The sequence below is a fragment of the Monodon monoceros genome, unplaced genomic scaffold (genome assembly GCF_005190385.1).
Source record: "Monodon monoceros isolate NGI ecotype Baffin Bay Population unplaced genomic scaffold, NGI_Narwhal_1 Super_Scaffold_22, whole genome shotgun sequence".
Classification (NCBI taxonomy): Eukaryota; Metazoa; Chordata; class Mammalia; order Artiodactyla; family Monodontidae; genus Monodon; species Monodon monoceros.
This window is the reverse complement of record NW_021703779.1, coordinates 90,128,005-90,272,183: the sequence shown is the minus strand read 5'-3', so window position 1 is coordinate 90,272,183 and position 144,179 is coordinate 90,128,005. Positions and strand designations below refer to the sequence as shown.

General features: G+C 36.9%; 3 protein-coding genes across 5 annotated transcripts in view; 2 read left to right on the top strand and 1 right to left on the bottom strand.

Annotated features, from left to right (window-relative positions):
• Positions 1–24,635: 24,635 nt before the first annotated feature.
• On the bottom strand, positions 24,636–61,888 carry PIH1D3 (PIH1 domain containing 3). The gene is made up of 6 exons (XM_029240030.1): positions 61,760–61,888; positions 57,446–57,509; positions 50,209–50,314; positions 47,204–47,300; positions 29,502–29,587; positions 24,636–24,765 (listed from the first exon to the last, which is right to left on the bottom strand). The coding sequence occupies exons 1-6, from the start codon at positions 61,877–61,879 to the stop codon at positions 24,636–24,638; spliced, it is 603 nt and encodes a 200-aa protein (XP_029095863.1). The 5' UTR covers positions 61,880–61,888.
• Positions 61,889–79,058: 17,170 nt separating this feature from the next.
• Positions 79,059–129,549, top strand: NUP62CL (nucleoporin 62 C-terminal like). Its single transcript, XM_029240213.1, has 10 exons — positions 79,059–79,182; positions 91,085–91,189; positions 93,081–93,179; positions 97,409–97,568; positions 104,406–104,556; positions 104,814–104,863; positions 105,008–105,142; positions 106,845–106,956; positions 110,724–110,820; positions 129,458–129,549. Exons 1-10 carry the CDS (start codon positions 79,059–79,061, stop codon positions 129,547–129,549), a joined length of 1,125 nt encoding a protein of 374 aa, XP_029096046.1.
• A 5,888-nt stretch (positions 129,550–135,437) lies between these two features.
• Positions 135,438–144,179, top strand: part of RBM41 (RNA binding motif protein 41) — a 68,320-nt gene continuing 59,578 nt past the window's right edge. Inside the window, exons 1-5 of one of the 3 annotated variants that reach the window (XM_029240950.1) lie at positions 135,452–135,470; positions 138,554–138,670; positions 139,233–139,425; positions 140,127–140,331; positions 142,218–142,289. In XM_029240950.1, the coding sequence (XP_029096783.1) occupies positions 135,463–135,470; positions 138,554–138,670; positions 139,233–139,425; positions 140,127–140,331; positions 142,218–142,289 (595 nt within the window). In that variant the 5' untranslated portion in view covers positions 135,452–135,462. Of the gene's footprint in view, positions 135,471–135,560; positions 135,779–138,553; positions 138,671–139,232; positions 139,426–140,126; positions 140,332–142,217; positions 142,290–144,179 lie in introns of those variants that run through there. The other 2 variants (XM_029240949.1, XM_029240951.1) reach the window with 2 other exon arrangements.

The following is a 144,179-nucleotide window of genomic DNA, read 5'->3' as shown; positions in this document are numbered from 1 at the left end:
ACTCTATGCCAATAAAATGGACAACCTGGAAGAAATGGACAAATTCTTAGAAAGGTGTAACCTTCCAAGACTGAACCAGGAAGAAACAGAAAACATGAACAGACCAATCACAAGTAATGAAATTGAAACTGTGATTAAAAATCTTCCAACAAACAAAAGTCCAGGACCAGATGGCTTCACAGGTGAATTCTATCAAACATCTAGAGAAGAGTTAACTCCCATCCTTCTCAAACTCTTCCAAAAAATTGCAAATGAAGGAACACTCCCAAACTCATTCTACGGGGCCACCATCACCCTGATACCAAAACCAGACAAAGATACTACAAGCAAAGAAAATTACAGACCAATATCACTGATGAACATAGATGCAAAAATCCTCAACAAAATACTAGCAAATAGAATCCAACAACACATTAAAAGGATCATACACCATGATAAAGTGGGATTTATCCCAGGGATGCAATGATTCTTCAATATACGCAAATCAATCAATGTGATACACCATATTAACAAATTGAAGAGTAAAAACGATATGATCATCTCAATAGATGCAGAAAAACCTTTTGACAGAATTCAACACCAATTTATGATAAAAACTCTCCAGAGAGTGGGCATAGAGGGAACCTACCTCAACATAATAAAGGTCATATATGAGAAACCCACAACAAACATCATTCTCAATGGTGAAAAATTGAGAGCATTTCCTCTAAAATCAGAAACAAGACAAGGATGTCCACGCTCACCACTATTATTCAACATAGCTTTGGAAGCCTTAGCCACAGAAATCAGAGAACAAAAAGAAATAAAAGGAATACAAATTGGAAAAGAGACGTAAAACTGTCACTGTTTGCAGATGACATGATATTATACATAGAGAATCCTAAAGATGCCACCAGAAAACTATTAGAGTTAATAAGTGAATTTGGTAAAGTTACAGGATACAAAATTAATGCACAGAAATCGCTTGCATCCCTATACACTAACAATGAAATATGAGAAAGAGAAATTAAGGAAACAATCCCATTCACCATTGCAACAAAAAGAATAAAATACCTAGGAATAAAACTACCTAGGGAGACAAAAGACCTTTATGCAGAAAACTATAAGACACTGATGAAAGAAATCAAAGATGACACAAACAGATAGAGAGATATACCATGTTCTTGGATTGGAAGTATCAATATTGTGAAAATGACTATACTACCCAAAGGAATCTACAGATTAAGTGCAATCCCTATCAAATTACCAGTGGCATTTTTTTTATGGAACTAGAACAAGAAATCTTAAAATTTGTATGGAGACACAAAAGACCCTGGATAGTCAAAGCAGTCTTGAGGGAAAAAAACGGAGCTAGAGGAATCACACTGCCTGACTTCAGACTATACTACAAAGCTACAGTGATCAAGACAATATGGTACTGGCACAAAAACAGAAATATAGATCAATGGAACAGGATAGAAAGCTCAGAGATAAACCCACACATCTATGGTCAACTAATCTATGACAAAAGAGGCAAGGATATACAATGGAGAAAAGACAGTCTCTTCAATAAGTTGTGCTGGGAAAACTGGACAGCTACAAGTAAAAGAATGAAATTAGAACACTCCCTAACACCATACACAAAAATAAACTCAAAATGGATTAAAGACCTAAATGTAAGACTGGACACTATAAAATTCTCAGAGGAAAACATAGGAAGAGCACACTTGGACATAAATCACAGCAATATCTTTTTTGACCCACCTCCTAGAGTGATGGAAATAAAAACGAAAATAAACAATTGGGACCTAATGAAACTTAAAAGCTTTTGCACAGCAAAGGAAACCGTAAACAGGACAAAAAGGCAACCCTCAGAATGGGAGAAAATATTTGCAAATGAAGCAACTGACAAAGGACTAATCTCCAAAATATATAAACAGCTCATGCAGCTCAATGTCAAAAAACAAACAACTCAATCAAAAAATGGGCAGAAAACCTAAATAGACATTTCACCAAAGAAGACATAGAGATGGCCAAGAGGCACATGAAAAGTTGCTCAACGTCACTAATCATTAGAGAAATGCAAATCAAAACTACAATGAGGTATCACCTCACATCAGTTAGAATGAACATCATCAGAAAATCTACAAACAATAAATGCTGGAGAGGGTGTGGAGAAAAGGGAACCCTGTCACTATTGGTGGGAATGTAAATTGATACAGTCACTATGGAGAACTGTATGGTGATCCCTTAAAAAATTGAAAATAGAATTACTATATGACCCAGCAATCCCACTACTGAACATATACCCAGAGAAAACCATAATTCAAAAAGACACATGCACCCCAATATACATTGCAGCCCTATTTACAACAGCTAGGTCATGGAAGCAACCTAAATTTCCATCAACAGAAGAATGGATAAAGAAGATGTGGTACATATATACAATGGAATATTAACCATAAAAAGGAATGAAATTCGGTCATTTGTAGAGACGTGGATGGACCTAGAGACTGTCATGCAGAGTGAAGTAAGTCAGAAAGAGAAAAACAAATAACGTATATTAGGACATATATATGGAATCTAGAAAAAATGGTACAGGTGAACTAGTTTGCAATGCAGAAATAGAGACACAGATGTAGAGAACAAATGTATGGGTACCAAGGGGGGAAAGCAAGGGGTGGGAGGTGGGGCGTTGGATGAACTGGGAGATTGGGATTGACATATATACACTAATATGTATAAAATAGTTAACTAATAAAAACCTGTTGTATAGCACAGGGAACTCCACTTCACTGTACTGAAAAAACTAACACAACATTCTAAAACAACTATACCCCAATAGTAAATAAATAAATAAATATTCTTAAATATATTGACACTTTTTTAAAAGTGTGTTTTGTCATTTATAATGTCCTACTTATTGTATAATATAAAATAGTAAGTTTCCAATATGGGCAAAGATTATGTTCAAAATCTTATTTCTTTTAAGTTTTTAAAATTATATTCTATTCTAAGCTATAATACAGTTTTGGTGGCAACATCTAGAACTTTCTTCCCACCTGAAATACCTTTTTGTCCTTAAATTTCAATTCAAAATTCAGTTGAAATTGATAATATTCCCCAGAAATTAGCACATATTCAGAAAAACTTCAGACAAGAACCAACTGTACAATATATCTGTAATGAGCTACTTAAATCATGCTATCATATGCAATTCTAGTTTTAGTCTGTACTTTTATATCATGAAAATTAAAGGATTTTGCCACATTTCTATACATCTTAGTCACAGAATAGCAAGACTTGAATTACTCTTTTTGTTGATTCTTTTTTTCTAACATCTTTATTGGAGTATAATTGCTTTACAATGGTGTGTTAGTTTCTGCTTTACAGCAAAGTGAATCAGCTGTACATATACATATATCCCCATATCTCCTCCCTCTTACATCTCCCTCCCACCTTCCCTATCCCACCCCTCTAGATGGTCAAAAAGCACCTAGTTGATCTCCCTGTGCTGTGTGGCTGCTTCCCACTAGCTATCTATTTTACATCTGGTAGTGTATATATGTCCATGCCACTCTCTCACTTCGTCCCAGCTTACACTTCCCCCTCCCCATGACCTCAAGTCCATTCTCTACGTATGTGTCTTTATTCCTGTCCTGTCCCTAGGTTCTTCAGAACCTTTTTTTTTTTTTAGATTCCATATATATATGTGTGTTAGCATACGGTATTTGTTTTTCTCTTTCTGACTTACTTCACTCTGTATGACAGACTCTAGGTCCATCCACCTCACTACAAATAACTCAATTTCGTTTCTTTTTATGGCTGAGTAATATTCCGTTGTATATGTGGGCCACATCTTCTTTATCCATTCATCTGTCGATGGACGCATAGGTTGCTTCCATGTCCTGGCTGTTGTAAATAGAATTACAATGAACACTGTGGTAACGTGACTCTTTTTGAATTATGGTTTGCTCAGGGTATATGCCCGGTAGTGGGATTGCTGGGTCATATGGTAGTTCCATTTTTAGCTTTTTAAGGAACCTCCATACTGCTCTCCATAGTGGCTGTATCAAATTACATTCCCACCAACAGTGCAAGAGGGTTCCCTTTTCTCCACACCCTCTCTAGCATTTATTGTTTGTAGATTTTTTTTACATCTTTATTGGAGTATAACTGATTTACAATCGTGTGTTAGTTTCTGCTTTATAACAAAGTGAATCAGTTATACATATACATATGTTCCCATATCTCTTCCCTTTTGTGTCTCCCTCCCTCCCACCCTCCCTATCCCACCCCTCCAGGCAGTCACAAAACACCGAGCTGATCTCCCTGTGCTATGTGGCTGCTTCCCACTAGCTATCTACCTTACGTTTGGTAGTGTATATATGTCCATGCCTATCTCTTGCTTTGTCACAGTTTACCCTTCCCCCTACCCATATCCTCAAGTCCATTCTCTAGAAGGTCTGTGTCTTTATTCCTCTCTTACCCCTAGGTTCTTCATGACATTCTTTTCCTTAAATTCCATATATATGTGTTAGCATACGGTATTTGTCTTTCTCTTTCTGACTTACTTCACTCTGTATGACAGACTCTAGGTCTATCCACCTCATTACAAATAGCTCAATTTCATTTCTTCTTATGGCTGAGTAATATTCCGTTGTATATATGGGCCACATCTTCTTTATCCATTCATCCAATGATGGACACTTAGGTTGTTTCCATCTCCAGGCTATTGTAAATAGAGCTGCAATGAACATTTTGGTACATGACTCTTTTTGAATTATGGTTTTCTCAGGGTATATGCCCAGTAGTGGGATTGCTGGGTCATATGGTAGTTCTATTTTTAGTTTTTTGAGGAACCTCCATACTGTTCTCCACAGTGGCTGTATCAAATTACATTCCCACCAACAGTGCAAGAACGTTCCCTTTTCTCCACACCCTCTCCAGCATTTATTGTTTCTAGATTTTTTGATGATGGCCATTCTGACTGGTGTGAGGTGATACCTCATTGTAGTTTAGATTTGCATTTCTCTAATGATTAGTGATGTTGAGCATCCTTTCATGTGTTTGTTGGCAATCTGTACATTTTCTTTGAAGAAATGTCTATTTAGGTCTTCTGCCCATTTTTGGATTGCGTTGTTTGTTTTTTGATATTGAGCTGCATGAGCTGCTTGTAAATTTTGGAGATTAATCCTTTCTCAGTTGCTTCATTTGCAAATATTTTCTCCCAATCTGAGGGTTGTCTTTTCATCTTGTTTATGGTTTCCTTTGCTGTGCAAAAGCTCTTAAATTTCATTAGGTCCCATTTGTTTATTTTTGTTTTTATTTCCATTTCTCTAGGAGGTGGATCAAAAAGGATCTTGCTGTGATTTATGTCATAGAGTGTTCTGCCTATGCTTTCCTCTAAGAGTTTTATAGTGTCCCATCTTACATTTAGGTCTCTAATCCATTTTGAGTTTATTTTTGTGTATGGTGTTAGAGAGTGTTCTAATTTCATTCTTTTACATGTAGCTGTCCAGTTTTCCCAGCACCACTTATGGAGGAGGCTGATTGACACTTGTTTTATAGCTTAACGTATCTTCTATCCTGAAGTATGTTCCATGTACACTTGAGAAGAATGCATCTTCTCTTGTTATTAGGGGGAACGTTGTTCCGATGTTTGTCATGTCTGCTTGGTTAATAGTGTTTTACAAGTTTTCTATATCCTTGCTGATCTTCTGTCTAGTTATTCTACCCATAATTGATAATGGTGTGTTAAAATCTCCAACTACTATTGTTGAATTGTCTATCTTCCCCTTCAATCTGTCTGTATATGTTTCAAGTTCTTTGGATTTCTGTTGTTAGGTACACATATATTTGTAATTGTTATATCTTCCTTTTGGATTAATCATTTTGTCCTTATGAAATGTCTTACTTTGTCTCTCTAAATAATGTTTGTCTTCATGTCTATCGTGTCTGTTATTAGTCAGCCACTCCAGCAATCTTTTGGTTACTGTTTGTGTGATATATCTTTCCCCCTACTTTTACGTTCAACATCTATTTATCTTTGATTCTCAAATGAGTCCCTTGGACTTTCCTGGCAGTCCAGTGGTTAAGACTCTGTGCTCCCAGTGCAGGGGGCAAGGGTTCAATCCATGGTTGGGGAAGGCCTTGCATGCCGCAAAGTGTGGCCAATAAATAAAATAAAATAAAATAAAATAAAATAAAATGAGTCTCTTAAAGACAGAATCCAGTTGGATTTTTTTAAATATACATTTTATTTTTGTTTATTTATTTTTGGCTGCATTGGGTCTTTGCTGCTGCACACGGGCTTTCTCTAGTTGCGTCAAGTGGGGGCTACTCTTCGTTGCGGTGCACAGGCTTCTCATTGCAGAGACTTCTCTTGTTGTGGAGCACGGGCTCTAGGCATGTGGGCTTCAGTAATTGTGGCTCATGGGCTCAGTAGTTGTGGCTCACAGGCTCTAGAGTGCAGGCTCAGTAGCTGTTGCACATGGGCTTAGTTGCTCCGCAGCATATGGGATCTTCCTGGACAAGGGCTCGAACTGGTGTCCCCTGCGTTTGCAGGTGGATTCTTAACCACTGTGCCACCAGGGAAGCCCACCAGTTGCATTTTGATTTTTATCCATTCTGCTAATCTCTACCTTTTTTTTTTTTTTTTGCAGTACGCAGGCCTCTCACTGCCGTGGCATCTCCTGTTGCAGAGCACAGGCTCTGGACGCACAGGCTCAGCAGCCATGGCTCACGGGCCCAGCTGCTCTGCGGCACATGGGATCTTCCTGGACCGGGTCACGAACCTGTGTCCCCTGCATCGGCAGGCGGACTCTCAACCACTGCACCACCAGGGAAGTCCTAATCTCTACCTTTTCATTGGAGAGTTTAATTCATTTATATTTAATATAATAACTGTTAAGATAGGATTTATGCCTACCATGTAGCTATTTTTTCTATGTGTCTCATGCCTTTTTTGCTTTGTTATTTCTCAATTACTGCATTCTTTTGTGTTAAATAGATATTTTCTAGTGTATTATTTTAATTCCTTATCTTTTTTCCCCACTATATATATATATTTTTAGTATATTTGTGGTGACTCTAGGGAGTATAATTAACCTCCTAATCTATATCAAAATAGTTTACATTATAACCAATGGAACTTCAATAATGTAAAAATCTGCTCCTACATTGCTTCATCCACCCCTCTTCTATCCATATTATTGTCACAAACTACATCTTTATATATTGTGTTCATCAACATAGATTTATAATTTTTGCTTTATGAAGTTGTCTTTTAAATCAGATATTAAAAAATTAGTTACATGTAAAGAGTACATTTGTACTGTCTTTTATATTTTCCTATGTACTTATTTGTGAGCATTCTTTATTTCTTCATGTTGATTCAAGTTAATATCTTGTGTCCTTTTATTTCAGCCTGAAAAACTCCATTTAGTATTCTTGGAGAACAGTTCTGCTAGAGATGAACTCTCTCAGTTTTTGTCTCTCTTAATTTTTCCTTTATTTTGAAGGTAGTTTTGCCAGATATAGAATACTTGGTTGACCTTTAAAGTTTTTTCTTCCAGCACTTTTAGTATGTCATCCCACTGCCTTCTTGCTTCCATGGTTTCTGCTGAGAAATCAGCTGCTAATCTTGTGTATGCTTACTCATTTCTCTCTTCCTGCTTTCAAAATTCTTTGCCTTTTGACAGTTTGATTATTATGTGTCTCAGTGTGGATATCTTAGTTTGTCCTACTTTGATTTCATTGAGTCTCTTTTATATGTAATGTGTTTCATCAAATTTGGGAGTTTTTCAGTCATATTTCTTCAAATATTCTTTCTGCCTCCTTTTATTTTTTTCCTTTCCTTCTGGGACTCACAGTATATGTATGTTGGTATACTTCATCATATTCCACAGATCTCTGAGTTTCTGTTCAGTTTTCTTCATTCTTTTTTCTTGCTGTTCCTCAGACTTGATAATTTCAATTGATCTGTCATCATATTCATTGACTCTTCTGTTCTAATATGCTGTTGAGCCCCTCTAGTGAAATTTTTATTTCACTTATTGTACTTTTCAACTCCAATATTTCTATTTGATTCAGTTTTATAATTGCTATCTCTTTATACTGTCTATATAAAGAGACACTATTCTCCTAATTTTCTTTAGTTTCTTTAGAAATTGTTTCTTTTACTTCTTTGAACATATTTAAAATAGCTGATTAAAAGTTTATATCTAGTATTGCCAATGTCTGGGCCCTCTCATGGACAGTTTCTATTGCTTGGTGTTTTTCCTATGTTATGGCCATAGGTTTTTTTTCATGTCTCATAATTTTTCATTAAATACTGGATATATATATATATATATATATATATATATATATATATATATATGTATGTTTTTGGCCACACCACGTGGCATGTGGGATCTTAGTTCCCTGACCAGGGATCAAACCCATGCTCCCTCAGTGGAAGCGTGGAGTCTTAACCACTGGACCACCAGGGAAGTCCCAATACTGGATATTTTAAATAATATAATTTGACAATCCTAGAAGTTATGTTGCTCCCTCCCCCTAGGGTTTGTGGTTATTGCTGGTTTTTGTAGTTGTTTTTTGTAGTTGTTTGCTTGTTCAGTGAATTTTCTGAACTAATTCAGTAAGCGCTATATTCTTTGTCATATGTGGCCAGTGACGTCTATGCTCAAGTAGCTTAGAGGACAACTAATGACTAGGTAGAGATTTTCTTAAATGCCTAGAGCTAAAAATCTCACAGTCTTTGCCAAGGGACTCTGCAAGCATGTTGGACACACTTTCAACTCTCAGCCAAACACATTACAACTCTGCATTAGCTTATGCTTCCTGCTTGCACAGAACCACAAATCAGCCAGGGGTGGGTGAAATTTTATGGCTTTCTCAGGTCTTTCCCATGTGTGTGCACAGCCCTATACATGTTTCTCGTCTTCTAGATTATAAGAAGAAATATGTACTAGCTTTTCAAAGTCCCTATGGACAACTCATTTTTCAGTTTTTCCTTTTAAGCTTTTCAGGTAATCTATGGTTTGCTCCAACTGTTATCCATTACCTTAGGCATCTATCACATTAAAACACTTGCTGAAGTCTTCACAAAGTTAATTTCTCAATACTCCAAAGCAACATATCATTTTGTTTACATTATTTCCTAGAAAACCAATGAAAAGTAAACTTTAGCTCAGTTCAAGTCAAACTATTTCAAAACAATACAATTTTCTAAGCACTTTAAATGTAACTGAGGATCAAGTTAGCAAGCTTTCCCAGAGTCTGGCTGCTAAATCATTTTAGGCTTTATAAAAAGAATATTTAGAACTAGCAGTAAGTGGGAGAATGCTAGCACAGTAAATGAAAGTGACAATGATGCCTTGCCATATCAAGATTCAAAGGTATTAACCAACTTCAAAGCTGTGAAATAGTAAAGGTACAGTATTTGTGATGGAAATAGTCTGAGACACAATTTAGTCCTAGGTTTGTCTGACTCTGGAGACTATTTTCTTTAATTACTAGGTTATATATTTCCTCTTCTCTCTGTATCATGTCAATTATCTGATAAAAATCTGGATTTACTGGATCAAGGCTAAACTCTTCTTCTGACTTTCAAGCTCCTCTCCAATTTTTCTTCCACCTGCCTAGCCAGATTTATTCTCTGCTAATTCCTAAAGCAATCATCCTATTTAGTCAGATCACAGTATGCATACTGTGATTCAAATCTGTCATATTCATTTCTCATTCTGGGTCTTCACTTACCAGGAGTGCCCAAATCTCAACCATCCTCCAGAAGCCAGATCAAGACCCATCTCATGTACAAAGCTTTTCCTGATGTAGTCCTCTGAAAACTTATAGAATTTATCATCGTAGCACATAATTTTTCCATCTGGTTTATTTTTCAATGATTTAAAAATTGAGGTATAATTTACATACCATAAAATTCACCCTTTTAGAATGTACAATTCAGTGGTTTTTAGTATAATTCACAAAGATATACAACCATATTTTTATTGCCTACTCTTCACCCCATTGGTGAGAGAGGGAGTCTGACCCTAAGATTATGGGGATGGCCAAGCACATGACACCTGACACTGGACAGATGAGATTGACAGCAGTTTACTAATCACATATACTCAATCCCCAGGGGAAGGCACATGTCACACAGGGCCACAGAGGAGTTGTACTTGGGAACAGAATGAATATGCAGGGGCTGTGGGAGGCAGACTTTGTAGTATCAGGAATGTGGAGTGATCCTTGGTTCCCACATGAGAATGTGATTGGTTTGTTTGAATAATTTCACAGAATGGCAGGGAACTGAAACCTTTTACTTAAAGATAAGCAAGAATTTTGCCTGGTCCCTGTGATAAGGAGGGTTATTTAGCCAGGGGACCTTATCCACAGGAGTAGACTGGGGAGGATGGCTTACAGTTAGGCTATTAGATCCACACCTTCCTCCTCACTTTAGATGTCAAGGAAGTACATAATATTGATCTACAAACCATCTCCACTTTCTAGAATATTTTTATCACTCCAAAAGAATCCCCATGCCCATTAGCCCATTCCTCCTTTTGTCAGATGTAGGCAACCATAAATCTACTTTCTATCTGTAGATTTGTCTATTCTGAACATTATATATATATATATATATATATATATATATATATATATATATATGGTTTATTTATTTATTTTGTTTCACCAGGTCTTAGTTGCAGAAGGCAGGCTCCTTAGTTGTCGCTCACCTGCCCCTTAGTTGCAGCACATGTGCTCTTTAGTTGCGACTGGTGGGCTCCTTAGTTGTGGCATGCAAACTCTTAGTTGTGGCATACATGTGGGATCTAGTTTCCTGACCAGGTATTGAACAAGGACCCCCTGCATTGGGAGCTCGGAGTCTTAACCACTGCCAGCAGGAAAGTCCCTGAACATTCTTTTTTTTTTTTTTTTTTTGTGGTACGCGGGCCTCTCGCTGCTGTGGCCTCTCCCGCTGTGGAGCACAGGCTCCGGATGCCCAGGCTCAGCGGCCATGGCTCATGGGCCCAGCCGCTCTGCGGCATATGGGATCTTCCCGGACCAGGGCACGAATCCGTGTCCCCTGCATCGGCAGGCGGACTCCCAACCACTGCGCCACCAGAAAAGTCCTGAACATTCTTGATTATAGTACTTTTGTGGTAAGTTTTGAAATAGGGACATGTGGGTTCTCCAACTTGTTTTTCTGCTTCAAGGCTTTTTGGGCTATTCTTGGTCTCTTGCATTTCCACATACATTTTAGAATCAGTCTGCCAATTTCTGCAAATAAGCTACCTGGGATTTTGATAGGGTTTGTGTTGAATCTGTAGATTAATTTGAAAGGATATTACCATCTTAACAATATTAAGTCTTCTAATCCATGACCATGGAATGTTTTTCCACTTATGTAGGTCTTCTTTAATTCCTTTCAACAGTATTTTGTAGTTTTCCATGTAAAAGTCCTACAGTTCTTTTAAAAAATTATTCCTAAGTATTTTATTTTCTTTTATTTTATTTTCTAGCCATGCCACATGGCATGTGGGATTTTAATTCCCCAACCAGGAACTGAACCCACATTCCCTACATTGGAAGCATGGAGTCTTAACCACTGGACCGCCAGGGAAGCCCCAGTATTTTATTATTTTCGATGCCAGTGTAAATGTAATTGTTTATTTAATTCATTTTCAGATTGTTTATTGCTAGTGTATAGAAATACAACAAATTTTTGTATGTTGATTTTATTTCCTACAGCTTTGGTAAACTCATTTATTAGCTTTAAGAGGTTTTTTGAGAGTTATTTGGGTTTTTCTATATACATAATTCTGTAGATTTTGTTCTGTATACAAGATCATGTTATCTGCAATAGTTTTATTTCTTCTTTTCCAATCTGGATGACTCTTACCTCTTTTACTTGTCTAATTGCCCTGGTTAGAACCTCCAGTCAACTGTTGAATAGAAGTGGTAAGACTGGACCTTCTTGTCTTGTTCCAGATCTTAAGAGGAAAACTTTCTGCCTTTCAACATTAAGTATGTTGGCTGTGGGTTTTTCATAGATGCCCTTTATTAGGGTGAGGAAATTTCCTTCTATTTATAATTTTTTGAATGTTTTTGTCATGAAAGGTATTTAATTTTGTCAAATGCTTTTCCTGTATCTGTTGCGATGATCATGTGGTTTTTGTCCTCTATTTTATTAATATGCTGTGTTACATTGATTTTCTTTTTTTTCTAACATCTTTATTGGACTAAAATTGCTTTACAATGTTGTATTAGTTTCTGCTGTATAACAAAGTGAATCAGCTATATGTATACATATGTCCCCATATCCCCTCCCTCTTGACCTCCCTCCCACCCTCCCTATCCCACCCTCTAGGTGGTCACAAAGCACCGAGCTGATCGCCCTGTGCTATGCAGCTGCTTCCCACTAGCTATCTATTTTACATTTGGTAATGTATATATGTCCATGCCACTCTCTCACTTCATCCCAGCTTACACTTCCCCCTCCCCATGTCCTCAAGTCCATTCTCTACGCCTACATCTTTATTCCTGTCCTGCCCCTAGGTTTTTCAGAAACTTTTTTTTTTTTTTTTTTGTGGTACGCGGACCTCTCACTGTTGTGGCCTCTCCCGTTGCAGAGCACAGGCACCGGACGCGCAGGCTCAGCGGCCATGGCTCACGGGCCCAGCCGCTCCGCGGCATGTGGGATCTTCCCGGACCGGGGCACAAACCCGTGTCCCCTGCATCGGCAGGCAGCCTCTCAACCACTGGGCCACCAGGGAAGTCCCAGAACCTTTGTTTTTTAGATTCCATATATATGTGTTAGCATATGGTATTTGTCTTTCTCTTTCAGACTTACTTCACTCTGTATGACAGACTCTAGGTCCATCCACCCCACTACAAATAACTCAATTTCATTTCTTTTTATGGGTGAGTAATATTCCATTGTATATGTGTGCCACATCTTCTTTATCCATTCATCTGTTGATGGACACTTAGGTTGCTTCCATGTCCTGGCTATTGTAAATACTGCTGCAATGAACATTGTGGTACATGACTCTTTATATCAATTGATTTTCATATGTTGAACCAACCTTCCATTCCTCAGATAAATCCCACTCAGTCATGGCGTATGATCCTTTTGATATGTTGCTAGATTTAGTTTGCTACTATTTTGTTGAGAACTTTTACATCTATATTCATAAAGAATATTGGTCTGTAGTTTTCTTTTCTTGTGATGTATTTGTCTTATTTAGGTATCAGAGTAATACTGGGCATGGAACTTTGAAGGAGCTCTGCATTAGTTAGGGTGCTCTAGAGAAACAGAACCAATAAGATATATATATGTGTATATAGATAGAGATGTAGATTTATTATAAGTAATTGGCTCACACGGTTATGGAGGCTGAGAAATCCCATGATCTGCCATCTGCAATCTGGAGATCCAGGAAAGCCAGTGGTATATTTCAGTCTGAGTCCTAAGGCTTGAGAACCAGGAGAACCAATGGTGTAAATTCCAGTCTGGGTCTGAAGGCCTGAGAACCACAGGTACACAGGGGACAAGAAAAGATTGATGTTCCAGCTCAAGCAATCAGGCAGGAAGAGCCGAATTCTTCCTTCCTTCACTTTTTTGTTTATTTAGGCCCTTAATGTATTGGATAATGCCACTCACGCTGGGGAGGGCAAACTGCTTTACTGAGTCCACAGGTTCAAAATGCTAATTTCATCCAGAAATACCCTCACAGACATACCCAGAAATAATGATTAGCCAAATACCTGGACACTTTGCGGTCCAGTCATGTTGAGACATAGAATTAACCATTACAATCTCCAACCTCATTTTGCTCCCTCCAGTGGTTTCCAGGCTGCTGGTTTTCACCATGATTGTGGGCCATTGATTTTCAGAGTTACTGTGGAATCAGGGAGAAGGTGGAGGTGGGAATACGGTAAATTAAAATGCCACAGATCTTGCTATTTTTACTCAGATTCAGCTATTTTCCTTAAACATTCCCTAGATTGTTGTGAGCTTTTTGTTAATTTCTAGAGTTCTCAGTTAATTCTTAAGAATTTTTGCTAGTTTTCTCATTGCTTTTATGGAGAAGAGGATTTTCGGTGGTCCTTACACTACCATTTTTGCTAACATCCTGCAATATAACATATATATATTGCCTTTGTATCACATGCTACTCATATTTTCCAAACTAAACTGTAGATTGTTTGACTGTATACTTCTATACACCACCTCTACAATGTCTAGCAAAGAAGTTCACTTACCAACGTTACTTGAATTGAGAGTGAGCTCATTGTTTCTTTATGTCTCTATGTTAAACAGGTTGTATTTGTGAAATAAAACCAGCTGTCATCTACAAACAGATTCCCTGCTTGGTGGAGTATATTCACCAAAACTTGAAACACTCCACAGGTGAAAATGGCAAAAAAAATAAAGTCCCAAGCTGCAAAGGCAGAAAGAGCAGTGATGATCTGAATATAATTTTGCAGCTGATTTTCTCCTTTACTGACTTTTTTAAACAAACTTTTTACTTTGAAATAGTTTTCGACTCACAAGAAGCATCAGAAATTGTGTAGAGAGTTTTCATAATTTACCTACCTTCCCCTAATGTAACTATCTTGTGTTACCATAATACAATTATCAAAGCTGAAAAACTAGCATTGGTACAATAATATTAACTGAACTATAGACTTTATTCATATTCCTCAACTGAGTTTTAAAAGTCTATAGTGCAGCGAGGAAAAAAATGGAGGATGCAGAGAAAGAAGGACTGCCTGAAGTTGTCTAAGGCCAAAGGCGTTGAGTAAAAGGGAGCAAGTTGAGCTGAAAATTCAGGATAGGCACTGTATAGTGCCTCCTCCTAATTGGCTTCTGGGGAGTGTGCCTTTTTGTTACTGGTCTCTTCGTGGAGGGTGCTTTTGGGGGGTCCTTTTTGTCAATGCGTGAGGCAGGGGAGCTTTTTCTTATTTGCATAAAGATTCCATGTTAACCTTGGCCTTGCCTTTCCCTGTACTCAGAGTAATCTATAAGTGAAATGTTGTAAACAAAAAAATTACCTTTGCCCTTACTACCTATCTGTTCAACTCCCCCCTCCTCCATACCACTTCTGAATGTGGGAATATTTAGACAATACATTTAGATAAAAACACTGCTTAGGAAGAAGGGTGATACTGTTCTTTACTGCATGGAGTATGAAACAAACAAAACAATAAACAGATAGGCAGGATGAGGAAAAAAGGTTGCTTTTCAGCACCTCTCTAGTTGGGTGTTCATAATGAAGCTTCTTAAATTTGTACTAGCATAAATTCAGTGTAAGACCTATTCATACATATGTGAATGTATTTTAAAGTCAAATAGAAACATTGCAAAATTATCTTGTCAGAAGAGTTGACTAAAAGTGCATTGTACTCAAATTCTGTTACTTTGTAATATATTACAAATCATCAACTGCTCTTCTCACAGCATAATTTATGGATGATTTCATGATAAAATTAAATGGGAGAAGCCAGAGTGTGACAGTGAATGTTTTAAATGTATTTTATAATGCTCAAATCTAGTATTAGGAGACTAAAAATTAATTGTTCTAAAATAAATTCCAGATGGATACAGTTTGAAAGTAGAAGATGAAGCCTTAAAACCACCAAAATAAAAATAAGTGAAGGGACTTCCCTGGTGGTGCAGTGGTTAAGAATCTGCCTGTCAATGCAGTGGACACGGGTTCAAGCCCTGGTCCGGGAAGATCCCACATGCCACAGAGCAACTAAGCCCATGCACCACAACTACTGAGCCTACGCTCTAGAGCCTGCAAGCTACAACTACTGAGCCTGCATGCCACAACTACTGAAGCCCACGTGCCTAGAGACCATGCTCCACAACACGAGAAGCCACCACAATGAGAAGCCCGCGCACCACAAGGAAGAGTAGCCCCCGCTGACGCAACTAGAAAAAGCCTGCGAGCAGCAATGAAGACCCAACGCAGCCAAAAATAAATTTTTAAAAAAGTGGATAATCTTTCTACAAATATACTACATAACAGTAAAAAATTCCTATTAAAATATTATAAACAAAATTAAAAGGTAAAGAACATTCTTGGGGAAATATTTGTAAAATATATTATAAATAACCAAATTTGACAAATCAATAAGGAAAAGTTAAATATTCTTATAGAAAAATGATCAAAAGAAAAAACAGTCCTCAAAACAAGAACATAAGAGGCTAATAAATGTATGAAAAATTGTTTAACTTCACTAGTATGTCCGTAGTGTAAATGCCCAACAATTAGCTTTTTTGATTGTAATATAAGCGCCTGACATTAAGCTTTTGATTTTTGAGGCATCCATTTCAAAGACATCTGTCTTCAATAAACACACTGCCAGTTGCACAAGTAGATACAGAGCCAGGCCACCCTGCCTGTGAAGTTCCCCTTTTAGAAAGCCCTGGGTGACCTAGATAACTGACCCATTACATTTCCCTTCCTGTGATTTAATTCCTGCTCTTACGTTTTAAATTCACCAATAAAGGGTGAATCAAGGGAAACCTTGGACACTTCACACTTGAACCCAATAAAGGCAGAACCCCAGGTCCACACAATATCTTTTTACCTGTGACCTCTCCATGTGGCCCTCGGACATACTGTGTACTGTCCAGAATGTGTAAGTAACATATCTCGTTTTCTCAAAGTTCCTGATGGTTGTTGCAGAAGTGGGTCTTGCAATCGTAATAAGAACCACAAGGGCCAGTTGGGGAACTGTCTATGGGGGCACCTCACAGGTAGCATAGGCCCAGGTAAGAGCCGCAGGCATTCCTAGTTGATAGCATCACTATCAATAGGTGGAAACCAACACAAAACAATGTCGAAGAAGGGTATTTGTCAAAATGACATGATGCTGTTTTTCCTTATTAAATTGGAAATGATGAAAAGGCATGATGACTTTCAGGACTTCTTCGAGTGTAGAGAAATGGGTACTCATATATTGTTGGGGGAAGTATACACTAGTATAAGCATTTTGATAGGCAAGTTAGCTAAACTTATAAAAATATTTTAAAATGTGTATATCTTAATAATTTCACTTCTAGGAATTTAACCTAAGGAAAAAAGTATGAGATGTAAACAAAGAGAATGTATAATAATGCTCATATCAGTATTATTGATATAGGAAAAATTAGAAATAGCCAATCCATTATTATTTGATATTTAGAATCAGTAAATTGTATTATATACATGTGATGAGATATTCTGAAACCATTAAAAATCATTGTAGTGGACACTATTATGTGCATACAGATCCTGCTCCAAGACAGAAGGCCTTATTCCTCCAGCAGCTAGCAGAGCTGCTGGCAGATTGTCCTCAGCTGTCAGCCTTTTCTGGGAACTCAGCCCAAGAGAGTGACCTATCCCAAGGTTAACACTCTCTTCCAAGGTGCAGTTTGCATTCAATGACCAGTCAATGCTGGAATATAAAGGTTCAGCCTCCTTGTTCCAACTGAGGACAATTCTGGGAGATTATTCCAGATTCAGAGCTCCCTATGTGGCCTGCTAAGGCCCTGTGACTGCTTTGCAACCCAACATCTCTCTTTGTCCAATATTGTTTCCTTTCCTTCCTTCAACAGGTGTTGATCTCAAGAGCACTCTCTAATATGCTTTTGCCAAGTTGGAGTCTGATTTCTGGGAAATTCAATCTACAACAGTTGTGTTGAAGAATATTAACATGGGAAGATATTAAAAATATTTTGCTAAATTAAGAAAGCTGACTGGCCATGGCCAATTAAACTAACTGAAAAACCCTTTTGATACAGACCTCTATGAGTGCAAGATAAAAATATACAAACATTTTTTAAATTGCATAACTGAGTTCACAAGAAATCAAGGAAAACTCTCAGACACCAGAAATGAAGAGGAAATGGAAAATCAGAGTTGTAATCTTGTGAGTGGGAGTTGTGGTTACCCTGGGAAGGGAGGTTTTGTTTTGTTAGTTTTTTGGTTTTTTTTTAATTTTAATAATAAATTTTATTCAACCCAATATGTCAAAATGTCATTTTAAAATGTAGTCTATATAAAACATTATTAATGAGATTAAAAATTTTTTGCACATTAAGTCTTTAAAATCAAGCAGGGAAGGGAGTTTCAACTTTTAAGAACCACAGGGACAGGAGATGAGGTCTGGGGCCCAAGGGTCTCATCATACAGGTCCCCTGGAAGGGCTGTACTCTGTATAAAAGTTTGGAGTAGAAAAAAATCTGCATCTTTGGCATAGGGAAACAAGGAAGTTTATCTGACTGACTAAATCAAAGATGGAAGAAAAAATTTCCTCTGAGAATTTAAAGCACAGGTCTGGAACTCATGTGAGCTTTGGGTTTTAATTTATCCTACCTGCATGACCAAGGAACCTGTACACTGAGGCTCTTGGAAGAAGCAAAGGTAAAACTGCTTTGAAGGGCTGCTCCCACAACACAGACTGCAAGAATTTTTCGCAGAATATTTTTAAAGCCCAATTAAAGAAGATATTTCAATTTTAAAAAACCTACAAGATTTAGAGAACAAACGTATGGACACCAAGGGGGGAAAGTGGGGTGGTGGTGGTGGTGTGATGAATTGGGAGATTGGTATTGACATGTATGCACTAATATGCATAAAATGGATAACTAGTGAGAATCTGCTGTATAAAAAAATAAATAAAATTCAAAAAAAAAGTGAAAAACCCCCACAAGATTAAATGATCTACCATGAGTGAGAGTCAGTGGACACAATCACCAGCAAGATTAGAATCCTGAGAATCATTGAGCTAGGGGATAATAGATTTGAGAAAATTATCCAATATTAAGGAAAAATAGAGATGAAAAATATGTCTGAGAGGCTGAAAAACATGGAGGATAGAATGAAAGGTCCAGGGACTTCCCTGGCAGTCCAGCGGTTGGGACATCACCTTCCAATGCAGGGGGTGTGGGTTCGATCCCGGGTTGGGGAGCTAAGATCCCACACACCTCGCGGCCAAAAAACCAAAACATAAAACAGAAGCAACATTGTAACAAATTCAATAAAGACTTTTAAAATGATCTACATCAAAAAAAAAAAAAAAAGAAAGGTCCAACCTAAATCTAAGAGGAGTTCTAGAAGGAAAATAACGAGAATGGGAGAAAGGAAATACTTGAGTACATAATGGCAGAGGATTTTCCAGGACCGATGAAAGATTTAAGAACAAGTGCCAAATAAAATAAATAAAATTAAATCTATATGCAGACACATTATAATCAAACTGCAGAACACCCGAAACAAAGAGAAGAATCTTTAAAACTACCAGAGAGAAAAGATAGACTACCTCCAAAGGAACAACAATGAGATAGACAGCAGACTTTTAAATTATGAAATATAGTCCAGAACACAGGTAAATAATATCTTCAAAGTTATGAAGGAAAATATCTGTCAACCTAGATTTCTAAGCCCAGCTAAATTATTATTCAAGAGTGAGGGCAATAAAAACATTTCTCAGAATGAACTGAGAGAATCAAGAACTCACAGACTGTCGCTGAAAGAAATACTAAAGTATGCACTTCAGAAAGGAAGCACTAATGTGGAAAAAGGAATGGTGAGCAAAGAACTGGTAGACTTGTGGGTAGATCTAAATAGCATCGGTCATGAGAAAACAATAATGAGGATGATGAATAATTTGGGAGTATGAAAACAAAGTTGGAGAGGTATAGTTTAGCTAAAACTTTCTATGTCTTTGAATCATGTTAAGGGGGGTAGAACTATTGAGAAACTTTAGACATTTGAAGTAAAGAAAAAAAGTATATATAACTTTCAAATCAGCAGGAGGAAAAGAGAATTTTGAAAACTGACTAATAGAAAAAAAAAGGCAAGAAAGGAGAAAAAAAAACTTAGAAAAAAGCAGAATAAGACAGAAATCCCATATAAGGTGATATAAATAAATCCAAGTGTATCATTCATCACAATAAATGTAACTGGATGAAAACATGTGAGAATCTTTGTTGCACTTAAAAATCCAAAATTTATCTAAATTCCGTTCATAAGTCATACCTAAAACATAAAAGCACAGAAAGTGATGGAAAAAGATATGCCAGGCAAATACTAATCAAAGTGGATGTAGCTATGTTAATGTAAAGTAAAACATACTTTAAAGCAAAAAAACATTATTAGGGATAAAGAGTGTCACAGAATATTGATAAAAGGAATAATCCACCAGGAAGACAGAACAATTTTAAGTCTGTCTGCAGCTAAATATATTGCCTTAAAATACATAAAGCAAAAATTGACAGAATTACAAGGAGATAATGAACAAATCTATCATCACTGGTAAATGTTATCGATAATACACCTCTTCATGTTGATACAGAAAGCAGGCCAAAAATTAACAAGAATGTAGAAGATCTGAACAACACAGTTTAAAAAAGAAAAATGAGCTGAAACACAACATTGTAAATAAACTATACTCCAATAAAATTAAAATATTAAAAAAACTTGAGTTGATATATATAGATAGAATTCTGTGCCCAATAATTACAGAATACTCATTCTTTAAAAATACACATGGATCATTCATTTATCACACATTTTTTATCACAATGCAATACAATTAGAATTCCCAGAAACAAAAAGATAATAAAAAAGAATATACTTGGAAATTAAAAGAAAGTAGGTTTTAAAGCCAGTTTGTGTGTTATCATCATATTTGGGGGAAAACTGGTATCTGTCTTAGGCATTGAAAGAAAAAGTTGGAAAGAGGCACTAAAAATGGTTAAGAGTGGTTATTTATGGTTTGTTGGGTTACAGGTGATTTTAAATTTTGCTTTATTTTTTTTCCTGTAGTTAAATCTGTTTTTTCTTTTCTTTTAACATCTTTATTGGAGTATAATTGCTTTACAATGGTGTGTTAGTTTCTGCTGTATAACAAAGTGAATCAGTTATACATATAGATATGTTCTCATATCTCTTCCCTCTTGCGTCTCCCTCCCTCCCACCCTCCCTATCCCACCCCTCTAGCTGGTCACAAAGCACCGAGGTGATCTCCCTGTGCTATGCAGCTGCTTCCCACTAGCTATTTATTTTACGTTTGGTAGTGTATATATGTCCATGCCACTCTCTCGCTTTGTCACAGCTTACCCTTCCCCCTCCCCATATCCTCAAGTCCATTCTCTAGTGTGTCTGGGTCTTTATTCCTGTCTTGCCCCTAGGTTCTTCATGACCATTTTTTTTCTTAGATTCCATATATATGTGTTAGCATACAATATTTGTTTTTCTCTTTCTGACTTACTTCACTCTATATGACAGACTCCAGGTCCATCCACCTCACTACAAATAACTCAATTTCGTTTCTTTTTATGGCTGAGTAATATTCCATTGTATATCTGTGCCACATCTACTTTATCCATTCATCTGTTGATGGACGCTTAGGCTGCTTCCATTTCCTGGCTATTGTAAATAGAGCTGCAATGAACATTTTGGTACATGACTATTTTTGAATTATGGTTTGCTCAGGGTATATGCCCAGTAGTGGGATTGCTAGGTCGTATGGTAGTTCTATTTTTAGTTTTTTAAGGAACCTCCATATTGTTCTCCATAGTGGCTGTATCAATTTACATTCCCACCAACAGTGCAAGAGGGTTCACTTTTCTCCACACCCTCTCCAGCATTTAATGTTTCTAGATTTTTTGATGATGGCCATTCTGACCAGTGTGAGATGATATCTCATTGTAGTTTTGATTTGCATTTCTCTAATGATTAATGATGTTGAGCATTCTTTCATGTGTTTGTTGGCAATCTATATATCTTCTTTGGAGAAATGTCTATTTAAGTCTTCTGCCCATTTTTGGATTGGGTTGTTTTTTTTTGATGTTGAGCTGCATGAGCTGCTTGTAAATTTTGGAGATTAGTCCTTTGTCAGCTGCTTCATTTGCAAATATTTTCTCCCATTCTGAGGGTTGTCTTTTCGTCTTGTTTATGGTTTCCTTTGCTGTGCAAAAGCTTTAAGTTTCATTAGGTCCCATTTGTTTCTTTTTGTTTTTATTTCCATTTCTCTAGGAGGTGGGTGCTTTATTTTTAAAGAGCTTTTCTGTATTGTTAAAGTTTCCTACTTGGATCATGTAAGCATGTACTTTTGTTCTAATTAGAAAAAAATCAAATGAATTTTACTTAGGATGAAGTGTAGAATAATAACTTGCCTAGGCTATTGCAATAGCCTCCTAAGTGGTCTCCTCATTTTCATTCTTGCCTCCAAATACATCCTCTTCTCCAAAGAACTTAGAATAAAATTCAAGTTCCTAACCTTAGCCTGTAAGGTTCTACATGACATTGCTCCAGTCTACATTTCCAACCTTACCTCCAGTCACACTTGCCAGATTCATTCTACTTCAACCACACAGGCTTTAATTTCCTTGAACTCTACGCTCCAGGTTCTTTCCATCCTGGGTCTTCACATTTGCTACTCCTTGCACTTAGAAGCCCTACCACCCTCCTTCCCTCAACACTCTCTTTGCATGGCTAAATCCTAGTTATTCTCCATGTTTCAGCTGAGTATGAAATCCTTAGGGGAGCCTTTTCTGACCTCCTTCCCCAGACTAGGTTTGGTTTCTCTGATATTCTGAAAGCACACATTGTTCTCCTTCATACTAATAATAAACTTGAAAATATGTGTTTATGTGTTTACTTGGTTATTGTTGGTCTCCCTTGCTAAACTACTTGCTCCATGAGCACAAGGACCACATCCGGTTTGCTCATTGCTATACGCCCAGCACATAACATAGTGCCAGGCATGTGGTAAATGCTCAGTGGATATTTGTTGAAAGAATGCATTAATGAGTGCATGAATGAATGACTGAATCTTCAGAAACGCAACTAGAGATTATAAAACCAAAAAGGGAGGTGAAGAAGTTCATGAAGGAGAAGGCTAATAATATGCCACAATCGTGGTTTTAACTTCCTTTTGTATTCTCTTTTTCTACATTTGCTTTAATGGACTATTCCCCTTTAAAGAGAGAAAAGTCCTGTGAATTAGCTTAAAAAAACAAAACAGCAACGATAACAAAGTTGTTACTTCTGAGGCCAAGGACAGTGAAGTAGGATGATTTGAAGATGGGTATAAATTACTGGATCACATTTCATTGTCCTGAAGCTCTGTTTCATTATATAATTGATACAGTACAACATAACCAAAGCCCAATTCAAGTTGCCCTGGATATGCTCTATCTTCTCTTCCAGGGACAACTTGTACACATGCAGTCAGCTTGAGTAATAATGGTCTTTGTAATTAGGGCCACTACATAGAAAGAAGAGATACGTTTTCCACTGACTCACTGTTGCTCTCTAGAGAAGAAAAATATTGGCTACTGCTTAGGCTTACTCCAGAGTTTAAAGTTTAGGGTATAGTCTTAAATTCTTAAAATACAGCCTTTTAAAAAGATGTTAAGAAAGCAAAGTAGGACACTCTTAATTCTGTGACACCATGGACTTAAATTCACAGACACTAACTTCTTTTCAGTTAATCCCACCCTCAGAAGAAAGTCATGGTGGTAATTTCAAAGTCAAATTCTCTACAAGAGCTTGGTGTTTTAACATAACCACTTTTTCCAAAATCTCAGTCTTTTCCTTCTATTTGATCTAGTCATGAGCTAGATGCTTCATAGTTATCTGCATAATTAAACCTAGACAATATCTGCTTGAGTATTTAGTCTCTTAATTGTTCACATCTTTCCACTGTTTATCTCTTTTCAAACTTTACTCCCAGGTAACTCCAGAGTTCTACAATGATGTGTGAGACCAAGTCAAGTTATTCATAAATAATTCTAAAGTAAACTTATGCAATACAGTACAGAAGAGGCAGTGTACAAATTCATAACGTAAGTATGTCCAATTACGATATACGAAATGAGAGAGAACAGGATTTGTAAATGCGCCACACTTTTCTTTATATTCCTTTTAAATGTCAAGAAATTCAATTAATATAAACACAGTACTCATAAAGGCATTGTTAATAACTATTAGTGCACAAAAGGAAAATATTTTTAACTTAAATAGATCCAAACACTGAGAACAGGACCGAGGAAGCCAAATAACACTGTGTGCTCAAGAGTATTTCTTATTCAAGTAAACATGTTGTTAGTATGGCACATCAAACTATTTATAATCCTCTGTTATTTGTATATTCCAGAACAATAGTGAGAGCCTAAACAGAGAACACTCGAAATCATTTGATTAAATCAACAAAAAGGAAACTAAATAAACTTTTCTGGTGACGGTAATGACCAATTGCTATGCACCTGATTGTATCATGGTATAATCAATTGGCTTAAGTTCTTCAAACTACTGAAATAAGTGGACCAACGATTTCATGGTCATATTTCAGTTATTTAGCTGACCATGTAGTAATCTAATTGGTTAGCCTGTAAATTCTATCCAGCTATCACTATAAAAATGGAATAGCTTATTAGTATGAGAAAACAGCATTTCCTACTAGATTAATAGAAATGACTGTAAATGATGAGAATAGCATTAGAATTGAATTTAGGCCCTGCCTGAAATATGTCAGAATAATAAAGAGAAGATAGAAAACATTAACCAATTTTTTCAAAGTTTTTTAAATTTTTTATCAGTGGTATTTTACCACTTTTCCTCCTTATTCATGTTGTTTCAGAAGAAATTAATAAAATCCAACTCTCGTTTCATAGTCATGGTGACCTCGAGAGTCTCAGTTTCAGCAATATAGAAAGCTTTGGCATTGTTGCATTCCACAGGATAGGGAAGGGTTAACAGCAGCTTCCTAAAAAACAAAACAAAATAAAAACCTAGAATCAGTGATATCAAGACAATGGGAAGCAATATATATCACCACAATGTTAGGAACCAAAAAACTATTTAGTATACCATTATTTTGGCCTTAAAAATCCAACCAGTGGTTTTGACCACCCCTCTTTTTTTCTAAATTGACCTCATTTTGCATTATATACACATAGTCTCAGGCTATGTTTATTGGCATAGAAATAGAACCATTGCAACTTTAAGTTGGCTGGATAGATCTATTGCCGGTCATACTTATGTGTAGATGGAATGTGGCTGCCTGATGGAAACCTGAAAATTGGAATGGTTCTAAATAATTCTGCTAACACAACTGAGTCTCTACTACTACATTAGGTGTAGTTATTGAAATTCAGGCCTGGAATGATTTCAATACCAGATCAATGAAAGTGCTTTTCTCTGCCTGCTTCTGTTCTTTCTACTATACATTGGCAAAAATTTCCTGTGAGAGATTGCTGAGTGTAGTTTGCAGTTTATGGCTCAGCTGCTGGATAATTGTATGCTTTAGATGCATGGTTGGGATGAGACATCCATAATTCTGTCATAGTGGTATGAATCTGAATTATGCATAGGGTCGGCACATGCTGGTATCTGAAGAAAATTAAATACATGAAACACTTGTTACCTCACATTCTCAGTAGACAAGGCTTGAGTATCTCTATAAAAAGTGGGCAGAAAAGCTCTGTTAGAAGGTATAAGGTCCAAATCAGTATAGGAAATGTGGTAATTTTTAGGGGTACTTATTGAATACTTGTACAAAGAACTAGTATTTGAAAACAAAGCCCTTGAAAATCAATTGCTTCTTTGCTCATTTGCAAAGACCTAAGTTCAGGAAACTGGGCTCATTAAAAGTATTTATCACACATCTCTGGAACCTATAGGAGGAATTTTCTGTTACTCTTGTTCCATTCCAGATATTTGGGGTAGGAGAAACAACTCTCTCCACTTGAAGTAATGAAATCGCGATGTTTCTTAATATACCCTGTAATATTTGGCATCTCAAAAAAAATGGGTGCAAAAACCATTGAGTCTTTTTTTTTTTTTTTTTTTGGCCATGCTGCACAGCTTGCAGGATCTTAGTTCTCTGACCAAGGATCGAACCTGGGCCCACGGCAGTAAAAGCACCAAGTCCTAACCACTGGACCACCAGGGAATTCCCGAGAGTCCATCTTTTTAAAGTTGTTTACAATATAGGTTGTACTAGAGTTAGATTTGCTTTATCCCTTATTCTACAAATGATAGTATATTCACTTTTAAAAGAAAGCAAAGCTCAGTGGTGGTAGCTTCATTGCACTAAAAGACACCTAAAATCAGTTGAAGAAGGAGTTCCAATGATAATGTGCACTCCTCTATCCAGAGAGAAATAAATTCAAAAGAGACAGTGGCCATTGGAATGGTACATCTATCCCTGCATTTTTGTCTAGTCCTTAGTAGTACAGCTTCCCATACTAAAATTTTGAGTAGAAACTGTGCAACTTATTTAGGCTCTTAGAAGAAGGAAAATACTGTGTGATATCTGAAGTGAGAGTTATATTTTAAACAATAAAAAATTCTACTAATACTTAATCATATACAATTCATTGAAGAACAGGACTGTATTTTATTTCGGTGTCCCCCCAGTGTCTAGCAGACATAAATGTTTGTTGACTGAATGAATAAACGAATGAAAAGCAAACAGGTCACCACAAAATGATATTTGAATAACTGGTATAAATTAGTACTATAATAAAATATGAATGAACATTTAAACCCAATCCCTCTGCCTCTACTTTGAAAATATATTTGCCTTTTAAGAAGCTACAGTTTAGTCACTGATCAAATGTTTATCCAGTGTTAATTTTCATTAGAAATTATTTAAATGCAAACAATAATATATGAAAGTAAAACCCCAAAATTATCTGTACAGTGAACTCTATAGACTCACATGTTTACATTTATATTAGAGAATTCAAGTTGATGTTTCTTTTTTTTTTTTTTTTTTTTTTCGGTACGCGGGCCTCTCACTGTTGTGGCCTCTCCCGCCGCGGAGCACAGGCTCTGGACGCGCAGGCTCAGCAGCCATGGCTCACGGGCCCAGCCGCTCCACTGCATGTGGGATCTTCCCGGACCGGGGCACAAACCCGTGTCCCCTGCATCGGCAGGCGGACTCTCAACCACTGCGCCACCAGGGAAGCCCCAAGTTGATGTTTCTTGCAAGAGATTTAAATAAAGGACAACCTTGTTCTGTACATATTCACATAATGCACTTTTTATTTTATGTAGTTAATAAATTATTTGATTTACATATCTGGGATAAAAAAAGGACATGGCCTTTTTAATGTTTCCTATTGGAGACATAACTATTTTCAAAGAAAGTGCAGAAATAGCTACTGAGCTGCAGTTCACTATTCCATTTAGAAAACATTTTTTTAGGTGTTTACGTCTTTGAATATCAGCCAACTCTCAATCTATTGGGTTGGTCAAAAATTTCGTTCGAGTTTTCTTGGAAGACATATGGAAAAACCCGAAATAACTTTTTGGCCAATGCAATAAATCAAAGGAGCACCGCAAAGGTGAGATAATCTAAAGCAACACACAACCAAAAATTAACTCATATTTGTCTTCAGAGTGTGTTTTTATTATCACATTCAAGGAATTCATTTATGATATTCTTAGAATTCATCTTAAAAACTAATGAAACCCCATATGAAGATAAAGTCAGGAGATTCTGAGACATTATACAATTTCCCATATCTTTCTTCCTTTCTATCTACTCCATGTTGGGAATCTACATACCAAAACAACGTTGTAAAAAATGAAGAATTCAGCAAACTGTTTTATTTCTTTTCGATCTACAATGCTAAAATTCTGTTTTATTTATAATTTTAATGCAGTTGACTATCAATAGACTGATATTACTAGTCAATTCAGTTAAAATAAATTCACTTGTTTTGCCTTATAGATACATTAGCAGAATGTCCGCTCTTATCTTTCTTGGAGCCGGTAAGCATAGTGTTACAGGTGTCAAAGTTAGAAACTAAAGAAAGTAAATGTGAATATCAATAAACTTAAAAAACAAGACACATTTCCAATAATACAATTTCAGGTAATAGCATGGCTCCAAAGCATGTTCAAGTGTTTAGGAAAAGTGATAAAAACTTTAATTCTATCTTCTGTCTTCTATCTTAATTAATGAATCTTTTTCTTAAGAGACAGTACCTTCATGCACTGAGCATTTAATGTATAAGTACTGTAAGATCCAAATGACCTAGTGCAGCCTACATGCTATGTGGAAAAATATCTCTGTGTGAGTCTTTCATTTAGTGAGCTCTGATAAATATCTGGAATGACAGCATAGCCAGAGCAGCTGCCTAAAGATGGATGGAGACAGTGAGAACTGCTAGGGGAACGGAAATTAACTCCGTAGTGTGTAGATATGTGTGTGCTTTTAACAAGTGCACAAATATCATGAAAAATTTGACTGTTCATTTAACCAACTTTCCTTGCAAAGTTTGTGTAGAAGAGTAAATGCGTGTATAACATGTAATGGGAAAAAAATTACAATACTCCTTGAAGTGAATGGTAGGAATAGGGAATGTAATTTTTATAATATGAGACATTTTTTGAGTGAATACATTTTTGAAATTATATTAAGTAATGAGAAAATATTTGATATGTATTCATCTGTAGATCATTTGGGGTTAAATGCATCTACTGTAGAAATCAAGGTTAAGCTATGCATGTTATGTTGGGTTGTTTACACACAGAAGTCTTTTGTACCAGAGATTTAATTTTGTTATTTTCTTGAAGCCCTACAATCAACAAAGGACAATTGTAGGTACTGATAATGGAAGGAAGAGAATGTGCTAGGAGCTGACTGCTCCCCGCACCCAGTTTGAAATGTCTATGAGTTACAAAGAATCACTGCACTCAACCAAAGTGTGCTCACTGCTATACATCCAGATGAAAAGTGAACAAAGCAGTGAGATATTTAGACATTTTATCTAGCACCTGCCAGGTTCTATAGATTCCCTCCTTATAGAGTTAGTTTTGAGAGACAGGGCTGATTTATCCAGGTTTCAAGATAAACATTTTTATCAGAATTTTACCGTATACATTGTGTTCGGGGAACATGATTTGAACTTGTATAATAACAAGACTATTTTGAAAATACCAAATGTTTAGTTGAATTATTCCATTATCATCTGCATTATTTTTAAATGTATTCATGCAACTTGAGGATCTAGTGATAAATTAGCTGTTAGAACTTTTGTTTTAAGCAATTGATAAGACTTTTTGTTGATTTTTAGATGAATATAATCAAATTTAACCTTAGAGCCCCACAGTATCCAATATACTTAAAGATTGCTTCTTTCATGCCATCACTGTACCAGAAAGCCACATGCAAGACTTACATCTTAAGAGATTTTCACCTCTAGCTATTTTTCCTGACAGATAAGCAAACTGTATCTGAATGTCAAGGACTATGTCTTGGTGGTATCAACCTAATCCAAATGTATGCATGTAAAGTAGGAAAAAATCTAGGTATTTACAAATATATGTTTATATTACCTAGATCAAACATCTGAATGACTGACTTTTTCACTTTTCTTCAGACTTTAGGAGTGATACAAAATAAGTACGTACACTTTTATAAAGGATATTGACTAAAGGTTCATTAATATTATAATATTCATTATTCTAGTTCTAAGTTTTACTCACTTATTAGGAGTACGGAGGTCAAGGGTCATTTCCTGAATGTTGATTTCAATTTCAGAAGTGTTCGTATTTGGCAGTTTAATTTTAATCTGAAAGAGAAAATGAAAAATACTGCTGTCTTGAGGAACAGTTAATTTGAAGAGTGCAGTAAAATACAGGGGAATGAGAAGTAATACTTATTTAATGCCAACTATGTGCCAGACTATGCTCTTTCCTCGTAACAATCTTGAGAAGCAGTGATTATTACCCCCATTTTACAGATGGAGAAACCAAGATAGAGAAAAGTTTAGTGAGTGACCCAAGGCAACTGTCTGTAATTTGACTAAGGTCTGTCTGCCTCCAAAACTATTATAGAAACACTTTGGTTACATGCCTGTACATTCACTGCTTGAAGGTGCATACTAGTGCACCTGCTAGAGTTGGGGACCTTCAACTACTTTTATATCACTGGGTACTTTGTATAAAAAGTGGTTAGTTCTCATGTTGGGTGTGGGTTGGTGATGCCATGTTATAGTCTCCTGGTATAAACTCCCATACACATTTCCTGGAGAAATGTAGGGGTCCAGAAAAGTTGTTAACAGAACAAAAGAGAAATAACAATATGACCTCTACACAAAAATGGGACTATTTATTGATTTAGTAAGATTTCACTTAAAACTGTCTCATCTCAATTATGAGCTAGAAGACTTGAAATCTTGGATATCTGGTGAGTTCAGAGCTGGAATAGCAAGCATAAAAGCAACAGGTTATAAAGGAAATACATATCAAATAAGTAGTGGGAAAAATTAGAATTCCTTATAAGAAGCTTAAAATAGGCAATAGTGTTTTTGTGATATAAAGTATGTGAATAAATACATGTCTGTGAGTTATATTTTACTTTATTGAACTGTATATAAACAAACATTTGTAAAAAGAGCTCTACACGTCCTACTATCTAAATATATCCTTTAGTTAATATTTTCATTAAACAAAGAATTACCTCCTAATTTATATTTTGAAAATTCATATCTTTTTAATTAGAGATGCTTTGAATGAGAGAAATAGAACATTTCTCAAAGAGGTAGTTATAGGGGCTCTACCTCAAGTTAAATGAGCAGTCTACTGGACAAGAAAGACCTATTCTTACTTCAATAACATTCAGATCTGATAGTCAGGTTGAGATGTTCTTTAGTTGCAGGATGACTCATTTCACCTGGACTAAGAAGTACAAATATTTGCTTCTTTAGTTTGAAATGTTTATCTCTTTCAAGGTAAAAAATTATTTCCCCAGGGTTGAAATGACATTTGAGTAAGGAAAAAAAAATTATGACAAGTGAAATTTAGATACAACTTTTGGGTAGAACTTCAAAGTGGTTCTTAAAATTGTTTGCAACTCTAGTTAAGGGTAATTCAGAAACAACTCATTAATTTTTCCTCTTGAGGAAATTAAAATTGTGTACTAAAATGGTTTCAGAGGAGGGACAGGAGAAGGAACAAATTACGTTCCTTAATGATACACATTAATATCTCATAAGGTAGAAGATTCAATGAAGAGTCAACAGAGAAACTCCTCCTGAAACATGAATCAGACTTCTTCAGAAATACTTTTATTGAATACCTGGAAAATAGACATTGTTATTATTGACTTCGAACTGACTGTACCCAAGACCTAACTTGTCCAGTATTAGTAAATACAGTATGTCACTGACCAAACAAAGGGATTGATGTTCCTCTCTTTACATAAGAGGCAAACTGAATTCATTTCAAAGAAAAATTATTTTAATAGGTAAACTAATGAAAATTGCTAAAAATGTCATTGGGAAACTTTCAACCTTTTGGGAGCTCAACCTTTGGAGTCAAACTTGGGCTTGAATTCTGGTTCTGTCACATATTATTGCTTATTAGTTATCTATTGTTGTATAATGAAAACCAATTATACTTCCTCCCTCCTTAATTTAATGGCTCAAAACAACAATAAACTTTTATTATCTTACACATTTTTCATAGGTTAGGAATTCAGGAGTGGCTTAACTAGGTAGTTCTGGCTTAGTTAGGGTCTATCATGAGGTTGTGGTTAAAATACTGGTTGAGCTGCAGACATCTGAAGGCTTTACTGGGGCTAGAGAATTTGCATCCAAGGTGGCTCACTCACATGGCTGTTGGCAAGAGGGCTCAGTGTTAGGGGAACCACTGACCAAAACCACCCACCCTGGCCAGGCCCGACAGTAACCACTTGCATGAGTTATCTTACAACAGGAGGTCCTGGTAAGGAATGCGGAACTAACAAGCTACTACCAACCAAAGAATTCGGGAAAGGTTAAAAGGAGACGTCAGTCCATATGTCCTACCAACCTCCCAGAATCCTCCTCGCTGGAATCCATCTTGGCTGAGCCATGCACACACCAGCAAGAAGGACCCTGAGTCAGAGTGACTGGCCAGAGACAACCCGGAAACTAACCCCACTACCATAAAACCTGAGGCTGAGAGCCATGTGGCAGAGCAGTTCTCCTGGGTTCCCTTACCCTGCTGCTCACCACCCAGGTGCCCCTCCTCAATAAAGTCTCTTGCTTTGTCAGCACGTGTGTCTCCTTGGACAATTCATTTCTGAGTGTTAGACGAGAGCCCACTCTCGGGCCCTGGAAGGGGTCCCCCTTCCTGCAACATCTGTTCTTCACCACATGGACTTCTCCATAGGACTTAGGGCCCGGAGTGTCCTTACGACACAACAGCTGTCTTCTCCCCAGAGTGAATGATCCAAAAGTGTGAGACAGAAACCATGCCTTTTTAAAAAATGTAGCCTCAGAAATTATACACTTTCATTTCTGTAATATCCTATTGGTTATACAGGTCAGCCCCATTCAATGTGAGAGGGGACTACACAAAGGGATGAATATCAGGAGGTGAGAATCATTGCGGACCATCTCAAAGCCTGGCTACCACCATACCCAACACTAACTTCAATTTACACTTCTGCCTTCCGGCCTTATGAATAAAAAGTAACAGGAAAAGAGTCTACTAATTTAAAGTTTGTGAGATCCCTTTTTCCCATGTTCAGCCTGTCTTCGGGCAAGTAGTTGAAACTACTCCTTTAGTCTCTATAGGAATTCACTTTGGGGCTTTCCTAGAAATGGGTAAATGTAGGTCAAATTACTTACAAATTATTTTTCATTGTCATTCATTTATTCTCTTCTATGTGTTGTAAAAGAGCTGGCTTAATATGCCAAAACCTTTGGGGTGGGGTCATTAATGTGAGATTGTCATTTTGAGTTTTAAATTTCCTCTTTATTGTCTTGTTCTTATGCAACATTTATATGACAAGGTGGCTCTTAAAATCTATAAGTGATTAATACAGGCTCCTCAGGTCCTCTGATGAGTGTCTTTGATCATATTTTAAGTTGTTTGAAAATTGAAATGAGAAGGCCAAACAGCAAGTGTTCGTTGGAGATCAACCATTTTAGGCTTCCTCCTGAACTGTCATTTCCTGAATGCCAGAACAAAAGAATAAGTGATACATACCTTATATACATAACTTGACCAGTCTATGCTACCTACTGAAATTTTAGTGAAGCTTAAGATATACAGAAAAATTTGGCCTGTCACTTTGGAAGATAGTCTTACTTTACAGGTTCTAGATATTGTAAAAATATTTTCATTTGACAGAAATACAGCAACTACCTCCAATATACTTGATTTTTAGCAAAGAAATTAAGACTATATGAGTTTCCATTTAAAACATAACATTAGGAAACTTTGATTAACAGAAAAAGTTTGGGTAGGACCCATTCTGAATTGCTTCAGTGATTTAATTTCCCATTGTTTTACTATGGAAACGCATGTGAGATATTTTTTCCATTGCAGCCATAATAAATATTTTATAAAAACTCTCAGGAACAATGATAATCTATAGGAAAGTGAAAAAATTTAAAGGTGATGGACCCCCTACTTTGAAATTGTATAAGTATTTACCTCTGGAGAATAAAAATATAGAGGTATGTGTTCTCCAAAACTAGGACACAAAACCAACAGATATCTTTTAATATTAATGGATACATTTTCTATGAAGTTACCATGGTGAAACATTCCAGTACTATATGGCCATGTCTGTTTCACAAGATCATGGAGCATGACTCCTCTCCTCTCACAGGAGTCAAGAGTAAGCTCAGCTCATTCTGGAGTAAGAACACTCATCTACAGGACCTTCATACTTCTACTGTTTCCCACACTCAACCCCAAACGCAGCCTCACCACCGTTATCTGTCTTGAGACTACCAGAACTAAATTCATTATACTTTTATCTCTATGTGTCAAAATACAGGAGCCTCAGATTTCCAAGTCCTTCCTTATCACCTAATAATTACCATCTGGTCTTCTATTTTGTTTCCATTTCCTACCCCTTACCAACTCATGTAACCCTCCCATATGGTCTTCTGGAACACACAGTACAACATCCCCTATTTCATAAGCCTCTTTTAATATTCTCCGCAATTTTTCTTAGTTTAACTGAAATCTGGATCTCCCTTGATGACAGATTCCCTTATAGTCTTCTCAATTTGTGCCTATATTTTTTTCCTCTCAATCCCCTTATATCACCGGGCCTGCCCCCTTCCTTCCAGCTTTTAAAAATAAACCTCATGTCTTTCACACTATACCACCAATTACCCTCCTTGTTGCAACCATCTACCAATTCCTGGGTCAGACCTCCCATCCCAATTTCTCTAAGAATAGTTCTTTGTTCTCTACTGATATTTCTACCATTAACTGCTGTCTTAAGTATTGGTGACTTAAATATCCACTTACATAACATTTCCACCATCCTAGCCTCACTTCCTGATGAGGTGAGATGCCTTCAGGTCTTTGAACAAATATTGCCTTCTGAGTGAGGTCTTCCCTGATCATGCTATTTAAAGTTGCAGCCACTACCTACACTAGTATTCCATATCACTGCCCCTTGCTCTTTTCCCCTTCACAGCATTAATCACCTTCCAATGTACAATAAAATTTATGCATTTATTTTGTTCATTTCTCTCTCCCACTAGTAAGTATGCTCTGTGAGTACAGAACCGTACCTGGCACATCATAGGTACTCAATAAATATTTGTTGAGTAAATGAATAAGTGAATTTATGCAAAGATGTTTCAATATTAAGAAATTGAATTTACCAATAGATCAAAAGTAAAAACATCATATGATTTCCACAAATCTTAAAAAGACATTTAATCAAATTCATCATCCGTTCCTGCTTAGAACTCTTAATAAAATCAGAATAGATGAATAGTTCCCTAACACACAAGCCAAAATTCAATATCGGGCTGGACGAGGAAACATTAGAAACATTCTAACTGAAGGGAGAAATAAGAAATAATACCATTATTTACCACCATTATTTAATGTAGTTCTGGATGCACTAACTCATGCAATTAAACAGGAAAGAGGTCTTCCCTGTTGGTGCAGTGGTTGAGAATCCGCCTGCTAATGCAGGGGACATGGGTTCGAGCCCTGGTCCGGGAAGATCCCACATGCCGCGGAGCAACTAAGCCCGTGCACCAGAACTACTGAGCCAGTGTGCCACAACTACTGAAGCCCACACGCCTAGAGCCCGTGCTCCACAACAGAAGCCACCGCAATGAGAAGCCCATGCACTGCAACGAAGAGTAGCCCCTGCTCGCTGCATCTAGAGAAAGCCCACATGCAGCAACGAAGACCCAACGCAGCCAAAAATAAATTAATTTTAAAAAAAGGCAAGAAATAGGAGGTAAAATTATCATTATCTGAGGGAAGAGCATTCCAACTGGAATGAACGCAAGAATCAGGAAATAACTTGACATACTGAAGGCCAGCGTGGCTAGAACGTAATGAAAAAGGAAGAAAATGTGGTATTAGATGAAAGTGAAAAAGTAGGTAGAGGTCAGATCACATAGAGCCTCATAGATTAAGATAAAGATTTTGGATTTTGGTCAAAGTACAATAGGAAGCCATTGGGGGTTCTGGGCAAAGAAGTGATGTGACCTGATATATCACTTTTTTAAAAGGATTTCTCTGGACACTGTGTAAAGTTTTCAAGGGATCAAGAGTGGAAGGAGGGAGATGAATCAAGAGAGAATCATAATGGTCCAGGTGAGAGATGATGGTGGTTTGAAAGATGATGGTAGTTGTGGTGATAATGACAATTAGGTGGATTTAGAATATATTTTAAAAGTAGAGCCAATAAGACTTGCTGATGAATTGCATATGAGGTATAAAGGAAAGAGGAATAAGGAATGATTTAAGTTTTTAGCTTGTGCAATTGGGTGAATGTTGTTGCCATCTCCTGAAATGAGGAAGATCAGTAAGAAAGAGATTTGGGGAAGACAACAGTTCTATTTTGGACATGTTAGGTTTGAGTTGCCTATTAAACAAGTGGGCAATGTCAAGTAAGTGGTGGATTATATGAATCTGAAGCTCACGGGAGAGGTCAAGGCTAGAGAGATAAATAGTATTTAAAGCCATGGGACTAGATGGAAAGAGAATAGAGAAAAAAAAAGACATAGGTGTTTTTCACAGACCTAGAGAACTTCAGGCAGGAGAAGAAGAGCCAGTGATCTGGGACCAAAGAAGATGAGGAATGTCCAGTGATTTGGGAGGAAAACCAGGAGAGAGTGAGGTCATTAAAGAGAAAAAAGTGTTTCAAGAAGGAAGGAGTAATCAACAGGGTGGAATACTGCTGAGTGGTCACTCTCATGTCTTCAATCTCTCTTTTTCTAATTTTGTCCAGAACAACTCTTCATTTTTCAGGACTGTCCCTCTTATTGCAGTATTTAGAGCATCCTTGGCCCCTGAGTACTAAATGTCAATAACACTCTGTAGCCAAAAATGCCTCCACCCATTTCTGTAAGTCCCCTAAGGGCCCATACCATGACTACTTCTTTACGGTTTGTTCATTAAGTCTAGTGACATGTAGTAGGCAGTCAATAAACATTACATGAGTAAATGAATGGATTCTTTTTTTTTTACATCTTTATTGGAGTATAATTGCTTTACAATGGTGTCTTAGTTTCTGCTTTATAACAAACTGAATCAGTTATACACATACATATGTTCCCATATCTCTTCCCACTTGCTTCTCCTTCCCTCCCACCCTCCCTATCCCATCCCTCTAGGTGGTCACAAAGCACCGAGCTGATCTCCCTGTGCTACGCACCTGCTTCTCACTAGCTATCTATTTTACGTCTGGTAGTGTATATATGTACACGCCACTCTCTTGCTTTGTCACAGCTTACCCTTCCCCCTCCCCGCATCGCCAAGTCCATTCTCTAGTAGGTCTGTGTCCTTATTCCTGTCTTACCCCTAGGTTCTTCATGACATTTGTTTTTCTTAAATTCCATATATATGTGTTAACATATGGTATTTGTCTTTCTCTTTCGGACTTACTTCACTCTGTATGACAGACTCTAGGTCCATCCACCTCATTACAAATAGCTCAATTTCATTTATTTTTATGGCCGAGTAATATTCCATTGTATATATGTGCCACATCTTCTTTATCCATTCTTCCAGTGATGGACACTTAGGTTGCTTCCATGTCCTGGCTATTGTAAATAGAGCTGCAATGAACATTTTGGTACATGGCTCTTTTTGGATTATGGTTTGCTCAGGGTATATGCCCAGTAGTGGGATTGTTGGGTCATATGGTAGTTCTATTTGTAGTTTTTTAAGGAACCTCCATACTGTTCTCCATAGTGGCTGTACCAATTCACATTCCCACCAGCAGTGCAAGAGTGTTCCCTTTTTTCCACACCCTCTCCAGCATTTATTGTTTGTAGATTTTTTGATGCTGGCCATTCTGACTGGTGTGAGATGATATCTCATTGTAGTTTAGATTTGCGTTTCTCTAATGATTAGTGATGTTGAGCATTCTTTCATGTGTTTGTTGGAAATCTGTACATTTTCTTTGGAGAAATGTCTATTTAGGTCTTCTGCCCATTTTTGGATTAGGTTGTTTGTTTTTTTGTTATTGAGCTGCATGAGCTGCTTATAGATTTTGGAGATTAATCCTTTGTCAGTTGCTTCATTTGCAAATATTTTCTCCCATTCTGAGGGTTGTCTTTTCGTCTTGTTTACGGTTTCCTTTGCTGTGCAAAAGCTTTGAAGTTTCATTAGGTCCCATTTGTTTCTTTTTGTTTTTATTTCCATTTCTCTAGGAGGTGGGTCAAAAAGGATCTTGCTGTGATTTATGTCATAGAGTGTTCTGCCTATGTTTTCCTCTAAGAGTTTGATAGTTTCTGGCCTTACATCTAGGTCTTTAATCCATTTTGAGCTATTTTTGTGTATGGTGTTAGGGAGTGATCTAATCTCATACTTTTACATGTACCGGTCTAGTTTTCCCAGCACCACTTACTGAAGAGGCTGTCCTTTCTCCACTGTACTTTCCTGCCTCCTTTATCAAAAATAAGGTGACCATATGTGCATGTGTTTACCTCTGGGCTTTCTATCCTGTTCCATTGATCTATCTTTCTGTTTTTGTGCCAGTACCATACTGTCTTGATTACTGTAGCTTTCTAGTATAGTCTGAAGTCTGGGAGCCTGATTCCTCCAGCTCCGTTTTTCGTTCTCAAGATTGCTTTGGCTATTCAGGGTCTTTTGTGTTTCCATACAAATTGTGAAATGTTTTGTTCTAGTTCTGTGAAAAATGCCATTGGTAGTTTGATAGGGATTGCATTGAATGTGTAGATTGCTTTGGGTAGGAGAGTCATTTTCAGAATGTTGATTCTTCCAATCCAAGAACATGGTATATCTCTCCATCTATTTGTATCATCTTTAATTTCTTTCATCAGTGTCTTACAATTTTCTGCATACAGGTGTTTTGTCCCCTTAGGTAGGTTTATCCCTAGATATTTTATTCTTTTTGTTGCAATGGTAAATGGGAGTGTTTTCTTGATTTCACTTTCAGATTTTTCATCATTAGTGTATAGGAATGCCAGAGATTTCTGTGCATTAATTTTGTATCCTGCTATTTTACCAAATTCATTCATTAGCTCTAGTAGTTTTCTGGTAGCATCTTTAGGATTCTCTATGTATAGTATCATGTCATCTGCAAACAGTGACAACTTTACTTCTTTTCCGATTTGGATTCCTTTTATTTCCTTTTCTTCTCTGATGGCTTCACAGGTGAATTTTATCATACATTCAGAGAAGAGCTAACACCTATCCTTCTCAAACTCTTCCAAAATACAGCAGAGGGAGGAACACTCCCAAACTCATTCTACGAGGCCACCATCACCCTGATAACAAAACCAGACAAGGATGTGACAAAGAAAGAAAACTACAGGCCAATATCACTGATGAACATAGATGCAAAAACCCTCAACAAAATCCTAGCAAAGAGAATCCAACAGCACATTAAAAGGATCATACACCATGATCAAGTGGGGTTTATTCCAGGAATGCAAGGATTCTTCAATATATGCAAATCAATCAACGTGATACACCGTATTAACAAATTGAAGGAGAAAAACCATATGATCATCTCAATAGATGCAGAGAAAGCTTTCGACAAAATTCAACACCCATTTATGATAAAAACCCTGCAGAAAGTAGGCATAGAGGGAACTTTCCTCAACATAATAAAGGCCATATATGACAAACCCACAGCCAACATCGTCCTCAATGGTGAAAAACTGAAAGCATTTCCGCTAAGATCAGGAACAAGACAAGGTTGCCCACTCTCACCACTCTTATTCAACATAGTTTTGGAAGTTTTAGCCACAGTAATGAATGGATTCTTGTCATCAACTGAAAAGCATTCTTAAGTCTCTCCTATCCTAAAAAAAAAATCTCTAAACCGGGCCTCCTCTTCAACAAACCATCTCCTCTCTCTCCTCCCTTTCACTGCTAAACTTTCTCAAAGAACAATCTATATTTGCTGCCTTCTCTTCCTCAATTCCTATCCACTTCTCAGCTTTCTGCAACCCAGTGTTGGCCCCTACCATGCCTCTGAAGCTGCTCTCTTCCAAAAATCACCAAAGTCTTCTAAACTGATGAATCTAAAAATTTCTTCTGCATCCTAATCCTGCTTTACTTTTCTACAGTGGGAGATACTGTTATAGCTTTCTCCATCTCTGCATATCCTTCTGAGTTCCTCTTCCTTTATCCATCCCTCAAATATTTGTGTTTTCTATGGTCAACCTGTGAATCTGCTTGCATAGGTTCAGAAGTTTCTGCCAGTTCTGGTTCAAGGATTCTGGACCATATAATTAAAATATTTGATTAAACCTCCTCAAAATGACATAATCAGAATGTAAAATTACTGATTTTGTTACCAAGTAATATGTATAAGATACCTTTCACCCTTATTTAATACTTGACCTTAAGCCCATCTCAAACACCCTGTCCCTCTCTCTTACCTCTCTGTCTTTCTCAATCTCTATCTGTGCATCTATCTATCTCTATCTCTCTCATTTTCGGGGACTTTTATTTTCAACTCTACTAATTTTGGTATTATTTAAAATTTTAAATATATATAAATTCCATCATCAGAAATATATTAAGTCTATACAATTAGATTAGCTTTTAAGGGAGGTATTCATCCCCCTACCATCGTTATGGAAAAATATTATGATATTAACTATAAATGTATCTATATTACTGAAAGAACTGTAAGAAATTTAATTGAAGGTTTACTGTGCTGCCTGGAGCTGATAATAAGGAATTGTATTACAGCTGAAATATCCTTCTCCCTGACACACAGTCTGATAAATAACCAGTCAGGTAAGGTTAGCATAATCAGAAAGCCTACCATAAAAAGGTGTCCATCCTCCAGAATTTTAAATGGGAAAGAGAATCCACTCCATTTTCAAGCAGCCAAATCTATTTATTCATAAGAAGTAAATGAAAATGACTGTTTTAACCTTAACAGAGAAATCGGGATTTGAGAAGCATGCCATTAAAGAAAGAAGTGAATTCTTAGAGGACATGCAGACACTTTGCTCAGAATGATTGATAGCTCTTTCTGAGATGAATATGTGTGATAAAACATGTGACTCTTGGTTGTGTCTGCCAGATGGTGACTGACTCCTATGCCATCCCTGACTCTCACCCCGTTCCCAGTGAGGTTTAAAGATGGAGTAAGGCTCATATCCCAGTGAGGAGGTGACAATGAAAAATAAAAAGAGGCTTAATGGCTTGTTTTTAGTCACATTAACATGTCCCCTTATCAATATAGATCCATTATAGTAGGAGCACCAAAATATTATGTATCCATGGCAGCTCAAAAAGAGTATCAAGCCATCTGCAGATTTGTCCCCGCTCCTAGAACAAATGATGGGCCATTTGGCAGAATATCAACAAACCTAGCCCCATTCATTTTTGGATTTTAGAGATAGTGTGCTGTTAAACACCCATGGGTGAAAATGGAAATCCACTGACCTACTTCCCCACTGCACCCATCCCCATTTCTGCCACAAATAGTCCTATGGGGAAGCCAGGCTACCTGCTTACATATCTTTGATACCTAAAATTCCTTTTCCACTCTCCCCAACTGGCACCCAAGAGGTCAGGTACCTCAGTAATCCCTGTTTCTCAGGGGTAGGCAGGTTCCCATTCTTCCCACCTTGTTTCTAGGACAGCTTTTTGGCTTCTCCGTCATCATTGTTTGCATTTCTAAAGCCATGTCACAATTCCAACCTCATTTCATTGAGCCGATGTCTCTTAGTTTTCAATACCTAGCCTGGAACTTGAGTTAGAATTTACAATGTCTCTGTTAGAACTTTGTCTCTGATTGCTGACCCCGTCCCAAGGGCCATTTATTCTGTCCCTGGTTAGTCCCATTTCTGCAAGTTTCCTAGTATCCCCCTCAACTCCTCCCCCTCTCCAAACATACACGTTACTTAAAAACAGTTCTACTTCATTCCAAGCCTGATGAAAGCCAGCACTCTGTGGTATTATATTCTAACCCCTGCAGAGAGCAAACACCAACTCTGAAAATCAACATCTCTAGTCTCTGTCTTTGAATTCCATAGAGACTTGTATTTCTAACAGCCTGCTGGACACATCCAACAAGATTTTCTACAGGCACTTCAAACTCAATATTACCCGAACTTAATATTTTTCTTATAGAACTTTGTCTTCTTTCTCTTTTGCATTCCATACCTGATCCCTACAACACAAACAAAACCACCTTTGTTTACTCTCATTCCAAAAGTAATAGTAGTTGTAAAAAATATAGAAAATTCAGATGAGCAAATATGAATAAAAAACATCTCTAAGACTACCATCCAGATATAAACCACTTTACCTCCCCATGTCTCGATTAATGCCATCACCATTCACCTAGTCACTCAAGCTAGAAATCTGACTCCTGTTTCTCCCTTACATATCACATTCAACCACTTTCTAAATCCTGTCGATACTACCGTGGATCCTTGAACAACACTGGGTTTGAACTGTGTGGGTCCACTTATATGTGTTTTTTTTTTCAATAAATACATACTACACATCTACAGTTGGTTGAATCCATGGATGCAGAACCACAGATGTGGAGGGCCAACCATAAAGTTAGAAGCAGATTTCTGACTGTGTGGAGGGTAGGCGCCCCTAACCCCTGCATTGTTTAAGGGTCAACTGTACCTCTAAAATGTTTACTGAAACCATTCTTTCCTCTCTATCTCCACTGCCATAGTCCAGGCTCTTACTCCTCTTACCTGAATTAGTGCAACTGTCTATCAACTGGTTTTCCTATCACCAGTCTCCCAAACTCACACTCATCTCTTACCATAATCTCCACCAACAACTAGAGTTGCTCTGAAATACACATCTACTTGTTTAAGTCACTTACTTTAAAACGTCTAGGAGCTCTAATGCCCACAAAATAAGTCCAAATTTCATGGTATCTTAGTCTGCTTGGGCTGCCATAACAAAATACTATAGACTGGAAAGTCTGAGAATGCCAGACATGCCAGCATGGTTGGCTTCTGGTGAGAGCTCTCTTTCTGGCTGCTTTTTCACTGTGCTCACATGGCAGGGATAGAAAGCAAGCAGGGTAAGTGCTCTGGTATCTCTTTGTATAAGGGCAGTAATATCATCATGAGGGCCCCACACATGTGACCTCATCTAAACCTAATTACCTCCCAAAGGCTCCATCTCTGAATACCATCACACTGGGAGTTAGGGCTTCAACATATGAATTGCGGGGGGGGAGGCACGATTCAGTCCACAGCATATGGTATGATATTCAAAGACTTTTACAACTACCTCTAAGCTGGGTATTCTGTTTTATCTTTTATTACTCCACACCAGTGCATTCTGGGGCTCCAAGAACATCACATATAGTTCTCAAAACACATCATATACTTTCACAGCACTATGCCTTTGCTCATTCTGTTTACTCTGCTTAGACAGCTGTTCCACCCTGGCAAACTATTATGTTCCTCAAATGTCATCACATCCCACCTGTTTTGTGAAGTCTGCTTGGATTTCCTCTTTTTTGTACCCATATCACTTCTATCAAATTCAAACTGCCTGGATTCAAATCGTAGTTCTGCCAGAGTTTAAATGTGTGACCTTAAGCAAGTTATTTAACTTCCTTGTGCTTCAGTAACCTCATTTGTAAAATGGGGATAACAGCACTTATTTCATAGAGTTTTGGCGTGGGGAATAATGAGTTACTATGTGCAAAGTTCTTAGAGAAATGCCTGGCACATAGTAAGCATTATATAAATTGTTTTCTGTTACTATATCATGTTAAGTGAAGACAATCAGGATAGAAACTTTTATTTATGGGCTGTAAATGTAGGGAAATGGCTCCACTATGGCATTCTGGCAACTGTGCACTATTCACATAGGCCACGTAAGCAAGGCTCAACTTCAGTCTGCCCTAGGTCTTGGCAGAACATCCTGTGATTCTCTTAGAGCATGAGAAGATAGGCAGTCTTGTGAGGAGTTGCCTCAAGGCTGTTTCTTATCTGTCTTTCGACCTTGGAGGCTCCCTATCTTGCAGGAGGATGCCATGATGTTTCAATGAGGCATAGGATTTTCCACCTCCCTTCCCCTGGGTATAGAGGCAGGCTGTTAAACAGCTTAGCTGCAGTCTATAGTTGGCTCTTCAGCAAGAGTGCCTCACTACTTGTGTCACCTGTCATCTGGCTCCTGTAGTTCAATGTTGTCCTGTGGGGCAAAGGGACATGGGGAGCTGATACCATGCTGATCTTGCTTATGCCGTCTGTATAAGTAATAAACTATATCCTTTTGGACTTGTTTCCTTATCGGATGGATCTATGAAAATATGTGCTGCTGCTTATGGACTATTTGACCTCTTAACAGTTAAGCACCTGCAGAGAAGGAGAACCTTATATCTATTTTGTTCAACACTGTATGTCAAGTGTCTGGCCTGTAGTAAATGCTCAATAATATTTGTTGAATTTTAAAAATTACAGAAAACAATGATAAATATGTATTCAAGGATATGTATCAAATCCATTATAGTAGAAGTCTTGTGGGGAGGGATGGAGAGTATAGAAGATAAAAGAGAAAATATAATTTAAGATAAAATAAAATAAGACAGAGGCATTCTACTCATGAAGTTTAAGGAAAAACATGCATGTCACCTAGGAGGAAACGCCCTCTAGACTCTCTTATATCAGTGTAAGAGGCATTGTAAGCATGACCTTATTTTCCCAACTGTAATATAAGGAGGAAAGTCTAAATCAACACTTTCAAACTGTGTTACAAAGAGCCTCAGTTTTTCTCCTAGGAGCTGCCTCATAGATGATAGCACCCTTTTAACCAAGGCAGTAGTACGTGTTTTATATGTTAGGCTTTCTCACAGAATTTTGTTTGAAGAAAAGAGTTGGCAGCTAAAAACAAAATAAAACAAACCTGCAAACCACTGGCCTAGTTCTAGCTCTAAAATTAATGTACAGCATGATGACAATAGTTAATAATACTGTATTGAATATTGGGAAATTGCTAAGCGTAGATTTCAGGTGCTATCACCACACACACCCACACACACAAATGGTATGTGAAGAGATGATATGTTAATCAGCTTGACTGTAGTAATCATTTCACTATGTATATGTATATCAAATCAATATATTGTATACTTTAAATATATACAGTTTTTATTTAGAAAATAAAATGCCCAAATATAGATTAAGGCACGGGAAGTTTGGTAACTACAAACTCAGGAGTAGAGCAGCAGGCATAATTTGGATAATGGAACTCTCTGGGTTGGGGTTAGAAGGAAAAGATGGAAGGTTTGCTGAAGACATACATATTCTTAACTCAGAATTTTGTTTAGGATCAACACTTTGATTTAGGACTCATAAATCTTGCTTTCTTATTTGGAGTCTGGGGAGGGTAAAGGAAAGGTGGTTCTTGTAAATTTTTAAACCCCAAATCAGTTCTTGTATTTAAACAGATTGTTTGTGTTCCTATTACCTTCCTCAGCTTAAGCAGAGGGCTTCTTCTTAAAGTCTCTGGGTCAGATTGTTACATAGAGACCAGGTCCAGGACCCAAATAACATATTTAGCCAATTCTAAGGTGGAATTTTCCTCACATTTTTATGTTTCTGTTATTGGGATGAATCACACAATGTGCATATTTAATATAGTAGTATACCTATTTTTCCTATGTTACTAAACAAATGGCACATCTACAATTTGACGATGTCTTAGAGTTGAAAAAATGCCATATTATTAACAGGAATAATAAGCCTAAAAATTGTGCAAGAAATGTCTGAGATGAGGTCATTAACCTCTGCAGTCGGAGTCTTCCCAGCAGGGTTAAGCAATGACAGTGGGTGTCATCATTAATATGCCTATAGGATAAAATTCAAGCTGCAAATCTGTTTTCTTTTTTCTTTTTTGAGAGACAGCTTACCAGTACACCACTGTCCACAATTATTCTTTACTCTTGTTACACTCAATGCTTACCCAAATAGGTCATGCTATTTCATGCCTGGATACCTTTCCATGTGCTCTTACCTCTGTTTGGAATGCCCTTCTTGGAATGCTGTCCACTGGAGAAATCCTATCCACCTGGTGTTGATCCCTTTCTGCCCTTTCTGCTTCATGTCACCACGTACCTGGTATATGCCTCTAAATATGTACTTGCCATAGTGAACTGCAATGACTTTTTAGGTGTCCATCTCATTACCTGTAAATTCCCTGAGGGTAATTGACTGTTTCTTATTTGTCTTTGTATCCCTAGTACTTAGGACAGTGTCTGGTATGTAGTAGTATTTAAAGATTGAATGTATGAAGAAAAAGAAAGAGAAAAAGAATGCTATACATGTGGTGAAGTGCCATGGCACCAACAAATGTTTCATCTGTTTCTGGCATTCAAAGGTGTCCACGTCTTATCCAAACCGTCTGAACTCCTGGCAAACTTAAAATTGTCAACAGTGAATTTAATTGTTAATAATAAAATGGGTTCATTTATGTTAGTTTAGTCTCCCCAGTCAATTTTAAGCTCATTAGAGGGAGGGATCAAGTCTTTTTCTGTACATACATGTTGAGTTTTAGATAAATTGTGTACTCCTACTCTGAGGTGTGATTTAGTTTCCAAGATTCTTCATTCAGCATACCTTTATTATTAATGCTGGGAGCAAGCTGCATGAGGGAAATGGAAAGGCTCACAACAGTTTTATTTATTTAGGGCCTAGAATTTCTTTAGAGTTTAGAGTAATCCGCAATACCAAACATCAAAAACATAATCTTACAGTCATTTAAGAGAGAGAAATTTGAATATTACTGGTAAAACCCTGGGAGCTAATTACTTCAAGATCACTTGAAACCTTAACTCATTAAGTTTGAAAAATCTCCTGAGGTCCTTAAAGACGCTATTCCTATTATGTTATGTGATCCAATTGAATGTCTTAGATTTTGCTAATAAGAGAAAGCCTGAAGTTTATGCAAAAGAGAGAATGCATTTATCTTTTGCTTCAGGAAAAATATTAAGCATCTCCTATGGGTACTTCAGTACTCTGTGTTGTAGAGTATTATAAGAGAGGGAGGGGAAAATACAGATGCACAGCCCCTGATCTCAAAAAATAAATTCCCAGCACCAAACACCAGAATTACTAGTGTATATTGCCAAAGTGAGTTGCATTCCACACTCTTGGTTAGGCCCAGTAAGGAAGTCTTATTGATATTGTTGGTATCGCTACTGTTATTATACAGAAACAGTGGCTTGGCAAAGGATGCTCTTCAACATGCTGTAGTGTCATTCAGATAAGGGAGCCAAGTAACATTTTGGATGTCTTTTGAGAGTGTTAAGTCAGTAGTTCAGATCCAAAATTTAAGAAAAAAATCCCCTTTTATGTCCCCCAATGTAAGTTGAGTCATTAAAAGAAATACAGATATAAGAGATAAGACCGATTCAGGGAAGGAAATATTACTTTTTGATTGACTGTCACTCATCAGAAATTAATAACCAATCAGATGACATGTATGGGACAGAACTAGGATGAAAGAAAATTCAGTCCAGATTGGGCAGTTTTATTAGGACTAGAAGTAGTGCGTTATGTCATATGATTCTGTTTATTTGTAAATCTTATCCACATGTGTAAACTTAGTTTATTTTGTACATGTTTGCCAATTTTAAACTGTCTATCCTATTATTCCCTTAGTACCTCAAACATAGCAACCACTATTTTTAAAGGGTTTACAGCCTTGCCTATGGCATTATGTATACAACAGTCAATTTAACTATAATGGTCAAATGGAAAATGGGGAAGAGGGGAGAGGCTTACCACTAGATCCTTACAACACGCAGTTGAAGGGTCCTTTCTGGTCAATCCCAGGAACATATCTTCAGTTCCCACCTGCTGTTTGAACACAATTTCATATCTGAAAAAAAAGCCAGTGATATAGAGACTCAAATGAAAGAGCAATTTCCTGTCACAGAGCAGAAAACTAGAAACTTATGAGGACATGCTATTACAAAAAATAAAAGGACAAAATAAATAAAGTGCTTGCAGTTTTTCAGGCATGTAGCAGAATATAAGGGAAGAAAAGTCTAGAAATTCAGTCAAAAATACCTAACACTGTCAGGATTTATGTTGTGTATACTGGTTTCTAAAAATAAAGCTTGACTATTTCAGAGCTATACAAATAAAATAGATTGAGGGAACTTCTAATAAGATTCTAATAAGAGTAAAAGCAGAAGAAAAAAGGAAGGTCCTTTCCTGGAAAACAATGGCTCAGAAGAATAGTGAGCCCATAATCCAGGGTTTGATGGATAGATGGAAACATTCCTCTGTTAAATTTAAGCCTCAGAGTAGAGTTAGAAAATCCAGGTTTAGTACTCTTTCTGTCATTAACTGTGTGATCTTGGTTAAGTCACAAACTCATGTGCTCAGCTTCCGGATTTGTACAATTTATGGGAGGGGGTGGGTTTGAACTAAATGATCTCTATTGTGTTTTCTACCTCAAAAATTCTACAGTAGAAACACTGGTAGTGTAGTCAGCACCGGTACAACTATAGTGTTTAGAATCTAGTCCTACAGAATTCTTAGTTCAGTGAAAGGTTTTCCTGGTATTTCACCTCACACATGACAATTCATAAATCTTTCCTTGCCCCCAAATTTGGGACCCCAGGGATAGAGTGGTTTATAGAAACCCCCAGCCATAATGAACTATATGTTTTTAATTTTAATTATTTATTTATTTTGGTCGCACTGCACAGCATGTGGGATCTTAGTTCCCTGATCGAACCCACACCCCCTGCACTGGAAGCACAGAATCTTAACCACTGGACCGCCAGGGAAGTCCCTACCCTATCTTTTTAGATGGAATGAAGTAAGTAAACATTTACAAATATTTGAAGGAAGATTTGGTATTTGACTAGATATAATGAGTGAGAGGAAAGCATCAAAGATGATGCTGAGGTTACTCGCTTGGGTGACTGGGTGAACAGTGAAGCCACTAACTGTGATTGGGAATGTAGGTGGAGGGGAAATGGTGAGTTTGGTTTAGGGTGTGTGGAGTGTGAGGTGCCTTGGGACATCCAGGCAAATGTATATAGTAGGCGGTTGGAAAATTGTATCTGGAGACATTGAACTTCTGACCACTTGCAAATAGGAATGCCCAAGGATGAAAGAGGGACTTCTCTGAGTTGGAATAGGGCTAACAGTAAATAGCTATTTGAGATAGGACACTTTTTTCTTAATAGACTGTAACAGCTACCAGGTATTCACAAAGGTGAAGCCAAGTTAAAACAAAACAGAAAGATATTGATCTATATGCCCAGGACTCCCACATGGATTTGCTCTAGCTATGCTTTCCTCTCATTCATTATATCTAATCAAATACCAAATCTTCCTTCAAATATCTCTCAAATAAAGACCCTCATATTTCTCTCCAAGGCCAGTGACTTAGCTCAGGCCCTTATTATTTTTTATTTGGTAACTTGTGATTCTTCTTTTGTGATCTGCCTGTTCACCTTCTTTACCCATTTTCTTCTTTACCAATTGGGACAGTTCGAAATGTATTTGCATAACATAGAAAATAGAGATTAAAAAATCTTATAAAGCAATTTTCTTCATATCCTGACTGGAGTTCTTGTTCATTTAAAGCTTTGAGGGATATTCTTTCTACAGAACATCAAACATCAGGATGAAAAATTAAAATTTTCTCAGATTTGGAGCTTGCCACATATGGATGTTTGACATTCATTAAACTATGTGACAAATGAATGTCTTACCTTTCATAGGGATGTGTGGGCACTGTATAGACAACCTGGGATTCACTCCCTTCATACTTAAGATGCAGACAGAAATGTTTTAAAATCCCCTTTTTTTATGAGGTTTACTTTTTTTTACATTGTTTATTTGAAAGCTGGATACTTTTTTTCTACTTAATTATCTGCAGTCTCCCACTGCTTCTATTTTCAGAACTGACATAGAAGATAGAAGCATCGTTTTTTTTTTTTTTAAGCATTGGACACAGTTTTACAGTCAGAATTAGAAAAGTTCTCAGGTCATTTGCCATAGAAGTTTTCAAGACATTATAAAGCACACTATAATTTAATAAATATTGCCTTTGTTTTTCAAGCTATTCTAAATATTCAAACAAGATTTTATTTTAAAATACATATTTAAAGCTTAGTGTATTTAATCATTAATTTCAATTATGTATGTAAACACACTTTAATCCTTAACAGTATGAGTGATTTCACTTATTAGTATGAAAGGCTTTTTATGATAATTCTAAAATTCATATTTATAATTTCTACTAAAAGGCTAGAAAGCAAGCCTTTAATCCTGCTTGCACAATATACTAAACATAATCCTAAAATAACTAGCAAATTAGTCCAGGTAACAGCTGATAATTGGTGGCAGAACATAGCCTTTTACTAAAATTGTGGAACACTGAGTAATTAAAAGCAAGTCTTTGACACAAAAACATGGCATAATAATTTAGTTTGTATGAATGCTTGTAATTTAATGGGCTGGTTTTACCCACTGTTACTTCCACATTATACAACTAAATGATATTAAATATAAATTGATAATGGAAATGACTACTTTTCACTTTTTGTTAGATAATAACTGAAAGAAAGGTATTATGTCTTAATATTTGTTTCTGCTCTAGAAGGAAAAAACTCAACAATTACATGTGCCTTCTGTGTGTCACCATAGTTTTACCTTTTATGTGGTAGAAGTTACATTATGAATCTTGTCAAAAACAGACTGGTATCAGATGACACATCTAACTTAAACCCCAGAAAACATGTTCCTGGCTTCATTTGACTTACTCTGGTGTTTCTCTAATATCCCACACATCGTGGTGCTCTGCCCCTTCTGGAACCTCCTCCGGATTCCAGATGTGCTCACTATTTTCATCACTTGTTTGAGGGATGACTGTGAAGAAAGTGAAGATAAAGTTGAAGTTTTTGCCTGTTTTACCCCTTGAAATTTCTCCTGTTCTTCTTCACACTAAGTTTGGGATCACTGAAGTGAAATATTTTCTATTTGTAATCGCTAGCTTGGTTTTTGGTCAGAGAAGCTAAATTCGTAACAATTGACTTAAATTTTTAATCAACACACAGCCAATACATTGAAGAGTTGTAATAATAATTGTAGAAAATTTGGAAAAGACATATAAGCAAAAAGAAGAAAATAAAATAATCTACAGTCTAACCACCCAGAGATGATCAATGATAGCATTCTGGTGTACATCTTTCCAGTCTCTCTCTCTCTCTCTGTATATGTGTGTATATCTATATCTATATCTACAGAAATATATATACATATATGTGTATATACACATATAAAACATATAATATATAAATATTTAGTACATAAAACATATTGTGTATAAAATATATATTATATACAACATATATGCAAAGAAATATTACACATTTTTTCAGAAACAAATAGGATCATACGTAAAATATTTTTACATAAAAGAACAAATCAAACATGCAATCAATCTGATTTGGATAGAAATACTTTATCTTGCCTTGTGTTTTACTACTTAAAAGTCCCTTGATACCTTTTCCGTGCAAGCCTGACATAGTTCTTTAAAAATATTATCAGTGAAAGAAACTGAAAACAGTAGAGACAATGATCATTTTTAATCCATTATTTTCCTCATATAGACATGGGCTCTAAAGAAAATCTCTCTCATTTGTCCTTTATGTCAACTGAGCACATGCCTGGGGTTTCTACATGTCATATTTAAATGTTTGAAAGTAAATGGGGGCTCACACCAATGAGTACTTGCCAGAGCAGTTGCTGCCAGTGTCTTCGTCCCCACAGTGAGCCACAGCCACCCCCTGACTCCTCAGGAGTCCCTCCAATAGTAGCAGTAAAGTTTAACCATTCAGAGGACCTTCAAGATGGCGGAGGAGTAAGACGTGGAGATCAACTTCCTCCCCACAAATACGTCAGAAATATATCTACATGTGGAACAACTCCTACAGAACACCTACTGAATGCTGGCAGAAGACATCAGACTTCCCAAAGACAAAAAAATCCCCATGTAACTGGCTGTGTGGCTGAAAGGGTCTTGGTGCTCCGGCTGGGTGTCAGGCCTGAGCCTCTGAGGTGGGAGAGCCGAGTTCTGGACCACCAGAGACCGCCTGGCTCCACGTAATATCAAACGGCGAGAGCTCTCCCAGAGATCTCCAACTCAACGCTAAGACACAGCTCCACTCAACGACCAGCAAGCTCCAGTGCTGGACACCCCATGCCAAACAACTAGCAAGACAGGAACACAACCCTGCCCATTAGCAGAGAGGCTGCCTAAAATCATAATAAGTTCACAGACACCCCAAAACACACCACCAGACGTGGCCCTGCCCACCAGAAAGACAAGATCCACCCTCATCCACCAGAACACAGGCCCCAGTCCCCTCCCCCAGGAAGCCTAAACAACCCATTGAATCAACCTTAGACACTGGGGGCAGACACCGAAAACAATGGGAACTACAAACCTGCAGACTGTGAAAAGGAGACCCCAAACACGGTAAGTTAAGCAAGATGAGAAGACGAGAAATATGCAGCAGAGGAAAGAGCAAAATAAAAACCCACCAGACCAAAAAATGAAGAGGAAATAGGCAGTCTACCTGAAAAAGAATTCAGAGTAATGATAGTAAACATGATCCAAAATCTTGGAAATAGAATGGAGAAAATACAAGAAGCATTTAACAAGGACCTAGAAGAACTAAGGAGCAAACAATGATGAACAACACAGTAAATGAAATTAAAAATTCTCTAGAAGGAATCAATAGCAGAATAACTGAGGCAGAAGAATGGATAAGTGACCTGGAAGATCAAATAGTGGAAATAACTACCACAGAGCAGAATAAAAAGAAGGACACTACATAATGATCAAGGGATCAATCCAAGAAGAAGATATAACAATTGTGAATACTTATGCACCCAACATAGGAGCACATCAATACATAAGGCAAATACTAACAGCCATAAAAGGGGAAATCGACAGTAACACAATAATAGTAGGGAACTTTAACACCCCACTGTCACCAATGGACAGATCAACCAAAATGAAAATAAATAAGGAAACACAAACATTAAAAGACATATTAGACCAGATAGACTTAATTGATATTTATAGGACATTCCATCCAAAAACAACAGAATACACTTTCTTCTCAAGTGCTCATAGAACATTCTCCAGGATAGACCATATCTTGGGTCACAAATCAAGCCTTGGTATATTTAAGAAAACTGAAATCGTATCAAGTATCTTTTCCGACCACAATGCTATGAGACTAGATATCCATTACAGGAAAAATCTGTAAAAAATACAAACACATGAAGGCTAAACAATACACTACTAAATAACTAAGAGATCACTGAAGAAATCAAAAAGGAAATCAAAGAATACCTAGAAACAAACAACAATGAAAACACGACGGCCCAAAACCTATGGGATGCAGCAAAAGCAGTTCTAAGAGGGAAGTTTATAGCAATACAATCCTAACTTAAGAAATAAGAAATATCTCAAATAAACAACCTAACCTTACACCTAAAGCAATTAGAGAAAGAAGAACAAAAAACCCCAAAGTTAGCAGAAGGAAAGAAATCATAAAGATCAGATGAGAAATAAATGAAAAAGAAATGAAGGAAACAATAGCAAAGATCAATAAAACTAGAAGCTGGTTCTTTGAGAAGATAACCAAAATTGATAAACCACTATCCAGACTCATCAAGAAAAAAAGGGAGAAGACTCAAATCAACAGAATTAGAAATGAAAAAGGGGAAGTAACAACTGACCTGGCAGAAATTCAAAGGATCATGAGTGATTAATACAAGCAGCTCTATGCCAATAAAATGGACAACCTGGAAGAAATGGACAAATTCTTAGAAATGCACAACCTTCCGAGACTGAACCAGGAAGAAATAGAAAATATAAACAGACCAATCACAAGCACTGGAATTGAAACTGTGATTAAAAATCTTCCAACAAACAAAAGCCCAGGACCAGATTGCTTCATGGGTGAATTCTATCAAACATTTAGAGAGAGCTAACACCTATCCTTCTCAAACTCTTCCAAAAATATAGCAGAGGGAGGAACAGTCCCAAACTCATTCTATGAGGTCACCATCACCCTGATACCAAAACCAGACAAATATGTCACAAAGAAAGAAAACTACAGGCCAATATCACTGATGAACATAGATGCAAAATCCTCAACAAAATACTAGCAAACAGAAGCCAACAGCACATTAAAAGGATCATACACCATGATCAAGTGGGGTTTATCCCAGGAATGCAAGGATTCTTCAATATATGCAAATCAATCAATGTGATACACCATATTAACAAATTGAATGATAAAAACCATATGATAATCTCAATAGATGCAGAAAAAGCTTTTGACAAAATTCAACACCCATTCGTGATAAAACCTCTCCAGAAAGTAGGCATGGAGGAACTTACCTCAACATAATAAAGGCCATATATGACAAACCCACAGCCAACATCATTCTCAATGGTGAAAAACTGAAACCATTTCCACTAAGATCAGGAATAAGACAAGATTGCCCACTCTCACCACTCTTATTCAACAGAGTTTTGGAAGTTTTAGCCACAGCAATCAGAGAAGAAAAAGAAATAAAAGGAATCCAAATCGGAAAAGAAGAAGTAAAGCTGTCACTGCTTGCAGATGACATGATACTACACATAGAGAATCCTAAAGCTGCTACCAGAAAACTACTAGAGCTAATCAATGAATTTGGTGAAGTAGCAGGATACAAAATTAATGCACAGAAATCTCCTGCATTCCTATACACTAATGATGAAAAATCTGAAAGAGAAATTAAGGAAACACTCCCATTTACCATTGTAACAAGAAGAATAAAATACCTAGGAATAAACCTACTTAAGGACACAAAACTCCTGTATGCAGAAAACTATAAGACACTGATGAAAGAAATTAGAGATGATAGAAACAGATGGAGAGATATACCATGTTCTTGGATTGGAAGAATCAATATTGTGAAAATGACTATACTACCCAAAGCAATCTACAGATTCAGTGCAATCCCTGTCAAACTACCAAAGGCCTTTTTCACAGTACTAGAACAAAAAATTTCACAATTTGTATGGAAACACAAAAGACTGCGAATAGCCAAAGCAATCTTGAAAAAGAAAAATGAAGTTGGAGGAATCAGGTTCCCTGACTTTAGACTATACTACTAAGCTACAGTAATCAAGACAGTATGGTACTGGCACAAAAACAAAGCACAAAATCAGTATGGTACTGGCACAAAGAAATATAGAACAATGGAACAACATAGAAAGCCCAGAGATAAACCCATGCACATATGGGCACTTTATCTTGATAAAGGAGGCAAGAATATACAACGAAGCAAAGACAGCCTTTCAATAAGTGGTGCTGGGAAAACTGGACAGCCACATGTAAAAGAATGAAATTAGAACACTCTCTAACACCATACACAAAAATAAACTCAAAATGGATTAAAGACCTAAATGTAAGGCCAGACACTATAAAACTTAGAGGAAAACATAGGCAGAACACTCTATGACATAAATCACAGCAAGATCCTTTTTGACCCACCTCCTAGAGAAATGGAAATAAAAACAAAAAGAAACAAATGGGACCTAATGAAACTTCAAAGCTTTTGCACAGCAAAGGAAACCATAAACAAGACGAAAAGACAACCCTCAGAATGGGAGAAAATATTTGCAAATGAAGCAACTGACAAAGGATTAATCTCCAAAATTTACAAGCAGCTCAGGCAGCTCAACATCAAAAAAAAACAAACAGCCCAATCCAAAAATGGGCAGAAGACCTAAATAGACATTTCTCCAAAGAAGATATACAGATTTCCAATGAACACATGAAAGGATGCTCAACATCACTAATCATTAGAGAAATGCAAATCTAAACTACAGTGGGGTATCACCTCACATCAGTCAGAATGGCCATCATCAAAAAATCTACAAACAATAAATGCTGGAGAGGGTGTGGAGAAAAGGGAACCCTCTTGCACTCTTTGTGGGAATGTAAATTGATACAGCCACTATGGAGAAGGGTACGGAGGTTCCTTATAAAACTAAAAATAGAACTGCCATATGGCCCAGCAATCCCAATACTGGGCATATACCCTGGGAAAACCAGAATTCAAAAAGAATCATGTGCCACAATGTTCGTTGCAGCTCTGTTTACAATAGCCAGGACATGGAAGCAACCTAAATGTCCATTGACAGTTGAATGGATAAAGAAGATGTGGCCCATATATACAATGGAATATTACTCAGCCATAAAAAGAAATGAAATTAGGGTTATTTGTAGTGAGGTGGATGGACCTAGAGTCTGTCCTACAGAGTGAAGTAAGTCAGAAAGAGAAAAACAAATACCGTATACTCACACATATATATGGAATCTAAAAAAAAAAAAAAGGGTTCTGAAGAACCTAGGGGCAGGACAGGAATAAAGACGCAAACATAGAGAATGGACTTGAGGACACAGGGAGAGGGAAGGGTAAGCTGGGACGAAGTGAGAGAGTGGCATGGACATATATACACTACCAAATGTAAAATAGATAGCTAATGGGAAGCAGCCGCATAGCACAGGGAGATCAGCTCGGTGCTTTGTGACCACCTAGAGGGGTGGGATAGGGAGGGTGGGAGGGAGAGAGACGCAAGAGGGAGGAGATATGGGGATATATGTATAGGTATAGCTGATTCACTTTGTTATACAGCAGAAACTGACACAACATTGTAAAGCAATTATACTCTAATAAAGATGTTAAAAAAAAAAGAGAAAATAAATAGGCATGCTAAATCCCAGCTTGCGTTTGTTCCAACTGTTGCGGCAGCAAATGGAGACCCACATTAGGTGCAGAACATTATTTTGATTACTGTTAAGCATTCCCAGAAATGCACCTGATTGTCAGGTTTTCAATTCTGCCAGTTCATTTGAAATGATCTGCTTCCATCTAGCATGGGCTTTGTAAAGCATAATTACAGATTTATATATAATGTTTTACATATGACTCATTGTTCTTAGAATTTAGAGATTATTAGACCTACATTATCAGAAATACAGGCAGCACAGAAATACATCCAAATTTGAACTAGTCTTCTGTGAAGTGAATATCTCTTGAATAAGGCAAATAGACTCTTGAGTATGTAGAATAACTGAAATTTTAAAATTGTCCACTCAGACCTCATTTTAGTCATTATTAAACATTTTTCCAGACAAAATCTTTTACAATTACCTAAATTGATGAGAGTACTTCATTTCCTCTCCCTGTCCACCCTTTGGTAACTGTGATCACGACCAACAGAATTACAGATTTCTACATTTTTAAAGATGTGCAAAATGTTCAACTCTGTGAAAATGTATAGGCCAAAATGCTGGGAAAACACCCCAAAAATATTTATTCTAGTTTACTGGACCCGTGACTTTATAAGTTACCCCATGGGCTTTAATTTATAAGCTTTTCAACTTAAGATAAAATTGTGTAGTTATTTGTTTCATTGTGTTCTCCAAAGGACTATTAGCTCAACGGGGGCAGGGAACCTTTCTATTTTGATCTCCATTGTAGTCTCAGAGATGATCATACTACCTGGTACATAATTAGCTCTCAACAAATATTTATTGAATGAATTAATGAATTCTGTGAAATTGCCAGAATATAGCAGCACAGAACGTGAAGAAGTTAAATGTCATGGTACCTAGACCCTAAATACTAAAAAAGTTATCTAACCACATGTGACTTTCCTGGTTTTCCATCTCAGGAAATATGCCAAAAAATGTGAATAATTCAAGGCAAATTAATTTCCATTACTAGAAAAACAACTTACCTGCAACACTAGAGTAAAAACAATATCTTTATATGTAAATAGTTGTTCATCGTTCCCACAATTATTTGAGTTCAGCTTTGATAAGTGCTAGTGTTAGTTAGTATTCCTCTCCCTATCATTTTGCTCCCAAAGAAAAGATTATACTGATTATATTGATCTATATGCTTTATTAAATAACTTACCTTTAAGCGCTTCTGTTTTTGGTGGTCCAATATCCCCAGGACCCATTTCAGATGAACTATTTGACTGGAGGAGAGGAAAAAAAGTCCAACATTCTGTAATTACTACTTGTATAACTTGCATGACCAGTGATACTTTAAATTTGATAAGCTTTCTGTCTACAGTTTCATTAAGCTTCCCAGTTTCATTATCCATTGCTATTATATAACCAAGAGACAGATGTCAAGTATTATTTTGAATGTGTTTTCCTCGTCCTTTCAAAAAGTATTTGGTTTAATAGACCCCAAGGCAGAATTGATCTTTGATCAGACTAAATCCCCAGTTCCAGCCCAGTGAATCATGTATTCTTGGGGCTAGGGGAATGAGCCACATTCAACTCTTTGAAGGTTAGAACCAAGTGTTAGAATAAGAGCATCGACCCCTTTGGGTCTTGGCAGTTGTCTGGTCATAGTTAGATGGGGGACAGAAGTATGGGAAAGTTTTATAGAAATAAAAACAAACCACTAAATAGAGTCTAAGTATTTAGACATCAAACAACTCATTCAAAAGTCTTGATAATAGGGCTTCCCTGGTGGCCCAGTGGTTGAGAGTCTGCCTGCCGATGCAGGGGACACGGGTTCGTGTCCCGGTCTGGTAAGATCCCACATGCCGCGTAGCGGCTAGGCCCGTGAGCCATGGCCACTGAGCCTACACGTCCGGAGCCTGTACTCCACAATGGGAGAGGCCACAACAGTGAGAGGCCCACGTACCGCAAAAAGTCTTGATAATAGCTTTTACTTCTTTCCACTGTGGATATGAAATACTTCTTCGTCCCATCACCTCATGACACTGAACTAGTGGATTTAAACAGCAACGCCAGATTAATAGTGTCAAATACATGCTGAACCACTTCAGTCTTCATGCAAGTTCAGGTTTATTTTGCCATCTTTTGTACGAGCAGACATACCCACTGTATGGGACAGGGACAGCAGACATACTGCCCCTGTCTCACCAGTAGAAGAACAGTTTTCTTTTTTCAGCTAAGCATAACACACATTACACCATCAGTAAAGCGGCTACCACCTTATTGGTCCCTGTCAGGAGTTCTTTGCTACTTCAAGAAAATCCCAATTTTTTTTTTTTACTAATTGTTCTTGCTGATGTCAGACTCTGCAGCTCCAATTCACTCCATTGCTGGCAGTCAAAACTTCTTATTGCGTGGTCCTGGCAAACTAGCACCTCCAAGTCTCCTTTTCCAGGCCCCTGCCCTTATCTCCCAAGACTTCAGACAGGTACACAAGTTATAATGTCCTGTTTGGGCAAGAGGAATAGGGTCTGTCCTTGAAAGCTGGTGGAAAATCTCATCTGTGTCTTTTTTATGCTAAATTATTCCAACAGCTATAAATTATAAATTAATCTGTAACATCTCAAAGGTTTCCGAGACGGTAACTATTGCTTTCCAAAAGGTGCTTCAAAAGTGCTATGTCTGCTGTTAAGGTGTTACAGGCATTTTTATGTGAAAATCCCAAGACAATATTCTGTACATTTTTTCTTTTAAATCACTAAAGTCATGTAAACTCACAGTGCTTTTCTTAAGTTATTAATCACCAGAATATTAATACTACTAATAGTCAATCAGGATAAAGCATTTTTTGGAACCTGAGGGCCTCTTGTTTTGCTGAGTGCTTCCTTCCTCAGCAAATTAAAATCCATAGAAATAAAAACTTGAACATTCCTGACAAAAATTGGTATGCTCTCCATGGACAGTGATGATTGGATCAGTATATCAGAACAGAGGAGGAGTTTCAGTTTATTAACTTAATGAAAATAAATGATTAAAAATAAAATTTTCAAGTGAAAAGATGGATCAGGATAATAAAAACATTAAAAACCATCTGGCAATTGTTTCTATAAGAATATCATTTCAGCCTCTACCATGAATCTACATCCAATTATCCGAGCAATTTATCATTGCAATTCATGCCACTTTGCAATATGTAAGAGAGTTAGAACATCCTTGTTACGTTGTCTGTGCAGAGTGGTAAACCTTATTTCCCAAGGTCTTAAGATCCCCTCGTGAGACAACAGACATACTCCCTTCCCAATCTCCTATATTCTTAACAATTCTTGGTGGGGATAGTGTAAATAAACCAATGTGTATGCAACAGTTCTAAATGCTGTTTTCAGTGAGTGTATTTTCAAAAACACATCGCTCTTGTAATCGTTCTACAGTTCCCAAGATTAATACATGTTAAAAAATGAAAAGCCGTTTCTCTCCTGGAAAATTTAATAGTTCATTAGAAACATTAATTTTTCTCACACTGTTCTGATACCCCAATTCTATATCCTCTAATGATATCTGTACTGTGGTGGCTGAATGACAAATTATCTCGAAATTGCTTATAACCCAGATATACAGAATCATACATTATTATAGTAATTTTCCTCTATATATTGTACAATTTGGTAAAATGATTCTAGTCTCTCTATTCTCATAAGCACTCATCTTTCCCCTGGAAACACCTCTAGATGCAAATAAACATCTCCATACATAAATGCCAAAGGAAAGAGGCTTTGTAACCAGGGGAAATTCTTATCTCCGAATCTGTTCTAGTTACAAGTTCCACTTTCCTTTATTCCACATCGCTGTTTCTCTATATGACATACTTTTATCTATATGACATAACTTTACCTTTTCTATACTTTTTCTATATGACATAACTTTACCTTTCCCAGGATTTATCATTCTATTTCAGCTAAGGTAGCAAAAACGAGTTTGCCTTCCCAAACTTATTGATATATTGCACTTAACTTTTTCTTCTGTGTCCTATTTGTTGTATATATTCAATGCTGTTACTAATGGCCTGCTTTTTCTTTCCTTCTTTGGCCTCTACTAAGAATTTTCCCTGACTGAAACTTCTTGGTTCCTAATCCTGGCTCCAAGATGACTCAGTTCCCCTCCTCTACAAATTTTATTTCCATTGCATGTCTTACTTGATTCTGCCCTGTTCCACATAACTTCTTCCTGGAGGGTGGAAGCTCAATCCAGTGTCAATCTGGTTGACACTGGATTGGCTGCCTATTTAGATTATACTACTTGTTTTTCCACACTATGGCAAAAAAGAATTTGGGGAGGAGAAAATTGATATGTATGTTCATGGGAGATGGTTTATTCATGGTAAACTGGTCATGATAACAAAGAACATTAAAATAGTTTAAAGCAAATTGATATATTCTGCTACAGTACGAGACTTTTTAAAATAAATTTATTTATTTTATTTATTTATTTTTGGCTGCCTTGGGTTTTCATTGCTGTGCGAGGGCTTTCTCTAGCTGCAGGGAGTGGGGGCTACTCTTCGTTGCGGTGAGCGGGCTTCTCACTGCGGTGGCTTCTCTTGTTGCAGAGCACAGGCTCTAGAGCGCAGGCTCAGTAGTTGTGGCATGCGGGCTTAGTTGCTCTGCGGCATATGGGATCGTCCCGGACCAGGGCTCAAACCCCGGTTCCCTGCATTGACAGGCAGATTCCTAACCACTGCGCCACCAGGGAAGCACCTATAGTATGAAACTTCTGCCGCAAGTTTTGTTTGCCTTCACATAGGCAGTCTGATAGCCAAGGTTTGCTAATATCTAAGGAGGAGGAGAATGGAGAGCAGGGGGTTACATGGAAGTATTTTGAGTATTCTGAGCATACTGGCAGTGACTGTGGAATGGCCAAAGGTCAATTCATGCAACTCTCCTACCCAAAATGAAGCTCATCTTGCTGCTGCAAGCCTCCCTGAGGTTCCCTGTCCTGACCCCAAATGCTATTCAACTAATTAGATTCCACAGCTCTATCTGAGCCGGAAGTCAATTTTAATAGGCTGAAGCTAGTTTGTCCCCTTATTTGGCTCAAAATATTTTCTGTTCTGCTTTCATGTGTAGACAAATTTTTTTAAATTAAGGGTTTTGGGGGCCTAATTAATATTGTCTAATTAAAATTATTTGTTTTATAGAAATATTGTCTAGGCTTAAAAATCCTAGCTATCACTCTTTGTAATGGTTGTCAAGCATTCTTTGGCCATAAATATAAATGACAAACATTTTGAAATGTGGCTATTGCTACCATAGTTACAGAACTATTTTCCTATTCAGTGTTCAGGTAGTTTAGAAAAAATATAATTATGTTTGCTAGAAATGTACTAGAGGTTATACTCTCATGCATAATCAGTCCTGCAACCTCCTGTGAATGTATTAGATGACAGAGCCCTGCTCCCACAGCAAGGTTGGAACAAGTTGTTCAAATACAGTTTCACAACTTAGTGTGATCAGAACTAATTCATCTGTAAGTATACAACCACCTGTCCGGACTCAAAGTCATCCTCTTCCGGATAAAGCAGCTTAGAGAGAGCCTGAAGAGCTGAAGCTGAGGAAATGGTTTCCATTTCCATATATTCGGATTCCATATTTTCAGATTCCATATTCTGAGGAAGAAGATAATAGAAAGAGGTATTTTAGTCTTCTATTTTATTTAAGACATGAAGATTTTTCTAAATTGTCACATCTCCCTCCTTTCCCTGGGTCACTCCATTATCTCTTATTCCTCCTTGAAAATCCTTGTAAACTCCTTCAAATATATGTATTTTGCTGACTCACAGACCTGGGGCAGCAAGTAAACGCAAGTATACAGCTTGCTTTATTAAAACTTCGTGCTCAATCTAACAAGCATTTCTTGAGCACCTACATAGTGGTTCTCAGATTTTAGTGTGTTTAAAGGTCACTTGGGGAGTTAGTTAAAAATGCACATCCTTAAACTCTACTCCAAGAGAAAGGGTTTGTCAGTGTCATGTAGAATGTACATTATTATTTGGAAACATACTTTTGTAGACTACCTTTTTATCTGTCTAATATATGCTGTCTAGCTTGTATATTCCTATTTAGTGAACTGAAAAGGATGTTTGTTGGGGGGAATATCTCAAGGAACTTTACTCAGTTCACACTTTTGCCTCAGGCAGGCCGGTATCTTCTGCTTTATTTAAAATTTTAATCAACCCTTGATGATGCCTTGCATTATATTGCTGTTTGAGACCTCTAGTGGGTTGGTTCATTAACTTTAGTGAAAGTTCACACAAAATAAATTGCTTTTTTCTGATTATAATAGTGATACTATATATGTCTATTGTGGAAATTTTAGGAAATAATACATTAAAAGTAGAAATAAGAGAATCACAACTACTTGTAATGCTACCAACCAGACATCAGTCTTTTAAATAATCTCTACCGTTATATTTGGAGTAGGAATTCAGGATCTTTAAAAATCTTGGGAGTGTCACACTTTAATGAATAACCTGAATAAAGACTGTAGAATTAGGCCTATTGTTAGTGATTTGGGCATAAATATAATAGGAATCTTTTCTACACTTCTGCTGATATTTTTTGAATATTATTTTAGAAAATTAATTCACAGGAAGCTTTTCTTTAGTGCTTTTATTAAATGATCCACTAAAATTTTTGTGTTGTGCCTAGAACAGTAATACAAAGGAATTCTCAAAAGTGTGCTGGTACAATCACCTCTCAAAATCAATCTGCATGTAAATGGTGTTTTACAAACCTTTTGTTTTACTATTATATTTTACCATTATCTTGACTTTCCTTTTTAAAAGGAAAACTGATCTGAATGCTTATCGGAGATGTCAAGGGTATGAAACAAATGTTAAATTGCCCTATAGATCTATCACAGAGGCAAGTATATCATAGTGGTTAAGAGTAAGGGCTCTGGAGTGATGTTGCTTAGATTTGTATCTATCGTTTACTTCCTAGCTCTGTGACTCTGGGCTACATCATTTAAACTAATAATGATGTCGAATAACTTAATGATAAAACTCATTACATTGAAAACTCATTAAATTGGAAAAGGTGAAATAAGAGCCGATTAAAACAGTCTTCTCTCACAGTATGGTCTGGTAGTCTGCTATGGAAATGAATAATTGACACATTAAATTAAACAAAGAGGCTTCTGTTTATATTTTTAAAGTCCTAGATGATTATGTGTTCATTAAATATTTACTTAACATTAAAAGCAAAAAGTTTATTGAAACATTTTTTACCTTTGACAGTGAAAGGGAAAAATGGATCCAGATATCAGATGCAATGATATAAATGGTATTTTGAATTGAAATTGTACAATGAGACTTTTAAAAAACAAATATAGCCAAAATTGTTTTACTATTCCAGCATTACCTACCTTACAATATTGTTGTGATGGCCGTATTATGCAGCATAGGTAAAAGAGTTTGCTGAAATATGAAAAGCTTTATAAAAATATCATTATTATTTGGCACATAGTGACAGCACCCACAGGTACACGATGATGAGGCTTGCTAGAGCTTAATGGTGGGCTGGTGAGAAGGGAAGAAACTGGAACCAGTAGAACTAACCCAGAAGAAGGGTATTCAGAAGTGCCAAATATAGCATCTGAGTTAGCAATCAGAGCTGCTATTCACGCGTGCTCATGGGCTTGGCAGTGACATGGCAGCGAGAGTTTCAGGACGTGAGCAGTGTTTCGGCAGAAAGGTTGAATAGCCATGGTTACAGGCAGGCCTATTTAGGTAAAGTAGGATCCTGGTCCATAGGTGGGGGTATAGGAGGTAGGGGTTCTTGAGTATTATGGGGGAGTCGGCAGCTAGAGGAAGGTTCAGAATAAGGCTGGGCTCAACATCACAGCTATAAAAGAGAAAAGGAAACAGGCACTCCATCAGAGGCTTTCTAATGTCCCAGTGGAGGTTACGAAGGAAGGCTGTGGTTCAGTAAGTACACTGGATACTGTATTTAGGAAAAGCAGATTAATTCTAAATCCCCATCAGTTGGGAAGTAGCTCTCGCCTGGTTCTCATTTGGTAAGAGGCAGGGCAGTGTGGGCGGTGGGAAGCTACACCTAGAGGCTGAGCGTCTTCAGTAACCGGAGCTGGCAGGTAGTCAGCAGTTGGTGAATACTGAATGAAGCATGACTAAATTCATACGAATGTTGATTTCAAAATAGTCACCTTGGAAGGTTATACATTGATGTAAATTATGCTATCAATGCTCAAAATATTTTGGAACTGCCTTCATATGTATCACCAAGAAAACAGGTATCACTGTGGTATCACTCAGTGTGATTACACATCAGATTTGTCTCCAAGTGATTTCTAGATACATCTAGATATCACATCTACTTTCAAAATATGAAGATTTAATACTTTGAGGATGTTCAAAAGAATGTGCTGCAAGCCTCAAGGCGATTCTAAAAGAGTAGCTTCAGTAATTTGAGCAATAACAACAGCATTAGAATAAGTGGATAGCCTCCCAAAGTGACTGCTTTGAAGGGAATACCACTCCTTGGGATGTAAGACAAATCATTCACAATAATTTATAGTATGCTCTTTATATCTGAAGTATATTAGGAATCAGACTTTTTAAATTCCAAATTATGCTGGCATACAATGGCATAGGTTCATACTTAGCTAAATTGGAGTAGAAATATCATAATAAAATTGGCACTCCAGCAAAAATAATTTTTGCCATATCAACCATAATAATCATCTATAAACACAAAATAATAAATCACGACAAGTTTGTTGATATTGTATTTTGACAAACAAAAGAATCAGCAATACTTTGTAAGTAACTAATCAAAGAACTCAAAGTATCAAAAGAGAAAAACAACGATCTGAATTTTTAGAAAACTATATTCTAAATTCAATGGAAATGAAGATTCTACTAGCTTTTTTAGAAGTCTAACAAATTAAGAATAATTTGTTAAGCTATTAAAAACATATTAAAGTTCATTTGACAAATACATAACATCGGAAAAATTAAAGCAAGATGCCTTTTTATGAGCTATGCAGTGTTATTTATTTGTAGGACTATCTTTTATTTGTAAATTTGATATAAAGTTCATCTTGAGCCTGACAGTCAAGGTCCTTCAGGATTTAACCCCAACCTAATTTTCTGCCCTTCCCTCCTATTATTCTCCTACCTGTAATCTGCATTCTGTTAAAAACCGAACTGCTAATTAAACATACCCTATAATCTCCTGCCTTTGTACTTTGGAATGTATTCTTCCTTTTGCTTAGACTACCCAGATAGTATAGTGTAGTGATTAAAAAAAAAAAATTCTGGAGCCACACTGCCTGTTTGAATCTGTCATTGCCACTTAAATAGGCCAAGAATAAATTTAAGGCAAATTTAAGCAGGAACTTCATTTTAAAAATATATTGCTAAATCTTTTATTTGAGATTTGGTTATTTAGAAAGTAAATTTTCTAGACCCTTCTTTTTTCTCTCACTCTCTTTTGCTAGGCCAATTCCAGTGGCAGAGTTTTCTAGACAGTGCTTTTAATTTTTTCCACATCAACTTGAATCCTTAGGGCCTTCATAGGTGATTGGGGTATCTCTTTCGGTACTAGCCACAATGAGCTAAAGAGACAGATGCTTCAGAACCAGCTCTTTACTAAAACATTGGAGCCATTTAGGGACTAAACAAGCTCAACCAGGATGACTCCAGACTCACGGCACCATAACAATAATATCAATAACCCGAGATTAAGTCAGACTCTAGTTAAGAGGGCTGGGGTCTCAGCAGGAATGGCTCTTCGACCTGAACTAATTGGAGAGAAGTCTAGGTTAAATTAGTGAAAATTCTGAATTACACACTATTCAAAAAGAAATGCCATTTTATTAATTCAAATTTATATAGCAAATAAAATCAGGGTAATAAAGAATCACCAAATAGTATCATTTGGGAACTTGGTTAATAGGTAAACACATATCCCTATGTAGAGTACTGACTGCTTATAGCTGAATGATTTCAAAGTATTAAAAATTCATTTACTCTCTTAAATAAAATTGGCATTTCTTCTGCAACTTTATTTATATAGTACCTTATTTAACAATTCCTGTATTAAAATTCTTCTGAAAACACAAAAGTAAACATCATCTATGCCTATGTCTGAGTTAAATTATAATATACTGGTTGGTTTTTTCTTACATTTTTTGACAACTATACACGTCAATGATTCCCTGACTATTAAAACTAATTCATTTTGACTTGTTTTTACAATACCAAGAATAATTTCCTTTTTTAGGTCTCTAACTTTCACTGCTATCGAATGTACCAAGTCATAAGTAACTATGGGGACTTAACAAGAGTTTTTGTTACAAATTTAAAATATATTTAATGGAAGATGATTTTTGAAAGTACCTGGAATATTTCATAAACCTAAATGTCAAGAAATGAGCCTCTTGATTTAATATTTCCTCTACCCATTATTCTTTGTTTTAGCCAAACTTAATACACTTGCCAACAATTTTTTTGTTTCTGTCTCATTCCCATACTCCACCTCTATCTAAAAAGGAGTTGAGACAGCTCATTTTCCTTCAGGGCTTTGAAATTTTCTCCCCAAGTCAACAGGCCTGTTTTCTTCATTTCTTCAGGAAATAGTCTCTGTTCTGAATGCCTGTCACAACAAGAAGCTCTTAGGAGAAGAGGCCCCTACCTCTCTGCTCAAACTCTGTACTCTCCCCTCACTCAGATTTTATTTTTTTGTCACAGTCCCTTACCTTTTGACGGGTACAGTCCAACGACATATAACACTTACTCTCCCAATCAGCCCTTGGTGAGTAGCAGGTTTGGTAGGGACAAGTAGGCTTTTGCACACCACGCTCCAGCCCCCCAAGTGCGGTCTGACTGCTTCTCACTCCTCAACGAATCTGACCAACTGCGGTTGCAACTCTCAGGCCACAGCGTTCACATTCCGACACACAGGGCATTGTCCACGAAATACAGGCCATTTTTTTCAGCCTGAACAGCGTTATACCCCCTAAAAAATATATCCCAACCAAGGCAACCTGGTCCAAGACAAATCATGCCTGTACATGTAAAACAGAAGATAACAGTGGCTACTTCAACTTAGAGCACCCTGATCTACCTACAAGGAAATAATAGTTTTCACTCTCAAATTAGCGTTACAACAGTAAGTGTATGTAAGTGTCTAGAGAAAAACGTCGGGAAGGTTCGCATGTTCATTTTGGCCTTCTGACATTCCATCCGCATCCATCCCTTGTCTGGTAAAACTGCCCCATCTCACTCACATTCTGATAGACTGAGTTTTGTTAAAGCTGAATCCTGCTTCTAGAGCGTCTAGGGCAGGGGGATTTAGAGAACGGGTCTGTTCTATCGGCAACTTGTGGCTTTTTTAGGGTATCTCTCAGAGCCGTAAGTATCTAGAGTTCTCCCTAATTTCTCTGATAGCTAAGGCATCTGAGGACCCCTTCTTTCCCCCTCCTAAGGTTCGGGTTTCCTCACCTGGGTCAGTTTTTGGGTGGCTCTTTAGGATCCAGAAATACACTGCGGAGAGCTCTGCGTCCCTCTGTTGCCTGGGTAACAACGTCGTTTAAGATCGCCGCCAACCCCCACCTCCAGGTTCCCGCTTGACTTTCCTGGCCAACCATAGAAGAGTGTCCTTTGAAACCTCACGAGAAGTAACCAATCCGGGCGCGTGCCAGCTGTGGTCAATGGCCGCCCTTTCCAGTTAACTAGGTCGACCCCTTTTAAGCCTGGGTCTCAGCATCGCTCCAGCGGAGAAGCGCCCACTGCGCAGGCTGGCTCTTCTCGGCCGCAGAAGTTCCGAGTCCGCCTCTCTCGCTGCTCCGCAGTTTTAACTGCCTTCGCCTTTACTTCGCAGCCACCAGAGTTACCGCCACCACCGGTTTTCGTTTGTTCAGGAAATCAGCGGGCTCCCTCACTGTTACTTTCTTCCTGCACGTGTATTCTAGATCGGACCACTAGTTGTCCAGCAGATCCCGAACAGCGTGGGCAGAAAGGTAGGCTCGGTGGCCGGGGGGTTTGAGGAGGTTTTGTGGCGGCTCCACACACGCTCCCCACGCCCCCTTTCCGCGCTGTGACAGAGACACGTGTTGTGGTTCCGTCCCGGCTCAGCGTTTGTGTGTGTGTTTGTGTCTATGTGTGTGTAGGGTGGGATCGCGCTTTTTTTCCTCTGCTGTGGGCAAGCCTTCTGGATCCGGAGCCCCAGGGGGAGCACCCCTACGGCTGCCAAGCAGCTCCAGCGAGGCACCGGCCGGAGCTACGCGTCGCTCCCACTCACGGGAACGTCGCCGGACCCGGTGCCCCGCTTTTCCCGCTTTGGAGTGCAGAAACGCTGGCGCGGCGCCAGTTTGCTCTGCTTGGCAATCGGAGTGTTTGCACTTGGCCTAGAGGTACAGTTGTGACCCTAGTTTCTCAGGAATTCCGTGGCTTGGTTTTAAATAAAAGGGAAACAGAATAGATGGCTTGATAAATGTTTGGAGTATTCAAAACTGATTAGCTATACATATAACCCCTTCCATGCCCTCAAGAGGAATCCTAACAAGAAGGCCAGGAATCTGGACCTGAGCTGTGAATTTTTGCCCCCTTGGATGTACGGATTTGCCCCTGTAGGTTTCTCTGTGCTGGAGTAGCAGTCATCAACCACAATATGAGTTAGGTTGAATGTATTTTTTTAACTAATAAATATGGACATTTTCAAAAGGATATACTCTAAAAAATATATGAATCATAGCATATTCAAGCAGATTCAAGTGCCATAATAACACTCACGGTGATTAGCTTTCTTTTTGAATGTCTTTTCCAAAGATTATATGAGTATGTATTCATTTGTAATTTCCATTTTTTATAAAGGAAGCAATTAAGTTGATTGGGAGAATAAAAGCTATAATTGGTCTGTATTAGCACATTCCCCCTTTTCAAAGCACACAGGTTGTCTTATTTTCTGTCATTCTAAAGCATTAACTAGACCCTCTTTTTAAAATTATAAAGTATTTCAGACAGAAAATTACAGAGACTATTATACACCATCGTCCATGTACCCACGAAAGATTTAACAATTGTTAACCTTTTGCCATATTTTCATTAGATATTGTTTTTTTTTAAAGAACTAAAACATTACACTAAAACTAAACATAAAACTAAAACACTACTCTTTGTACCCCTTCCCAATCCCAGAGGTATTTGTTCTTCTGAAGTTGTTAAATATTTTTCCTGTGTTTTTAAGTGCACTCAAACATAGGTGGCCATAAATGATTTGTAATATATTGTTTTGTATGTCCTTTGACATTTTCATAAATGGTATACTGTACTTACTCTTCTGCAACTTTTTGGGGGTCAACGTTGTTTTTGAGATTTGTCTATACTGATAAATGTAGATAAAGTTAGTTATTTTAGGGGGGATAAACTGGGAGATTGGGATTGACATATACACACTACTATATATAAAGATAACTAATAAGAACCTACTGTATAGACAGGGAGCTCTATTCAGTGCTCTGTAATGACTTGTATGGGAATGGAGTCTGGAAGAGAGTGAATATATGTATATGTATGTCTGATTCACTTTGCTGTACAGCAGAGATTATTAACACAACATGGTAAATCAACTATACCCCAATTAAAAAATTAATTTAAAAAATTTAAAAAATGAAATAACACATATATAACTCACATAAATACTAAAATGTGAAGTGACTTTTATTTTTTACACAATTATTTCAGTAACACAGAAATATTCAAAAATGCTATCTTGCCATTTAATATGTACAGTTTTCATAGGTTTCTCCTGGTAGACTTATTGCACAATCCAGGAATAAAGCTTAAAACAGAAAGTCATTTAGGAGTAATAAAACCTAAATTAAGAAAAGAAAAAAAAAATTGCTTTTATTGCTGTAAAGTAGCCCTCATATAACTATGCCCCTTAAAAAATCTCCATTCCACTATTGTTGTTGGACATTTAGGTTGTTTCAAGTATACAAATATTCATATAAATCATACCACTAAAAGAGGTACCTAAATTAGGCAAATTCATAGTCACAGAAAGTGAAATAGAGGTTACCAAAAAGTAAAATAGAGGGGCTGGGGGAGTGGGCAATGGGAAGTTATTGTTCAATGGGTGCAGAATTTCTGTTTGTGGTGATGAAAAAGTTTCGTAAATATTGAATAGAGAGTGGTGATGGTTAAACAATGTTGTGAATGTACTTAATGCCACTGAATTGTACACTTAAAAATGGTTAAAATGGTAAATTTTACATTATATTTTACCACACAAAAAAATTACAAACGTAAGAATTATGCTTATTTTTCAAAGGCATACCTTGAAAAATATACTTGATGACTAGTTTTTTTGTGGAGTAAAGCCCTGAGAAAAGTGAGATTTATTTTAAAAAATAAACTTGAATTAAGTTATATTAGCCAGATCTATTTTTCCTTGTAAAATGATATTTTTTTGAAATCTTTAAATGACTACTATTGCTTCATGCTTGTATAAGATTTTTATGAATACTAGTATGCTTCAGAAGTTTCCAGTTTTTCATTTGTTGTTGTTTTTTTTTTGCTCTTTTTCTCCAAGGTTTTGAGGGAGGATTCTTCTAAAAGTGAGTAGGCCTTGAGGCTGTACTTTGCATTTGAATGCCATTCCTCTTTCATTTCTTAGACTAGTTCTCTCCAGTGATGTACTCTCTTCTTTCTCCTCTCCCCTCTCCTAATCCTGTTCTTTCACCGCTGCCCTTTTGGGTCCCTCTGCCTCCTTTCCATTTAGCCAAGCCTTCTCTTTGGGTTTCTCTGCCCTCCACTCCCGTCCTCTATTGAGTCCCCTCCCCTGCCTTGTATCCTTCTCAGCTCCTCCAAGGTTTCCCCTCTCTTGAGTCCTTCTGCCCACCCTCCCCTGTGGTCTCATCCCTGGTCTTTTCTTTTCCACTGTTGTAACTGCTAAAGGCATTCACTAAAATAAGACTTGTTTCATGGAAATGTACAGTCTTCTCTGCAGTGTCAGACTTGTAATATTCGGAAAGTTGGTCTTAATTTTGGGATTTGAAAAAACCTTTCTAGCCTTTAAAATAAGATTCTGACATTATGGCCTTGACAAGTTATAGTATGAGTACGAAGGGGGAGAAAAACACTTAACGTGAAAGATAATCAGTGAGTTATATTGCTTAAGATGTTTAATATGAACTGAAAACTAATGCACAATTTTCCATAGCTCTATATTTTATTTTGGCATAAAATAAAATGATTACCATTAGAGGTTGATCCCTTCCTATTTCCTTGAAAATGGCTGTGCTAATTTCATCTCTCCCTATCGATTTCTCTCTGGGGACTCAAACATTTAGGATAAAACATTGGTAACTCAGTTTCTACTTCCAGAGTTGGCATCAATAACTGTCAGTGCAAATAAGGACCTTATTGTACTTTGAGGCTTCAATTTTTCTACTTTCTTCTTTAGTTCCATTTCTGTAATGCTTTCTTGGTGGAAAAGGGGTTTCTTCAGTGATTTGGTACTTTTCCTTTGCTTCTCTGCCTCTCTCCTTAGTTCGATAATTAATATGTTAAGGAGCCATATGTATCATCAGAAGTTACTATTTATTGGAATGGTTTTATACCAGGACTAATCACATTGCATGAATTTTCAGGCCAGGTTGTTTAGTCATGATGTTCTTGAGAAGGTGAACTGAATTCGTGGAATGGTGAATGGAATTCACCATTCACGTGGAATTCATGAATGGTTATCTAGTAACTAGGCATTTTAGGGAGAACGTTGTCTCCAAAGTGGATTTGCTTCCAAGAAGGCAGAAAAGCTTTTTAATCCATTACATGGCTGAACTTCTATGCTAGTCACTTCTTGACAGTTATTTCTCAAAGTAATGTGGGGGAATAATGGCATGAGTGATTTCCCCCAAAATCATTTATACTTTGTGAGACAGAAGCCCCTAAACATTTATGCTGAAATGACCTATAATAGGTACCCAGGCTTGAACTTATTTTGTTTCTGCTCTTTGAGATGCAGACTTATCTTCCTAATATGTGTTGCTTAAGCTAATGTTACAGTGAAAGTATTGTGTTCAGTTCCTTCACTTACTATTTGTTTGACCTTGGGAAAGTAATTTAGTATCTTAGAGCCTCAGTTTCTTCAACTATAGAATGGAGATCAAAATACCTTTACGGTTTGTTGTAGGTAATTAAAAGATGAGGAATGTCAGATTCGATAAGTGCTTTTATCATTTCCCTTTTATTCAAGAGATTCAAGAACTTAAGTGGTAAAATGGCGTGTCCTGAAATGACCTACCATCATTTATTGATCCTCAGTCAGGTTTCCTACTAACCAGAACACTCCTAGGACCTATAAAGGGTAGTACAAAAAGAAGATAATTTGCATGCTGATAAATGAGATAGTTGTGTAGTAATTTTTTTGAATTGTAATTTGAAATGCAATTTATGTACACTCTCTGGGCCAGCTTAGAGAGTGCCCCATAAATACCCCTGATTGACTGATCCTTCACTGACAGTGAGGACAACCCCAGCATTATATTTTAGAAAGCTTTCATATAGCACTTTACATTAAATTAAATTAGACAAGATAATATATGTGGAGGGCCCTTTGTAAACTTATTTTTAAGAAAACATTTTGGTTACTCAGTGAAACTGCCAGAATTTTAGAGGTGAGGAAACAGATTCTAATGCATTTAAGTGATTAGCACAGCCCGATAGGTGGCAGCACTGATTGAATTGTCTCATTTAGATTGGACTACCAGGCAGGGATCATCTGCCCAGTTCCAGGAGCCTTTTCAGTGAGCTCCGATGATTTCTTTAGGCCTAGTGAATTTTCTGCACAAGTCCTTCACCATCTAGTACTTCTTTCTTTGAACATGTGTGCTTGCATTAAGACATCCAGGATGGAACTGTAAGCTGGGCTCAACATAAAAAGCTGTAGTTTTGTCAACTTTAAGCTCCTAGTCAGGCAGTGTGGATAAGGAGAGAGCACTCTGAAGAGGAATAGAAAGAAGTTGGCTAGAGGAACTCAACAATGACAGAGACAGATATTCCTACTCATAGCCACATAGAGGGAGTACAGACTTGTTTTCCATTTTTATTAAAGTAGTGATATGCAGAGAGAAGCTAAAGTGTGCTAAGGTCTTATTTCTTAAAAAGGATATGGAATACTGATTAACTTCAGGCTTTCTTAGAAGAACATAAATTTAAATGTGTTAAAGAATTCAAGAGACACTCATACAAATAAATATAATTAGCATATGTAACTTCCAAGTATGGGAAAAATGATGGAATACAGAAAATTCCATCAGTCCAATTACACAGAAAAAGATAAAAGATAATACAACATGGCAAATAAAAAAGACAAAATAAGATGGGAGAAATATGAATCCAGTTGTGTCAGTAGTCATAATAAATGTAAATAAATTAAACTCACTCATTAAGAGATCCTTAGACTCTATTTTAAAATTTTCAGCTTTGCTAGTCATAAAAACCATGCTAAAAATGACTCAGAAAGGTTGAAAACAAAGGGAAGGAAAAAGATACACTAGGCATATAGCAACCAAAAGAAAAATGGTGAAGCAACATTAATGTCAGACGAAATGTGATCTAAGGCAATTTAGTAATAAACAGATATTTCACACTGATGAAAGAACGGAGATCTGCCAAGAGAGTATCAACCATGAATCTATGCCCCTAACAGCATAGTCCTGAAATATATAAAGCAAAAAAGCAATGGAATTATAAGCAGAAATTGATAATCTCTAATAATGAGAGACCTTTTTTTTTTTTTGGAAACGAGGTTTATTTATTTATTTTTTTGGTGCGTTGGGTCTTCATTGCTGCACGTAGGCTTTCTTCTAGTTGCAGCAAGCGGGGGCTACTCTTCGTTGCAGTGCGTGGGCTTCTCCTTGCAGTGGCTTCTCTTGTTGCGGAGCATGGGCTCTAGGTGTGCGGGCTTCAGTAGTTGTGTCATGTGGGCTCAGTAGTTGTGGCTCATGGGCTCTAGAGCGCAGGCTCAGTAGCTGTGGTGCACGGGCTTAGTTGCTCCGCGGCATCTGGGATCTTCCCGGACCAGGGCTTGAACCTGTGTCTCCCACGTTGGCAGGAGGATTCTTAACCACTGTGCCACCAGGGAGCCCATGAGAGACATTTAAAACACCCTTGTTAGAAACTGGTTAAGCAGAATAGATTAAAAAGATTTTTTAAAGTACAAGGATGTGACAGATATACGATCTAAATGAGACGGAAGGGAATTTTTAATTCCAAATTCTTAATGACAGATTCATTTTTAGTCCCAAGGTGATTTTCATTTGTTTTATTTCTCAATTTTCTAAGGAAGAAAATATTTAAATGTTCATGCTACATTTAGCAGAGAAATTCTAATAACAGGGTAATTCTTAAATTACTTTCAAAAGAATGGAAAGTCCACAAATGCAAGGGCACAAGAAAAAGTTCCACCTTTTGATGGCTACCAGAAGTTTTTCCTTTGGCCTGCAATATGACATTGATGACACTACCTAATTCTGAAAGTATCAATGTCTATGACAGTATAAGAACCATGGTTTGGCAACAGTATTTTTTCTGTCAACATCTGTGATATTATCATATACTTATATATCATAAATATGGAATATATAATTATATAACATAATAATATAATATTATTATAATATAATTTATAATGCTTATAACCTCAGGAGTGTGGTACCCTTGGGAATACAAGACTAAATACAGCAAGGGCTCTTATTCTGCCCAGAATGCCTTTCTTTCTGTGCCTTCCAGGACTGAGTTATTATACCACTGAAATCACCCTTTGGAGCTCACATTTTAAAAGTTCTAAGATGTGTATGACTTAAAAATAAGCATGTCATATTAACACATTTAGATAAATATTGTCCTTCAGAGTTAGTCTTGGGGAGGTGTTCACTTATAACCATGACACAAACACTACTCAGGATACTGTATTTTACCAATTTTAAGAGGTATAGTTTTCCATATTTTAACATCTCTGCAATTGAAATGAGTCTTAACAGTTGATGGTATCTTACAATCCTTTTTGGCTAGGTGGCAGTTGTGATGTCATAGTTGTTTCCATATGCACATTTAATATCAAAATGTCTAGGATCAAAACCTGCCTAATGGGTGTCTTGGGTGAAAATCCCAGAGATAATAGGGGGTCACCTGTAACTCCTAGAAACCAATGGTTGTGGGGAGCGAACGCACAAGATGGTTAATCAGGTTTAGTTATTGATTATGCTGAAGTGGGAGACAAAAGGAGGCTTGTCTACATATTTGCAAAGCTGGCTTGAAAGCATAGCAAAAATAGCTTTTAGTTCTCTTATGAGTTCTTTTAAGAATTGCTGCAGCAACAGTGCTCCTGGTGGCACAGAAGACTTTAAGAAATTTGAGTGGAAAATTGGACTCTGAGTATTTTTTCTTAATATATGCATGTTTGATTAAAATCTGTGTCTACATTGAAAGGAGCTCTTTCAAAAAGTAAAAAAAAATTAAGTGATGATAAGGAACTGTAACAGATTGGTGTTGGTTTTTTTGTTTTTGTTTTTTTTTCCTTTTTACTGGTGTATAAAGTAATGGGGCTCATAACTTTGATGAAATATTTTTGATACTGATTTCTTAGAATTGCCTTTCAGAGCTATTGTGTAAAACCTGATTGTTAGTCTCATCCTGTTTTAGAAATCTTGACTGGGATAGAATGATAAGTACACAGTGATTTTCCCTTAACACTTTAAGGGATATTATTCCATCTTCTTCTAACATTTACTGTTGCTAATGAAGAGCCTGCTGTCAACCTGGTTGTTACTCCTTATTAGGTAAATGATTTTTTCTCTCTGATAACTTTCAGATTTTTTTCTCTATTCTTAATATTTTAGGGTTTCAATATAAAGGGTGTGTGTGTGTGTGTGTGTGTGTGTGTGTATGGTGGTGGGAGGAGTTGCCTGATTGCACTTGATGGCTTTAAGTATGAGGACTCATTTTTCTTCAGTTCTAGCAAACTCATTTATTAACTCTGAATAATGTCTCTGCCATTCTATTTTTTTCCTTCTGACATTCCTTCTGGATATACACTGAAACTTCTCTTTTACTTTCTCCTTATCTCTTACTTTCTCTCTTCTTTCCCATCACTTTATCTGCCCTGTGCTCTGGCAGATTCTTTTCTTCTGTTCTCTCTTCCTGTTCAATGATTTTTTTCCCTCTTCAACTGTGTCTAGTCTACTATTTAAATCTATCCCTTGAGCCTTTTTATTTCTAATACTGTATCCGTTTCTTGGATTTCTCCGTGGTTCTTTTTCACATTCACTTGTTTGTTTTTATGGATGCTATTTCTTTCTTGAGCTCTTTGAACATATAAAACATTTTAATGTGCCATTCATATTGCTCTATCACCTCTAATTCCTTAGATGAGAATTTCCTCAATTTTCAGGTCTATAGACTACTTACTTAGATGTTTTGTAGTTCTTGTCTTTGAGTTAATTTTCTCGGGGTGTTTTGGATCATGGATGACCTAGGAAGTGGAGATATCTCTGATAAGTGATGTCATGGACAACCTGCCTGGGCCCTGAAAGTTTCATCAGCTCCTAATTAGTGCTTTTATGTTACCATCTTAGTTTGAAGTTTCCACACCACAAAGGTAAATTGAATTTGAGCCGTCTGTGTATATCTTCTGTACCAGCTTGGGGTTCCTGCATGTCTCCATTACCTTTTTCATTCTCCTATAGAGATTTCCCAGATATAAGCTCCACTAGGTTTCTGCTGATTGAGGAGCCTATGACCTTACCCTGTGGCCTCAAATTTACCCACAATCTAGCATATTTCCAGCTTTTAGGGCACACATCTCATTCAAGTCACCCCCTTGGGCTAAGCAGCTTCAGCTTCTGCTCATAGATATGAATTCCCTGTTTGGCACCTGAAAAATTGTCTTCTTTCTTTCGTTTTTTTTTTTTTTTTTTTGGCCATGCTGCGGGGCATGTGGGATCTTAATTCCCCGACTAGGGATGGAACCCGTGCCCCCTGCACTGGAAGTGGAGAGTCTTAACCACCGGACTTCCAGGGAAGACCCTGTCTTTTTTCTTAAAAAACTCTGTATTTTTTAAAAAGTGTTTTTAGTAAATGCTTTTGAACTGGTATTTCTTGGAGTTTGGAGTATAAGAGAGTGATTCCAGTGTGTCTCCCAACTACCGTCTTGGAAGTCTCATTGAGATCTCAAAATTTTCTTCTTCCATTCCTCTCTTACCCCCATTTAGGGTTTGGAGTCAGGAGCTGGTTTATTTTTGGAGGAACTGGTGCCCCTACTGGTTGGTTCACTTCTGGCTCTGCAGAGACAACCACTTAGCTACAGAGTTTACTTTCTCTACACCTAGTATAGGAGGTTTAACTTAGGGACTCCATTCCAACCAGTTAGAAGTTCATCTTCTACCGGCCTGTTCTCACTCTGTAACACAACTCCAGCTAGGCAGAATACAGGATTCAGCTTTGGAGCACCAGTTGCATCAACTCCTATCCCAGTAGGAGCTGGATTTCCTTAGGGTAAGAAGAGTACCATTTGATTCTTTTAGTGGCTACAAAGGTAATCATCTTTCAAAGACAAACTTTCAATTCGGAGTATGGAAAGGGTAAAGGGATGGTGTGGCATTTCGAAGTCAATTATTAGGAATTATGCTACTCATTCCCAAGATAGTCCTATAAATTGAAGTCATTTCTGATTTGAGACACAAGGCACGTCGAATTCTGATCTGTGGTATCCCTTCGTTTTATGTGAGCCGTAGGAAGAGTACTCACTGGGTTTTGAACATATACCATCTTGAAATTAGACTGCTTGCTTATTAAATGTCTCTCTCTAGAGAGATCTTTGTCTATTGATCATTTTAATGACCTTGGATATACATTCTTCCCTCCTGCATCTCAGAATTTTTAAAGGGAGCATTTTAAAAAATGCCTTTCTATGTAAATTCAGTTGGATCCAGCCCTTTCTTTCAGTAACACCTGATAGCCTGATGAAAGCTATTCCCTCTGGAATTCTCCCCTATACTGTTAGTTATCTAATAACCTGTAATTGAGTGTTAAATAACCTTTCTTAGGACGGGTAATTTAAATACTGAAGCACTTTTTTCGTGGGTCATGAAATACATTTAAAATTTTCTAGAAACTCTATTAAAGGTATGCCTCACGTGACTTTGTGATTCAGTGTCTAAAACTAAAAATTATGTTTTTAATAAAGTCTGCCAGACCGGTAGAAGAAGTGTAAGTTCTGTTGTCTGTACTGAAAATAAAAATTCCGCAGCTACTCCTTCCCCATCAAAACCTTTAAAACTTTTGTTCTCCTTAAAGTAGACCAAATTAGGAAACCTTTATCTATGGATGAGCGAATAGGGAGCTCTGTACATGTATTCCTGTAATAATATCTGGTTATCTTTCCTCCTGTATTGAGATGAAATAACCTATGGAATAAAATGTTATAAAACTTAATTTGACAGGAGCTCTGTTATCTAGCTGCCATTTAATGTGGCGGCGAACTATTATATTGATTTTTTTCCTTTCTCTATTTAGAATAAATGCAATAAAATTAAACTTGGGCAACAGGGCTTTCACACAACCTACAGTGATTCTAGGGGCTTCTGAGCTGGGTGCCAGCACCCGTACTAATGCTGTAACAAGCAGTGCCCTATCACACCAGGGGACAGCATCCACTCCTTTTGCTTTTGGCTCTGTCACTCAGTCTGCAACAGGGTTCTCGTTCATTGGTGGAAGTGCACCTCAGACTGGGTGCACCAATTTCAATATTGTCTTGATGGGGAATGCCTCTGAACCAACAGCGTTTGCAGGATTACCCCTCACTCCTGCTACTCGGACGTCTAGTGGAACGATTGCTACACAATCAGTTACTCCTTTCAACCGTGGTGGACAGTCCACTGGTAAGGTTTGAACTCTGCTCTCTAATGGAGAAGCACAGTATTCAAGATTGATTTTGAGATTCTTATTTGATTGATTCATCCGAATATGACTGACTTCTCTTGTTGGAGGTTAGTGTTATTGATGAATGCGATAGAAATTTAATCTAAACTGCTCCTTCTGGTTTTGCATTTTTAGGTTTAGAACCAAGGAATGTTTGTTTGGGGGAAAAGTTACAACCTTCTGAGAATGAATAGTCTAGACAAATTGGCCACTAGTAATAATAGCGTTACACTGAAATGTTTTGTTCAACTGTTTAATGCTTGTGTTTACCAAGTATTTTTTTTCACAATCTGTTGATATGTTCTGTTTTCCTTTTTTAAAATAAAACTTCTGAAATGAAATTTATCAGGAGGTACGATAAAACAGGAAAGAATATTTTTGGAGTAGTATAAAATTTTAGAGAATATTAATGATGTAATAATAAGTGAGTTATATGGCATAGTTGGGGAATGGTAAAATATTTTGGCTGGTAGAGACATTTTACATGCATGGGTTATCAGTTTCTAAATAAGTCGGATTCAGTAAAATGCATTTAACCTATACTGAACATTAATGAGAAGACATTTAGGATCTTTCTAAACCAAAATGCAGTTAATAAAAAGTACTGGTTTATAAGCCACATAAGCTTGGTTTTACTGTAGATGCCTCAGATATTTTAGAGCTTGAGAAATACACTGAGTGAGATATTGTATACATTTTACTTTATGGTATATTTTATTGAATTACATATTCATAGTAATGGTTTCAGAGCTTTTGGAAACAACCAAAAAGGTAAAATATGTAAAAAATTATAGATAATAAACAACTTATTTATAATTTGTATTTAGTAGTGATAATGTAACCAATTTTGATTGGTTGGTATGGCATTGTAGGACACAAAGAGATGAAGTGGAGCATTAAAATCATTATGATGCTAGAATATTTGGTCACTACCTTGGGGGGCATTATTTTAATTGTGTACAAATGAATTTTTGATATTACAAATAATACATATCTGTTATCAATAAAAAAACAACCAGGAAATAAGTGTTTGAACTTTGGCTCTGTTGTTTACTAGTTCTCTGACCTTGGACAAGTTACTCTAACCTCTCAATGCTTGGTTTGCTCATCAATAAGTGCTCAGCGTTTTACCTTGTAGGGTTGTTGTGAGGATTAGGTAGGTAAGTGAATATAAATAAGTAAAGTGCTTAGAACCTTGTCTGACATGTATATAATAGGTATTCAATAAACGTTGGCTATCTTTGTCGTTTTTATGAAAGTATACATTTCCCCGCGGTGTTAAATATGTTGGATATTATCCCTTTTGTTTGTTTGTTTGTTTTTTAAGCTTTGGTAGTTTCACACTGAAAATAGTATCATAGCATCATGTTCATTTACATTTTCCTTTATTAGTAGTAAGGCTGACTTCTCTTCAAATGATTGATTAATCGTATTTGTGTTTTTTTCGTGTGTTTGTGTGTCTGTGAGAGAGAGGGAAATTGAATGAATTCCCTTTTTGTATCTTTTGCTTATTTTTCTGTCTTTTTTTTCTTTTATTTGGGGGGGGGCGCACCATGTGGCTTGCGGGATCTTAATTCCCCCAACTGAGGATTGAACCCAGGCCCTCGAACCCGCGCCTTTGGCAGTGGGAGTGTGGAGCCCTAACCATTGGACCACCGGGGAATTTCCTACTCAGTTTTCTAATATGGTGCTTATCTTTTTCTCATTTATATGCAGTTGCAATAGCCTAACCCTTTGATATTTGTATAAGAAGTATTTTTGTACCTATGATTTCTGTTGGTGACAAAGTCACAGGTACTACTAACCTACGTGGTTTGTTGCCTACCTTTATAACTAAGGAAAGTGCTCAGGTTCTGCTAGATGTTAGTGAAAATAAAGATGTAATTCCCCTCCCCCCCAAAAAGAAGTATTTTCCCAGTTTGTTTCGGTTTTACTTTACTTAGTTTTATAGATATTAAAAGGTTTTAAATTTTTAAATTAAGCTTTTTATTTTGACATAATTGTAGATTCTCATGCAGTTGTAAGAAAAAATAAAGAGATCCCACATACCCTTTGGCCATTTTCTCCTTGTGGTAACATCTTACGAAACTATAGTACAATATTGCAACCAGGATGTTGATATTGGTAATCAAGATATAGAATAGTTCTCTCACAACTAGGATTCCTCATTTTGCCCTTTCATAGCAACACCTACTTCTCTTCTGCTCCCACACTCTATTTAACCCTGGCAACTATTAATCTGCTCTCCATTACTGTAATTTTGACATTTCAAAAACGTTATATGGATGGAATCATACAGTATGTAATCTTTTGGGAATGGCTTTTTTCACTCAGTATACTTCCCTTTAGATCATCCAGACTGTTGTGTGTGTCAGTTGTTTGTTTTATTGCTGCATAGTATTCCATGGTATGGATGTCAATTTGTGTAACTATTTGTCATTCAAATAATTTTTCCTCCGTAGGTCAGATGACATTTTTCTCTTGCTGTTTTCAATATTTCTTCTTTGTCTTTAGTTTTCAGAAATTTAATTATTAAGTGTCTTGGTGTAGATTCCTATCATTCTGTCATCAAGTTCATTGATTCTTGTCTCTATCCCCTCTGTTCTGCTGCTGAGTCCTTTTGCTTGGCTTCAGCTTTGCATTTTGGTTATTGGTTATCTGGTTATCTCAAATTTCCACTTGGCTCTTCTTTATATCTTCTATTTCTTTGTAGAGATTTTCATTTCTTTTCTTTTTCTTTTTTTGCTAAGGGTATTTTTTCTTGTGTTTCAAGTGTGTTCATAATTTCTTTTTGATGCACTTTTATCATGGATGCTTTGAAATATTTGTCAAATAATTCTAACATTTCTATCATCTTGGTATTGTCTTTTTAAATTCCATTTGAGATCTTTCTGGTTCTTGGTAGGAAGAGTGATTTTTAATTGAAACCTGGACATTTTCTTATTATGTTATGAGACTCTGAATCAGATTCAAGACTTTTGCTTTAGCTGGCTTTATTTGGCATTGCTCTGGCATGAGACAGAAGGGTTTCGCTGTGTTACTGTAAGGTGGGAGTAGAACTTCATTTTCCCCAGTCCGTCTCCATTGCTACCCAAGGCAAGGGTCTCCTAGTTACTGCTGGGCAGGAGTGGGAGTTCCTGCTCCTGATGTGGTTTCCACTGACACTGTGAGGACATGGTTCATTAACTGCTGGCAGAGGTAACATCCTGGCTCCCTACTTGACCTTCTCTGATACCCTCCTGGCTGGGGTACTGGGACACCTCGTTATAGCCTCACAATGGTGGAAGTTTAAGTTCCTCACTTGCTGTTCTCTGGAATAGGTAGGGAGCGGGACCACACATTTTTCTGTGATGTTTGGTTATTGTCTAAAAGTTTTCTGTCTTGTTGGTCTGCCCCATTCTTGTCTTTTGTCTAGAGAGCAGGTTTTTGTTGGGTTTGGTTTTGTTTTTCTATACCCATTGTCATTTCTGGCTGGCCAACCTATTCAACTCCGAGTCTGGGAAATACGAGGCAGAAAGAAAACCTATGGAATTCATTACCATAATGTTCCTTGGGTCTCAAAATCCCTAGTTGATTTGCCTTCTCGCCACCTTTCAGGGTTTTCTTGTTCATTTTATATATAATGTCCAGGGGTTCAAACCATACGTAGTGGAAGGAATAGGGAAAGTACATTTTCCTGGAAATGGAAATCCTTAAGATATAAATTTTTATGTTGTCAAATCTCTCATTCTTCGGAGTTTCTCTCTCTGGACTTATTTGTATAGACCTTTTTCACCTTAGGATTCTTAATTCTTTTTGTTCTTTTATGGTTTATATTTTTAGGAATTTCCTGCCTTCCTATTGATTACTTGAACATTTATAGAATTCCATTATATTTTTAGGAATCTTTTTTCTAAATGATTAGTGAATTAAACCATAGTATTTCATTAAATGGCCATTTTTTCCCTATTGATTTGAGATGCTGCCTTCCTCATACACCAAATTATTATATATGCTTGGTTCTGCTTCTGGACTTCCTATTTTGTTCTATTGATCTGTCCTTTCTTCCTCTAGTATCACCATTTCGTTATTGTAGCAAGCCCCACTATCTTGTAGTGTATGGCCACCTTCCCCCATTCTGTTAAAAAAATGCCTATCTTCTATGGCTAACAATTCATTAAGCTAGTTGACATTTTCCTCTGTTCTTAAACATGAAGGAATTAAGGCTGATTTTGTTAGCCTTATAGCACTAGATGGAGAAAATTATGGTATTGAACCCTTCCTCTTGTCCAGTGGTTCTCAACTGGAGGCGATTTTTGCCCCTTCTCCCAGGGGATATTTGGCAGTATCTGGAGACATTTTTGGTTGTCCAGACTGGGTGAGTGTTACTGGCATCTAGTGGGTAGAGCCCAGGGATGCTGCTAAATACTTTGCAGTGCACATAAAGGAAAATTTTGTTGTCCTCAACACACAACCTTTTGACACCAAATATATGGGGGTTCTTCCCACACCAACCAATTCTCCAACTCTCCAGACACCAAATGGGTGTCGTACAATTCAGCTATGATGCTCACCACCTGGAGGTAGCACAGACCCCACAGGGTAAGGGCTTAGTTCCTCAAGACTGTCCCCACTTCGGATATCAATTGCAAGTCCCAGGTTGTCACCTGTACTTCTGACCAACTGGCTACAAACTGGGGGTGCCTGTGACCCCTCCCTCCTCGGGTTGGATGATTTGCTAGAACAGCTCACAGAACTCTGGGAAACACTTGACCTAAAATTTCTGGTTCACTATAAATGATACAATTTAGGAACAGCCAAATAGAAGAGATGCGTAAGGCAAAGTATGGGGGAGCAGCCCAGATCTTCCATGTCCTCTCCAGGCACGTCACCCTCCTAGCACCTCCGTGTGTTCACCAACCCAGAAGCTCTCCAAAACCCTTCATTTAGGGTTTTGATGGAGCTTCCATTATGTAAGCATGATTGATGAAATCTTCGGCCTCTGGTGATTGAACTCAATCTCCATCTCCTCTCCTCTCCTGAGACGTCAGAGGGTTAGGCTAAAAGCCCCAGCCCTCTAATCACTTGGTTGGTTCCTCTGGTAACCAGCCTCTCAGCCTTAGGGGCTTTCTAAAGTTCACCTCTTTGACATAAATCAGGTGTGGTTGAAAGGGACTTGCAGAGGCTCCTTTCACCTTTATTGCTCTTGGAGCTATTTCTGAAACTGGGGACAAAACCCAAATATTATAACAGAAGATGCTTCTATCTCTCTCCTCACTTAGGAAATTACAAGGGTTTTAGGGTCTTTGTCCAAGAAAGGGTACAAAGACCAAATATGCATGTCTTAAATCCCAGCATGGGACAGTCCTCCATTGTCCATTATTATCGGCCCAAGCTGTCAGTAGTGCCATGTTGAAAAACCCTGTTCTAGCCCTATGATTAGGAAAATGAGACTTTGTCTTTTAAACCCTTCCTTATTTAAGAGTAAGGCTCCTTTAGCTTAAAAGCACATCATATTAAATGGCATTTGTTTCCTTAGTTACCTCTGGGTATGTGATTTAAGGTCAGGCCCCTGAAATTATGCCAGTATCTGAGACAGATGATCAAGACTTTAAAATATGGGCATAACTCGAGTGTAAATTTAATTAGCGCTAGTGAAGAGATTTCAGTAATACAGTCAGTTACAAAATAAATAATGCAAAAAACAGTCACTTTCCCATGTTTAAACAATAGTAATTGGGAAATATAATGGAGGAAGTTCCCATTAACAATTTCAACCAAAGGTATGAAATGCCTAAGAATGAACTTTAAAAATGTGCATGACCTATATGAAGATAACCATACAGTTTTACTGAGGAATATAAAAGAAGACATCAATAAATGAAGAATACACACACTCGATAGTACAGGAATGTCATTTAGTTCTAAATTAACCAACACGTTGAACATAATTCTTATAAAACCACAATGGGAATCTTTGAGGGAAGGAAAGGAAGGAGGGACTTGACAAGGTTCTAGAGTTTAAATGAAGGGGATAAATGCATGAGACTAGTCATGTCTTGTTTTTTAAGAAAAGTAATGATAGTGTACTTGTAGAAAAATATATGAAAATATATTGTAAATTTATTCTCTGACTATAAGTTTGAAATATTTAGTATAAAAAATAAATGAATTCTAGTGCTTCAATAATTGGAACTCTCTTGTGGAACAGGGATAGAAGGAAAAATCAGTGAAAAATTTTAAAGTACAGAAACAAACCTGGGTTTATGAAGATGACATTTCCAATCTGGGGAGAGAGGATGGAGTAGTGAACAAATGAATTGCAATAGCTGGCTAGCCAGGTGATTTGGGGGAAGGGGATTATGTTTTGCTTAAAAAGATTAACTGAAAGAAATACTAGGTGAATTAAAGGTAGAAAATGAAACCATAAATATTTAAAAAGCATAGGTGAATATGAAAATGTGTAAATAATATTTCTTGGGTTAGGGAGAGGACCATTTATTTAAGTATAATTTTAAAATATATAATATAGTCTGTCAAATGATTTAAAATTAAGACTATAAAAATAGTATAAATAAGTATACTGCCCCCATCTACCCTGTATTACTCCCTTACCCCTTCCCCACCCCCTCTAGTCAGCTAACCACTGTAATTGTATGTATCCTTCCAGAGTTTCTTCATGGATTTGCTAGCAAATAAAAATATATATTCTTAGCCCTCTGCCTTTTTAAAAAATAATATAAATGAGAGTATACTCTGCACATTATTCGGTACCTTGCTTTTTAAACGTAAAACTTAATACACTTATTTTAAACATTTTGTAGCTCTTTTCACATCAATCAGTATATGGAGAGCTTCCTCAGTATTTTTTATAGCATCATAGAATTCCATGGTCTGGATGTGCTATAATTTATCTAACCCTTTGCTGGTGGACGTTTGGGTTGTTTCCTCTTTTGCTAATATAAACAGTGGTGCAATGGATCTTATTTTACATGTCATTTTGCAGGTGTATAAGTATATCTTTGTGGATAAATTTCTAAAAGAAGTATTACTGGTTCAAAAGATAGATGCATTTGTAATTTTTAAAACATTGGCCACTTATTTTGCATAGGGGTTATACCAGTTTACACTCCCATTAGAAATCTCGGAGGCTGCCCATTTCTTCACAGTGTCCTTAAACAGAGTGTGTTACCAGTTTTTTTATTTCTTCCCATCTGTTAGGTGAAATTGTTCTCAAGGTAGTTATAATGTGTGATTTTCTCCTAAAAGTGAAGTTGAACACCTTTTATACGTTTGAGGGAATTTTGAAACATGATATGGAGACATAAACCAGAAAGGAGAAAACAATGGAAAGATTTGACTACATAAAAAATAAAAACAAAATCAAAAAAGCAAATTACAAACTGGGATTAGGAAATATTTGCAACATTTGACTAAATAGCCTCAATATATATATATAATACTTTTATTAAAAATCAATAATAAGAAGACAATACTCCAATGAGAAAATGGGCAGATGACATGAACAGGCAATTTTGAATGAAGAAATTAAAGCAGCCATTAAACCCATGATAAAAATTTAGCCTCACTGGTAGGTATTGAATTAGAAATATTAAAACACCTTTGCTATAATTGGTTATTTCTTTAAAAGTATACATGTGGTGCTTCTCTTAAATGAAACATAGGGATATTCCATGATACATATTTTAAATAGTTGGAGGTATGTGGTAATGTTCCCGGTTCCTTCCTAGCATCTCCCCCCGTCCCCAAACCCCCGGTGGCCCTAGATGTTTTGGATAGCAGAGTCTTACATCATATATTGTCATGAATTGTTCAACAGTTGGATACAGGTATCAATAGATTCAAATGCAGTTACTTATTAAGCACTTTTTCCTTTTGAAAAGGAAGAAGAATATCTGTAATTATGTATTGGAAAAGGTTGGCTCGATTCAGCATAAATATTTATTGAGTACTTACTATCATGTGCCGTGTGCAATGATCTATAGTGAGGATGAAAAGATAAACTTTGTTTTCAATGAACCAATTAAGCTTATTTGTGTCTTTATGTACTTAATTTCTCTAGCTTTATTTCTTTTATAGATTTTATTTTAAATTTTCAAGAAGAGTCCAGGTACTCTGTTTTTTGAAACTTTATTCCAGACTTCTATTTATTATTTTTTCTCACAGATTTATTATTGTATAATTCACATACCACATAATTTACCCATTTAAAGTGCACAATTAATTGGTTTTTAGGATAGTCACAGAGTTGTGCAGCCATTACTGAAGTCAATTTTAGAACATTTTCATCACCCACCGAAGAAACGTCATACCCATTAACAGTCGCTGCCCGTTCTCTTCTTACCCCAGTTCTGGCAACCATGAATCTGCTTTCTGTCTCTATAGATTGCTCTGTTCTGGACATTTCATATAAATAGAATCATACAATATGCAGTATTTTGTGATTAGCTTCTTTTACTTAGCATGTTTTCAAGGCTCATCCATGTTTTAGCATGAATCAGCGCTTCTTTTTTATGGCCAGATAAAATTCCATTGTATTAATATACCACATTTTATTCATCCATTCATCAGTTGATATTCATTTGGGTTGTTTCCTTTCATCTTTTTCTGTTATGAATAATGCTGCTGTGAACATTCATGTACATATTTTAGTGTGGATATATGTTATCATTTCTTTTGTTTGTATACCTAGGAGTGGAATTACTGGGTCATATGGTAACTTTATGTTGAACACTTTGAGGAAGTGCCATACAGTTTTCCAAAGAGATTACACTATTTTACATTCCCATTAGCTTTGCCTGAGGTTTACAATTTCTCCATATCCTTGCTAACACTTGATATTATGTTTTTTTGGTTATTGCCATCCTAGTCGATATGAAGTAGTATCTCGTCGTGGTTTTGATTTGCAATTCCCTAATGACATTGAGTATGATTTCAAGTGTTAGATGGCCGTTTGTATCAACAACTTTGCGTCTTTATGACCATTCTTTTTTTTTTTTTTTTTTTTGGCTGCACTGCGAAGCACGTGGGATCTTTGTTTCTCAACCAGGGATCAAACCTGTGCCCCCTGCAGTGGAAGCACAGTCTTACCCACTGGACCGCCAGGGAAATCCTCTGACTATTCTTTTGTAGTCACCATCTCCTTCTGACCACAGCCTGGAAAGGATCTCTACTTTTAAGGATTCATGTCCTTAGGTTTTGCTTACCTGGATAATCCAGGATAATCTCCCTCCTCCAAGTTACTTAACCTTCACTTCATTTGTAAAGTCTCTTGTCAAGTAAGGTAATATGTTCACAGACTCTGGGTATTAGGATGTGGCCATCTTTGGGGACCATTTTTCTGTCTACCATACCATCTTAACAATATAAAATGATCTGATCCATGAACATGAGAGCTTTCTGTTTATTTAGGATGCCTTTAATTTCTTTCAATAATGTTTTTTATTTTTCTGGATACAAGCCTTACACTTGTTTTGTTAGATTTGTTCTTAACTATTTTATTCATTTTGAACAATCGTAAATGGAATTATATTCTTAATTTCATTTTTGGATTGTTCATTCATAATATATAGAATTGAAATTTATATTGATCTTGTATCCTGCAACTTTGCAGAACTTGTTCATTGTTCTAATAGATTTTTTTTATTGGAGTATAGTTGCTTTACAATATTGTGTTAGTTTATACTGTACAGCAAAGTGAATCAGCTGTACTTATACATACATCCCCTCTTTTTTGGATTTCCTTCCCATTCAGGTCACCATAGAGCATTGAGTAGAGTCCCCTGTGCTATACAGTAGGTTCTCATTAGTTATCTATCTTATACATAGTATCAATAGTGTATATATGTCAATCCCAATCTCCCAATTCATCCCACCCCCCACTTTCCCCCTTGGTATCCATACATTTGTTCTCTCTACGTCGGTGTCTCTATTTCTGCTCTGTAAATAAGGTCGTCTATACCAATTTTTTCAGATTCCACATATATGCGTTAATATATGATATTTGTTTTTCTCCAGATTTTTTTATGGGTTCCTTAGAATTTTCTGTATTTATGATCATGTCATCTGTTTATAGAGATAATTTTACTTCTTACTTTGCAATCTGGTATCCTTTATTCGTCTTCTTGCCTAATTGTCCTGGCTAAAGCTTCCAGTGTGTTGTTGAATTGAAGTGGTAAGAGCAGACATCCATGTTTTGTTTTTGATGGCAGTGGAAAAGTATTCAGTTTTTCACTGTTAAGCATGACGTTAGCTGTAGGTTTTTCATAAATGCCCTTTATCATGTTGAGGAAGTTCCCTTCTCTTTCTAGTTTGTTGAGTGTTTTCATCGTGAAAAAGTGTTGGATTTTCTCAGATGCTTTTTCTGCTTCTATTGAGATGATCATGTATTTTTTAAATAACAGCATAATTGAGGTATAATTCATATATCTTAAAAGTCACGCTTTTAAACTGTACAATTCAGTGTTTCTTTTAAACATATTCACTTAGTGTGCAACTATCACCATTATGTAATTCAAGAACATTCTCATCACTGCAAAAAGAAACCCTGTAACCATTAGCAGTCACCTCCCATTACCTTCTCTTTCCAGCTCCTGGTAACCACTAATATACTTTCTGTCTATGGATTTACCTCTTCTGGACATTTCATATAAATGGGATCATACAATATGTGGCCTTCTGTGTCTGGCTTCTTTCATTTAGCAAAATGTTTTCAAGATTCATTCATGTATCAGTACTTAATTTTTCTGATCCTCAGGAGGGCTCTTTTCAGCCTTCTCTTTCCCTGGTTATCTCTGCTAAACTGGCTGGCCTGCAGCCTAAATGTTGCTCTCATGAAGCTTACTTCCTCTTAATTGCTTACCACCAAAATCTCTATTTTTTTTCGGGAGAGTCCTTTGGCTTGTACTTCCTCATACTCTGTTTCAAATAAAGTCAGTTCTTCTGGGCATAGCTTTCTGTTCTTATGGGCTACCTTTATCCCTGGGCAAAATCTTTGAACCAGTGCTTTGGGTGCTGGGCAGTGACCGTTGCTTCTGATCTTCTTGCTTCTCTCTTCCGGCATGCAACCTCAGCCCTACAGGTAAGCTGGGGCAGGGCAGTCAGGGTGATTGATGGGGCTCCAGCATTGCAAGCCTACTGTGCCTGGTGTAGACCCTCTGCCCTATGAGTGGGGGCTGACTGGAGGAAAGGAGCCCCTCAGCTCTTGGCTGTACTCACCAGGAATTTCAATCCTTTAACTGTGTGTCAGGGGTGATGAGGAATGCTGACTGCTTCCCCTCCTAATGAGATACTGTATTCCTTGGTTGGGAGCTGAGGGAAGAGGGAGTCCAGTCTTCTTGGCGACTCCTGCCTGGAGTGTAGCTTCTCTCAAGGGGAGCAAGGGGATGGAGGGAAGAGCATGGGTTATGATTCATATGCTGTAGACTCTCACCTGTATTACTGAATTTTAGCAGATTTTCTTGAATAAATGTTTCTTTATTTGCTGTACCTTCAGGACAATTTCCAGAGATTTCAATTTTTTTAAAAAAATATTTTTTACCAGTTATGGTTGCTTCACTGGGGAATGGTCCCTAGGACTTCTTATGTCACAAATTTGGAAGTGGACCCCCCTGTTAGGTTGCTTACTTTTTTAGTAGAGTTTCTTTCTTATGATGGTGCTAGAAGGCTGGCTATACTAAGCAGTACTGATGAACTATTTTTTAAATCGAGATTTTACTATGTCAGATTTATTAAGTATCAGGGTACTTGATTTTCCTTGCTTTGTTGTTATTTCTCCATATAAGTGAAGTGTGTTATAATGGTGTTTTACTTATTAAAAATTATTTTTATTGACATATTTTTCTGCTTGTTACTTTAATTTAGGGCTGGTTCCAGCATCTACTGTTGCTACCGCTACTAGTTCAAGCACCATGCTGTTTACCTCATTTTCAAATGTTTCTACCTCCACTGCTGCTACTGGGCTCTCATGTAAGTTACTGGTTGCAAAGAAAATACTATTATTTCGCATCAGGCCACTTAACTCAATTTGCCAGTATAAGCTATGGATCTCTGACGTCTCATAAATTATCATTATGCTTGATCCCGTTTGTAACTGTTGATATCAATAGTAGCTTTGCTAAAAACCTGATTGTCATGGCTTTCACTATGAATTTTATATTAACATGATTATTACAGCTTAAAGTGATGATTTTAAGCGTATAATTCATTAACAGTGTAATGTTTTGAAGCAAATGGGAAGAGTGGAAGTTTCACCAAGTATGTCTGAAGGGAAGAAGTCTTATTGTCCATGTGAATAAGATAAAATGGGAAATAAATGTTGAAGCCTTGCTGTATTTTATTCTTCTATATAGACCAGGTTTGCAGTCCTTATATTTTACTTATCACAAGTGTTACATGACAAAAGGACCAGCTGTAGTTTTGAGCTTTAATGACACTGTGTGATGTCTCCGGTTCTCTCCCCTTAAAGATGAACATCTGGATGCTTTGAGCTGAGAAGTGGGGCGTTAATTATCTTGTAACCCCAACTTCTTTGATACACCTCTTGCATTAGTAGAGTAATAACAAATGGTGAGAATATTGACTTCTGTATGTATCTTAGGCAATTCTTTCTTACAGGTCCATATAAGCTGCTTGTGCTTTTGCGGCATCTTCACAGTGCCATGATGTTCATCATTAGAGTTTGTTATTGTAATCCTAGCAGTAATATGGCCCTCCCAAAGCCCTGTTATAGCAAGCCTGTCACCATTTCTGGGAATAAAACTTGCCAGGAATTGCTGATGCCTAGTTGAGCCTGAAAAATGGCGGCCGCCATCCCCATTGCCTTGTGCAGTTGGCGTAGGTGGAACATTAGTTGAAATTGCAGGTTGCCACTTGAATTGTATTTTCTTCCAAGTAGATACAGTTCCAATCCTGAGACATGACTGAGATTCTGGAAACCTTTTGATATATGTAAGCAATATCCTTCTCAAGTATAATAGATTTTGTGAATATGACCATGTCTGAGGTTGGGAGTTAAAATTATTGAATGAATTCCATTTCCAATCAAAGACTTGACTTCTGACCTTTTTTAAAAAATTAATTAATTAATTAATTTATTTATTTTGGGCTGCACTTGGTCTTTGTTGCTGCGTGCAGGCTTTCTCTAGTTACGGCAAGCGGGGGCTACTCTTTGTTGCGGTGTGTGGGCTTCTCATTGCGGTGGTTTCTCTTGTTGGGGAGCATGGGCTCTAGGTGCGTGGGCTTCAGTAGTTGCAGCGTGTGGGCTCGGTAGTTGTGGCTCGCGGGCTCTAGAGCTCAGGCTCCGTAGTTGTGGCGCACGGGCCTAGTTGCTCCACGGCATGTGGGATCTTCCCGAACCAGGGCTTGAACCTGTGTCCCCTGCATTGGCAGGCGGATTCTTAACCACTGTGCCACCGGGTAAGTCCGACTTCTGACTTTTGACAGGTTTCTTTTTTCTTTCCTGTCTTTGATGTCCTTGCCTACAAAATGAAAAGAAACCTTGACCACAGTGTTTTTAAAATCAACTTTATGAGATATAATCTACATGTCATAAAATTAATGTAAGTGTATAGTTCAGTGATTTTTAATCAATTTACTGAATTGTGTAACTCTCACCATAGTGCAGTTTTAGAACATTTCTATCATCCCAGTAAGATCTCTCAGCCCGAGACAACTACTAATCTGTTTTCTGTCTCTATCTATGCCTTTTCTGGACTTTTCATATAAATGGATTGACTGTAGTTTTCTGAGGCTTAGCCAAAGTTACTAAAGGACTCAGATGAAAAATACCCTATATAAATTCTTCATTCACTGTTTTTGATTAAAAGAGTAATAGGTAATATTATGTTGTTCTCTGCAGTTGGTGCCTCTACAACTTTGGCTGGAATGCTTGGTGGTACAGCATTGGGATTTGGATTAAATTTCCCTGGAGCAGGTGGAGCAGCTGCTGTTGCATCTAGTAAGATTTTTAGAACTACTGGGATGTGTTTGAATGCTCACTGGAAATGTACTGCATAACAAAAGCAGCAAGTAGGTTGTATTCCTTAGCTTCTAGGACTAAGAAGGTTTTGATCATCTCACCAGCATATCCAAAAGGTACATCAGTATTGACAATTGCCAAAGGGTAGAATGAGACAGTTGATGTCAATGAGATTACTTCTTTGAGATGACCATAATCAAAGCTGCTATCAAACTCTTGTCAACTCTGAAACTTAAAAATTCTTATTATTGATCATACTATTTAAAGTGACCCAGTACATTGGGATTCATAGAGTTTTATTCTCTAAAAGTTAATTTAAGGTTTGACCTGTATTAAAGTTGATCCTCTCCTTAAGCTGATTATAGGAGTTTCTGTGGACCTATCCTAAATTTGTTCCTGCCAGTTAGGCACTAGTTAGGTTGTAAATTAAAGAAAACTTGGTTATCCATTGCCTTTTAGCTGTTGTGAGCTGGGTGGTTAGAGGTCAGTTACTACTTAAAACTACCATTTAAGTCAGACTCCACTTTAGGGAAGTCTTGTTTGTTCTGACTTTTAAAAGTTTACTTAGGGCTGAAATGAATCTTTATTCAAACCTGTCATAAACTAAAAGTCAGTCCCTGTTAAGTTGAAAATAATTATTCCTAAACAGAGATGTAAACCATCTTTTGCATGACCAACACATAACTGAATTTCTACTGTGTACTCGGCTAACTGGCCAACCTATGAGCATTATGAAGGGCATGGCTTGAGAATTTTATAAGTAACCATATTTGCAAGAAATATAACACATAGTTTCCCTTATAAAATGCTGAACAAAAAATTGATTCTTTCAGTCGTGGGCGGAGTCACTGAAATATGAATTTGCCGGCTTTTTGGTGACTCTGCCATAACTCACCCCCTACCTATCTGAGTCTTAAGAGTCCTTCCTGCAAACTGGTACCTTTGCTACTAGCCCATTCCATCCACCACTGCCTTATGTACTTACCCACCTCCCCATCAGATATGTCTCAACTCAATACCCCCAACCCACTGTTGATTTTTTCCCCTACTCACCTTTCCTCCCCCCCAAGTATATTTACTTGCTCAGATTCTTCATCTCAAAAATTAGCCCTGTAGGACAGCTTTCGGGTATCTGTATTTGTAAATTTATAGCCATTTGAGATTATTCTCTGCCCTAGGTATAACCAGCAAGTTTTAAGAGAAGCTTGCTTGTTATAAATCTCATCTTTTGCATTAGTCTATGAAAGTAATGATGTCCATTCCTAGCATGGAGTAAGATACATAGTTGTTGATCAGAGACAAGATAGGAAAATTGGATAGTAGGATCTTTTAAAGGATGGTCTCACTATTTTATGTAATGATTTTTAAGATCATCAGAATGAGATTTATTTAAATGTAAATCCAAATTTGGTATGCAATTATTTTCTATTATTTGTAGAACAGTGCTTCCCTTTTAGTACACAGATAACATAGAGTTGACTGTATTTAGTTTAGAACAAAGTTGTAACTTGTAAAATCAGACTGTGATAGAACCTTCGTTCTCAAAACCATTGCTTCTTTTGGTATTAATTGAAATATTATTATTATTTGAATATTGCCTACTATGCCAGAGCTAATTTATACCTTTTAAAAATACCATGAAAATAAGGAACAAAGATAAATACTATATAAACAGTTTAAAATAATCATACCATTTTTTTATGACTCAAGATTCCTTTGTGTTTAGACTGACAGGTATTAATTTCCTGAAGGTATCGCACAGCATCTTTGGAGAGCTGTTCATTTGTCTGTTAACCTCTTTCTTTAGTGGTAGTGATGGTAGTTGCTTTTTTAAAAATTATAAAAACCATACACACATGCATATATACATATATCACACCCTCTAGAGAAAACAAGTTTGGTGCTTGTCTTAACAGGCTTTTTTCCAAATGCTTACAAACATACATTAAATTTATTTGTTTTACAAAAATGGGATACACACAGACATAATCATAGAATTTGCTGTTTTCTCTTAAGTATACATTATCTTTGGACATCTGTCCATGTCAGGAAATTCTGACTTAAAAAAAAAAAATCTTCTTTGGGCGAAGATAAGCTCCCTTACAACAAGGACTTGTTTTTTTCTTAATTGTTTTTCTGGGTTTTTTTGCCTTGAATATAGTAGTTACACAATGTTAGAATGAATTAATCAATAAAGGGGGGGTCTTGATAATGTCATTAATTTTCAGCATTTCTGGGGAGGGAATTCTTTTCAAATAAGACTTTTTATTCTCAGATGAAGAGCGTGGTGACCACATGGCTGTAAAGAATGGAACGTGGGATCCAATCTTTAACCTCTCCAGTGTCCTGAGTGATAGTAACCCCGGGGATCCTTTGTGACTGGGCATGGTCTTCTCTTGTGGTGCTCATTCCACTTTCACAAAAGCTAACCAAAAGAATGGGGGAATTATTGTAAGGATCCTTGTGGCCAAAAGGGAAATGAAATCTTATGGAAATCTAATACAGGTATTATCGTGGCAATGAACTTCAAGGAATGTGGAATTTAGAAGTTGTTCTAAAGTCAGCTTTAGGGACCTCCTGGATCTAATATTGCATAAACATAATTCAGCTATTTTCCTTTTGCCTGTTTTTTTCTTTTTTTAACTTCCTTTTGGTTTCTTTACCTCTTTTTCTGCTTTATATTCTTAATTTTGACTTGCTCATGACTCTTTAATTCTACTTTATGTTTTTCCTCTGTCAGTCCTTTCAGCTCCCTTTGCCTGTTGTCTGATTCTTTCTACATACTTGGAAATATTTCCAAATTTCTGCTTAGAGTCTGATTCTTTCCATATTTCTGGAAATATTTCCGTATTTTTACCTACTGTCTGATTCTTTCCACAGTTCTAAATTTTCGAAAATGAGATTCTGACCTACCTTATCCCTGTTTGGCTAGAGCTTTTTGTGTCAGACCCTCTTATAGGCTGCCAGTAGCATATGGGATGGCTTCCTATACTTCAGATGCCCACCCTTGTCAACTGTGAACTAGGATCAAAGGACAGAGTTACTGAAATAAAGAATGGGTGTCTGAGCCTGATCCCTCAGCAGGAACAGAGTAGGCCAGTTTCCCTAAGAATAGGCAGTGCATGTTGGCAGTCACCATGATATATGTATTTATCTAGGGTGGCAGTTAACCTGAAAGTATTGCTAATTGGGAAAACAAGGCTAACGTAAAACAAACAAATAATTGTATACATGTTATAATATATTTTTATAACAAATTTCTTGTTACAGAAGCAGCATTTATTAATTATAAGAACATTTGAAAATACAGAGAACCAAAAAGAAGAAAACACTTCCAGTCTCCACCAGCTACAATTTTCTGTGCATTGTTTGTTAAGTGCTCACTGTGTAAGGAAGAACCAAAAGTGCTATAGAAGTTCAGAAAACCAAGAGATAACCATGAGTAGAAGAGAAGTGGACAGTAAACATGGTGAAGGAAGAATCTGAGCTCGGCCATGATGTGTACTGAGAATTTCATGTACAGAAGACAGGGCATTTTAGTAAGGGTGTAATAGAAAAGACACATAGAAGAGAGGTCTGGGCTGTAGACAAAACTTTGAGAGGCTTTTAACTATAATACTGGCTAAGATGTATGCCTACTATGGGCTGTGGTGTAGAGAAACAGGCAGTCTCCCCTATTGATAGGAATGTAAATTGGCAAAGTCTTTTTGGTAGGGGAATTGGAAAGTTATATTACAATTTAGAGCATGCTGACCCTTTGATCTAGCAATTTCATTTCTAGAAATTAATTACACAGATATGTTCACATAAGTATGCAAAGCTATAGATGTACAGAGATTTTGTGTAAGATTGCAATTATTCTTTCCTTGCAAGTTTAGCAGAACTCACCGGTGAGGTCATCTGGGTCTGGAGTTTTCTTCGTGGGAAGAGTTTTGAGGATTGATTCAATTTCTTTAATGGTTATGGGTCTGGTTAGGTTATAAAATGTATTTTTCTATACATTTATCCAGGATTTTAAGTTGTTAGCAAGAAGCTTAATCCAAATACCTGGCCTGCCATATATTATAGCAACATTGAGTTAAAATCATACAACTTGGAGTTCAAATTCACATTAAAAAAATACTTCTATAGTTTTTCATCCTGAATAATCAAGGACTGAATTTAAAAATTTCTTACTTATTACTAACATTATACACTTTATTTTCCAGCTACAACGTCAACCATCACCACTACCACGGTTACCACCACCAGCACCAGCACCAGCACCACCAGTAGCTTTACCATGAATCTGAAACCACTGACATCAACTGGCATGAATAACACTGTTCCATTCAGCATGATTCCTAAACCTTTTACTATGACCATTAGGTAAGCCTATTTGAAAATTCGTGTGAGTCTCATTTTCTTTGTCATATAGAAGGCATAGTTTGCTTGTACATCTTTAGAATAGTGTTTGAATGTTAGGTAAATGACTCAGAGTCGAGGAGCAGTTAGGGAAAGGATTTCTGTTGCTTAGGAAGTTGAACAACGAAAAGGATACCATTGTCTTCTGAATACCATTATAATACAATTATTACTATTGCTAATAATAGATAACATTTATTGTGCAATTACTATATGTTTAGAAATATGACAGTGCTTTACAGCATCATACCATTTAATCCTCACAATAACCTTATGAGGTAGGTACTATTTTTGTTCTCATTTTATAGATGAGTAGACTGGAGCACATGAAGATTTTATAATTCACCTCTGGTCACACACTTGGTAATGGTTGAGCCAGGATTAAATTCAGGTAGTCAAGCTCTAGAGCCTGTATTCTTACAATTTATGCCATGTTCATCTCTAAGTATTTGGGGTTTTTTTTCTTTACAACTTTATTGGAGTATAATTGCTTTGCAGTGTTGTGTTAGTTTCTGCTGTACAACAAAGTGAATCAGCTATACATACACATATATCCCCATATCCCCTCCCTCTTGAGCCTCCCTCCGACCCTCCCTATCCCACCACTCTAGGTGGTCACAAAGCACCGAGGTGATCTCCCTGTGCTATGCAGCTGCTTCCCACTAGCTATTTATTTTACATTTGGTAGTGTATATACGTCCATGCCACTCTCTCACTTCGTCCCAGCTTACCCTTCCCCCACTGTGTCCTCAAGTCCGTTCTGTACATGTGCATCTAATTAAACTTTTTATTTTGAGTTAACTGTAGATTCACATTTACTTCTAAGAAATAATACAAAAAATTCTGTGTGTACTTAACCTAGTTTTCCCCAATAATAATATCTTGCGATACTATAGTACAATATCACATTCAGGATACTGACATTGATATAGTCAAGATATAGAACAGTTCCATCACAACAAGGATCCCTCCTGTTGCCCTTTTATATCCACACTCGCTACCCTCTTCTCCTTTCCCTGAACCTGGGCAACAATTGCTCTGTTCTCCATTTCTATAACCTTGACATTTAAAGAAATGTCATACAAATGGAATCATACAGCGTGTGACCTTTGGGGACTGTTTTTCCCACTAAGCATAATTCCTTGAGATAAAGTTGTCATGTGCATCAATAGTTTGTTCTTTTTTATTTCTGAGTAGTATTCCATGGTATTATAGATGTGCCATCATTTGTTTAACCATTCACCCATTGATGGACATCTAGGTTGTTTCCAGTTGGGGACTATTATGAATAAAGCTGCTATGAACATTTATGTACAGGTTTTTGGTGAACCTAAGTCTCATTTCTCTGGGGTAAATGCCCAGGTGTACAGTTGCTGGGTGATATGGTAGTTGCAAGTTTATTTTTTTAGGAAACCGCTGTAAATCTTTTCCAGAGTGGCTGTACCATTTTACCTGCCCAGCAGCAATGTATGAGAGATCCACCTTGTCCACATTGTTGCCGGGATTTGGTGTTGTCACTATTTTTTACTTTAGCCCTTCTAATAGATATGAAGTGGTATCTCACTGTGGTTTTAATTTGCATTCCCCTGATGACTAATGATGTTGAACATCTTTTCATGTGTTTATCTGCCATCTGCATGTTTTCATTTGTGAAGTGTCTTTTCATATCTTTTGTCCATTTTCTACTTGAATTTGTTTTTTGACTGAGTTTTGAGAGTTTTATGTATTCTATATACCTGTCCTTTGTCAGATATGTGGTTTACAAACATTTTTTCTAACTCTGTAATTTGTCTTTTCATCTTTTAAAGAGTATTTCACCAAACAAAACTTAATTGATGAGGTCTGATTTATCAATTTTTCCTTTAATGAATTGTGCTTTTAGTGTCAAGTTTAAGAACTCTTTGCCTAACCCTAGGTCCCAAAGATTTTCTCCTAATTTTTTTCTAAAAGTTTTATAGTTTTACATTTTATATTTAAGGTTGTGATCTCTTCTGAGTTAATTTTTGTATAAGGTGTGTGTTTTAGATTGAGATTCTTTTTTTTGGGTGGGGGGTCTATGGATGTCCAGTTTTTTCAGCATCATTTGTTGAAAGGCTATTTTCTTCCATCGAATGGCTCTTTCACCTTTGTCAAAAATCAATTGGACGTATTTGTGTCAAATGCTTTTTCTGCCTCAATTGATAGGATCTTTTAAGATTTTTGTTCTTTAGCTTCATGATATGGTGAAATATAGTCAATGATTTTCAAATGTTGAACCATCCTTGCATATGTGGAATAGATCCCACTTGGTCATGATGTATAATTTTTTAATACATTTTTGGATTCAGTTTACTAGTATTTTGTTTGTGGGCTTTCATATCCAAGTTCATGAGAGATATTGGTCCGTAGTTTTGTTTTCTTTCTTTTTTAAATTCTGTCCTTGGTTTTGATATCTGAATGTTACTAGCCTTATAAGATGATCTGGGAAGTATTCCCTTCTCTTCTATTTTATAGAAGAAATTTTGTAAAATTTGTGTTAATTCACTAAAAGTTTGGCAGAATTCTCCAGTGAAACCCCTTTTTAAGGAGATTTTAAATTATAAATCAATTTCTTTAGTGGTTCTAGGACTATTCAGGTTATGTTTCATCTTCCATGAGTTTTAGTAGTATGTGGTTTTCAAGGAATTGGTCTGTTTCTTCTAAATTGTGGAATTTATGAGTATAAAGTTGTACATATTTCCTTTTTGTCCTATAGGCATACTCCCCTGTTTCATTTCTGATATTGGTGATTTGTAGCTTTCTTTTATCAATTTTATTCATCTTTTCCCAAAGGAGTAGCTTTTATTTCACTGATTATTCTCTATTATTTTCATTTTCAATTTCATTGACGTCTACTCTTTATGAATTTTTGCCTTCTGATTGCGTTGGTTTTATTTTGCTCTTTTTTCTTGAGGTATGAACTTAGATTATTGATTTGAGACATTTCCCCTTTTGTAATGTAAAGCATTTAGTGCTATAAATATCCTTCTTAGCACTGTGTTAGCTTTGTACTACATCTTCTATAATGTTGTATTTTCATTTTCATCCAGTTCTATGTACTTAAAAAATTTCTCTTGTGAATTCCTCTTTGACTCATAGATTATTTAGAAGTGTGTTAATATCCAAGTGTTTGGATATTTTCTTGTTTTTTATTTTTATATTGATTTCTAATTTGAGTCCATTATGATTGGAGAGCATGCTCTGTATGATTTCAGTTCTGATATATTTGTTCAGATTTGTTTTACGAGCGAGGATATGGTCTTTCTTGGTCAGTGTTCCATGAGCACCTAAAAATTGTTTTCTGCTCTTGGGTAGAGTGTTCTATATATGTCAATTAGATTCTGTTGCTTCACTGTATTTTCAGATCTGTATCCTTGCTGCTCTAGTGCTTCTTTTCAGTTGTGGAAAGTGGCTTTTTGAATTTCCCAACTGTAATTGTGGATTTGACTATTTTTCTCTTTAGCCCTATCAATCAGTTTTGCTTCATGTATTTTGGGGTCCTGCTGTTTGGTTGGTACATATTCAGGATCATTAGCTTTCCTGGTGCTTTAATTCCTTTATTACTATGTAATGTTCCTCTTTGATTCTGGTAGTTTTCTTTGCTCTCAAATCAACTTTATCTGATATTAATATAGCCATTTATTTTTAACAATTAATCTTGCATGTATATCTTTTTCCAACCTTTTACTTTCAACATGTGTTCTTGTATTTGAAGTGAGTTTCTCATAGACAGCATATTAATGGATCCTAATTTTTATCCATTCTGCCAATCTCTCTCTGTTAGTTGGTATATTTAGCACATCTACATTTAAGGTAATTATTGATGTGTTAGGGCTTAAGTCTGCCATTTTATTATTTTGTTGTTGTTGTTTTTTGTTACCTCTGTTTTTTGTTTTCTGTTTCTCTTTTTTTAAACTTCCTGTGGGTTATTCAGACATTTTTTAGGTTTCCAGCTTGTTCTGTTTATAGTGCTTCTGAGTATATTGCTTTGTATAGTTTTCTTACTGCGTGCTCTAGGTGTTGCAATATACATATGTAACTTACAACCATCTAGCCATAATGACGTTTTACCACTTTGGGTAAAGTGTAGAAACCTTACTTCCGTTTAGTTCCCTTTATGCTTCTTACCTTTTAAGTATAGTCGTCTCAGGTATTTCCTCTATGTACTTTGAACACCACATTCCATGGTGTTATACTTTTTTGCTTCAACCATCAAATATGATTTACAAAACTCACGAGGGGTAGAATAGCCTATTATATTTACCCTTTTCCATCCATTTAGCTGCTCTTCTTTCCCTTATGAAATTCCATGCCTTCTTCTGTTTTCAGTTCCTTTCTATTTCGCCAATATTCAAGGGTAGTTTCGACAGCAACAAATTCTCTTTAGTTTGCTTTGCATAAAAATATCTTTATATTCCCTTCATTTCTCAAGGACATTTTCACCAGATATAGCAGTTGTGGTCAACAGTTTTTTTCTTCAGTACTTGGAAAATGTTGTGACACTTGCTTCTAGCCTCTATGGTTTAAGATGAGAAATCTCCTGTCATTCAAATTAGGGTTGCATTTTAAGTGATGTGTTGTTTCTCTCTGGCTGCTTTCAAGATTTTTTTCTTTATTTTTAGTTTTCAGAAATTTAAGTATTATATGTCTTAGTATAGATTTCTTTGAATTATTCTCTTTGGGATTTGCTCAGCTTCTTGAGTCTTTAGGTTTATATCTTTTGACAACTTTGGGAATTTTTCAACCTTTATTTTTCAGAATACTTTTTTAATCTCATTCTGTCTTTTTTTGTCTTTGTATAATTCTCTGATGATAAGTATGTTACCTCTTATTACCATCCTCCAGTTCCTTGAGATTTTTTTTCATTTTTTGTCTCTATTCTCTCTCTGCTGTTCTGTAAGTTCTATTAATTTACCCTGAAGTTCACTGATTCTATTCTCTGTCATCTCTACTCTAGTATCAAACCCTTCAAGTGAGCATTTATTTCAGTTATTTTTCTTTTCTTTAATTTCCATCTGATTGTTTTTCATAACTTCTATTTCTTTGCTGAGGTTTTCTTTTTTTTCATTTGTTTCCCCAGACTTCATAATTGCTTGTTGGAACATTATTTTGATGGTTGCTTTAAAATTCTTTTCAGATAATTCCAACATCAGATACCTCTCAATGTTGGGATCTCTAGGTTGTTTTCTTCTCTTTTGAGTTGTCGTTTTCCTGGTTCTTGATATGATGGGTAATTTTCGACTGTATCCTGTACATTTTATCTATTATGTTAGGAGATCTTGGTCCTATTTAAATCTTTGTTAATTAGGGAATCCTTTTGTTAAGGTGTAGTGCAAGAGTTGGGTACGTTTGTATGTTCAGCTTCCCACTGGACCCTGCCCACACCACCTCAGCCAAAGTGGTGCAGTGACTCACACTGCCTCAGTGCAGATGAAAGGTGTGGAAGTTCAGTTCCCCCTCCGCCCTGCTGACTCATTCCCCATGAAAGTGGGGGCATTGCATCGTACTACTTCATTGCCTCTAGTGGGGTTATAAGCTCAACTCCCATCTGGGCCCCAGGGCTCCCAGAACAAGAGGAAGCGGGGGACTAACTCATATTGCTTAGTTGCTGCAGAATTTCAGCTTCCTATTGGGCCCCACTGACACAGGCGGAGGGGGGAAGCAAGATGTCAACTACTCTGCCTCATATCACTTCATTCAGCCTCATTGATGGTAGGTTGGTATGGAAGCTTAGCTCACTACTGGGTCCCACTGACATAGGCTCTGGGAGACGGGGGACAAGAGTGCTGACTGAGGCTCTGGGAGAAGGGGCACAGAGTGCTGGCCCTGCTTTGCCCTGCCTCAGTCAGTCTTAATTTTTCCAGTGGATATAGAGGTTAAGCTCTCCACTTAGCCTTGCTGACATAGGGGTGGTGGGAGGTGGAGTCCTTATTAGCCCGAGTTGCATTACCTTGTTCAGTCTCAATGATGCCAGGTGGGTATACAGGTTCAGGTCTCCATTGGCCGCCACTGACACTGAAGACAAGGGGTGAAGCCTCATGGTAACTAACACTGTCTCACTCTGCCTTATTAAGTCTTGTTGCTGCTGGGTGGGGATTTAGGTTCAGCTTATCACTGGACCTCACCAACAATGCCCTGGTGGGGTAATTGGAACACTGCCTGCCTCTGCTGGGCTGGGAATTGATGATCACCTCTCCACCCAGCCCTCCCGACACTGCCCCAGCAGGGAATCAGAGCACTGCCTGGTTCCGCCAGTCCCTTGAGGGAAAATAAGGTATCTGTTCAGCCTATTTGATACCACCTAGTAGGGGAATCAGAGTTCCCCTTAGTTCTGCCCAGTGGAGGGTGGAAGATCAGCTGCCTACTGTGCCATGGATACTGCTTAGGTGGGGAGTGGATCACTTTGACTAAGAGCTGAGGGGAGAGGGAATCCCATCTCTTTGGCCGCATAAATGCAGAATGGAGCTTACATCATGCTGAGTTGAGGGAGAAGGAAGGGAGCAGTTTGTGGCACAGACTTTAGCTGTTCTTACTGAAATTTAGTAGATACCTTAATAAATCGTTATTTGCTGTATTCCATTAAGATAATTTCCAGAGAGTTTGAATGGTTGTTCTTAAAATAATCTTTACCAGTTATGGTGGTTTTGTTGGGGAGCAGGTCTGAGAAACTCCTCATGTGCTGTTTTCTTCTTTAAGTCCTCATATGTTGTACTAAAGTATAAAAGAATCTGATCATACTTTTGAAAGTATGATCATATGATCATACTGTATCCTTTTTTTTAGTGAAATCATAACTCCTGTGATGACATATGGTCAGCTGAGTGGTCTGGTAAACAAATGGAGCCTTGAGTTAGAGGATCAAGAGAAACACTTTCTTCACCAGGTCACCCAGGTCAATGCTTGGGACTATACATTGATTGAGAATAGTGAGACGGTAAGAAGATATTCTCATTAATCTACCTGCATTGTACAAGTACTTTCAGATGAACACAGGAGAATAGACCTGTGTTTAGTGGTTAAGTTTTCCTTCCAATATTGGTGATAAACTTAAAAATATTTTCTGTAGGTAATAAGTGCCCTGAATTACGAGCTCTTTCATACTTGAAGTGTATATGAGAAAAAAAATACTACTTTAAAATTACAACGTAAATTCAAATATTTACACTATTGTATTCTTATTTTCCTTTATAGATTATTGCTTTACATGGAGAAGTGCAAAAGGTGAAACAGGATCAGAAAAGGTAGAATCTTAGATTCCCTAGGTTGAAAGATTAAAGATCTATTTCTTTGTCCAGTTGTTTTTCCTTGTTATAGTTTATTGACATTTATTTTGTCACTCCACATTCCTTTCGTCAGCCCTTCTATTGACTTGTTATTTTTTTCAGGCTGGAGCAAGAATTGTATTTTATCCTGTCACAGCAGAAAGAACTAGAAGATCTCTTGACCCCTTTAGAGGAGTCTGTAAAGGACGAGAGTGGGTCTGTTTGTCTGCAGCATACAGATGAGGAGCGTGAGAGGATGTAAGCAAATGAATAAAGATTGAGGAATGGGGCAGGACTTAGCTACCAAAAAAGGGAAAAAATGGTATTGAAAGGCAGGGAATAAAATAATTGGTAGAAAAGTGCAAGTTCTGGTAGTTGCCATTTATCACCTTATTTGACTATTATCTTTTCAGCCTGCTTGAAAATGAAGTAATCATTCTGGCAATTTTGTTTTATAGCATTTTGTACAATGTTATTAATCTCAAGTTTATACATGACCACTTATATAAAGTTTTTATATTTGTCAAATTTGTTCTTAAATCAGAAATACCAATTTTATATATGTGGTGTCATGATATTGTGGAATATTTATGATCTCCTATTTATACCGACTCTTTTAAACCTAATGTTCCTTCAGTTGCTTCAGTGATAAATCCATTTCCTATTTTAAAGGCAATTAGTTAATCGGGGGCAAACTGCATGGCTTTTAAATGTTGAATGATTTTGTCAGTGTCTTGGGCTGGATATATTTTATTTGTGTGTGATTCAGTCTTCACCTTTGGTCAATATATTGCCAATGTTCCCACAGTAACTTTATCTCTTTGGACCTGAGATTTGTTAATCAGGCCAAATTATAAAATGCTGTTAGGAGAACTTGTATGAATGGCTACATAAACTAGATTGAGGTTAAATCTGACTCATTTTATCAATGTCTTATTAGTGAGTCAAGACTGAGCTTATTTTTTAAAACCTTGCAAGTTAGCTTTTTTGTAGGTGCATTAAACGTGGCAAGTACAGCTAATCTGTATGGACCCTAGTTCTGTTTCTGCTTTTGTATTTCAGCCTTTGTGAATATTTCTTTCCTTTGCATTGACTATTCTATGCATTCTATCATTTTTCGGGGGAAACATAGATTTACATTTTCATCCATGAGATCCTAACTGTAGGTTGAAGAAATAATTGAAACATTAGGTTCTTTCCAATTGCTTTTACGTAGTCAGATTTACATCGTGTTGGAATCTTTACTAGAATCTTCAACAATCTAGGCAACCAATTACCTATAAGTACTTTGGGACAGAAAAGCAGTAGATGGTTATCAATAAATCTAATTGAATTATTTAATATTTATAGACGTTAAGATTGAAAAATCCTCTGGTCACTCTGGTCACTTTAATTCTTATAAACATATTCATTGACTAGGTTAAGAGTGTGTGTGTGTGTGTGTGTGTGTGTGTGTGTGTGTGTGTGTGCATGCACAAATAGTTGGCATGGAAATCTTGAGAATTTAGCCAACTAATCAATTTGTTGTGAACTTAGCAGATTTATCTGCCTTTGATTATTGTGAATCTCATTTCTTAAAATATCTTTTGTTGGATGATGGAGGATATTTGTATAAGGTTTTACTTTGAAAATTTATGTATACAAAATTGTTGAAGACATCTCAGCATTTACTAAATATTGCCAAACACCAAATAACTTCTCACATATCTAAGTGACCTATGGGTTTATTCTGATACCTAAAAAGAGGGTAAATAGGTGACTGTAAAAATGACAAGATGGATAAAAGCCTTCACCTATGGAGTCTTTTTAGAATATGGTCATGAATGCTACATCCATTAAAATGAGAAGGTAGGGGAACTGGGGCAAATCCAGTTGGTGGTATCATTCTTTGTATGTCAGTAACAGTGCATAGTGGAGAAAACATTTCTGGTTAATCCCTTTATTTTACCTACCTTTTCAGTTACCAGTTAGCAGAAGATGTATATGCTCAGCTGAAACGAACGGCCCAAGATCTCAAGGACATTATTGAGTACCTGAATACATTTGGAAGTCCTGCTGACACTACTGGCCCGGTGTGTTAACTGCTTTATCTATTTAGGCAACCAGAATTTAGTGTGAAATTAGCATTCTGTCGTTCCTTTAGCTAGTTACCTTCTCCTGTCCACTGTAGTGCTCCTTACCTGCCTCCAGAGATATGAAGCTTTTGGGTGTAGTTAGTGGGGCAGGAAATGTTTAGGAGCAGAAAAGGTTGTAAGTTTTTTGTGGTTATTCCCAGGAGGGTAAAAAAAAATTACTGTTCTCCCAAAATTTTCAGGGTTTTCTCTCTGTTCTTCCTATAAGTATGTCCTTGTTCTTTTTTTTTTTTTTTTTTTTTTTTTTTTTTTTTTTTGCGGTACGCGGGCCTCTCACTGCTGTGGCCTCTCCCGTTGTGGAGCACAGGCTCCGGACGCACAGGCTCAGCGGCCATGGCTCACGGGCCCAGCCGCTCCGCGGCACGTGGGATCTTTCCGTACCGGGGCACGAACCCGTGTCCCCTGCATCGGCAGGCAGACTCCCAACCACTGCGCCACCAGGGAAGCCCTGTCCTTGTTCTTATTTTTCTGTTCACTTACTCGTTAGCTAGTTTATCCTTCCTTTTACATATTAATCTATATATTCATATAACTGTAAGTGTGTATATATACATATATCTGTATGTATATACATGTTTGAGTCTCTTAGGTATATCCAGGCAATCCTTAACTTATAATTAGGATATATCTCAAAAGTTTGATAAGTCAACTATAAGACTTAAAAATATATTTTTCCATAGATATTTGTTAAGTATGCTTATTAGGTTTCCACCCACCTTGTGGAATCCTAGTTAACTCATAATGTAAATTTATTGTAACATGAGAAAATACAGCCGAGGCTCCAATTACAGAGTTGAGATTTTTGAGTTAATTTGGAGGTAAGGAAGGACTGGTTTATTTTCCTTTTTCTATACTCTAATTAAAGAGCTTATTTCCTCAACCTTTCCCTATTGTCTTAGCTGCTAAATGGAGTCCTCCTTTTCCCCTCTCCCACCCCATGGCAGTGACGGTAAGAGGAATCTCCCCTCGTGGGAGCTTCCATTGTACTTTCTATCAGTTGATTATAATTAGGAGTGGAGCCAGGAGCTGGATAGGCGAGGATGAATGACCTATCTGTAAGTAGTAATTATTCTTTAGTGAGCTCTTTGTCAATTATACATAGACAGTTCTTTATCTATATACATATTACTAGCTTTTTTAATTAGAAAGAGAGCATGGTATAGTTGAGAAAGCACTAGAATTTTATTCAAGTCACTTAATCTCTCTGGGTCTTAGCTCCTTTTGCAGAATGTCAAGAGTGGACTAAATGATCTTGAAGTCTCCTCCAGCTATAAAAATTATGCCATTCCCTACTTTGGGTGAATCTAAAATTGAATAATTACAAATATAAATTAGTCTGGGATTATACATGCTACCATCTTCCTGTGTTCATGCAGATGCAGGAGTTGACAATATAGGTTTTCTTTTTAGTGAAAGATTAGATCACCATTGTGATTCTAAAATTCAAAATTGTTTTGTTGTCATAGAACTTTGATGCATAGATAAATACATGCATACTTAGACATGAAGCAGAGCTGATGTCTAATCTCTCTGTGTTGAATTAATATAAAATGAGTGTTCTGAACAGAGTAAGTAAAAGGAGACTGTAATCCCATCCTTATCCTTTTTCTCTGCTTAGCCTTGGATTGTTTTATTTTATTTTAGTAGTGGGGAGTAAATGACTTGAGTCTTTTGTTTTTTGTTTTTACTGGCAAGGGTGATTGAGATGTTTAAGATGAGTGAATTAAAGGATAATTGCTTCTTGATAGCAGGACAAAAAAAGCAAGAGATCAGCAACAATTCATCTCTTTTCTCAGATAGCATAAATCATTGGACAGGAAGCAGAGAAAACATGTGTTGAACAATAATATTCTTGTAGATAATTAAATGTAACCAGATCAACAGAGCTTTGTTATTGTGGACCATACACCAGGGTAGAAAAATACCAAGTATGTTCAACAGTATTCACGATGATGAGACTTACCTGTTTATTTTCACCATTTTTGAGGGGAGATAGGAAAGACCACCTAATTTCTAAAATTTTTATTAAGCAAGTTCATATTATGGTATATGATATTCAGCCTCATATTTTTATAAAAATTCATTGTTCCTACTACAAATTATTTTTCTGTTTGTTATATTAAGATACACTAAATTTGCTGTTTTTATTACATACTGTTTAAGTGTGGTAACATTTTCATTTCTTCTTGTTTTCAGTATTGTCCTGGACTTTGCCAGAGTATTTGTCAAAAGTGTTCTAACATTTTTAAAAGGATTAGTATTTTTGTTACAAAGTTAATGCATATGCTTATCCCATGTATTAAGCTCGGGAAATATGGAAATCTGTAAAGAAAAGTAAAACACCTGTGTTACCAGTACTATGCTAATATATTAGTGTATTTCTTCCAAGTATTTTTGCTATGCTGGTAAAAATACTTATTTTCTTTTAAATAGCTTCGGAAACATACCTATATAAAGTTTTGGATTCTGTCTTCATTTAATATTCTTTCATAGTATTTTCCCAAAATTTTAACCATTCTTTGAAAATATGGTTTTAATGACTCTATAACATTTCATTAGAGATGACTTTACCATAATATATTTCATCATTTTTTATTGATGGAGATATTGTTTCAAATTTTTACCACTGTGAAATTAACCTGTAATGACCAGTTGTGTGTTTAGGTTTCATTATTTCCTCTGGATAGATTTCTAGAAGTAGAATATACTGAGTTAAAAGGTACGAATGTTTTAAGACTTTGGTATATATTGCAAAAATTTACATTTTGAAGGGCTGGGTCAATTTATATTACCATAGGCTGTATATGAATGTACCTATTTTCCACACACACTTGACAACTGAGTATTACCATTTATTAAAAATTGCTATTTGGAAATCTTGCCACTTGTGACAACATGGATGGACCTTGAGGGCATTATGCAAAGTAAAATAAGTCAGATAGAGAAAGACAAATACCATATGATCTCACTTGCATATGGAATTTGAGAACAAAAACTAAAACTAAACCAAGCTCATAGATACACAGAACAGATTGGTGGTTGCCAGCGGCTGGAGGTAGGTGGTGGGCAAAATGGCTGAAGGGGGTCAAAAAGTACAAACTTCTAGTTATAAAATAAATAAGTCATGGTGGCTATAGTTAATAATAATACTGTATTATATATTTGAAAATTGATAAAAGAATAGATTGGAAAAGTCCTCATCACAAAAAAAATTTTTTTTGTAACTGTATGGTGGATGTTAACTAGACTTAATGTGGTGATCATTTCACAATACATATGAATATCAAATCATTACTGTATACACCTGAAACTAATATAATGTTACATATGTCAGTTATACCTCAATAAAAAAGTTGATTACCTTTTTTAAAAAGGTAATATTTTAAAAAATATTATATGAATTTCTTGTCCTGTCAAATGTCTCTTAATGTTCTTTACTTATTTTTGTACTATAGAAGTCAGTGTTTTATTGAATTATAGAAGTTGAATTCTTGACAGTTACAAAATAGATTGAACTAATATATAGATGTAATGAACATTACAAATATAAAATAGCAAAAAAAAACCATGCAATTAATATTTAGCACATTCTCAGTCAATTTCTTACCAGAAGAAATGAAAATAACTTCCTAATTTCAATTTTTTATGTTTTTTTAATTTACCATATCAGAAAAATCATAATCTAAAAATCCTGTGTGTGTTTTTAGCTCCAGCAGATCTGCAAAATTCTGAATGCTCATATGGACTTTCTACAATGGATTCATCAGACTTCAGGTGGGAGTTTATTTGTACCCCAAGTTATCTGTAAGTAGAAAATGTGATACAAGTCAGGTTTTGTGCACCATGACCACACTCAAATAAGAGCTCAGTTGTAGGGGTATTATTTAACACATGGTATGTCTATATTAATTCTGAAGAACCGTAATTGCTTATTTTTATAAAATGAAACACAGGAAGGATAAACTAGAAACTGATGAAAATAGGGGATGTTTAGGAATGAGGTGGAGGAGATAGGGATAGAAACAGTACTTCTGTTATTTATACAATTTTGACTTCTGGACCATATAAAAGCTTAAATATTCAAAAATTTAAATTAAGCCAAAAATAATGGGAAGAAAGACAAATGCTAAAATTGAATACAAAATGAAAACAAATAAACCTGTGTAACTAATCTATAACATAAACGTGCAGCTCAGATAACTTTTGTACATAGTGTTCTTGATGATGCATCCTTGGTAGGATATAATCTTAATGATAAAAAGAACTGCAAAGAAATCTTAAGCTATCTTAGTAAGTTTATCGTTAGTTTCAGAATTATACTATGTATTATATATGCATGTGGTATAATATTACTACCATTATATATATTATAGTAGAAAGCAAATGCACGAGTATATTGATAATAGAAACCAAGATTTTCATTGAAAGATAAGAGATATATTTTTCTTCCTTTCATATTTTTATTATAAATTTGAATTGCAAACATCAGTATGAATTCCTATTTCCTTTTTCTGTACATGGAAGGGGCCAAGAAGCAATGACACATCCTGATAGCAGTGAGCACATCTAACACCTAGATCTTGGTTTCTAAATACCATTACGATTAAAAGGAACCTTGGAGAAATATCTGATCTCAGGTCTCAGGCAGGGAAAGTACAGGGTGAGTTTGGCACTTTTCATGCCAGAAAACAAAGATTGTTCAACGACTTATGAGATTATATCAGGATACAAGATTGTGCTTTTATGGGCTTCTGCTGGCCAAATCAGGTTTCAACATCAAAAAGAATAATGACAGTGATGGATTATAACACATGGAGGGAGAAAAACTCATGAGTCCACAGTGATAGTCCAAAAAGAGAGAGAGAGAGAGAGAGAGAGAGAGAGAGAGAAATGGAAGGTACAGGGAAAAGTCTTTATAGACCCATGGCAGCTAATAATTATAGAAGGAATGATAGGATTAGAGAACCACCATTAAAAACACTTTCAACAGAATACATTTATTAAGCTTTCCCTGATCTTGAGTACTCGGCCTCATTTATAAAATGTTTCAACTGTCAGTCATTTCTTGGCAGAAAAAATATACTAGCAGGAAATGAACCAAATATAAATTGCAAGTTACTGAATTATTTTTAAAATTTTATTTAGGTATAATTTATATACCTCATTTTAATTTAATTTATATACACTCATTTTAATTGTACAATTTAATGAGAAAGCCACCATGTTGTAGCCCCAGCTCAATGACTGAATGATTCAGGCAAGGGTCATCAAGGGATGCTAAAACCATTGAATTTAAAATTGTTGGGGAACAGGATATTTGCATAGTCTCAAAAATATTACTCTACACATTACTTAAAAATTACAAAGGAGCAAATGTACCTTTGCAACAGTGCTGACAAGTACCACTTCAATCAAGTGATCAAATCTAATATCACCAATAGTGGGATAATGACATTGTTTGCCTCTTGATCTGACATGAGAAGTGCACAATATTCCATATGTAGTATTCTTTTTAAAAATGTTTAACCTGAGTCTAATAATAAGAAAATAATCTGACATTCTATGTGTGAGACATTCTGGAAGAAAATGTAGTGTTCTTACCAAAAATGTTTAACTGAATCAAGTCACAAGAAAATAATCAGTCTATGCGTGAGACATTCTGAAAGATAATTGGCTTGGACTCTTGAAAAATCAGTCATGGGAAACCAAAAAATTCAAAATGAAAAAACTGAGAGGATTTTGTAGATTAAAAGAAATATAACAATCAAGTCTACCATATTAAGTTTGATTAGATACTGGATTAAAGCCAAGAAGACTTTAGAACAATTGGGGAAATTGAATTTGGACTACACATTAAATATTAAGGAATTTTTTATTTTCTTATATGTCTTACTGTGGTTATGTAGGGAAATATTTTTATTCTTAGAAGCTGCATGCTACGTTATTTAGAGAAGTGTCATATCTCTAGTTCTGTTTCAAGTGGTTCAACCAAAATCATTTGTGGAGAGAAAAAGATGGAGCGATTTGTGGCAAAATGGTAACAGTGGGTTAATCCAGGAAAAGGGTATATAAGTTTGTGACTTTTACTATTCTCTCAACTTTTTAATAGATTTAAAATAAAAATTGGTGGAAAATGATTTTTATAGGCTTTTGCCTAAATATGGAATATATTGAGACCTCAGTAATTGAGACAAATGGGGGCTAGTTAGCCAATCAGAGTTACTACTTTTAAAGATGTAGTATGAAAATAATACAAATCTTGTTTGGCTTTATAGATTCCTCATTCTCTACATTAATAGAGGTCATCAACCATGAACTTCTTTTGCTTCTTTCCCTTCCAAACATACCTATATCATCATCATCCATCTTTACTTCTTTCTTTCCTGTGTTCTATTGCTTTCTAAACTGTGTTTTGAATCATCAGAGGGAAGTTAAATTCTATATTGCTTTAGTATTAATTACCTGAGAGGGAGAGGTTTCTGAGTCAGACAGATATGGATTCAAGTCAAGGTATTACTATTTAATAGTTGTGTGAGCTCAACTGTTACTTAATCTCTCTGAGTCTGTATCCTTATTTTAAAAATGAGGGCTAATATTTACCTTTTAGGGCTTTTGTGAGGATTAAAGGAAGCAAAATTGAACTTTCCTTGAGCAGTGCCTGGCTCATGGTTGGTGCTCAGTAAATGACAGCAGCAGAACTGGTTGTCAGAGTTTACTGTATATAGGAGGGGCGGGTTAGGGAGAAGGACAAGGATGGTCATATGGTTCAAAAGGTAGCTATTAAATGAGTCTAGAGAAAGCAGTTCCGCATAGATTATCATTGAAAACCACTTACCTAGAGAAGTTGTTAAGAACAGCTGAGATGTGGGAGAATGTCAGTGGCTAGAAAACACTGAGGAATGAGATCATACAAAGTTTGACTCAGTTGTATTCCTCTCTGTTGCATATTTTCCTACAATGAGCAATGCTTCTTGGATAGAGTTGGGGGGGGTGTCAAAATGTAATTAGGTAAAGAAAGATTATAGTGATTTTTTTTCTCTTGGCTGAGATCCTCTTTGTCATAAATGAAATCTCAAGGCTCTCAGCCAGTGTTTTCCTACTAATAAAATTAAGGTTGTTAATGCTACAAAGAACTTATTTTATTATGTAAATGAAGAAACTGTGGTTCAGAGAAGTTAAATGACTTCCCCAAGAACACACAGTTAATTAGTGGCAGAGCTAGGACCAGAATCTAAATTTCCTAATTATCAGAACAGTATTCTTTCTACTGGTATGCTCTTAAAACAGTAGAGGACATGGGTTTTCAAAGTATGATAATGGTAGTACTTGAGTAGGATGTAAGTTCTAGGTGTCTGAGTAAAGTTTCAGTCAACACAGGGTAAAAAGGGTAAGACAATGGAGAGTAATGATTACTTGGAGTTACTTTTCTGCTAAAATTTGAGTTGAGCTGGAGGGGCAATGAGAGCTCATACAGGTTCCCAAATTAGACGGGGAAGCCATGATAATGGAAAAAAGCCTGGTGATTCTTGATACCATGGGCTCCTTTTTTGCTGTTCCCACAAGGAACCTTTCCTTTTCATACGAGGAAAAGACATGATCAAGGAATGGAGAGTGGCAGGATTTAATCATGCTAAGAGAAGGGTTTTTTTGTTGTTGGTTTATTTTACTTTTTAATAATTAAGGGGTCATGTCTGCTGAAACGGTCTGTAGACTGAGAAGTTTTAAGGTTAAACTTCTTAATGAGTCTCTTTATTCACATCCAAATAATAGTTATAAAAAAACTAATACATGTGTTATTTTAACAATAGAAGTAATGTAATTTTTTTAATTAAGGAGAAATCTCTAACAGTAAGGTTTGTTTTAAATAAAAATGGCTTTAAAGCCAAAATCTCTATCTTGGAAGGTTTCTGAGAAATATTTTTATGATTTGATATCTTTAATGACAGTACAAATTTTTTTCTGCTATAAAACATAACTGTTATGCTATGTACTTAACTTAAAAATCAGCTTATCTTTAAAAGTGATTTGAAAATCATACACTACAGTTTATATGTTAAAATATTACACTGTCCAATCAACTTTTCAATATCTATGAGTAAGCAGAGAACCAGGCCCCTTTCTTCCTCTAACCCATATAGAACTGACTGATGGAACCAAACTAGGAAGAGATAAGTTTAAGGGTATTGAATTAAGGGAGTGTCTGAACATGTACTGCTATTGACCAGTTTTAAAATTTGATACTTATCCATTTTTTAACATTTTCTTTGCTTCTTTTCCTCATGATTAATATAGCTAATTGAGAGTTAATAGTAACTATAGTCAAATACTAGTTCCCTCTCTTGTCTTTCTCTTTATACAAATTTACGGCATTATTTCGAGGTTGGCTCGATGGCAATGCTGCAGTCACACATCTGTCTTCTCAGTTGGCAGTCATTGAAACTGCAGCAACTCCAGCTCTGCTGGGACCACTTATGACAGAGTTGGCAGTCAATCTGAGCCAATTTGTTATTCATTTTAAATATATGGAGCTACTTCTTTTAGAGGAGGGAGGTAGGACTGAAGGGTAGGCGTTTTTTGTTTCTTCATATACCAAACCTTGTCATGTCTGTTAATATTTATCAAACACCATAATAAAGGGGTGGGCAGTGGAAAATCTTATGCAAGTCTTTATTTGAAAGTTCCTTGAGTATTTTCATGACATTTGTTTCTTTCATGAAGTGTCCCAAAGCTTCATGACTAAAATGTATTTCATCCATAATCATTGCAGTCTCCTATGGGTTAGAGCCCCATAATTATTTAATAGCTGCTCACAACATTTAGACTGCTATTTATGGCAGAAGGAGAAGAATCTTCAGAGCAACTAAAAATGCCATAAGGAATTTTGTGGTATTTCTACAATATAGTTCTATTAGCAGTGGTCTGTGAACACCTTATTTACTTTTGGCATAAAACATACTTAGTCGTCTAGCGTGACTCTACTACCTTGCATAAAACGCCTTCAGGATCATTTTAGAGAAGCAGCTTTTTGTGATATGTCATAATCATACTTCATTTTCACCCAATGTTAATATTTATTGTTTGCGGGATTATTTTAAATTAGATTTTTCAGGGCCGGGCATGTTGTTATCTTTTTTTAAAAAATTGAGGTATATTTGACATATAGCATTATATTAGTTTCAGGTGCACAGCATGATTCAATATTTGTATACATTGCCAAACCATCACCACAATAAGTCTAGCCAACATCCATCACCTTACATAGATAGAAAAAAAAATTATTTTTCTTGCAGTGAGAACTTTTAAGATCTACTCTCTTAGCAACCTTCAAGTATGCAATACAGTATTATTAACTATAGTTACCATGCTGTATTTTTTAAGAAGCTTTGGTCCAGATAAGAAATGCTTTAAAAATTTTTTTATTAATTACTTTCAGCCCTCTCATATCTGAAGAGTATCTAATGCCGACATGCCAAAAGATGCCTTTGGATTCCAATCAAAGTGTCTTCTTCCTAGTTCATCTTCTAGAATAGAATCTGATTTACTGATTGAGCTGGTTTCTTTTACCTCTTCTTTTTCTGAAGTTCTTTGGGAAATCTTGGTGACATTGGTTGATCGATGAGGTCATCTCTTATGTTCTGGAGTATAATGTTCCACTTTAGATACTTGAGAGGCAAATGCTCTTGATCTGTCAGAGATGTGGTAACAACACAAAGACTCACTTTAAAGGTCTGTTAAGCTCAACAGAGACAGGTACTTACTTGCTTCTTCCCATTGCAGTTAACTGAAAGGTATTTTATTTCTTTCCATTGTTTAATGAGCTACCTGCTCATCTCTGCTCCTCTTTAAAGACAAAATAGATTTATTGTCACACCATTGTTCCTTAATTCTAAAGAATTTCTTGTAGGTTAGATTAGGATACTGAGATTAAAAATGATCAAGACTTCAGCTTCTGTTAGGAAAGAGTGCGTGATGGTTAACATTCTCAGAGCTCCTCTTCCCAAACTTCCTTTCTATATGTAAATCCAGATTTGAAATACACTCAATACATCTGCAAAATTAGATTTCTCACTAATCCTCCTTATGTACATTTTGTGCCCAAGTGAATTTCCTCAAGCTGGAGAGTCTCCCCAGATGAATTATATGTAACATGATTTAAATCACTCCCAAATAGCAGAATTTATATTGTTTGTGAGGTATACAGATTTTTCTCCAAAGCAATTTTCTTCCTGTTAGTGACTAAAAACTATAAATATACTGAAGCCTTGCTATAACGCAGTTTTGGGGCCCACGCTCTATGGCTACCTCATAGATAAAGTGGCCTGATAGTATTTCACCAATGAAATCTCCCCAGTTGGGATTCAGATAGGCCTGTCTTATTTTGAGCACTTCAGTGTTTGAAGGGACAACAAACAGTGTTATGATGTGGTGCCAGATAGTACTTTTTATTTAAAAATTTCCCAGCATTTGACAAACAGATGCACTGTAACAGAAAAAGCGCTCTTAGATGGGAGTCTGAAGATATGAGTCCTAGTGTCAATTTTCATTACTTTTGGCCTTTGGAAAGCCACTGAACCTTCTTGAGTTTTTAGTTATTCTCTTCATCCTAGGATATTGTGGGAATCAAATAAGGTAATATGCATAGACATTTTGAAAACTCAAGTGCCGTATAATGGAAAGTCTTATTTTAGATACAAGTCAAAACCAGAGAGTAGTGACTCTCAATACAAAGCACCTACTATGTGCCAAGGTGCTGTGTTAATCAGCGTAGGAGGTGTAAACATCAGTGGCATGCACCTCTGCCTCGAAAAGGTTCAAAGTGCATGTGCAGGGAGCAGTAAAGAAAGAGAAACCTATCTTTAGTTGGTTCCCTAGAAGAGCTAGAATTTGAAATGAGACTTGAACAGTAAGTAACATTTCAACAGGATGACTGCCTGAGAACGACTTCAAATGCAATAATTGTACTATCTTGTCCCCCTCCTGCCCGTGCCTCCAAGAACTCACGATACCTTCACCATCTTTTATTTTTATTCCTTTCCTTTAAATGTATTTTTTATTAATTTTGTGTGAAGGGTAGTGCTATATACAAGAAGAGTGTCTTGTCATCACCAACTTTTTTTTTTAAAACATCTTTATTGGAGTAAAATTGCTTTACAAAGTTGTGTTAGTTTCTGCTGTATAACAAAGTGAATCAGCTATATGTATACATATATCCCCATATCTTCTCCCTTTTGCATCTCCCTCCGACCCTTCCCAACCCACTCCTCTAGGTGGCCACAAAGCACCGAGCTGATCTCCCTGTGCTGTGCAGCTGCTTCCCACTAGCTACCTATTTTACATTTGGCAGCGTATATATGTCCATGCCACTCTCTCACTTTGTCCCAGCTTACCCTTCCCCCTCCCCGTGTCCTCAAGCCCATTCTCTACGTCTGGGTCTTTATTCCTGTCCTGCCCCTAGGTTCATCAGAACCATTTTGTTTTTAGATTCCATATATATGTGTTGGCATACGGTATTTGTTTTTCTCTTTCTGACTTAGTTCACTCTGTATGACAGACTCTAGGTCCATCCACCTCACTACAAATAACTCAATTTCATTTCTTTTTATGGCTGAGTAATATTCCATTGTATATATGTGCCACATCTTCTTTACCATTCATCTGTCGATGGACACTTAGGTTGCTTCCATGTCCTGGCTATTGTAAATGGTGCTGCAGTGAACGCTGTGGTACGTGACTCTTTTTGAATTATGGTTTTCTCAAGGTATATGCCCAGTAGTGGGATTGCTGGGTCGTATGTTAAGGAACCTCTATACCGTTCTCCGTAGTGGCTGTATCACTTTACATTCCCACCAACAGTGCAAGAGGGTTCCCTTTTCTCCACACCCTCTCCAGCATTTATTGTTTGTAGATTTTTTTGATGATGGCCATTCTGACTGGTGTGAGTGATACCTCATTGTGGTTTTTTTTTTTTTTTATCATTGTAGTTTTGATTTGCGTTTCTCTAATGATTACTAATGTTGAGCATCCTTTCATGTGTTTGTTAGCAATCTGTGTATCTTCTTTGGAGAAATGTCTGTTTAGATCTTCTGCCCATTTTGGCGTTGGGTTGTCTGTTTTTTTGATATTGAGCTGCATGAGCTGCTTGTATATTTTGGAGATTAATCCTTTGTCAGTGGCTTCATTTGCAACTATTTTCTCCCATTCTGAGGGTTGTCTTTTCGTCTTGTTTATGGTTTCCTTTGCTGTGCAAAAGCATTGAAGTTTCATTAGGTCCCATTTGTTTTTGTTTTTATTTACATTTCTCTAGGAGGTGGGTCAAAAAGGATCTTGCTGTGATTTATGTGATAGAGTGTTCTGTCTTAAGTTTTTCTCTAAGAGTTTCATAGTGCCTGGCCTTACATTTAGGTCTTTAATCCATTTTGAGTTTATTTTTGTGTATGGTGCTAGGGAGTGTTCTAAATTCATTCTTTTCCATGTAGCTGTCCAGTTTTCCCAGCACCACTTATTGAAGGGGCTGTCTTTTCTCCATTGTATATTCTTGCTTCCTTTATCAAAAATAAGGTGACCATAGGTGCGTGGGTTTATCTCTGGGCTTTCTATCCTGTCCCATTGATATATATTTCTGTTTCTGTGCCAGTACCATACTGTCTTGATGACTGTAGCTTTGTAGTATAGTCTGAAGTCCAGGAGTCTGATTCCCTCCAGCTCCATTTTTCTTTCTCAAGATTGCTTTGGCTATTATGGGTCTTCTGTGTTTCCATACAAATTGTAAACGTTTTTCTTCTAGTTCTGTGAAAAATGCCATTGGTAGTTTGATAGGGATTGCATTGAATCTGTAGATTGCTTTGGGTGGTATAGTCATTTTCACAATGCTGGTTTTTCCAATCCAAGAGCATGGTATATCTCTCCATCTGTTTGTATCATTTTTAATTTCTTTCATCAGTGTCTTATAGTTTTCTGCATCCAGGTCTTTTGTCTCCTTAGGTAAGTTTATTCCTAGGTATTTTATTCTTCTGGCTGCAATGGTAAATGGGAGTGTTTTCTTGATTTCACTTTCAGATTTTTCATCATTAGTATATAGGAATGCAAGAGATTTCAGTGCATTAATTTTGTATCCTGCTACTTTACCAAATTCATTCATTAGCTCTAGTAGTTTTCTGGTAGCAGCTTTAGGATTCTCTCTATATAGTATCATGTCATCTGCAAACAGTGACAGTTTTACTTCTTCTTTTCCAATTTGGATTCCTTTTATTTCTTTTTCTTCTCTGATTGTTGTGGCTAAAACTTCCAAAACTATATTGAATAAGAGTGGTGAGAGTGGGCAACCTTGTCTTGTTCCTGATCTTAGTGGAAATGCAGTTTTTCACCACTGAGAACAATGTGGGCTGTGGGTTTGTCATATATGGCCTTTATTATGTTGAGGTAAGTCCCCTCTATGCCTACTTTCTGGAGAGCTTTTATCATGAATGGGTGTTGAATTTTGTCAAAAGCTTTTTCTGCATCTATAGAGATTATCACATGGTTTTTACCCTTCAATTTGTTAATATGGTGTATCACATTGATTCACTTGCATATATTGAAGAATCCTTGCATTCCTGGGATAAATCCCACTTGATCATGGTGTATGATCCTTTCAATGTGCTGCTGGATTCTGTTTGCTAGTATTTTGTTGAGGATTTTTGCATCTGTGTTCATCAGTGATATTGGCCTGTAGTTTTCTTTCTTTGTGACATCTTTGTCTTGTTTTGGTATCAGGGTGATGGTGGCCTCGTCGAATGTGTTTGGGAGTGTTCCTTCCTCTGCTATATTTTGGAAGAGTTTGAGAAGGATAGGTGTTAGCTCTTCTCTAAATATTTGATAGAATTTGCCTGTTTAGCCATCTGATCCTGGGCTTTTGTTTGTTGGAATATTTTAAATCACGGTCTCAGTTTCAGTGCTTGTGATTGATCTTTTTATATTTTCTATTTCTTCCTGGTTCAGCCTCGGAAGGTTGTGCTTTTATAACAGTTTGTCCATTTCCTCCAGGTTGTCCATTTTATTGGCATAGAGTTGCTTGTAGTAATCTCTCATGGTCCTTTGTATTTCTGCAGTGTTAGCTGTTACTTCTCCTTTTTCATTTCTAATTCTACTGATTTGAGTCTTCTCCCTTTTCTCCTTGATGAGTCTGGCTAATGACTTATCAATTTTGTTTATCTTCTCAGAGAACCAGCTTTAGTTTTATTGATCTTTGCTATTGCTTCCTTCATTTCCTTTTCATTTATTTCTGATCTGATCTTTATGGTTTCTTTCCTTCTGCTAACTTTAGGGTTTTTTTCTTTCTTCTTTCTCTAATTGCTTTAGATGTAAGGTTAGGTTGTTTATTTGAGATGTTTCTTGTCTCTTGAGGTATGATTGTATTGCTATAAACTTCCTTCTTAGAACTGCTTTTGCTGCATCCCATCGGTTGTGTGTCATCATGTTTTCATTGTCATTTGTTTCTAGGTATTTTTTGATTTCCTCTTTGATTTCTTCAGTGATCTCTTGGCTATTTAGTAGCTTATTGTTTAGCCTCCATGGATTTGTATTTTTTACATTTTTTTCCTGTCATTGATATGTAGTCTCATAGCATTGTGGTCAGAATGATACTTGATACGATTCCAATTTTCTTAAATTTTCTAAGGCTTGATTTGTGACCCAATATATGTTCTATCCTGGAGAATGTTCCATGAGCACTTTAGAAGAAAGTATATTCTGTTGTTTTAGGATGGCATGTGCTATAAATATCAGTTAAGTCCACCCTGTTTAATGTATCATTTAAAGTTTGTGTTTCCTTATTTATTTTCATTTTGGTTGATCTGTCCATTGGTGAAAGTGGAGTGTTAAAGTCCCCTACTATGATTGTGTTACTGTCGATTTCCCCTTTTAAGGCTCTTAGCATTTGCCTTATATGTTGAGGTGCTCCTATGCTGGGTGCATAAATATTTACAATTGTTCTATCTTCTTCTTGGATCGATCCTTTGATCATTATGTAGTGTCCTTCTTTATCTCTTGTAATAGTCTTTATTTTAAAGTCTATTTTGTCTGATATGAGAATTGCTACCCCAGCTTTCTTTTGATTTCCATTTGCATGGAATATCTGTTTCCATTCCCTCACTTTCAGTCTGTATGTGTCCCTAAGTCTGAAGTGGGTCTCTTGTAGACAGCATATATATGGGTTTTGTTATATCCATTCAGCCAGTCTGTGTCTTCTGGTTGGAGCATTTAATCCATTTACTTTTAAGGTAATTATCGATATGTATGTTCCTATTACCACTTCCCACTTGTTTTGGGTTTGTTACTGTAGGTCTTTTCCTTCTCTTGTGTTTCCTGCCTAGAGGAGTTCCTTTAGCATTTGTTGTAAAGCTGGTTTGGTGGTGCTGAATTCTCTTAGCTTTTGCTTGTCTGTAAAGGTTTTAATTTCTCCGTTGAATCTGAATGAGATCCTTGCTGTGTAGAGTAATCTTGCTTGTGGGTTTTTCCCTTTCTTCACTTTAAATATATCCTGCCACTCCCTTCTGGCTTGCAGAGTTTCTGCTTAGCTGTTAACCTTATGGGGATTCCGTTGTATGTTATTTGTTGCTTTTCCCTTCCTGCTTTTAATATTTTTTCTTTGTATTTAATTTTTGATGGTTTGAATAATATGTGTCTTGGAGTGTTTCTCCTTGGATTTATCCTGTATGGGACTCTCTGCACTTCCTGGACTTGACTGACTATTTCCTTTCCCATATTAAGGAAGTTTTCAACTATAATCTCTTCAAATACTTTCTCAGACCCTTTCTGTTTCTCTTCTTCTTCTGGGACCCCTATAATTAGAATGGTGGTGCATTTAATGTTGTCCCAGAGGTCTCAGAGAGTGCCCTCAATTCTTTTTCATTCTTTTTTCTTTATTCTGCTCTGCGGTAGTCATTTCCATTCTTTTTCTTCCTGGTCACATATCTGTTCTTCTGCCTCAGTTATTCTGCTATTGATTCCTTCTAGAGAATTTTTAATTTCATTTATTGTGTTGTTCATCCTTGTTTGTTTGGTCTTTAGTTATTCTAGGTCCTTGTTAAATGTTTCTTGTATTTTCTCCATTCTTTTTACAAGATTTTGGATCATCTTTACTGTCATTACTCTGAATTCTTTTTCAGGTAGACTGCCTATTTCCTCTTCATTTGTTTGGTCTGGTGGGTTTTTACCTTGCTCCCTCATCTGCTGCATATTTCTCTGTCTTCTCATTTTGCTTACCTTTCTGTGTTTGGGGTCTCCTTTTCTCAGGGTGCAGGTTAGTATTTCCTGTTGCTTTTGGTGTCTGCCCCCAGTGGGTAAGGTTGGTTCAGTGGGTTGTGTAGGCTTCCTGGTAGAGGGGACTGGTGCCTGTGTTCTGGTGGATGACGCTGGATCTTGTCTTTCTGGTGGGCAGGGATGCGTCCAGTGGTGTGTTTTAGGGTATCTGTGAACTTAGTATGATTTTAGGCAGCCTCTCTGTTAATGGGTGGGGCTGTGTTCCTCCTTTGCTAGTTGTTTGGCATGGGGCATCAAGCACTGGAGCTTGCTGGCTGTTGGGTGGAGCTGGGTCTTTCATAGGCTCAGGCCTGACACCAGGCCAGAGCACCAAGACCCTGTCAGCCACATGGCCAGGTACGTGGGAATTTTCTTGCCTTTTGGGAAGTCTGCGGTCTTCTGCCAATGTTCAGTAGGTGTTGTGTAGGCGTTGTTCCACATGTAGATGTATGTTTGATGTATTTGTGGGGAGGAAGGTGATCTCCACGTCTTACTCTTCCACCATCTTGAAGGTCTCCCCCAACACCACCTTAATGTATCAGTGGTGAGATCAGGATGAGAATTCTCATGGCAGAGTGGAGAGCTTCGTATGTTTCTAGAAACACTGTTCTTCCCATCAGATCACAGTTAACAGTAAGAATTCAAGTATATTTATTCTGAGTGTTACTTTAGTTTCAATAACCTGGGAATCTTCTTAAAAGTACCTATGATAAGTGGGAGGACAGTGTTTTCTCTCTCTCTCTCTCTCTCTCTCTCTTTTTCCCCTTCCTTCCCTCTGTTCCTTTCTTCCTCCCTCCCTTCCCCTCTCTCCCCCTTCCTACCTCCTTCTTCCACTTTTTGAATGAGAAATAAACCTTAATTAGGTTAAACTTCTGAGATTTCAGGGTTGCTTTTTTTTGGGGGGGGGTACATGGGCCTCTCACTGCTGTGGCCTCTCCCATTGCGGAGCACAGGCTCCAGATGCGCAGGCTCAGCGGCCATGGCTCACGGGCCCAGCCACTCCACGGCATGTGGGATCCTCCCGGACCCGGGCACGAACCCGTGTCCCCTGCATCAGCAGGTGGACTCTCAACCACTGCGCCACCAGGGAAGCCCCAGGGTTGCTTTTAAACAGCAGCCTAACCTAATACTGAAGTATATTCTACAGTATCTAAAACCTTAAAATCTGTCTTTGGCTTAGCAGGCATGCGACAATGAGGAAACCCATATTGGAAGCTGAAACGATGGCCAACCATATTAAGCAGTGAGAATAAATGTTAAAACTCTTGCCTCACATAAATTGGGGGTCATATTATGTGCCTACTCAGCAGGCACTTCTAGAAGAAATTGGGAATCAAAACCTTATTTGTGTGGGTTAGTTTTTTATACTAATTGAAATTTTTATTGAGGTAATTGTGGATTCACATTTAGTGTAAGGAATAATACAGGTCCTGAAGAAATAATATAGAGTTCCTATTTATAATTTACCTAGTTCTCCCCAGTGATAGCATCTTACAAAACTGTAGTACTGTATTGCAACTGAGGTATTAACATTGATAAAATTTGTCTTGTTCAGATTTCTACAGTTTTACTTGTGTGTGTGTGTGTGTGTGTGTGTGTGTGTGTGTGTGTGTTTAGTCATATACAATTTTATCACATGTGTAGGTTTGTATATCCACAACCATTGTAAAAATACAGAATAGTTCCATTACTACAAGAATTCCTCATATTCCCCTTTTATTGCCACACCCACCTCCCTCCCACCATATCCCCCCTACTCCCTGCCTCCTAATTCTCGGCAACCACTAATCTATTCTCCCTTTCTAAAATTTTGTCATTTCAAAATACTATATAAGATGACATCATATAGCATGTAACCTTTAGGGGTTGGCTTTTTTTCACTCAGCATAATTCTCCAGAGATTCATCTAAATTGCTATGTGTATCAGTGGTTTGATCCTTTTTGTTGCTGAGTAGTTTTCCATGGTTTAGATGTACTACAGTCTGTTTACACATTTACCTGTTGTAGTACATCTTAGATGTTTCCAGCTTTTGGCTACTTATGATTAAAGCTTCTATGAATGTTTATGTACAGAGTCTTGTGTGAACATAAGTTTTCATTTCTCTTGGATAGATGCCCAAGAGTGCAATTGCTAGGTCATAGGGTAGTTGCGTCTTTAGTTTTATTTTTAAAAACGGTTACACTGTTTTCCAGAGAGACTGTACCATTTTACATACCCACCAGCAATGTATGAGTAATCTAATTTGTCTGCATCCTCAACATTTGGTATTTTCACTTTTTTTTTTCATTTTAACCATTCTGCTAGATGTGTAGTGAGATCACTGAAGTTTTAATTTGCATTTTCCTAATGGCTAATGATGTGGAACATCTTTTCATGTGCTTATTTGTCATGAGTATATCCTCTTTGATGAAATGTCAGTTCTTGCCTTTTGTCCATTTTCTAATTAGATTTTTTTTTACTGTTGTTTTGAGAGTTCATTATATATTCTAGATACTAGTCCTTTGCTAGCTATGTGGTTTGCATATATTTTCTCCTACTCTGTACCTTGTCTCTTCTTAACAGAGTTGTTCACAGGACAAAAGTTTTAAAAATTAAGTCCAGTTTATCAATTTTTCCTTTTATGGATCATGCTTTTGGTGTGAAGTCTAAGAACTTTTTGTGTAGCCCTATATACCCCCAATTTTCTCCTCTGTTTTTTCCTACAAGTTTTATTGTTTTATATTTTATATTTAAGGCTGTGATCCATTTTGAGTTAATTTTTGTATAAGATGTGAGGTTTAGATGAACGTTTTTTTTTCTCTATGGATATCAAATTGTTTTCTGGGATCTCTATTCCGTAGATCTATATTTCTTTCGCTCCACCAATACCACACTTTCTTAATGAATGTAGCTGTATAGTAAGCCTTAATATCTTGGAGAGTAATTTCTCCCACTTTATTTTTCTCCATCAAGGTTGTTTTAGCTATTTTAATTCCTTTGCATCTCCATGAAAATTTGCTGGGATTTGATAGGAATTACATTAAATTTATAGATCAATTTGGGGGAAAATTGACATCTTTACTGTGTTGATTCTTCTCATCCATGAACATAGTATGTCTCAATATTTATTTAGGTCTTCTTTGAGTTCTTTCATCAGCATTTTGTAATTTTCAGCACCCACATCATGTATATGTTTTGGTTTTGTCAGACTTATACCTAAGTATTTCATTTTATTTGTAGTGATTGTAAATGATATTGCGTTTTAAATTCTGGTTTCCACATGTTCATTTTTAGTACATAAAAACACAATTTTATATGTTGATCTTGTATGCCTGCTGAACTCACTTCTAGGAGTTTGGTATTTTGGGGTTTTGCTTTGTTTTTGATTCCTTGGGATTTTCTACATAAGTAGTTAAATCATCTGCAAAAAGGGACAATTTTGTTTTTTCCTTCCCCATCTGTATGCTATTTATGTCTTTTTCTCACATTACACTGGTTAGAACTTCAGGACCATGTTGAATAACAGTGGTGAGAACAAACGTCTTTGCCTTGCTTCTGAGTTTAGTCTTTCACTGGAAGTATGATTTTAGGTATAGGTTTTTTTGTAGATGCTTTTTATCAAATTGAGGTAATTCCACTCTTTTCCTGACTTTTTTTATCATTAATTTTTATTATTAATGAGTACTGGATTTTGTCAAATGCTTTTTCTACATCAATTGATATAATCATATGACTTTTCTTCTTTAACTTGTTGATATGGTGGATTAATTGACACATTTTTAAACATTGATTCAACCTTACATTTATGGAATAAATTCTACTTGGTCCTGGTTTCTAGTTCCTTTTATATGTTATTGGATTTGGTTTGCTAGAATTTTCTTGAGGATTTTTAAGTGTTTGAGAGATTTTTTTAATTGTTATTTTATATTGGAGTATACTTTATTTACAATGTTGTGGTAGTTTCAGGTGTACAGCAAAGTGATTTAGTTATACATATACATATATCTATTCTTTTTCAGATTCTTTCCCATATAGGTTATTACAGAGGTTTGAGTTGATTTTTGTTCATAGTTAGAGGTAGGGGGTCAACTTCAGTTACATGTAGATATGCAGTTGTCCCTGTATTATTGGCTGAAAAAGACTATGCTTCCTCCCATTGTATTGTCTTGGCACCTTTGTTAAAAATGAATTGACCATAAATATAAGGTTTTATTTGTGGACTTCATTTCTGTTCCATTGATCTCTATGGCTATCCTATGCTAATACCATGCTGTCTCGATTACTGTAGCTTTGTAGTATGTTTTAAAATTGGGTGGTGTAATTCCTGCAATTTATTATTCTTTTTCAGATTGCTTTGGCTATTCTGGGTCCTTTGTCTTCCTATGTAAATTTTAAAGCTTGTCTATATCTACAAAAGTAGCCTTCTGGAATTTTCATAGGCATTGCATTGAATTTGTAGATCAATTTGTGGAGAATTGACATCTTAACAGTATTGAGTCTTTCAATCCATGAACATGGAATATCTCTTCATTTTTTTAGATCTTCTTTAGTTTCTCTTAGCAATGATTTATAGTTTCCAGTGTACAAGTCTTATAGTTCATTTGCTAAGTTTATTCCTGAGTGTTTTAATTCTTTTTTATGCTACTGTGAATAGAGTTGTTTTATTAATTTCACTTTCATATTGTTCAGTACAATTGCTTTTTTAATAATGTCAAATGTATATGGCATAGTTCCCATCAAATTTTGACTATTACTAGCATTTTACTTCTAGTATGATGTATAATTTAATAGGCCTGCAGGGACAATCACTGACGCATATCATGAGACCAGAACTCTGGGCAGTTAAGTGCCTAGGTGCAGTTTCTGCCCTTAAGGAATGAAACTCCTGAAAAATGTAAAGTATGTTAATACAGAGATAGTCTTGAGAATTCAATTTGAAGCCATGACAAAATATTTATGGTAAGCCTCTCTTAATAATGCTGACTTGTGTTTTTCAACATTTCATTGATTTTTAAAAATGCTTATAAAAGTACTCTTTTGCATTTAATATGTATCAATCAGCAAATTAAGTAGTTTGTGCTTATGTTGACACTTTTGGACTCAAGTTAATGGTTTGTTGTAGTGCTCATTTGTGTTTCTGTCACACTGAAAAATGTTATTCAGGGGTAAAAAATTGGTCCCTGCAGTTAGTTATTACAACAGAAAGGAGTTGTGTTTTCCCAGACTGTTCTCCTAGCCTTTCAGCAGACAACCATCATTTAAATCACTTGTTCTTAAAAGGTGTGATCTTACGGAATGCCTATATGTCATAAGATAGAATGAGGTATTATACTTCAAAAACTGCAAAACATTGGTTCTTTTCCAATTGGCTGAAGAAAATTAAAGTATATTGTTCCACATTTTTTAGTTTTTCTCTTGTAAAGTTTTCCGTAAATTTTTGGCACCAGTTATTGCTTATCAACCAGTGAGCATTAATGAATACTAAAACAAATGACCAAATTTATTTGTGCACATTAACAGAAAAACTCAGATTATCACACTTACTTCAACAGCTTATTTTTACTGCAGAAAGTTACTGTTCTATATGGTGAAACTAATGGTATTTTGTGTTGTTCTGCCCCTGAGCAAATTAAGGACCACCAAGTTAAATAAATCATTAGAAAGGAACTGAAATGTGAAAATATTCAGTGTACTAATTTGCTTATAGGCAGCAAAGACCTACCAAAATCCACACATTCAATTTCATGACCATCCTGTATGACACCTTTAGGCTGTAATGAGTAAAAAGCAGTTAACACTTCTCTTCAACAAAATACAAATGTCAGGTAGACTGTTACTTCCCTGAAAGCTAGGGAGAGCCAATCAAGAACAGTCTTGTGCAATAGTTTCCAACCAGACAGAGGCATGTTTTTCTCTTCCTCTGTATTTTCTAATACTTAAAGCTATTAAAATTGACATGTATGGGACTCCCCTGGCTATCCAGTGGTTAAGACTCCACACTTTCACTGCAGGGGGCACAGGTTCAATCCCTGGTCGGGGAACTAAGATCCTGCAAGGCGCATAGCATGGAAAAAAAAATTGACATGTAAAGTTTTGTCAATCATAGGTTGAAGGGAGAATGTAAGTTATGTTCCTGGGATATTTTGTCCTCTGAGTAATGATGTGTGCCTTTTCCCCTTATAGGCATGCTGCAAAGGAATGTAGAAGAGATAGAAGTTTTCGAGCATCGTCATTACAGGGAGCAGGAATGCAATGTCAGGATTGCTTTTGATTGAATGACCCTATCTTCAGCATGCTGTTTTTGGATTATACATTACCTACAAATTTTGATGGTGTTTGTTAGAGTAGTATTTACAGTTAATATTTAATCTTTGGTGGCAATAAAGGCTGCATGTATTTTTCCCCCACTTAAATATTGTGCTGTTGGGAATGATACTGTAGTTTGGCATTTAGTATTAGCAAATCAAAACTATATCAGCTCTTCTGTCTAGACAGCAGCCTATTTGATGTTGACTCTGTGTGTGCAATTCATGGCTTACTCTGCTAGATTCCATATCTTACCGGCAGCACGCATTGTCCTTTTCACTCCAACCAGATCATAAAGAAATGTTTGCCAAAAAATAGATGCCAACCAGTCTTGACTGGGTGCCTGTTAACATTCAACGTATAGTGTTAGCTACTGTAAAGTTTCTCTCCTCAAAAGAACTTACTGTCTACTTTGAGATATACTTAATACCTGTCTGTATAAAAAAACAGTATAGACAATACAAGGAAGTGTGTTATGAAGTACAGAAAGTATGCTATAGAAATTCAGAGAAGGGAGGAAGAGTTAGGATGGATTTGGGACTTGATTTAGGTTATTTAAAAAAGGGTATGGTTCAGGCAATTGGTTTATTTTTGATGTCCAGATAATCTGGTGTTTTACTTGGTTTTAGCATATGATTTATAGTTGTGGGGTTTGTGTATCTGTTTATCTGTTTTTCAAGAAAAAGCATTGTTCTTAGCTTGGAAACAGTCTGATTTCTTGTGTTTCATGTTTTACCTAAGTCATAAATAAAGGCAAAGCTCTGAAAAATAAAAGTATAACACTAAAATAAACTACTTAAAAGTTTTTGAGTGACTAAAGCTTAATTGCCTGTAATTCCTGAGCTGAATTTCTGTTGTACTGACTGAACACGAACATCCTGAAGGGTACATATTATGGAAAGAATATATTTTTGAAATGAGTATTAGTGATTTACATCACCTTATGAGTAAACCAAATATCAGAACTTACATGGCCTCTTTTTTTCCTACCCACACTTCTCAAAGTAGCAGCTTCTAATCAGGTAAGTTTTCATTACCTCTCAAAATTACAGAGACCATTTAATTTTATGGATGATTTCTGTAGGTAAACAGCTTTTGAGTATTATCTTGAGTAATCTTTAATGTTTGAATACAATATTATTATCCTAGATAAAGACATTTCCCCTATTGTTTTTGGCAATTCAACTCTTGTAGTCTGTGAATACGTTAAGTTCCACATTCAGTAAAGAGAACATAGTATATAGAAGGAAATACTGGATTTATTCTTGTCCCTGCTTAATTAACTGCACAGATAATTTCATTTGGAGCATTATCTTTTGTCTATAACATGAAAGAGTTGGACCATATGAAGATTTTCCCAACTGGAAGAAACTAGTTTTCATTTCTCACAAGTTTTTTGATTCCTTTATGTCTTCTCACTACCAGTACTTGCTTACTGTAAACTTCCTCAGTAAAATAAAGAAAGGGGAGGCTACAGTACTCCTATTGACTTTGCATTGGGAGTTCTAATATTTTTTTTCCAGGACATAAAAGAGGCATGTGATACAGAGTAAAGTAAGTCAGAAAGAGAAAAACAAATACCGCATGCTAACACATATATATGGAATCTAAAAAAAAAAAATGATTATGAAGAACCTAGGGGCAGGATGGGAATAAAGACGCAGACCTACTAGAGAATGGACTTGAGGATATGCAGACGGGGAAGGGTAAACTGGGACAAAGTGAGAGAGCGGCATGGACATATATACACTACCAAACATAAAATAGATAGCTAGTGGGAAGCAGCCGCATAGCACAGGGAGATCAGCTCGGTGCTTTGTGACCACCTAGAGGGGTGGGATAGGGAGGGTGGGAGGGAGAGAGATGCAAGAGGGAAGAGATATGGGGACATATGTATATGTATAACTGATTCACTTTGTTATAAAGCAGAAACTAACATGCCATTGTAAAGCAATTATACTCCAATAAAGATGTTTAAAAAAAAAGGCTAAAAAAAAAAAAAAAGAGGCGTGTGAATGGCAAGTGACTTCCAGGTCAATGCAGTAATACTGTGGGTTTACTGGTAGATCTCAGTGTACTGTTTGGAGCCTTGGACTAAATCGTTTTTAAGGTTCCCTCTGACTCTAGTTCTAACATGTGTCTAAAAGACATGGCATTGTTGAACAGATATTAATTAAAAGATCAGAAATAACCTATTCTTGCAAGTAATTTTAAGGCTACATTTATGTTAGGTACTGGAATCTTGAGACCCCTCTCCCCCGCAGCCGTTGTTAAAGACCAGCTAAGATATTAGCTGAAGGAGAATTCTTAAATTTGTCATGCTGACACTTTCCCAGTGCTTATCTACTTTTTTTTGTCCTCTGAAAAAGACAGCATTTATGCTATCTCATTTGGAGGATTTGAAAGACATTCACAGTTGTTTACTCTTAATATTAGATGAGTGATGCTATCCCTCTTCAAGAGAAGATTTTTGGTTTTAGCATCTTCTTTCATATGTGGAAATTATAATTGCTTCATAATGTATTCATCAGAAGTGTGCTGTGAACAAAGCACCTAAAAAGGACAAAGCCTGAAAATATGTTTATGTTAAGGAGGAACTTCTGGCTTAATTAAATTAACCTTGTTAAATTGTCAGAAAGACACATGAGGCATATTTTTCAGTTTGTCATAAACTCTTCTGGGGGTGAAATTGTGAAATTACCTCGTGCTAAGATCTCTGTGCCCATGAATAACATCTAGAAATCTCAAAGCTTTTAATATACTGTCCGATATCCTTTTGAAGTGGGGAGAGGATGCTGTGGGGAAATGGAATAGCTGTTATTCCACAGGTAATAAATTTGGCAGAGCTAGAAATAGCCTGGTTTTCCTTCTAGCGCAATTTTCTGAATATTTGTCCCTTGGTACCTACCACTCGGACTGGCTACAGTTATACACAGGTACATAGAGTACTTCCTTATGACCTTGCTTTGTAGTTGTAATTCCACTCCATGTATGTCTTTTTAGCCATTCATTCTCCACTCATCCCACCTAGTGGATTTGTAATGTAGTGTGTATCACTTCAGTACCAATAGAATGTATGTTTTATAGGAAGCTGTATACAAGTCTGGTGTGGTGGTCAGTGTAGTAATCTGTTCCACCCTTTGCCGCCTTCCCAGGGGACAGACACACTAGCAACTTTGGTGTATTCTTCCATTTCCTTGTTGATCAATGTGTCAATTGGACAGTTTGGTTGAGCAGCAGAATTCAGCCCACCACCATATAGGATTTACTTAATGCAGGTTATGTTATGACCCACACTTTGTTTTTGCTTATATTCCATCCCTGTTCTGTGCCAAAACCACAAAATGGTGCATGTTAGAGCTGCATTCATTCACCTGGGTGCTTCAAGAGCACAGTCATTTGCATATGCTAGGTCTTGGGTAACTCTAGTACTTTCCATGACATTCTCATCTGTTAGAAATTCTCAGGATAGGAAGTATGATGTCTTCCAGTATCTGCTGTTTGGTCTTACCCTCTAACTTGAGTGTGGCAATACAGACAGTTTGAATAAGTCTGAACCTACTGGATAAACTTGGAATATTTGCTCATAGATGACCACGCTGCAAGTGATTTTAAAACCATTCTTTTGGGCTTCCCTGGTGGCGCAGTGGTTGAGAGTCCGCCTGCCGATGCAGGGGACATGGGTTCGTGCCCTGGTCCGGGAGGATCCCACATGCTGCGGAGCGGCTGGGCCCGTGAGCCATGGCCACTGAGCCTGCGCGTCCGGAGCCCATGCTCCGCAACGGGAGAGGCCACAGCAGCGAGAGGCCCGCGTACCGCAAAAAAAACAAAAAACAAAAAACATTATTTTGTATAGTACTTTATAGTCACCCTATTCTGAAGAATTATTCCCATTTTACAGATGAGGAAACTGGCCTAGACCAGTTAAAGAATCTTAATGAAACTTACATAGTCTTGTAACTTGCCAAACAAAAGTTCAAGTCCAGGTTGCCTACTATGTTATATTGTCAATAACTGTGGGAACTGAGAATCCAAGCAGTGTGACCCCCCCAAACCCATGATCCTTTTCTTCTTTGGCTCTTTGTGATATAAGAAGGGTTCTCTTTAATTAAAAAATATATTGACTAGGTAATATAATCATGTGGTTCAAAATTCAAGAAATTAAAGTGAAAAGTTTTATCCCTCACCATCCAGTTCCCTTAACCCGGAATCATTTACTTATCACTGTCTTATGTTTTCCCAGAGGTATTTTATTGCCTATACAAGCAAACACATACATATATTCCTTCTTTTTTAAAAACTAAAATGGAAGAATACTATACACATCGTGCTGTACCTTGCTTTTGCACTAAATATATTTTAGAGATTGTTCAGTAGCAGTCCATAGAGAACTTTGTCATCTTTGGTACTGCTGCCTAGTTTTCCATTGAATGGATGTATAACATTCATGGATATTTAAGTTGTTTCCAATATTTTGTTATTATAAACAAGGTTGCATGACTAATTTTATATATATACAAAATTTTATAATATATATAGTTTATAAAATTGTATAGCCTATAATTAGATATGTACACATAAAATTAATTTCTTGAGGATACGTAGTATTGAGGATAAGTTGAATTCTTGCTTTAAATTGTGCATTTATGATTTAAATTGTATCCTCAAGTTGCCTTCCACAGAGGTACCAATTTATGTTTCTACCAGCAGTGTACTGAGAATGACTGTTTCCCCTCAATCTCAACAAAACAAGTGTGTTCTCAAACTTGTGGATCTTTACTAATCTGGTGGGTGAAAAATGTTATTTTAATGTACTTTTAGAAAATAAACTTTATTTTTTAAGAGAAGTTTTAGATTCACAGAAAAGTTGCATAGTACAGAGTTCTGTATTCCTCCACTCAGTTTTATTTAGTGTTAACATCTTAAATAACTCTGGTATATTTGTCACAGCTAATGATAGATGTGATAATGATAATGATAGATAGATTATTAACTAAAGTGCATAATTTATTGATATTTCCATATTTTTTTACCTAGGGCCCTTTTCTGTCCCAGGATCCCACATTACATTTGGTCATCATGTCTCCTTTGATTCTTTTGTGACAGATGCTCAGACTTTCCATGTTTTTGATAACCTTGACAGTTTTGAGGAGTACACATCAGGTATTTTATAGTCAGTGTACTTTGAAATTTACATGTCACTTGTGAGATTAAACATCTTTCTTTTCATGTACTTAAGGACATTTGTATTTCCATTTCCGGGAACTAGGAGCCCATTCTCTTAACCACTGTGTTCTACCACTCTCTTGATTCATTGTAATTATCAATAAAAACATTCATGGGCCTGAATACACGTGGGTTTCTGATTCTCAGGATAGGAAGTACAATGTCTTAGCCTCTGTTAGAGACAGAGGAGAACCATTTGTGCTAGTGATGTGGTCAAACTTGAGTCTGATCACTCTGGTAACACTGCAGAGGATGAACCAGAGGCTCGACTGGAAACAGCAGGTAGGTGGGATGCAGGATAAGAAGTCCTTGAAAGCAGAAGCAGGGTTGATAGGGACACATTTGAGGGAAATTAGAGGGGCCAGGATTTGGTGATACTGGATGAGAGAGTCAAGAAGTCAAAGGCGACTCCTAGGCTTATGAGCTGGATATTTTGGATGTTACCTTTAACCTATACAAGAAATCCAAGAGAAATACTTGAACAATTCACAATATACCGGTTGCTCAGTACGTACTCTGGGTTCCTAGCTATGCGAGACTACAATTCCCAGAGCCCTGCGCTCCACCACAATCCCCTTAGAGTCGGCCGCGCAGAGTTCTGGGACTCGAAGTCCGCGGCCTATTTACCCAAGTTAGAGCTAGGGGCCTGTGGAAACATGAAGAGGTAAGGGCTTGTCTGAGAGCAGACGGCGAAGGGAGGTCTGTTCTATCTTTTAACTCTTCAAGTGGCTTTTGTTACTTTGGGTTTGGGGTTATGTCACGTTCTGGGGACGCGGTTTCGTGTAAGCGGGAAGACAAAGGAGGAGGGAAAAGGGGAGACGGGCTGGACAGGCCTGTAGGGCGAAGTTCAGGAAGGGCCGCCGCTCCTGCCGGCCCCCGTAGGCATGTCCTCCCGGCACAGGCACCTAGGCAACGGCGCCGGCCCCGGGACGGATGCTGTGACTCCTTCCTATTTCAGACGGACCCACCCAGGTAAAAGGGTCTTGGCCGCTTGATGAAACCGGCCTGCGCCGGAGAAACGCGGGCCAGCTCCTCCCTGTCCCGCCCTACCTCCACCCCGTTCTCAGAAAGGGGCCCAGGGTGGGCGCGTTTATTCGCAGTGTTTGTGTGTTAAAGAGGACTTTCTCGGGCTCAGAGAACATGTTGCATTTTCAGGTCTTAAAGTAAGCAAGTGATACTTTGTTGTTACAAATTTAGAAGCAGGGTGCCAAACCGGTTCCACGTACTGTAAGAAAAGAAAGGCACCGCTGCGAGCGGTTCCCCCTACTGGTTCTGCAGGAAATGGCAGCTTTAACGTGGCTGGTCTTTGTTGAAAGCCTGAGCTTACAATTATTGACAGTACACAAAGACTTTTTAAAGGATCCTCATTAAATTAGTTTTGTATTCATTCTGCAAGTAGAATAATCACTCTGGAATAGAGCGCTGCATTTAAATTCTTACTGGTATAATGCTCTCCTGCACTGTCAGTTTCTGCATCTTTTTCAAAAAAAGTTTGATTTTCCTTGCCTCAAAATGACTTTTAAAAAATGTTTATGATATCTTTCATACATGCAAAATAATGTATATATACAGGTTAAGGAATAATAATAGACTCGTACTCACTACAGGCTTTAGAAACAGAACATTACCAGTATCAGTAGCATGGATGCTGTATCATTTGATAACAGCAGTATCATCGATACAGTATTCATAGAACATTACCAGTATCAGAAGTCCCTTGTGTGCCCTTCCCTGAGTGCTTCTCTTCCCTCCCTGAGGGGATCACTAGCCAGCATTTTGCGTTAATCATTCCCTTGCTTTTTTCTTTTTAAATAGTTTTATCACATACGAATTTATATCTAAACAAAGTGTTGCTAGTGTTATCCAATTTTCAACGCTACGCAGACACATATTACATGAATTTTTCTGTGACTTGCTTTTTTTCACTCCACATTTCTTTTTGAAATTCATGTGTACTGATGTATTTAGCTATGGTTTATTCATTTCAAAGCCACTTTAAACTTAACAGGAACTTTCAGAATTCTAAACAATAAGTAACGATTAAGATACTGAAAAGGAATTTTTGAAAACCCTGGGCCTATGGATACTTTAAAATTTCCCGAAGTTGGTATAAGTCTGTCTAAAGTATGGGAATCTTGCTTATAATTATGGGAGATACATCTTTTACATCTCATCATAACCCCAGTAGTAAAGGGCTACTTTTTAAGAAAGGTATTTAATATTTATTTTCGTCATGGGATTAACTCACTTTGTTTCTGTCTTTTATAATCATTTGTTGCACACTTAAATGGTCCTGCTATTTCTTTACACTCAGAGTTTTTCATTATTTAGGGTTAGTTAGCTCATATTAGCATTACCTAGATTTCTACACAGTAGTGCTTAAGCTGTAAAATGTTATGACCCCCTTGATCTTTGTTTCTATACTCCCTTCTTTGGTAATCTTCTCCTCTCTCACAGCTCCAGATCCTGACAACACAGATGACTAAAGATTTCCGTATGCAGCCTCAGACTCTTATCTATGCAACAGTTCTGCTATCACTTTCCTTTTAGCCAGTATCACATTGTCACCTCAGACTCAGTATGTCTTTGGAGCATTCCTGATACTTCATGTTGGTATTTCAATTGTAATAGGTAGTTGATTCAACACGGCTAACACAATAATGACTTCCCTTTCCCAAACCATTTAGTCCATCTGGAACTTCCTCTTTAGTTCATTGGTCCCATTTCTCAGTTACACAGCTTGAAATTCAGGGTTATCTTTCACTTCTCCCTTACCCCTACCTTCAAAAGGCCTTTCTCATCTAACCCTTCCTTTCAATTTCTATTACCACTCCAGTTTGTACTTTCATCACCTTATGCTTGATAAATTATAGTTTCCTAACTAGTTCTTCTGGTTTCTTTCTTACTATTCCATACTATTCCATAAGGCTTATTATAACCACATTCATTTTCCTAAACCATCGCTTGTACCATGTCACTTAACTATCTAATAAATTGCTTTCTACTACGTGTACATTAAGGTCCAGACCTCTTAGTTGGTGTATTTAAGGCCATTCACAATCTGAGTCTAATTACCCTTCCGACATGATCTCCCAAGGCTCCCATACATGAATGCCAGCTAAATTGAACTTCTTTTTATCCCCCAGAACATATTTCTGTCTCTTCATACTCGTTCTCCCTGTTCTTTCCTTCATCATACTCAATCCTTCAAATGCCAGTGTAAGAATTACCTTTCCCAAGTCTTCATTTACTACCTTGCCTCCCAATTATCTTTCTTCTGTGAACTACTGATTTGGCATATGCTTCATAAAGAAGATATAAAAGATATAAAATCTTTCTTCCTCTCTCTCTCCCTCTGTCCCTCTCTCTCTCCCTGTCCTTTTCCCTCTCCCTCTCTCTCCCTCCCTCCCTCCCTCCCTCTCCCTCTCTCTCCCCCTCTTCCCCTCTGCCCCGCACATGCACTCAACACATACGTATCTGTTACCTTTCCCTAAATAAATTGCAAGTTTTTTGATGATAAAGACTCTGTCTTGAATATCTTTGACTCCATCACTACCTAGCACAGTGCATTCATTGTGTGTAAACAGGTATTTAGTTAATGTTCGTGGAATGAATGATAAAGGACAACAAATAGAGAAGTGTCTTTGAACAAATGGGATCACTAATGGTAAATAATATAGATAAAGAATATATTTTGAGATTAACTGTCTCTTCTACTTTCCACATATATTCTTGTATCTATTCCAGGGTAAATAGCTGTGTGAAGAGTGATGAGCATGTCCTGGAGGAGCTGGAAACAGAAGGGGAGAGGCAGCTGAAAAGCCTCCTTCAGCATCAACTTGATACCAGTGTCTCCATTGAGGAGTAGGTATTGGTTTTGCAAACAGACTATCATAGACCCTCACCTCCAGGTGACAGACGCCTCTTAAAGTCTGGATGTAACACTCCTCTCCCAGCCCGCTTTCCTTGGCAAACTTCTACTTATTAGGCAGCGTTTTACTTCTGTGTCTCTTCCTCTAGGAAGCCTCTCATATCCCACTCCGTCTGGGCTAAGTACCTTTCCTGTATCTTCCTTTAACATACATAGCACTTATAATCCAGTATTATCATTGCCTGTTTACTTGCCTCTCTTCTACAGTTCTTCCACAAAAGCAGAAACTGTTTTTATCTTTTTTACTGTTTAATCCTCAGTACCTGGCACAGTCTCTGATGCGTAGTAGGTACCCAATAAATAAATATTTGATTCAGTCATTAGTCCTGGATTATTGGTGGAGTTCCATATCATTACAGTGGTGCTTCAGCCTAGAAATAGTATGTGAGAGAGAAATTGCCACTGAGTTTCATTGTGCCTCTTAATGGCGAGCCCCATTTCTGTGAATTGTGGTAACTTGAAGATGTTCTTACTCTCTTCCTGCTTGTTTTGCAGATGTGTATCTAAGAAAGAGAGCTTTGCTCCTGGTACTATGTACAAGCCCTTTGGGAAGGAAGCAGCTGGGACTATGACTTTGTCCCAGTTCCAGACACTGCATGAGAAGGACCAGGAGACTGCTTCTCTCAGGGAACTAGGGCTTAGTGAGACAGAAATCTTGATTTGGAAGAGCCATGTTTCAGGTGAAAAGGTGAGTGGGGCAAATTTTTTCTGGAGAACAAAAAGTAAGATCTTTTCATTTTGGTACTGGGAACCTTTTCATTTTTAGTTCTCACAACACTGAGCTTTGTGTCTGAATCTTTTTTGGTTTTTAGGATAGGGACCTTGGTAAAAGAGAAGCTGCTCCTTGACTTTTTTTTTTTTTTTTTTTTTTTTTTGCGGTACGCGGGCCTCTCACTGTTGTGGCTTCTCCCGTTGCGGAGCACAGGCTCCAGACGTGCAGGCTTAGCGGCCATGGCTCACGGGCCCAGCCACTCCGTGGCATGTGGGATCTTCCCAGACCGGGGCACAAACCTGTGTCCCCTGCATCGGCAGGCGGACTCTCAATCACTGCGCCACCAGGGAAGCCCCTGCTTCTTGACTTTTTTTCCCCTAAACAAATGGGATTTTATTTTATTTTTTTTAATTTTATTTATTTATTTTTGGCTGTGCCACGTGGCTTGTGAGATCTCATTTCCCTGACCAGATGTTGAACCCGTGCCCTCGGCAGTGAAAGTGCAGAGTCCCAACCACTGGAGCGCAGGGTATTCCTGCTCCTTGACTTCTTAGCTAACATGTCTGTAAATGACCATTTCTGGGCCCTGATCATTTTCTTTCTTGTTTAAGGCATCAGATTGTCACTTTTAGGGTGTGTCCTCTGTGATATATGCCATCTCATTTCTCTTATTTCAGAGGGCGAGACTTAGGGCAACCCCTGAAGCGATACAGAACCGTCTTCAAGATATTGAGGAAAGAATCTCAGAGCGTCAGCGCATCCTTTGCCTGCCACAGAGATTTGCAAAGAGCAAACAGCTGACCCGGCGAGAAATGGAAATAGAAAATTCTTTATTTCAGGGAGCTGATCGTCACTCCTTCCTCAAGGCTCTTTATTACCAAGGTATGTGATCGCCACTGACTTGATATGTTCTTTCACTGACAGGAAGATTTAACATCAGGGCATTAACTATGAAGAGTTAGTGAAGGGAGTAGGGGAAAGATGAACTATTGCTACTCTTGAGGAATGTATAGTCCCTTGAGAAAGACAAATATGTACCTAGTTAATTGCAGTACAACATGAAAATTGCTATTGTAGAGACGTGAATAAAATGCTGAGGGGACACAGGGATAGAACATCTAAGTCTAACTGGGGGAGTCAGGAGTTGACATTTGTACCAAGTCTTGACTGATCAACAGGCACTTGTCAGGTAAATAGTGGGGAGAGGGCATTACAGATAGTGGGTGAGTAGGAATAGGATTGTGAAAGAACCTGGTGTGTCTAGGGAACAGTGAAAAGTTCAGTGTGGCAGGAAGTATAGGACACAGTGAGGACTGACAGGAGATGACGCTGGAAAGGTAGGTGAGGCTAGATTGTGAAGGGTCTTTAGGTAGAACTATAAACTAGCACAAAATATATAGATAAATGGTGTGTCTCTTAACCAGAAAGAATGGGTTTAACAGGTAAGTTTTGCTAGGCACTGTGGAAGGTATGCAGAAGTTTAAGAAATGGTTCCTGACTTTGTGCCAATTGCTGGTTGGAGAGAGAAACATATAACATTTAGTAACAATGCTAGATACAGTTGTTAAGGGCTGTAGGAGTTCAGAGGAGGGAAAGGCCACTGTGCATTGACTGGCATTACTGAACATGGCCTCTCAGAGGAGGTAAAATTTAAATGTTCTAATAATACCACCAAGTCTTCAGGAGAGGGAAAGGCATTTCACTAGCAGCAGTTGTCGCAAGCACTATGGCATGTTTGGAGTTGTCGTGAGAGACAAGGTTAGAAAGGAAGCTAAAATTTTTGAACTTTATTTGGCAGGTAGTATAGACCTATACAGAGTTCGTTATTCAGTTAGTCATTTTGGATATGGTTAAAGGTCTTTGAGCCAGGGGTAACATGATAAAAGCAGTATTTGAAAGTGATTAATCTAGTGGCCAGTAAGTAGGATGCACGAAAGGGAGAACTGGAAGCAGGGAGAACAATTTAGGAGGCATTACAGTCATTTCAGCAGGAAGAGCTGACTAGGATGATGGCAATGGAATTGGAAAGAGAAGTAGGTATGATTATAAGAGACATTACAAAAGAAGAATTGGTAAAACTTGTTGACTGAGAATGAAGGTCAGTGGAGAGAAATGTGTCAAAGATAGCCCAGGTGCTTCAACGCTGTGTAATTTAACAGTCGGCAAAATTAAGGAAGCCTTTATGGGGAAATTTTGAGGAAAGATGATGAGTTTGATTTTAAACGTGTTAAATTTGTGAGACCGCAGGATCATCAAATGCAGATATCGAGGAGGCTGTTGGAAATGCAGCAGTGAAGCTCAGGGGAGAGGGCACAACTAGATCCATAGAATTGGGGCTCATCTATGCTTAGACCATAGGTAAAGCCAACAGAATGAATGAATGATTTGTTAGAGACAGAGAGACCATAGACATGGAAGAGCAGTGGTGAAGGAAGGAAAGAAAGAATGAACAAACAGCCTTTGGTGGAGAGACATTATAGCATACTGATTAAGAACATGGGCTCTGGAGGCAGACTGCTGGGAACATCCTGGCTCCCCCCGCTTACTAGCTATAAGATGTTGGCAAGTTACCGCTCTATGCTTCATTTTCTTCATGAGAATATTAATGAGAATATTAATAGTAGCTATGTTTTAGGGTTGTTAGGAGAATTAAGAGAGGTAATACATGTGAATCACTTAAAGCAGTACCTGGTATTTGGGGTGGGTGGGTGGTATATGAATCTGTTCTGTTTCCTATCTTTGAAACTCCTTGCTTTACACCTTCACAGCATACCACAAAAAGACAAGTGCAGACAAGTACATGACCTCAATGAAGAGGAAGATAAAATTAGGCACAAAAGGCAAGTCGAGAGTTTTCTTACAGTGTTAGATTTAGGAATGTAACCTAGGGTCCCAGACTTCTAAGTTGAGTTCTTATTTAATTCCATATTCAGTATATGACAATGTTTATAGGACATGATCCACAGGGAGCATATTATCCTGATACAGAATATTAAAGAGAGGAGTTAGTAGAAGTTGTAATAAAGCTTTTACATTTAGTGTTGTTGATATTTTTCTCTATACCTTTAAGTTATTATACCAGACATAAAATGACCTTAATGAATTTTAGATCCTATTTTGTAACTAATTCTGAATACTTTTATTAATCAGTAACGTATAACTATTGATGATGATATAATAGCTAATATTTTATTTTTGAAATGAACTTAAAATTGCCTGTTTATTTGGGGGGGGGCTATGTGTACAATTCTGTGAATTGTAAATCGTGTAAATCACATAGATTCATGTAACCACCACCACAATCAGGATAGAGAACAGCTCTGTGGCCCTCAAACTTCCTCATACTATCCATTGATAGTCACTCCCAACTCCACCCATAATCCCTGGCAATCACTGATCTATTCTCCATCACTGTGATTTTGTCTTTTAGAGAACGTCATATGAATGGAATCATACAATATGTAATCTTTTGAGAGTGACTTCTTTCACTCAGCATAGTGCCTTTGAGATTCATCCAAGTTGTTGTGTTATCATTCATTTTGCCGAGTAGCGTTCCATTGTATGAATGTTCCAAAGTTTGTCTATCCATTCACCCATTCAAGTGCATTTGGGCTGTTTCCAGGTTGTGGTGATTATGAATAATACTGATATGAATATTCTTGTACAGGCTTTTGTGTGAACATAAAATTTTTATTTCTCTAAGGTAAATATCTAGGAGTGGGATTACTGGGTCATATGGTAAGTGTTTGTTTAACTTTATAAGAAACTGCCAAACCATTTTCCAGAGTGGCTGAACCATTTTGCATTTTCACCAGCAATGTATGAGAGTTCCAGTTGCTCTACATCTTTGTCAGCATTTGGTATTGTTGGTATTTATTTTAGTTATTCTAATAGCTGTGAAGTCTTATCTCATTGTAGTTTTAATTTGCATTTCCTTAATGGCTAACGATGTTGAACATCTTTTCATATGCTTATTTGCCATCCTTATATCCTGTTGCTAAAGTGTCAGTTCAAATCTTTTGCTGTTTTTTAACTGAGTTGTTAATTTTTTCCTGATGACTCTTGAGAGTTGTTTATGTATTCTAAACACAATTCTCTGTTGGATATATGATTTGCAAATATTTTATCCCAGTGTGTAGCTTGCCTTTTCATTCTCTTAACAGTGTCTTTTGCAGAGCAAACTTTCTTTTATTGTGGTAAAATATACCTAACATAAAACTGACCATTTTAACTATTTTTTAAGTGTATTAAGTATATTCACATTGTTCTGCAACAATTGTAACCATCCATCTCCAGAACTTTTTCATCTTCCCAAATGGAAACTTTTTACCCATTAAACACTAACTCCCCATTCTCCCTTTCCCTCATCTCCTGCCAACCACCATTCTGCTTTCTGTCTCTATGAATTTGAATACTCTAGGTACCTCATGTAAGTGGAATCATAACAGTGTCTTTTTGTGTCTGGCTTATTTCACTTAGCATAATGTCTTCAAGGTCATCTATGTTGTAGCATGTATCAGAATTTCCTTCCTTTGTAAGGCTAAACACTATTCCATTGTATGTATCTACCACATTTTGTTTATCTATTCATCTGTCAATAGACCCTTGTGTTGCTTCTACCTTTTGGCTATTGAGAATAATGTTGCTGTGAACCTGGATATACAACTATCTGTTCCAGTCCCTACCTTCAATTCTTTTGAATATATACACAGAAGTGAAATTGCTGGATC

Excerpts from the sequence above, each read along its gene's own strand:
- PIH1D3 (XM_029240030.1), bottom strand. The coding sequence starts at position 61,879 with ATGGAATCTGAAAATATGGAATCCGAATATATGGAAATGGAAACCATT. Across the intron at positions 47,301-50,208 it reads GATATTAGAGAAACACCAGA|ATATGAAATTGTGTTCAAAC; the intron begins GTAAGTCAAATG and ends CTTTTTTTTCAG. Across the intron at positions 24,766-29,501 it reads GACCTCCGTACTCCTAATAA|GAAGCTGCTGTTAACCCTTC; the intron begins GTGAGTAAAACT and ends TTTGTTTTTTAG.
- NUP62CL (XM_029240213.1), top strand. The coding sequence starts at position 79,059 with ATGGGGAATGCCTCTGAACCAACAGCGTTTGCAGGATTACCCCTCACT. Across the intron at positions 97,569-104,405 it reads CCTTTTACTATGACCATTAG|TGAAATCATAACTCCTGTGA; the intron begins GTAAGCCTATTT and ends CCTTTTTTTTAG. Across the intron at positions 110,821-129,457 it reads ATTTGTACCCCAAGTTATCT|GCATGCTGCAAAGGAATGTA; the intron begins GTAAGTAGAAAA and ends TTCCCCTTATAG.